The sequence below is a fragment of the Amblyomma mixtum genome, chromosome 6 (genome assembly GCF_055824585.1).
Source record: "Amblyomma mixtum isolate Tamu chromosome 6, ASM5582458v1, whole genome shotgun sequence".
NCBI lineage: Eukaryota > Metazoa > Arthropoda > Arachnida > Ixodida > Ixodidae > Amblyomma > Amblyomma mixtum.
Genome location: NC_143017.1, coordinates 136,338,365 through 136,481,630, shown reverse-complemented (window position 1 = coordinate 136,481,630; position 143,266 = coordinate 136,338,365). Strand labels below are relative to the sequence as shown.

The 143,266-nt window shown below is 49.3% G+C and overlaps 3 protein-coding genes and 1 long non-coding RNA gene across 5 annotated transcripts; 2 read left to right on the top strand and 2 right to left on the bottom strand.

Moving 5' to 3' along the window:
* Positions 1–10,576: 10,576 nt before the first annotated feature.
* On the bottom strand, positions 10,577–15,139 carry LOC149340490 (uncharacterized). 2 transcript variants are annotated; one of them, XM_089549258.1, is made up of 3 exons: positions 14,845–15,139; positions 13,596–13,689; positions 10,577–13,085 (listed from the first exon to the last, which is right to left on the bottom strand). In XM_089549258.1, the coding sequence occupies exons 1-3, from the start codon at positions 14,995–14,997 to the stop codon at positions 10,621–10,623; spliced, it is 2,712 nt and encodes a 903-aa protein (XP_089405384.1). In that variant the 5' UTR covers positions 14,998–15,139; the 3' UTR covers positions 10,577–10,620. The 2 variants fall into 2 exon arrangements, with proteins under 2 accessions (XP_089405384.1, XP_089405385.1); XM_089549259.1 differs by lacking the exon at positions 14,845–15,139 and having other exon boundaries at positions 10,577–11,561; positions 12,980–13,085; positions 13,596–13,882.
* Positions 15,140–28,044: 12,905 nt separating this feature from the next.
* Positions 28,045–49,694, top strand: LOC149340489 (uncharacterized). Its single transcript, XM_089551265.1, has 7 exons — positions 28,045–28,144; positions 33,774–33,846; positions 35,510–35,589; positions 36,706–36,801; positions 41,067–41,162; positions 44,601–44,686; positions 49,608–49,694. Exons 1-6 carry the CDS (start codon positions 28,133–28,135, stop codon positions 44,643–44,645), a joined length of 402 nt encoding a protein of 133 aa, XP_089407391.1. The 5' UTR covers positions 28,045–28,132; the 3' UTR covers positions 44,646–44,686; positions 49,608–49,694.
* A 3,053-nt stretch (positions 49,695–52,747) lies between these two features.
* Positions 52,748–92,924, bottom strand: LOC149340488 (uncharacterized). The gene is made up of 3 exons (XR_016283868.1): positions 92,482–92,924; positions 62,706–62,837; positions 52,748–54,868 (listed from the first exon to the last, which is right to left on the bottom strand). It is a non-coding gene; the product is annotated as an uncharacterized LOC149340488 (long non-coding RNA).
* Positions 92,925–130,057: 37,133 nt separating this feature from the next.
* On the top strand, positions 130,058–135,053 carry LOC149340487 (uncharacterized). The gene is made up of 2 exons (XM_089551134.1): positions 130,058–131,719; positions 135,048–135,053. The coding sequence occupies exons 1-2, from the start codon at positions 130,115–130,117 to the stop codon at positions 135,051–135,053; spliced, it is 1,611 nt and encodes a 536-aa protein (XP_089407260.1). The 5' UTR covers positions 130,058–130,114.
* Positions 135,054–143,266: the final 8,213 nt, after the last annotated feature.

Sequence of the window (143,266 nt, the reverse complement as noted above, 5' to 3'; positions counted from 1 at the left end):
CGAGAGTGTAAGAAAGCGCAACCAAACTGAAGTTGCCACACGAGTGTAGTTATCCTGGAACTATGAGGAGGGTTACCATGGAATGTGGCTTTATGGTGAGAGCATAGGAAGGTGTAACAAGAGGATGGTTACAACAGTAACCATCCAGAAGGTGGTACCATGGAAGGAGGAGGATGTGGCGGAAGCGGAGAAATCCACTACTGGAGGATTATTATTGTGGGAGGAGGAGGGTATGGCGAGAGCGTGAGAACGTGCAACCTGTATGTGGTTGCCATGGGAACCAACCGGAGGAAATTACTCTAGATGGAGAAGGAAGGTTGCCATGGAAGGAGAGTACGGCGAGAGATTAGGAAGGCATACCATAGTTACCATCTGCAATGTGGTTACCATGAAGGGAGGGGGAAGGGTATGGCGAGAGCAGAAGAATGTAGCAGGATGGATGACAGCTGCTGCTAAATGCACCACTGGAGGAGAGGATCTCCGGCGGCGCTGCGCTTCTAATATGGTGGACTGGAGAGCAGACAGACGAAAAACAACTATGTGTGTAAAACTAAAAAGTGCACCCTAGAACTACACACATGAGAGGTCGCTCTCATATTCTGTAGCACAACATATTGTAAAGTAAAAATATCTTACCAGCTGTCGCCGAATCTCGCATGAATCAGTGGTAACTGCCCTGTCAGTTTTTTTTGGCGCTCGTTTTACTGCTGCTTCTATGGGTGTGCCTGGCACGACTGCTTGATTTTGATGCATATATGACGTTCGTCTGCTTGAAACTACTCTTCTGAGTTGGAGGGACTTTGGGCCTTTTATATATCTGCCCATATTGTAGGTGATAGTTTGACTTGCCGCCATGTAAGTAACCGCTTCATTGATGGTGCTAGCAGCTGCCTTCTCAGTGCATAGTTGTATTCGACTGTAACTTTGAAGTTTAGGAGAAGCTCGTACTGTTACTATAATGATTGAAAGCAGTCAAGTGAGCACGATGTAACTTACATTCATACATTCATAGCTGCCAACATGCGCAAGCTGTGCTTTGCTCCAACTATCTGTGTTTCGTGTTATGGCACAAACTGAAGGGTGTATTGATCGATTTGATGTTCTAAACAGAGGAAACTTTGTAGTCAGTATTTCTTAAATTTGTCTTGGCAAAGAATTGTCAAACATCATAGGCAGGTCACTGCTCTCCTTTAAGGAAACCAGCGTCAGGTTATACTTGAATGCTTTAAACAAAAACTTCAAAAACAAAAAAGCTAGAAGCGAAAAAAAAAGCGATCAGCACTGCACGTTTGGTTTCTTGACACCGAACCACCGTACCCACACGTTCCCCGGTGTTTAAAAGAAAGGTAGGGTAAAGTAAAAAAAACGTTAAAGATCACTGCGGCACCCGCATTGGAGAAATGCATAAGAATGATGTCACACTTAATGACATCACACCAAGACAACATAACACTTCCACACTTTTCACGCCAGATGAGACTCATGACCGGAAGTAGACATCCTAAAACCTTATCCCTGAACCTTATCCTCAACCCTGTCAATCACTTACCGATACCTTACCGATACTTTATCGATACCACAACTTTGTCTTACTTAATCAAGTTCCGTCAATAGTTTTCAAACTTCGCGCCCCGCTTTGTTTTCAAATTTGGCGCCATTTTTGCTCCGGCCCCGGCCCACTTTTGGACATTTTTGGCTTTAATTAATTACCTAATTAACCCACCTCAACCCCCCGATTTCCCCTACGGGATTTTTTCATGCTCTATCCGATGGTACCATTCTTTTTCGCATAAACACATTCGTTCGGACGTAATCTTGTTGACAAGCTCGGCCCACTTCTTGTACATTTTTGGCTCTAATTAATTAATTAACCCACCTCAACCCCCTCGATTTCCCGTACGAGATTTTTTTCATGCTCTCTCCGACGGTACCATTCTTTTTCGCATAAATCCATTCGTTCGGACAAGCTCGTGACGACACGAAACCGCAAACATATCCACACAATGCCTGAGCATTAAAAAGCGCGCAGTCAGTGGACACAAGAGGAGGTGCAGTCTTTCACTCCCTTCTTTGTCCCTTCCCTTACGGCTTGGTTCGGGTATCGACCGAGGATAACCGAGGTATGCGAGACATTCCTTTCCTGAAATACAATTTTCAATGGTTTGAGCGTCTCCAATGGCTGTTGCCGTTCGGTCCGAACCAGTGGCCTCCTCCTCAAAACAAAGATAAAATTAAACTAGGAAATAACTTGTAGCAACATATAGCGTCCTCGATCACCTCGTACCAGGTGCGCCCCGAAACCAGCGCGGTTCCCTGCGCACCGCGGCGGTGGCGTACCGGCGAGGGTCAACATCGAGGACAAGCTGCACCCTGGAGGGGCTCATGCATGCAGCGCCGCCTTTAGGGTTCCTTTCTTGTGGCGCGTGCATTTGATTGTAAACCACGTACACCGGTGACACGCTCCTGCTCACCCGAAAATGCTTTCGGAACTGCAAATAAATCACACATTTCACATGTCAAAGGCCATGCACACTCCAGCTAAATATGCCAAGCAGTGCAATGTAAACAGACGCTCACTCCGGTATCGGCGAGGCACCTGACGACCCGATAAACGAATTTTCGGTCGTTCATCGCCGTGTTTAGTCTATCAAGTCGATTATCATGTCATCTTCGCTATCAGACGAACTTGACAGCTGTCCATCAATAGCGGCATCAAGCGGCCGTGGTATGGGTAAAGTATGGGCCACCGTGCACGGCTAAAGGAGGCTTGTCCGCAGCACGCGTCCCGCAATGCCTGCCGGGATTGCACCCTTGCGAACCGCCGATTTTTCGGGTGCGAGTCGGGGCAACAAAAACTGACCCGGTAGGGTGCGCTTCCGGTGATCGAGGACTGCGGGTGCGCACCGGTGCAGTTAATTGATCGAGGATGGAAGGTGCGCACCAAGTGCCCCGGTGCGCACCGGTGCGGGCGATCGAGGATGCTAATAGCATAGTGGGCGAGTTGGTATTGCATATTTACGTGAGGCTGTGACGCAGCGATTAGAGATTATTTATATGTGGTTTTCCGATTGAAACAGTCAGTTGTAAGTCAGCGCGTGTTCGTGTCTCTCTTTTATGCGAAGCATACTACTTTAGCTACCACTTCAGCCCTTCACCGTGGTTATGCGCCTCCAAATCACGTGATACATGACGTCACACCACGTGACACAATGACGTCACGACAGTGGAGACACGGGGGCCCACCTCGCGCCGTCGCTGTGGTTGTGCGCCTCCAAATCACGTGATACATGACGTCACACCACGTGACTTGATGACGTCACGACAGTGGAGAAACGGGGGCCCACCTCGCGCCGTCGCTGTGGTTGTGCGCCTCCAAATTACGCGACACGAAGATGCTTCGCATTCTCCAGGCTTAACCAAGTTAAGCCTCAGCCTTTTTTCTGGTCCTTCGTTTTAGTTGCGCTGTTGCGTTCCGCAAATATTGAATAGGACATCACCCACTCATATGGGTTCTTTGATTGTCGCGAATAAACGCTGTTTGAAAGCCGCCATCCATACGCCTAGATGCCCTTATGCCAGCGATTGGAACGCGCATAAGCGCACTGGTATTTGCTAGATTAATTGGGGCCTATTTTTATTCCCTAGTTCCTTCTGCAGTGGGAAATTGGCATCTTTGATTATGTTAGCAATGCACATAAACCTTTTATTTATGTTGGGCTATCATTATTAGAAGGCGAAAATGAAAGCAAGGTGTAGACCTCAAGCTTCATGATTAATTGAGAGGATTTGCTGCGGGGCTTCTTGTTTGGAATTTTTTGGTAATTATTTATGAGGAAATAAAAGGCGCTGTTCGAACCCGACCGCGGCGGCCGCGTTTCGATGGAGGCGGAACGCAAAAGGCGCCCGTGTGCTGTGCGATGTCAGTGCACGTTAAAGATCCCAAGGTGGTCGAAATTATTCCGGAGCCCTCCACTACGGCACCTCTTTCACTCCCACCTTCCTCCCTTCACTTACGGTGCGGTTCAGGTGTCCACCGAGATATGTGAGACAGATACTGCGCCATTTCCTTTCCTCAAAAACGAATTTTTAAATTGCTTTTCTGGGAAAGGAAATGGCACAGCATTGGTCTCACTTATATCGGTGGACACCTCAACCGCGCCGTAAGGGATGGGATAAAGGAGGGACTTACAGGAGAAAGGAAGGAAGGGGTGCCATACTGGAGGGCAGTGGGCATTTTCAAAAATGTGGAGGGAGTGGTTGTAATTTTATGAGCGACGTGAACGCCCTCTAATTCCTACACGTTTTCAAAACCTTACAGAGGATTTATTTTCAAAAAAGGCTGCGATTCGACTTGGCTGAACCGAGTTAACCGTAGCGATGGATGGATGAATGGAAAAAACTTTATTGTCAATAAATTGGTGTTCTTGACCCTTACGGGTCACTGGGCGCCGTGGCCGATCCTTGGTCCAGGATGCCGCACTTGACTGCTGCCATCGTGGCTCGGCGTACGAGAAATCGTTGCGCTTCCTCGTCCTCGCTGGCCAGCAAGTGCTCCCACTGCATCACACTCGGGTTTATTCTTGGCTCTAAGTCTGCCTTAGGGCAGGTCCATGTGATATGTTCTAGTGTAGGTTTACCCTGACACCACGGACATTCGTCTGCATATTGTGTAGGGAAAATCTTGAGAAATTGCTCGTGTTAGGTTTGGTTAATTTCAGTTTGGCACGGGTGAGGCGTCACCGATGGCAGAAGCTGATGCAGTAGAAGCAGATCAGAATAACGCTTGAAGAGAGTTAATGGGTTTTACGCCGTTTTGCCGCCCGCAGCGCGTGCCTCATCTACAGCCATCGTCGAAAACACGTACCGGAGTGTAGACTGTGGGATGAGTGATGATGGGCCTGCTATGGCATTCAAAACACCAGTAGAATGAGAACAGAAAGATTTGTTCATATTGGGACAGCATAACTGACATTAGACATCGTTGCAGAGCACTGATCTTCTGCCCTGTCTCCCGCACTATTTCCTGCCAACGCAGGGAGGTAAAAGGCGAAGAAGAGGTTTGTTAGTTGCAACTTCTTGCGGCGCCATCACGCTACTGGAAAGATTGCTTGCAAAGCAGGAGGCACACAATTAACGAATGATTGCTTTAAAAAGTGTCGAAATATGCTTAGAAAAATATTCTTTTACTTCTAGGAACGCCGATATTCACTACAGTAATGCTGTCTCTCCGTTTGTTTCATGGTAATAGTGGTCATCATATGGTACCGCTTAGAAAGAAGTGAGCGGGAAAGGAGGACAGCATATCGGCTGGCTATCAAGAGACTTTACCATAACGGCCTCCAGCAGGGTGAGAAAAATAGTGAGGAAGGGTATACGTGGAAGTGCAGCCGATGCTTTCCTTTGAAGTCGATCAGTGTCCCAAGGTATTTTCTTTTTAGTGTTTAGTGCTCTGGTTCGCTATTGATGTAATGGGAACCCCACGATACATGGCTTTGAATGAGCGTGCCTGGTGGCCTCTGCACCTTTGACGAAATGTGTATACATCGAGCGCTGCCTCGCCGTAGGCATATATAGTTGCCATGGCAACTGGTGGCGGTGTCCAAGATTAGTAACAACCGCGTCGTTGCTGGCCGGCGGGGGGTTCGGCTTGGTTCTCCCATCTCAGTCGCCCTTGTCCGACGCGCGACCCCTCCGCGCGGCTCGACGGGGTGCAGAGTGCGCTTTGTGATGGACAGGCTGGCGGGAGGCGCTTGACCGCGGTCGTGTTTTCTTGCAGCGACGGCGCGAATAGGGCCATGCCCGACCGAGCATTGCCGCACACGATAGTCGCCGCTTTGATTTCTGTGCCGCTGCGCGGTTGCGCTGCCATGGGCTACTGGAAAAACACGATAATGGAGTACTGGGATGCTGAACGTGCGGTAGTCTTGTGCGCGCATGCATGCATCGTCCTCATCAGCCCAGTTACAGTTATCACAGGTGAAAGGCCTCTCCCAGTTATCTCCAACCAGCTTTGAACTAGATACGCCAACCACGCCACATCATCTCAGCAAATCTGATCCGCTATAAAGTGGAATCAACTTTGTTACCCTAATGGACATCGGTTTTCGGTTCTTTGTAATGTTAGGAAATGGGATTAGTCATATCTCCGGCCCAATTCCATTCGCTCCTCTTAATTTTAACTTGGAGGTCATTAACTCTAGCTTGTTTGTTCTCTTATCCATACTTCTCTTTCCATCCCTTAACGTTTTCCCTATCATTTATTTATCGCGTCCTGCTCCCGCACCTGAATGCGATGATGGGCTGTGCAACATATTATAAGAGGACGATGTATCTCTCTGGACACGTTCCGAGTTGTCCTGTCGAATATGAATGGAGGCTGCCAGAAGGTCTAAACACGACATTCAATTTTCTTGCCAGCGCGGGGATTTTTCTTTCACTCGAAGAGATTGATGGTCTGTTGCCAACTTCGCCAATAGGAAAGCTTGCCTTGGAGGCTAAAGCCACGTATGGATGCAGCATGCCATCAAGGCCTGTTGACAGCTGCACGTTATCGAGAGAGTGACTTCTGATAAATTGGGAGCCGATTAGAAAACGCTACGCATGCTCGTGAACGCAGTTATTCTTTCACGAATAATGTGCGGCATAATTACCTCTTTCACCAATGCCCAAGAGCAACAACGGGAACAAAAAAAAAAGAAACCCGAACTTTGTTAATCGAAAAGCAATGCGAGTGGCCACAGTCTCCCGGTATAGGTACAAATATTACACAACTATGCGCATAAACAAAGGTCTAAACTCCCGAAGGCAGATCCGAAGCTCTGCATACTGCCCATTGCGAGTGATCATGGAAGAGTGAAACATGGATGCCACATCCTGCATATGGCCGTATACGGGGCCCATTCCTTGAGCCAGAGAATCCCACCTGCTCTACGATGATGACACGTCATCGCCATTGCCGACCACAAATCTCTTCCGATCTGCATCGGTGCTTGTAATTGGGATCGGTACAGACGCGCGCAGAGCTGCGGTGAACCATTTGAACTGGTTGACGAATCCCACGACGTATCCGGAGGACGACTAGATCATGAGAACGACAATATAACTACAAGTCAGCACTGACGCGAAATAGAACGAAGATGGCCGATAGCGTAGCAGTGTGTCGACATGTAGAGGTAGCAAGGGAGACGCTTCTTCCGTCGATGCATAGCCTGGGAGGCAAAACTCGGGGCTATAATGAGAGAGCTAGACACAGCTTGTGCCACACAAGGAAATAATTAAAATTTATGTAAAAGTAAACATCGAGCACCTCGCATGCGAAGCCAGACGATCTGCAGATGTCAAGAGCAAGCAGAAGTCCTCCGACAACAAAAAACAGAAGTCTAGATCCACTGGGTACTCGGTCACGCTGGATTCATGGTTGTCCACGAAACCACCCTGGAGACGATCCTTCTCCTCGCCTCATGTCCATGAGAGCCAACCGAGCGGCGTTCCCGGTTAACGAGTGATTTGGTTTGGTTTGGTTTATGGGGTTTAACGTCCCAAAGCGACTAAGGCTATGAGAGACGCCGTAGTGGAGGGCTCCGGAAATTTCGACCACCTGGGGTTCTTTAACGTGCACTGACATCGCACAGTACACGGGCCTCTAGAATTTCTCCTCCAAAGAAATTCTAGCCAACTTTTGTTAAATGTTTTTATTTATAGTGCAGCTTAATTTGAGGATGAGTTAAAAAGTATGATTTTGAAGCCTTAGGCCTAAACACGGGCACTGACAGGAGCCACCAAAACGTCTGATTGGCATCGATTATTCAACCGACAACTACCCACACTATATAACGACGACCTGCTCCACAGCGCTTCTGAGTTTTAAATAATTGCTGACCCTTTGAATTGAACGTTTTCGCGGTGTACAAACAAAAGTAGGAAGGCCTTCCAGGTACGCAGAATTAACTGCTGGACAGGATTTTGTAGAATGTCCGCGACGAAATATTTGTAGTTCATGAGACTGGTTGGGAAAACCGTATTTTACAGCAACCTGCCATTTTCATATTATTGAGCACGAAACAGACATGTAATATGCCGCACAAAAATTCGCTTTTAAAAAACTCTCTTTTGCTCTAAGGACTGGCACGTAAAAACTTGAATTATTGAACTTTGTGCTGAATAATCTTATTTGTACCCGAATTTCGAGCTAAAAAAATATTACCTTATTTTTACCCACCGAATTCTGGAAAGAAGCACCCGGAACCGAAGAGCCCTATGTATACGGGGTGCTTCAGAGCAAACGAAATTGCCCCGCCTTGTTGGTAGAGCAATTCCTACATTGCCTAACCGGGCAATTTGGTTTGCCTTGAAGCAACGCGTGTAAAAAAAGGTTTTGGCGCAGTTTAGCCAAATCGGATGGTCGTAAACGCTAGCGTTGCCGGAACTTCTGAAACTTTCTTTATTTACACCTATCTGTACATCTGTAATGGGATTTCTACCACTGTGGTGAGGAAGCACATCGGTATGAAAAACAGTAAAAATGGACTGGACCAGAATTTTTCTTGTGCCTCCAGAGCCTTCAGTATTCACGCAAAATCCGATATGTGTCGTATGCGTACGCGTGTGAAACCGGCACATGCGGAAAGCTCCTGACGCTATTCTTCGCTTCCACGCCAAAGACTCGTACGAAGAACGCCGATGCGAATACGTATAAAAATGGTCTATAGACTTCTTATAGACTCTATTGCCTTCCTTAGATATTACTTTTTGTCTATCTATAGAGTGTCTATAGACAAAAGTCTACTAAAAGTGTATGGCTATAGATGTATAGATTGTTTATATACTGTCTATATCACTTGTATTGCCTATAGACTGCTCTGTAGGGTTTGTTTATAAAGAGTCTATAGGTGTTTTAGGCAGAAGGCTATAGAAAGTTTGTAGACTGTCTAAAAAAATTTTGTACACTTCTTATACAAAGTTGTGCACACGTGTCTCCAGAGATTCCTGCTATATGACACCAAGCATTACAAGCACGGGGACGACTTAATACTTGTCTTTACTGCGTGCTCCGGCCAATCTCTCCTCCGCATGTTTAACGGACCGCAGACATGAAAAAAAAAAAAAAAGTCCGCCGCCTCAGTGCCAACCCGTTCTCGGCGGTAATGGAAGCAAATGTGTCCCTGTAGGGCCCCGGCCGCCGCAAGTTCGGGAGCTGCATCCGAGAGCTGGCGACGGAACTGTCATGGTTCCACGCAGACACGCCACGTTGTGCCCTCTCGCGGCCAAAGCCGTAAATTTAGATAGAGCGCGACGCTTGCTATGTAGAGCACTTCTTAGCGGCCTCGTTGGAGTAGCGTGGGTCTCAGTCAGTTTGCCGGCTTAAGTGGCAAGGGGATAACGTATGCGTAAAGTACTTGTACGCATGCACTGCTATACCACTTTTTACGGTAGATCGATAATTTTCCTGCACTAAGTGTCGACAGGGAGTGGTTCTTCGAGTACGTACACGCATAACAGGTGTGCACGAACCGGAGCGTGTTATTTACTGAATGGGTTAAGTAATTATCTGCTGCCGAAATTGCAGCAAAGCCTCGTTGCCATGAAGCCAGCTCGACAACACGCTATGACTGAAAAAAAAACACACACAAAAAAACGGAGTGGTCGTTACGGTCATTCGTCTGTGAGTAGCCTCAGCAAGTTGAAAGACAGTTCAGTAGATGGCGCTAATATGCCAGCAGATGTAGGGTGCCTCGATGCGCGCGCTCCTCCCGCCGCCGCCGTGCAGGGTGGAGACAACCGCGTCGTCTGCTACGACGTCCGCCATTAGGATGCCCGCTCCGTACGCAGCCAAGGGCGGCGAGCCAGCCAGTGTCACATTCACGGTTTTTGTAATTTCGCGACATCGGCTGTTATGAAGCCGTGGTGGAGGACATCGGAAATTTCGTCCACCTCAGGTTTTTATTAACATGCACCGATATCGACCTAGTACAAGGCACTGTGTTTTTCAGCTCTATCGAAACTCGGCCGCCGCGGCTGTGTCGCGCCCGTGCAGCCGAGCGCCATATACCGCCCAGCGAACACATCCGGGCCACTTTTAATGTTTCTTTGTAGTTTCAAACGTGATTTATAATTTTTGCGGAGCATTACTCGCTAATACTACAAAATAAACGACTTCTGGAACATTTTTGTGTTAAGCTTGAGTATACATATAGGCATGTTCTTTCATTTTACATTACACAATATAGTACTTTACGGCTATTTTATGCTCAGAAAAGCATTCCCATAGCTATTCTGAATTTCGTTTTCCTTTCTTTCGCGTTACTTTCGATATGCAGATGGAGATAAACAAACTTTTTAATACATGCCAGATTACTTGGTGCTTCACACATATGGTTTCTATAGCATTAAATTTTGACTCACGCAGTCACGGACTATAAGCCCTGTTTAGCATATCTTATGCAGCAATATAATGTAAACTGCTCACTACTATAAATCAGATATCGATGCCGCTAAAATAAAGCAGCCACACGGTTTCTGAACAATGAAAAAAGAAACTGCATCCGATAATTAGTGATTTCCGATGTGATAGCTTGTTTATTTGGTCGGAAACCTTAAAATGTCAAAAACAAGCGCTACAACTCACTGCAAATTAACTGCAGCGCATGTCTTGCTTCCATGCCCATTGACTCTCGCAGCTTCGAGCTGACGCAGGTGAATGCGTAGCCGTACTCTTGCATAACTTGATATCAGTATGTTTACCAGAGAATCCTTGTGTTGCTGACAGGCCTCCATAGTGAATCGTGTGTTCTTGTTTAAATATTCTGTGACAGCCTTCAGAGGGGACTTAAGGGTGAACAGATTGTCTGTCCAGGACGTGATTCCTTTAAAGTGCTCTTCGCAGGATTGAAGAAGGCTCATAACCGCACCACTCGGATAACACAAGTTCTCACCATCTTGGACGTACTCTTTCAGTGCAGTTAAATATGCATGCTCATGGTTCGTCGAGCCAAGCATTGCAGCCTTGCACTGCTCGCAGTTCGTTTTCTTCAAAATTCCTTTCACAACAAATCCGCCAATATGATGCAAAATACTGCACTCAATTGAAGTCAGTGCTTCAATGAACAGAATTTCCCCATCGTCAATTTCCTCTTCAACATCTCCAACGTACTCTTTTTTTCCTTGTGAAATTATATCAAGCAGGTACTCAGAATCATCCGTTTCATAGCTTGAGGTTGCTGGTGTGTGCAAAAACTGACTGACGCATACAAGTTTCAAAGCACATTTCATGTCATACGCGTTTGGAACGGGTTTCCTGTGACGCACAACAGAAAAAAGATTCTCCAGGCAGTCCTGTAGCAGTCTCCCGGTGAGAAAGAATTTGTAGCCATCCATTTTAAGCACAATATCTTGCAAACGAAGGACAACTGTTGTTGCAATCATGAGACCTGCCTGTGAGGGCTTCCACTGGGATGTGCTGCCCATCTGCATGCCTTGAATTGTGTCCACTGCCAGGCGCAACATGTGCAAGGCTTCATGGTACTTTGCCATATCTTGCCAACTAAGTGCAACTGACGGATGTCGTGAGGACATCAGTTTGTACCATTTTGCGATGAGCTCCAGGAACCATGCTGTGGTTTCAGCTTCTGGTTCGAGCACTTTCTCTCTTATTAGGCAACGAATGGCGGCTGGGGATTCCTTGAAGAACTGAACTGCTATGCCGACCTTCATTTTTGTGAAGTGGCCTTTGCTGACATGAGCTTCAGAAAGTTTGGGTGCAATTTTCAGCTCTTTGCTAGAGTCGTATTCTACGACAGCGCGCACGTGCTCCAGCTTGACTTTGTTTGAGGGTAAGCTATGTTGGCAGACAGTTGCATCGCTCAGCGTAAAGTCAATAGAGTTTAAAAGCTGACCTCGGATATTTTTTATCACGTGAGCCGCGTCCGCAGTGAAAAAGAGTTCCTTTCCCTGAAGCATCGGATGAGGGATTGAGCACACAGTGTTAGAATTCCTATGGCTAGAAAAACCTAACTCGCGCCACATAGCTCTGTTGGGCGCTCCCATATCAGAGGTTACCACAAGCACTCTAAGAGAAATGTCAGCGCAAAGCTGCACGATTTCCAGAACAAAACTCTTAAGCAGACCCCCGTCGACAGAGCTTCCTGTAAAATGGTATGCGATTACCTGCTTCCACCTTGTGTTCAATCCTCCGACCATAAACACTAAGCAATGACATGCAGGTTCATCTGGAACTGCTGGAAATGTTTTCCCTCCAAACACAATGTCTTCAGCACGATCGAGGTCATACCCTTGTGCAATTTCCATTTCATCGAGATAAAGCACACAATCTTTTTCAATATCTTCCATGCCCTCTGCTTTTACTCTGAGAACGTCAATCACTTCAGTTAAGATTCCTGGTAGGAACTTGAGTCCCTGAAGACGACGGACAAGAGTCCTATTAGAAGGCAGTGGGTACCCAAGTCTTCTTAGGGTTTCGTAGCCTGAAGTTCCACTCGCAAATTTGATCTGAAGGGCTTGTTTAATTGTTTTGGACGACCAGGTGGAACCTTTGTTGCTGTTCCGAGACAGGGCTCGCATTTGGTCTTGATTTAGGAACTTCAGTTTTTTTCGTAACATTTCACTGGCCTTTTCCATTTTTTGAAGCTTCCTTTTAATTGACTTATTTGTAGCACTTGTTTTGCTGTGAACTTCGCTAAGTTTCGCGTATTTTTTCTTCATGTCCTCTAGCTGTTTATTAAGTGTAGCACATGAGCTGTTACTGCACTTCTCTGCACGGGTTGCACGAAGTGCGCAGGCAACTTGCAGGGAATCATCTGTGGCGGGTATTGAAGTTTCTGGAATGGAACTTGGGCGAGGTGAGTTGTTCATCTGACTTTGAGCCGTCTCCCTGTCGTCACTGGGCAATGGCTGCAGTTCTTGATTTGCCGTGTGTGGCATATCAGCCATGTCGTTGACGTATTGGTCCTGAATTTCTGTTGATGTGGTATCAGAAGCACTCTGTTGATGCTGCAGAGTGCCCCTTTGCTCTGCTGCCGCAGGCACCCCTTGTAACCTTTCCTTTGGCGGCTTCCTGTGCTTAGGCATCGCTGAAAAAAGAGAGGCCACACATGCTGCAAATCAGATGGTGCATTATTTTATCATTACGAACGAGCATGCTCCAAGTCTTGCTACGTTTAGACATAAAATTAAATAAAATGCAAAATTGTCAGCATCATGCTTCTGGGCGGAAGGCGCGGCTGATTTACCTCCCTGTAAAAAATGAAAACGAGCTATTCTATTGACCGGAGGTATGAAGAGTCTTACTGTAATGTGAGCCGCCTAATTCTCTGAAGAAACATTTGTGTGAATTTTATGTTCGTGTTTTTGCACTTTATGCTTTTGTGTTTTGTTCTGAAATTGTTACCCCTCTTGCTAGGACCCTTCACTGGGTCTGCAGTATGATGAAAAAAAAAAATAATCGCTCCACGTGAGTCTACAAATGGCCGGTCATTACAGTACTAAGTTAGAACAATCAGGCTAAGAATGAAAGAAGCAATAGGATTAGGAAAGAAGCGTTGCAAACTTTCGTTAATGTAGAAATATGTGGCTTATTATACCTCTGAAGGAAAAAAGCGTTGGCACAGCATTGGGCTTCAATTTTTTCCACCCGTCAGCCCTATTCTGCTCAAAGGCGCTTTCTTCAAAATGTGCCTGTAACACAGAAACATGCAATGATCAGACAAACTTATTAATGTTTAAATTGAGAGGGCTTCACACTAACATTCTAAACAGCTAAAAATAAGTAACACAAACAGGGATATGCCCAAACAGTTATAAGTGAAATTCAGGTGCTTGTTAAGATATACTAAGAAAGAGGCAAAAGACCGTCGACTTCTTTCTGAAAAAAAAAAAAAAAAAACGGGGAGAGTGCGAGGAAATTATTGGACACTGTGATGTGTGCTTCCCATGTTAAGATACTAAAGGTTCTTAGGTGGAACATGGGCAGTGAGCTAAGAAATTCCTTTAAAAATAAAACGTTGCACTCATATATGTGCGCGCAAGAAGGCAATGCTGTAAGTCAATCCTGGATTTTTCACGACTTCCCGCTTTCGATCATGCTGTCCACAAATTTTGTGGAGCTTCAATGGAACAGCTTTCTCTTTCGTCTGATCCTGTCATCACCATTAAGAAATTTCCGTTGTTAAAGGGCTCCGCAGTCATGAAATCCTCGTCACTCATCTCCAGTCAGATGTTCAGATAATTCACCGGTCATCGAATGGGGAAAGAAAAGCGAATGTCTAGACAAGCGTGATCACAAAACACATATCGATCACCAAGTTAAGCGTGCCTTTATACATGCAGTAACTACCAATTAGCCGTTAGTAAACTAGTCATAACGAGTCCTGACATGATTGTCATGGCCACACATGCGTCTTGCTTGGTCATACGCCTCATTTCTTTTTCTCTCTCACACACACACACACACACACACAAACGGGCGCGCGCACGCACGCACACCGTCTGAGTTGGACAGCGGCACAAGAATACAACGCCGAGAAAATTCCTCAAAGCGCTCTGTATGTCATAGCATAAAAGGTAACTTAGAGCTCCCCTTACGTTCCACTGCGCACAAAAAAGAAATTGCACAAGGATCCGGTAGCAAAGAGCGCACATCTTTACGCGCTCGCAGTACGACATGTACAACAAGAGATTATAAGAACTAAGCATGTCGTGTTGCCCCAGAAATAAACGAGTTAAACACGCAAGCATATGCGCCAGATATCTAGGATACAAGACTGACAAACGCTACGGTATAAAGCATGCAAATGAAAGAATAACTACGAATACAGAAGAAGCATAACTTACGCTGCATACACACGAGCGGTCCGTGGGTTGCCACTTGTCGCGCTTGATTTTTACGAGCCAGAGAAGCCGTCTTTTCGGTTCTTTAGGGAACCGGTACATCTTCCACTCATTTCGTGAGTGGTTCGTGCACTGGGGCACGCAACACCCGGGCATTTTGTCCCAGAAAACGCCGCGCACGTGCCTCTCCCAAGCAGCCGCGGCGACGCGTGGGGAGCGAAATGGCCGCTGCCGCTCCGGAGGCGGCGTTCGCCCCTTCAAAGAATGGCACCACCCTCCAAGAGGGCGCGCGCATCGAGGCACCCTAAGCAGATGTAGAGTCACTGGAAAAACTTTCAGAGTACCGCATTTCTTTTCCCCGCGCCGCCGACGCGGTCATTGGTCCAACCGTACCACGTGGTCTTGGGGTCCCATATACCTTCCAAGCGCCGGTCGGGCCGGCTGAGAAGAGCGCAGGTTCCCGACGTTTCTCGTGTTGCAACTGTCGCTCTCGTGTTTGATACTGAAGAAATCATGCCTGGCTGCAGCGCCTTCGGATGCAGCAACCGAACCGAGTCCGGAAAGACTTTTTTTCTCGATTCCGACCGGGAAAAATGACCGAGAGCGTCGTTCTGCGTAGTTGCACAGAATCGGCCGGGAGAACTTCAAGTTTTCAAAAAAACACACGCTTGTGCGAGGTAAGTGCACCTTGCTTGTGCTTTTTGGTGCTGTTTTAGAAGGTATGTAAGCGCAGTGCACGCGGTGTTAGCGATAGGATACTAAGAAAATAGGTGTTCACAGCAAGACCGTCGCGCATGTCGTGCAGCGATCGTTCGCAGCTTGCCCGCTTGACGCGGGTACACGTGTACGCGCTTGTTACTCAACACACGCGGCTCTTCCGACTATTCCGTGCTTGTGGCACGCGAAGGCACATTTGTCGCGCGAGAATTCCGCGTCCTAACGTGCACCAAGCACTCGCACGATCTTTCCGCGCCTCGAGTCATTCGAGCCATGGCACTTGTTTTTCGCGGACCGTGACGATCGCAGTCAATAAAAGCATGGTCGGGCATGTCTTACGTTCACGTAACGGCCGCTTTCTGTTCAGTTGTGTTGGGACTGGTAGAAAAATAGAAATGGGTCAAATGTTAGCAATCCTTGAAGCTGCGTGTTTGCGGCGACATGCGTGTTTACATCCCAAATAAGCTATTTTAAGTGTCACTGCGTAAACTTAGAAACCTTTAAAACGTATTCTTTTTCTTCGCCTCTTTATTTGGGTGTTTCAGCTTATTATTACAGCTATATTCCATGTTTTTCTTGTTCCACATATTTGAAACAGGGCTTCACTCGAAAAAGCCCTGGGAGCCTCCTTGGGCAGCCCAGCGTTGGGGTGACCAGCATCACTCTTCTAACTGTACAATAAACATTTGCAGGACCACTTTTGCGCTGAAGACTTCGAGAAGCCTAGAGTGGATGGGAAGAAGAAGCTAATGTCAAGTAGTTTCGTCCTGCTTGAACGAGACGGCGGTCCCATGACGGTCCACGATGCTCACTGCCCAAAATCACGAGCTTGTCTCTTTGCTGCTCGGAGCGGCGAAATGTTTCCTTCGTAGCTTGCTCCGCGGAAGGGGAAAAGGAGGCGTGCACAAGCTCCCGATAGCAGCGCTAAGATGCTGCTCACAATCATAGTACAGTTCCTGCAGTAAACGCAACCGCGGAGTAAAACAACCGCCGGCTGCATTACTTCGCACAAAATAACAATATTTTTTTCTCTTCTGAGTAACCATTTTCTCCGAGCACGAAGTATTAGCGCTTCAGTGAACACTCAACCCGATATGTCACCGAATATCAACTCTTTCAACACGGCGACCTTCCTTCGACGCAGTCGGCTTGGAAGGTAAATGGCAGTGGCCGCTCAGTGTTGCCAGTCAAATTCCGACCTTTGCGGTACTCTGAAATTTTTTCCAGTGACTCTAAGCAGATGTAAGCAGATGGGCCTCCTTGCAAACACACAATTTAGCGCACCAACGTATAATCACGCAGCTTTCGCTTAGTCAGTGGTGCAGTCCGCGCGCAGTTGCAGAGACAGGCTTTCAGACTATACTGCCAGAACCGCAGCCTCAGCCCTCAGAAGCACCACACGCTGTTTGGGGTTGAGGTCGCTGAAGTGCAGGTCACAGTTCTTTTGCGAGAACTTCGTTGTCGGGAACGGGATCCATCGTTACTCTGGTGCAAACGTAAACGAAGCGACGACGGCTAATAGAGACCTTCAACGTCCGACTGGCGGTAGTTTTCATTTCGGCTAGGCTGCACTGCGCACTACCGTTAATCATGGAGTCCACGTTTACGTCAGTTTACGTCGCTTTTCGGCTATTTCTTTATCAGAGTCCCGAGTTTGAAGAAGAGCGGCGGAAGAATGGAAGAAAAGAAAGAAGGAAAGACGAAGTTCAGGTGAAATCAGGCATGAGAGGGTGGCGAAAACATTTATTAGGAAGGGACAGGAGGTTTGTTTGGATCAGCCCGTAAGGGACCGATCTCTACAAGCACTAGGTGGAGGTCCCTAGTTTGGAACCTGTTGTGTCCCCTTATTGCTTTTGTGTGTGTGCGCCCCCTCCTAACGACCACTCGCATTCCCCTCCTAACGACAGTTCGCATCCTCCTCCTAACGACCACTCGCCCCTCCTAACGACCTCCTCCTAACGACCACTCGCCCCTCCTAACGACCACTGGCACGCTGTCGCCAGATGCCCCCCCATGGTGCGCCCCCGCACCCCCGCATCCTCCTCCTCTTCTGGGAAGCCACTCCCTCCCGTGGACGCTTTTCCGCTCCCTCCTTTCTTCGGGCGGCCAGTTCGGCTGCTGCCTCGGTCGACGCTGGTCGCACCCTCTTCAGCTTTAAATAAACGAAGTCTAAAAGTACCGTGTGCGTCTTTCGCTGCATTCAACACAGCGACCGGACACGACAGTGGCGACGAGAAAGTGGATTCGACCCGCGCTACGCAACGCTATTGACAAGCCATGGCTACGCGAGGGTTTCCCAATCAGATACCAGAGTTCAACGGCTCATCGTGGTCATCGTGGGTTGGACGCCTTCAGTTCTACTTTGAAGCTAACAACATCACAGACCCAGCCTTGAAGAGGGCCAACCTGCTGACGCTGTGCGGGGAGCAGACCTACGATACTGTCTGCGCCCTTATTCAGCCAAGCACACCAGCGGCAGTGTCTTACGACGACATCGTAAAAGCGCTGCAAAAGCACTACGACCCAAGGCCATCCGAGGTCTACAGCCGGGCTCGCTTCCAACGACGAGATCAACTGGAAGGAGAAACTGTGAGCGCCTACGTAGCCGCGCTCAAGAAGCTCGCTGCCGACTGCAATTTTGGAACGCTGTCGACAACAGCTACCGGGCAGGAGGGAGACGCAGCTTCTTCTGCTAACACCACCATGCTTCCCTTGGACGTGATGTTACGCGACAGATTTGTGTGCAGACTGAGTGACGAGTCACTGCAGCAGCGCCTGTTCGCTGAGAAGGACCTCACATTCAGCAAAGCTTACGACATCGCCGTTCGAGCGGAGAGCGCCGGTCACCAGCAGAGAGGGATTCGCCGGAACACCGAGCCGGTACACCAGACAAGCAACCAGGTGCGCAAGCCTTCTGTTGTTGTAAAATCGGTCAAAAAGGCACAACGCTGCTGGCGGTGTGACGACCAACACAACCCCCAGGGATGTCGATTCCAGTCAGCCACGTGTAATTTTTGCCACAAGCGAGGGCATATCGAAAGAGCATGCATTACGAAACGGAGACTTGCCAAGATAAAGTCACCTTCCCAGCCTAATCACAGCGTCAACGCCTCAGAGAATACGCCGCTATCTGATCTCCATGGAACAACATCAGCAACACCATCTGTGTTGTACGACCTGAACACCATGAATCTCGGCACGCGACCGAAGATTTTTACAGAAGTAAGCGTACATCACCAGCTGATTAAGTTCGAGGTGGACTCCGGCGCAGCCTGTACTCTGATCAGTGAGGACACGTTCCGAACTTCATGGCCATCTGACGCACCCGCCCTGCAACAAGACGACACGCACCTGCGAACGTGGTCAGGACAGAATCTGCCACTATTGGGCTCTGCCAACGTGCAGGTTAACTACAACGGCCAGACCCATACGCTACCTCTGCTTGTTGTGAAGGGCACAGGATCAAGCCTTCTAGGGAGAAACTGGTTTTCTCCACTAGGCGTGATGATATGCGGCATACACCAGACGCCGAGCCAGAACATGGTTGGTAAACATCAAAACGCCGATGCGCTAAGCCGTCTGCCACTAGACGCAACTGTTGACGAACCATTTCCACCAGGAGACGTTCTGATGTTCGAAGCACTGCCAGAACCTCCGCTTACAGCAGGCACAGTTGCAGCATCTACGCAGAAGTGCGCAGCTCTCCGGCTAGTTTACACAGCTGTTCAACAAGGCAACGTGCATAAACTCAAAGGGGACAACTTCGACGCTTACCGCAGGCGAGCTACAGAGTTGAGCACCCATCGCGGCTGCATCATATTTGGGTCCCGAGTTGTGATGCCGAGAGAACTACGCGCACAAGCTATGTCTCTCATCCACGCCGGACATCGGGGCATCGTTGCAATGAAAAAGTGTGCCAGAAGCTACATGTGGTGGCCTGGCATTGACAACGACATCGAAACAGTGGTGCGAGAATGCAAGCCTTGCCAGAGCAGCCGGAGCGCCCCGCCGAAAGCTCCTGTCCCAGAATGGGAAAAGCCAGACACACCATGGCACACACTGCACATTGATTTTGCAGGACCAATTGAGGGCTGCACTTTCCTTGTGGTCGTAGATGCCTACACAAAGTGGCTTGAGATAAGGCAAATGGGACAGACGACTTCGGCAGCAGTCATTGACAACCTCCGATCACTATTTGCAACGTTCGGCCTGCCGCGCAAGGTAGTGTCGGACAACGGAACACCGTTTGTGTCTGCGGAGATCCTCAAGTTTTATCGCGACAACGGGATCTCATCAGTTACATCGGCCCCCTACCACCCAGCGACAAACGGACAAGCCGAGCGCTACGTAGCCGAGCTAAAACGCGCCCTTGAAAGAGATCAGACAGGCTCGCTGCAGCGCCGCCTTGCGCGCTTTCTCTTCAAGCAGCACACGACGGTTCAGAGCACAACAGGCGAGACCCCCTCGAAAATGATGTTCGAGCGTGAAATGCGAACCCAGCTCACAGCCATCCTCCCCGAGCCAAAGGCAGAGACGTTCCGGGAAGAAAAAGCAATTCCGCGCTGCGGCACGCTTAATGAGGGGCAGCGCGTCCTCGCCCGACAGTTTCTGAAAAAGCCACGCTGGGAGGAAGCTACAATTGTCAGACGCATAGGCCTGCGCTCTTGGCTCGTCAACATACATGGCACAGTAGCACGTCGACATCTCAACCAGCTGCGTAGATTTACGACGCCGTCTGAGAGCTGTCCGCCAGCGGAGAGAACACGTGCACCATTTTCCCACATAGCCTGGCACCTCTTCCCGGAAGAAGAGACTTCGCCCAGGACAGACCCAGGAGACACAGCGAACAACAGCCAGCCTACAAGTGTTTCTCCCCCGAGCGCACAAAGCCAGCGCGCCTCCACGCGTGAGCGCCGACCCCCTGCACGATACCAGGCAACTTTCTAAGGGGGAAGGAAGTGTTGTGTCCCCTTATTGCTTTTGTGTGTGTGCGCCCCCTCCTAACGACCACTCGCATTCCCCTCCTAACGACAGTTCGCATCCTCCTCCTAACGACCACTCGCCCCTCCTAACGACCTCCTCCTAACGACCACTCGCCCCTCCTAACGACCACTGGCACGCTGTCGCCAGATGCCCCCCCATGGTGCGCCCCCGCACCCCCGCATCCTCCTCCTCTTCTGGGAAGCCACTCCCTCCCGTGGACGCTTTTCCGCTCCCTCCTTTCTTCGGGCGGCCAGTTCGGCTGCTGCCTCGGTCGACGCTGGTCGCACCCTCTTCAGCTTTAAATAAACGAAGTCTAAAAGTACCGTGTGCGTCTTTCGCTGCATTCAACACAGCGACCGGACACGACAGAACCCCAGTGGCGGTGGCCGCCGTCCGGGCGCGCCCGATTAAGGCTTGTTGGGCCTGTAAGTCGTGGCAGCCGAGCAGGGTCGCCTCCCAGTCCTCCCGGGTTGGGTTGGGATGGGGGGAATAGCTGGGTTGGAGGGGAAGACCCACACCATGTGATAGGTGTCAGAAGACACCGCACATACAGTGCGGGCAGCTGCCGCTAAAGGAGGGGTCAAAATGTTTTAGTGCTGCCGGGCACAGCAATGTATTGGTGAGAAGGCGGAGAAGGAGCCGCTCATCAGGAACCCGATTTTAACCCGGTCTATACCTTCCAAGATGTTACAACCTACTATCAAGATAGTCATCGCATTTACCGTCGCCCGTGTAAAGGCCTCAAGAAGGCATGAGAGCGTTGATTTAGCTCTTTGCGCTGTATTTGAGGATGGAAAATAAAAGGCGCATGTTTTATGAAATGCCTCTCATCGAGAATATGCACGTTGCGAGTGGCTTGCGAATAAAATCTGTAAAAGTTGAATATTTCCTTGAGGTTGTTTCAACTGCCACACCGTGTCTCGCTGCCTGTTATGCTATTACGTCCCGTTGTTTTGTTTACTTCAACCGCGCCCGGTGGTCACAAGATGCCAATATCAATTAAATGCTTTCTCCCACGCTCTGTCCATGCCTCAGTGGATACAGTATCAAACAGGCACCCCAGGTATTGATTTTGCCTATCCCCATGTTTAGACACCCTCCTTTTACCCTGTTTTTTTTTTTTTTTTTTTGCGAGGATTCTAGAATGAAGGTTCGTGTCAATGCACCGCCATTTTGCCACCGTCTGCCTTTGGAGCTTACTGAAACACACAGCGACGAGTTCGACGGCTGGACGGACGGCTGTTCTAAGATAAGCGTTTTACTAGCGTAGGCTGCGGCTTGTCTACACAGCGCGGGAGAGTCGTAGTCCGGGCGATGACCGACAACAAAAGTTGGACGTTTCTGTCCTCTCCTCTCCTCTTCTGAAATGTACTGCGTTTCTATCTAAAGCCGGAGTAGCTGTTATGGTCGTGTGTTAATATGGAAGCTATTTAGAGAGTCAAGAGCGTTACAAGAGCCGAATGCAGATTAACAGCGTTGCCAGTTGAAGCTAAAAACTGATATCAAGGTGGGCGGGGGTTATTTACCTTTGCTGACGGGTGCACTGACCGATGACCATTGTACTAGTCTGCACTATTCGCCGCGGAAGAAGCATTATGAAAGGCTGCAATCAAAGCCTTGCTAAAGACTCAGCTTGCAAGTGGGGTGGATTGAAACGAACGCTAACGGGGGAAGCTGAGCGCGCCCTCACGATGTTATATATAGAATTTTATCGACGCCAGAATCCTGGGTGAAAGGTCAGAGCTCTTTCGCATACCGCATTCGTGGAACGAGGACTCTGCTTTGAGTTCGAATCGCTCGTACGGGCACGGAATCAGGAATAGAAAGTGGAAAACGCTGCAGTCAATTCATTGTGCTGTTTCTCTTGCCGCGCCCTTTGTACATCTATACAGTCAGAAATGTCGCAAAATGTACTGACGCTGTCTTAGAGACGATAACAAATTTAATTACAAATTTTTCAGCTGCGCCTCAAGAATGGTAGGTAGCCCTGTAACGGCAGCTTGCAGCAAATACTTCGAAACATAATTCGAAGCGGGAGCTTGGTAGAAGAACCACAACAAAAAACGTTGGGTATGCCTTAGCGTAAAAAAATGGTTGGGTTTTAACGCAGTTAAGCCGAGCAGGCGTGCGAAAGCACGTGTTTAGCCTGGTTGGCTCGTGGTTCTGCTTTGCTGGGTCGTCGGCACGTCTGGCGGTGATGCTAGACTCAGGTTAAGCATTGATTGAGCTTAGGTTGATCTGATCTCTTCTCGCTGCAGACGGAAGTTGATGAAGACGACCGTGTGCAATCGTCGTCTGCAGTTTAATACGAGGCATGATCGGCTGCGGCGATAGCTTAGTGCTCTCGTGCAGTGGCCAACGAGACTGGTCTGTTCGCGCGGCCGCGGGCTCCGAAACCCAGCAGCAGCAATATTTATTTTATTTCTGCAGGTTGACCAAAGTCACACTCACGGTCGTTTCACACAAACTTCGTGGTTACGCTTGACCGTGTGAAGTAGTGGTTTTGCACTAAAAGGTGGCAGTATGGCAGGAACTTCTCCTTCAATGACTGGAAACAGCCATGCAGAACTGCACGTAATTTGCGTCCTATTGCATGCTGTCAAGCCCAGTAACCTGGACTACTTTTGCATGGGCAGGAGCGCCCGCACGAAGACGCAGCCTATTAATGGAAAAGAATAAAGACAACGTCACATCAGTACGACGTCCCATCCCCTGAATAACTTAAGGATTGGAATTAATTTTAGACGAACTTAATTTGTAGGTTATCATAGCATGCGTACTGTAACAGAGCTGAATAAATCGTTTGATTTTGCCTATTGTATAATTTATGGTTTCTACAGGACGCCGCGTTCCACGCGAAAAAAGAGAAAGAAACAGACGATCACACAGTAAAGGAAAACAACCGTCACCACAACCAAGTGTGCATAAACGAGCAACAGGCGCACATGAACAAGTACGCAAACAAGGCCATACTTCGTTTGCATTTGTGCAGGTCAGAGGCAGATGTTTCAGCTCCTGACAGTGATAACAACCATACGTTCATACAGAGCGGTTGCATCCTGGGTGTATACTCTAAACAGCAAAGAGTAAAAAGGGAGTAACCCGTCAGCCACACCCTTTTACAAAAGGGTGCGCTAGAGAATAGCTTAGTCCCTTTTTACTCTCATATAGGCGTATTCGTCGTGCCTGCCTGATCTTTGTAACAGTACATTTTTATTGCGACACCATTAGAAGCCTTCTGGGGCCAAGATGTGTCGTTGATCATAAAATTCGCCCATTAGCTGGAGAAATGTGACGTCACCAGACCGCAAGTGACGTCACTTCCTGTAGAGGCAATTACAGATTCTAACGCTATCGCATCACCAACACATAAGATAATCAGGTATCCCTGTGAATTCTTTTTTTTTCTTTTGCGCGCGTTGCGGGAAACGATGCTAGCGTATTATTTGTCTCGACGGCTGCTTGGGCAAAACCAACAGAAATCGCACGAGCGGTGGCGCCAACTCCCAAGTCGGCGACTCTGCGCTCGAACACGGGTAGGCACACCGTGTTGCCAGGGGGCGCTGGCGACAAAGAGAAAGCGAAGCCGCGAGAGGCGCGCGCGGAGATGAGCGTGTGGGAGTGAGGCTTCGTTATTTACAGCAGGAAGCCGGAATGGCTGGGTCGAAATTTTAACGGCTGCTGCTGGCGGAAGGTATTCCTCCCCGGCGGCGGCGGCCTGATCTCCGCCGCTGCTCGTGTGTGTTTCTCTGCCTCGTTAGCTCGCACTCACCCGTCGGAATCAATAAAAGTTAAACGAGGGGCGCAGTCACCCCATCCGCGCTGCTCCTGTCTTGCATGTAGGTGTGTGTGTATTCCCGTTTCTCACCGTCGTAAATACGGCTTTGCAGCAGCGTTCCTCGTGCCCTATGCGCGCTTCAGGCCGTCATCTGCGAGCTCGCTCGTGGAGGCCATTCAGAAGAGAAGATAAAGACGACCCGCTCTTGGCGTAGCGCTGATCGGATTGCACCGTAGGCCTGCGGGGTGGTTGATTTTGTTCTACAGATGCCACTCACTCTGCTCGCGTCGTCATTAAAGGAAGCCAAAACTGGTGTATTCTGCTTAAATTAGCGCGCTGAGAAAATGAAAAGCGATTGCAACGACACTTGTAAAGTGTATATCAAGCGGTAAAATTGGGTAAAATGTCACGTCTCACGTCACCGCGTGTGCCATCACTGAAGGAAGTGAAAACTCAATGTAAAAGGGTAGAAAGGAGCAGGGAGAGAAATTGCAGTGCCATTGGTTGTTCCCGAAAACGAAATGTGGCGTGAACTCTTAAAATAGATCAATCAGCTCGCCACCGTCGAAGGAAGCTAAAACCGCCGCGAATTTTCTGTAAATGTGCGCAGTGAAATGGAGGGTGAAGTCGTGTTCCTCTTATTCGTGATGGGACCATTTGGGCAGGCGAGCTTAAGCGATGCGACACGAAAGGCGAACAGAAACAGACAGGACACAGTGGTGGTTGTGCATGCTGGGATAAAATGGTGTCAAATGCTATATTTGTTGTTTACGGCGCTTCTGACATGGCATGAATACTGTCATGAGTACTGGCAGAGACAAAAGGGCGTCTGACTAGGCCGCTAGCGCCAGTACTCAGTAATGTAAATAAACTGTATCATTAATAATAATGTCAGAAGCACAATAAACAAACAAGCAAACAAATGCTATACTATTTGCAACACAATTATTCTATCAAATTTTAATTTAAAATAGCGGAACGTCGTGCAGTTGTGAACTGAAAGACGGCGGCGGAAACGTATCAAACACAGCGCATTATAATTCAAAGCAGTTAATTTTCAAATCGCCACTTAGAATGGCTTAGGCGGGATTTAAACTTCCAAAAATGTCGACGCGAAACTTTTGTGCATTGCACGGCTATACATGTGGCGCCTGTACATAGTGGTAAACAGAGGGCGAAACGTTCAACATTTGCGGCTTTATTTGGACGCTTTATATCGCTGTGAGCATACAGTGACTTTCGTTGAAAGAAAAGAGAAAGAGATAGTGCCTTACGTGGACACCCCAATAAAGCGATAATCTACGGTCACGCCACATGTCACCGAGAGCAAGGACGTGTAAGAACGCGACGCGTAGGATGCTCGGTTTCCTGACTGCTTCTGCTAGTGATATCCTTACACATTCAGGCCATGCGAAAGAGGCAAGATTCTAAGCCCGCCACTCGGGAACGAATTAATTTCTAACGAGAGGTTTCTACACTGCAGGGGCGCGAAATTTCTCCTGCACGTTTAAAATATATGTAACAGAGCATCCATGGAGAAGACATGTTTTTGACCAAAACGTCGGCGAGGTCGCACAAAAGCGTTTGCTGCAACGAATTCATTCCAACCCCACAACATCAAGAACGTGGAGATTGACATTTTCGAACGTGACGTGTGCGACCACGCGATGATGACGCAGTCGGTATTTATTTCTCGCTTTCAAGAAATCCAGGCATGAAGAAGTGTGGAGACCCCTTCGGCGCTGCCAGCGTTGCACGTTAGCCGCCACTAGGCGCGGGTGGAGCATGCAAGTTGCCGAGGAAATCGCGATCGCGTTAGCTCGCTTAGGAACGGAAGCGAAATTTGTCATCAGTGACCGCAAAACTGCCGTCCAAAATTTTAGCAAGGGAAGGATCTCGCCCTTAGCGGCCAGAATCCTCGTCCAGAGAAAGTTGGATAGGAAAATTCAAATAACTTCGACTCCTGCGCACGCAGCCGTCCCCGTAAACGGGGCGGCCTACAAGGTGGCTCGAGGTATCCGCCGCCGAGCCGCTACGGGGCCCCTCGATGACCGAGGGAAGGAGAGCGCATGAGAAAATATGGGGAGATCACGCAGTATTATAGATTGCATCGCAGACTGGTACCCCGCCAGACACGAAATTAGACAAACAGGCAGTCGCGTGGAGGCGACTGCAAGCCTATACGTATCCGCAACTGGTTATGGTGAGCCATATGTTCCCCGAGGCGAGGAGCGATAGGTGTAAGCTTTGTGGGGCGAGAGGGTCCCTCAACCACATAATATGGAAGTGACCGTACTCTCCCGGGGGGACGCATAATATAGGTAGCATGGAAACCTATAGGAGACCCTGCTGCGCAGCTCGGACCCTGAGTTCCAGCTCCTGCTCGTCCAACTGGCTGACGAGGCCGCCGGGAGCCAGAACCTCCCGGCCAGCATCTAAAGCGGCACCCCCTACCCCGCCGACCGTGTGCGTGCTAGCGCAATCTCACGGCGTGCGCCTGTTGTCGAAATACGCGCAGTGTCCACAACACGCTGAGTGAACTGTCGGAAGCGCACCGCATAGCCCAGATAGACAGACTGTCTTCCACTAACACTGGACGCCACATTCTAGCCTCACTCCAGCTCGGACTGATTGGTCCACAACTCTTACAAGGTTCCGCAATACTTCAGAGACCATCTCACTATTCACCCCCTACCTAAAAACATGCATTCAGTCCAGCCAGGCTCGACAGGTAGCCCGCGCCCGCGCCTTGCACAACGCACATGAAAACGAAGCTGCCGTGGTCTACGAAGACGCCGCAGAGTACTCCCACCCCTCAGCTTACGCCCTCTGTGTACTCTCCAACAACCTACAACACTCGACATCAGGCTCGATCAGGGCAAACACCTCGATGGAAGCCGAAGAAGCAGCCATCGCGCTAGCGATGATCGTCATCCACTTCCACTCATCCTAAGCGATTCCAAAACCACCATTCAAAATGTTTGCCCGCGTGTAGATACATGCTGCCGCATATAAAATTCTCACCTCCAACTCCCAAACACCTCGCCCCATCCAAGTAGTCTGGGTACCAGCCCATTCGGGCAATCCCGGTAACGAAGCGGCCCATTCCGCTGCTCTAGCGCGCGTCAACCGAGCGGCGCTATACCGAAGACCCAGGCAGCGCAAGAGACGGGCTGATCACATATCACGACTCACTACAGCGAAGAACCTCTACTTTAACCCCGCCACACACATCCCTGAAAAAACAACAACAGACGTCCTCACGATAACTCCAAGCTCACACCTATCTTTCCCCAGCGCTCTTTGCGCTTTTCTTCCCTTCTACTCACACTCCTGAATGTTCTTCCTGTGGGGCCCCAAGAGCCACATTCGACCATATAATGTTCACCTGACGACAACTGCAACCACCGGCCCAATGGGCCCTGGCGGAGTCAGAGGGGTGGAAGGTCATGGTCTCTAGGTCCGACCCGGCCTCGCAAATGAGGCTAGTGCAGTGGACGGAGAGGGTCGCTGTCAGACACTGGCTGCCGGCCACCACCCACGACTATAGGAGCCAGCTCACCTCTGAAATTCGAACTATAGGGGCTCCGCCAATAGTAAAGTTTTTCATCACCATCCCCGCCGTTCATTAGACCAACCCTACAGTGAAGTGTGGCTACATGAATGAAGACGAGGATGAAAAGAGCGCGCGGCACGCGCACGCCCACAAGCAAACAAACAAACACACACGTGCCATTTTTTTTAGCAACGATTCTGCAAGGCACGAAGGCTGTTCGCGCTGCGTTCGTTCGAGAGGCCGTTCAAGCATTGGAAATGGCAACAGTAGTAAGTAATCTTATCTTTCATACGTGTTATAGGGAACATCGTTGCAACTGTTCCACTGCTAAAAGTGCCGTCGGCACTCGCTTGAGCGCCGACAAAGGCCAGGCCGCACGTTGAACCACAGACAAGCTTATGGGTGACAGCGTTCTTTGGGGCTTCCTGCTGGCGGTCTCATCACGCGGATGCGCTGCACTTGTAGTTTCTATAATGTGGAAGCTCTTACCTCGAGGTATGCTCGGGCAGTGGCTTCGAGAAAAGGCTATTAAGCTTGTTTCTACGGTCGCTAGGATGTGTTGCGGCGTTCCGGAGAACTTTAGCGCAGACGGCTGGCGTCTTAGGCCTTAAAGGCTAGCAACGTCAGGCTTGGGTGCGCGAAGGCCATGAAGCGGTCTTGATCCGAACAAGAGCAGACGAAACCTGCAGGACACAACGCCTGATAGTCAATGAAGAGTGCTCGGTCATAACGACAGAAACTCCTATCGTTAGAGCGGACACTTTTCCAATTCTTCTGCCGCGGTGGCTCAGCGGTTATGGTGCTCGGCTACTGACCCAAAAGACGCGGGTTCGATCCCGGCCGCGGCGGCTAGAATTTCTTTGGAGGAGAAATTCTAGAGGCCCGTGTACTGTGCGATGTCAGTGCACGTTAAAGAACCCCAGGTGGTCGAAATTTCAGGAGCCCTCCACTACGGCGTCTCTCATAGCCTTAGTCGCTTTGGGACGTTAAACCCCATAAATCAAACCAAACCAAACTTTTCCAATTCAGACAAGCAGCGAGAAATTTTGGCGGCAAGAGCTCGCCTGTCCCGGGTAATAATTTTGGCAAATGCGGACAAACTGCAGCACCAGTGCTTCGAACATTGCTGGCGCAGAACAGTTACCACCTGTAAAGATAATCTCAACGATAGTATCGGCGGCCCGCGGTGCTGAGTGTTCTCGCCTATACGTCGATTCTTGATTATGGGGGCACGTAAGCCTATTAACAACGAAGTTTTTAATTTGCGGGATATTGTCCCGAGATACGTTCGCGGCCAGCGTTCTAAACGCATTCGTCCTCTCAAATATCTCGGTGGACACCTGAACCGTGCCGTAAGGGAAGGAAGGAAGGTGGAGTGAAAAGAAAGAAAGGGGTGCCGTAGTGAAGGTCTTCGGAATAATTTCGACCACCTGGGGATTTCTCTGGTGACTTTAGAGCGTAGCTCTTTGGCGTCCGTTTCTGCGTTTCGCGGCGTCGCCGTCGCCCGTTGTAACCAGCAGTGAACACTAAGTGAACACCTTAGTCGCGGTTTAAGCTGCGAAACCAATGGAGCGGGAGCCTGGAAAGCAGAGGGTGAAATTGGTAAATTAGTTTTTGAGGAAAGGAAACAGCAATATCTGTCTCGCACATCTCGGTGGGCACCTGAACCGGAGGGAAGGTGCATAATTGGGATCGAACCCGCGTCGCGGCCGTGGCGGCCGAATTTCAATGAAGGCGAAATTCTAGAGGCCCGTGTGCTGTGCGATGTCAGTGCACATTAAAGAACCCGAGGTGGTCGAAATTTCCGGAGCCCTTCACTACGGCGTCCCACATAGCCTGAGTTGCTGTGGGACGTTAAACCCCAATAAACCAATAAACCAGCAACTTATCAGCTGTTCCAGCTTTTCGATAGATTGAGGCAAAGAATTCGAGCAAGGCTTGTGTGTACAATTACTGACAACTTGTTATTTTTCACACATATTCCTTCTTCAAGAAACACTCGACTAACAGTTCTTGACTGAGTTGCGCTCAAATTTTACATTAGGAAGTAGTGTAGTCGTCGGCAATTTTTTTTGCTCCCAGTCAACGACGCCGGATTTTCTGCGACACGAGCTCCATAACGTTATTACGTAACAAAATGACTGGTTTTTGAGGAAATGAAATGGCGCAGTAACCGTCTCACTTCTCGGTTGTCACCTCGTCCGCACCAATGGAGGAAGGAAGTGAGGAAGGTGGGAGTGAAAGAAAAAAAAAGGTGCCGTAGAGGAGGACTGGGGTATAATTTTGACCACTAACTTTCACTCACATCGAGTGTGTTGCATTAACAACACACTCGATGCAACCGCCACCCTTCAGCTCTTGCAGAGACAGACCAAACAGGTCGCTGCACTTATCAGGCGGGTGGCAGCGCGCAATCATGGGCTGTCTCAACGCGAGACCCTCAATATGACAAATGCACTAATCATTAGCCGCATTACATACCACCTTCCATACCACATACTCACTGAGCGGCAAAGACAACAGGCAGACATCCTAATACGCACGGCTGTCACCTCCGCCCTCCGTCTTCCACGGACGGTTAGCACGAAACGTCTCCTGGCCACTGGTACCCACAATACAATGGTCGAATTAAGAGGCTCAACGCACCAACCAATTAGTTCTTCTGAGTCGCACGGAAACAGGACAATACCTACTGCGACAACTACGTCTCAATCGTAGGCGCCCGTGTGCTGTGCGATGTCAGTGCACGTTAAAGATAACCAGGTGGTCCGGAGACCTCCGGAGACCTCCGGTTACTCCGGAGACCTCCACTGCGGCACCTCTTTCTCTCTTTCTTCTTTCACTCCCACCTTCCTCTCTTCCCTTACGGCGCGGTTCAGGTGTCCACCGAGGTATGTGAGACAGATACTGCGCCATTTCCTTTCCTCAAAAACCAATTTACCAATATTATTTGGGTTCACCGGACGCGGTCGGCGTTGTTTGCCAATGGGGCCCCGGAATAGGGGCTCCGCCTAGTATTGTTAAGGGGAAAGGGCCAATATAGCCTACCCCAATCACCTCTCTATAAAAATTTAATATACGATAAATGTTTTTCACCACCACCACCACCACCACCACCGAGCCGAACCACAATCACTGCCACTTGAGAAGTGGCTCCTTCCAGGAGACCGAAAACTTCCTCCCTGCTATCTACGAGTTATAAAGTTCTTCAGACAGAGACAGACAAGGCACTTGAAAGAGGTGTGAGAGGAAAGAGGCGCGTCGCAACATCCGCGTCCGCCGAAGCGACGACAGTTTTAAGGCGGAAGCCTTTAATGCCTCATCGTTGTAAGCAGTTGTCGACAGAAATGTCAAGCTTTTCAATTGGCCGAAATAGTCATGACGTCGCAGTGCGCGAATTTCAAACGGGGCCAATTATACTTTGGCTAGTAACCATGGAACCAATTAAAGGGATGGTATAGTGATGCTCCAAGTAAGTGGGACTGAGTTTAGTTAATTAGTTAATTAACAAATTAGCCTAATTAAACTTTCTAGTCGGACCAGATAAATCAATAAAACTGAATAGGAAATTGGTCGAGTTGGGGAATCGAACCAGGGTCTCCGGAGTGCGAGACGAGCACGCTAACCACTCCGCCATGCCAGCTCGAGGGTTTCGAATGAACAAAGGCGCGTCTAGTGAATACAGTGTCCTCGTTCACTCCCATCTTCCTCCCTTTCCTTACGGCGAGGTTCAGGTGTCCACCGAGATATGCGAGACAGATACATTTCCTTTCCTCAAAAAACCAATTTACCGACGAGCAAGGCGTACAGCCGAAAGGGTGATGACGTTCTCTGGACTCCCTGGCAGCGTTGCAAGACGCTGTCGCGTTCCACTCTTAGAGGCGAAGTTTAATATCTTAACCACACATCTGCCACATTGTAAATGCAAACTCATGCAGCGTAGATCTGTCAGTACCGCCACGTAGCATAAAGTGCGACTAAGGTGGTCCACTGTCCTTTGGGGCCAGTTATGCACCTTTCCTTTCCTTTGCTTTGGGGTTTGCGAAGCGGGGATGCCGTGCGGCTGGTAAGGTAAATTGGTTTTTTGAGGAAAGGAAATGGCGCAGTATCTGTCTCACATATCTCGGCGGACACGTGAACCGCGCCGTGAGGGAAGGGAGGAAGATGGGAGTGAAAGAAGAGAGAAAGAGGTGCCGTAGTGGAGGTCTCCGGAATAATTTCGACCACCTGGGGATGTCTAACGTGCACTGACATCGCATAGCACACGGGCGGGCGCCTCGCGTTTCACCTCCATCGAAACGCGGCCGCCGCGGTCGGGTTCGAACCCGGGTGCTCCGGCTCGGTAGGCGAGCGCCTTACCACTGAGCCACCGCGGCGGGCCCATGCTTTCGTAATCAGCTGAATTCTCTATTCGGTCCCTTATCTACACTTGCGGAAGCATGACGAAGACAAAGTTGAGGTAATACTCCGTAAAATGAAGAGGGTACTTGACCTTCCTGTCTCCACCTCCAAAGCGTGCATTGGGAGTGGTGAACACTTTTCAGGAGCTCAAGGAAGCCCATCTCAGAAATAAATACACGAGGCTAACCTAAGCGAAGTCGGATCGCATGCTATCCCGGCTTCACATCCAACATGACTTCCACATCACCCGCCGCGGTGGCTCAGTGGTTATGGTGCATAAACCAAACCAAATCAATCTTGGAAAAGCCGATGGGTCTCTGAAGCCTCGACCTTTTATTTTTAGAGTACTTTAGCCGAATTTGACTGCCAGTGAACTTGGGTGTGCTCGTGTGATAGACAGCCTTGACCTAGTCTCACAATGGAACTGGCCAACCTTCAAAAATGGGCTTGGCCCACCACCGCAATTTAGGCGGCCCACTCGTGGAAATATATAAATTGTGTTGAACCACGTTTGGAACTGACCTGGGACACCCCCAGAATGGGTTTGGGCCACCCCCGTAATTGGTGATCCGAAAATTAGAAAAATTCAAGGGGACGAGTGCAGTGAGGCGAAAGCGTGGTGCTGCTGCTTGTGTCACTGATGTGTGGTTAAGATGTTAAGCTTCGCCTCTAAGAGTGGAACGCGAAAGCGTCTTGCAACGCTGCCAGGGAGTCCGCAGAACGCCATCGCCCGTTCTGCTCTACGCCTTGCTCGTCGGTAAACTGGGACATCGCACAGTGCACAGACCTCTGGAATTTCGCCTCTATCAAAATTCGACCGCCGCGGCCGGTATCAAACCCGCGTCTTTCGGGTCAGCAGCCGAGAGTCCTGATGCCATTTTTTTACGCTGTTCGCACCATCATCGTCATCATTTTTGCAGTGGTCGCCACCTCTCAGTAGCCTAGTGGCGCCCTCTGGGCTCACGCTGACTTGGTGGGTGTTCTCAAGCGGTGTGCGTCAGTCTGTCTCTCTCCCGGCTCTGCGTCGCAGCCTCACAGAACGGCCTCTCAGGCACGCCACGCGTTAATTAACCGTTTACAGCGACGGCTGTTAAGCGCCTGTTGCCTCGGCTTCACGTTGTTGTAGTGCATAACCAGCGGGTGGTTGCCATGGGAACCATCCGTAGGGTGGTTACCGTCAGTCAGTCTTCAATCGATTAGCTCGTCTTTTCTGGCTTACAATATAGTATTAACACCGAGTAACGAGGTCTTCTTAATCGTCATTATACACACAACCAGGAAGCTTTAATAATTGAAATACCATGTAGTGGTAAGTACGGATTATTTGAGTCAATGTAAAGCGAGGTAGATGTAGTCTGAACACCAAGAAATACCATACGTGGATTGCAATGTCGCTTGAAATTATCTCTGTGAGACGCATCGGCTATGCATCGGCTATCGCTTTAACTGTTTTCGAGCGATCAGACGATTGAGGGATCGGTGATTTTGTCTTCACAGCGGAAAGAGAGCTATCCCGAGGAGCACGCTATGTGGAGACGGAGACGCCGAGCGACCCGAGAAAGGCGGCAAGGTGACGAATTCCTTCTTTCATTGATCTTTCTCAGAACTAGAGCACTGCACGGGCCTCAATCTGAGGCCCGAGCCCGGCCCGGGCCCACGACTTCAAGCCCGGGCCCGGCCCGGGCCCGCTAAATTATCGCTCTAGCGAGCCCGGCCCGGCCCGTGAATCCCGTAGTGAAGCCCAGCCCGGGCCCGGCCCGGCCCGTTTCAAAGTAACGCTTGAGGTATACTGCGCAATTATGTTTGCGCAATTATGTTTGCGCAATTATGTTTGCGCAATTATGTTTACGCAATTTTTTGCGCAAATTATTTGCGCAATTATGTTTGACCATGAGGTATACTGCTCACTTTGAGCAAGTAGACTGCTACAACGCCAATAAGGAACTGGCCGACAAAGGTTCTGAAACCGCAGTTTGAAGTGATGAAGAGTAGTGCTCTCCAGGCCCGTCTTTTGGAGACCGATCTGGTGTAGGTTCGCAATGATAAACTCGGAAGTTCCGAGAGCTAAACAAAAAGGGCTGCATACACGCGTAATAGTCTACTTTGCGTTCCCCCATTTTTTTAAATCAGTTATATTCTGCCGCCCGCGAAGTATATTAAAGCTGCCTAGCAAGCAGTAGGATGACATTTTTTTAGTGAACGCGTTCTCACAGGTTGAGCTCATAGCCGAACTGGTCGCCTCTCTACAGAAACGAAAAGCTAAAAGGCTCGAGTATTTCACGGTATGTGCTTGAGGACTACAAGCGTCCTAAACTAATATGTTCTTCCCGAATGCATTTCTAATAGTGTATATGTATGTTTTGGGATGACGAACGATCAATGGCCGATTAAGGCCGGTTGAATTTTACTCTTACTGCACCGCGGCGTGGAAATAAGGAAATGAATAAGTCAATGAATAAAGCTTAGTTTTTTTCTCAGCGCGTACTATAACTCATAGCTCATCCGTGTTGCTGCTTCAATGCCGCAATTGTATACTTCACTTTGCAATAGTGAATGAAAAGTCAGACACCAGCCGTTTCTGTACGGACCCAAGCCCGGCTCGGGCCCGCAGCTTTAAGCCCGAGCCCGGCCCGGGCCCGCAAATACAGGCCCGGGCCCGGCCCAGGCCCGGCAAAATAAATCATGTCCCGGCCCGGCCCGGCCCGCGGGCCGGGCCGGGCCCGGGCTTTCGGGCTGGCCCGAGCCCGTGCAGTGCACTACTCAGAACGATTCAAGAAGTCGAGTGACTGACGTGTGCTTTACTGTTACTGCGCAGCGAACCTCTATCCTTTGTTTCGGACCGCTAGAGAACTCATGTTAAACCTTCCTAGGTGGCGATTCTGAGTTATTGGCATGGCCAGATAATTTTCGACGAGGGAGCGGTACATTCTGCGGGCGTATTTTTGATATCGTCAGACTGAAATAAGGAGGAAACTGCGGGGTTTAAGTCGGATTAGCCACACTGGGGACAAAAATGCCGATGTTATCGTGGAGGGAGGTGGCTATCAAGTGATATTTCCTGCCCTCCCCCAATCCCTTGTCATCTTGCCTCTTTTCCTGAAATGTTTAGAGTATACGATAGAAACGTGACCAAAGAGAGGTTGTTCTTTTTTTTTCGTTGCAGCTGTAGGTTTGAAACATAGTATGAAATCTGCAGCGTTCTTTAGTTATTTCTATTTCTTTTTTTTTTATAGCAACGAGAAAGTTTGCGGAGCTGATGGAGAGGGCAGAGAAGCAAAAGTCGAAGACATCAAACTTCTGTGACCAAGTGAAGGTGAGAGTATTGGTACTTATTATAATTCGGAAAACTTGTTTTTTATCGCCGAAATTCGCCCTTAGGCATGAAGCGGAGCATTTGAAACGCAATGTTTATTCAACAAATATCGCACTCTTGATATCTTCTTTTCGATCTTGAGGGAACGGGCGTTTTTACCGTTTTAAACTTGACAGAAGAAATGAGTGTGTTGTTCAAGCATCCAGTTATTTAATCGGAATCGCTTATGAAAGCGTTTTCCCTCTCTGGTTGTTCTCTGCTTGTGGGAAGCCCTGTAATTAAGTGCGACCCGGAGGGTATATAGTGTCATTTAAACCTAAAACAGTTCGATAGCGACACGTGAGTAATAAAAGAAGTATGGACAAGGGCTTGCTTTTGATGAACATTCCTATGAGAACGGTGGATAGGAGGGCATGATGACGTTGTAGGCAATTAATAAACTGTGGATCAGAAAGTCTCTCAAAGGGGAACCACTATAAGTAAGTAAATCAAGAAACGATAAAGACGCATCATGTTGGTTTCAGTGGTTGCCGAATTCTTTAACAACACGATTATTTCACTGAAGGGTCAGCGCTTAGCAGGTTCGATACCGCATTCAATGGACGTGTCATTTCGATAACAGTACAAATGCAGGCTCTTCCTGTCGTATATATACTGCAGCGCGGCGCAGAACGAGATTTAACGTGCTTTAAACACATTTACCAGATTTAATATGCTGTATTCTATTAATTTTTTATTAACGTGGTGTTATTACAGCCTAAGCTTTTCTTGGGTCATGAGTGGCGTGGACGGTCCACGCAAGTTGTAGACGGAAGTTTGCGGACGGAAGCTGTCCGCACGAACTGTCAATCATAAGTTGTATCTTCAATAAAATAAAATGTAAAAGTTGATTAAGCAACAGTTGATAAGCTACATATATCTAACGAAATAAAAAAAAACAAATATTGGAGAATCATAGTAATCATAAATGATAAAAATAAACAAACAAAAAACAAAATAGTAATAACAAAAAATAGCAAACAAAACTAATAATGAAAAAGTAAATGAAAAATGCAGGGAGAAAGAGGATAAGGAAAGGTTTGCGCATCTCATCGCTCTGATTTACGCGCGTCCAAGGCCGATGCTGCCGGTCTGCAAGCTGTCTGCTCCCTGCTGAGAGACCTGGTGGACGGCAGCGAGGGGCCGTGGAAGGAATTCTTTGACAAGGCACAGGTGCGTGTCCGCAAAAAGGTAGCGACGTCTGATGCGCGCATTGCCATCTTGCTGCCACCATAATTAAAGTGAGCTGTCAACAAGTATCGATCTGGACGCCCGGGTGACGCGGAGAACACCAACTGCGTACTGCTGCTGCACTCAAGTTCACCCATGAAATCCCTTACCTTGAACTAAGGCTCGTTGCGCGTGTTCTTAAATTCATTGGGAAAAGAAGCGGGGGAGTTATCTGGAATCGTACTTCAATCGCGACTAACACAGACGGTTGCAAGAGTCAGCCAACTTTTAGTCATATGATGGACAATTTAACAAGAACAACTGTGCGAGCTGGTGGAGATGCACGACTTAAAGGACATTCGCTTTCGACAAGCAGTACAGGAAGGGGCATAAAATAGGTCCGTCTTTTTAACCATAGACCAGCTTCATCAGTCACGCGTGCTTCTCCTTTTATAGTATACTGTACTATTGCATTCGGCTCCTATGCCCAGGCGGGGGGATTCTGGCTGAAACGGCTGCATTTTTATGGAGGAGAAATGCTAAAACGTCCGGGAGCGTTGTGAGAGCATGGTAAAAAGATATCCAGGTGATTAAAGTTATTCCGAAGCCCTCCACTACAGCGTCCCCAGTTGCCGATTTGCAGGTTTGGGACTTAAAATCCCGCGTGCCATGCCATTCCACACCATGCCGTATACCGTATCGTGCCATACCATACCATACCATACCATACCATACCATACCATACCATACCATACCATACCATACCATACCATACCATACCATACCATACCATACCATGCCATACCATACCATACCATACCATACCATACCATACCATACCATGCCATGCCATGCCATGTCATACTCGCTCGAACATACATTTATCCTTTTCCGCTAGTACTCAAGACTACACAGCCTATTCCTGAAGCCGTAACTATGGAATGAGAATGGCCCACGTTTTTTTTTTTCCCCAAAGTGGTGCTAGTCACCCCCTAAAGGGCTCAAGTAAGTTTTAGACTGTTTATTGCACTTCTCTTTTACAGCGTTAGTTCTAATACTCACATTGTTGTTGTTGTTGCGACTGAGAGAAGAATGAAAAGGAAAGTGCACGGGTATGCCGGCTGGCTCGAGCCGAGCCACCACCGCCGCCACGTGCAGATAGAGGAGAGTTAAAGGACAAGAGGAAAGAGTAAAAGAAGAGTCGCGCGGCAACAACCGCGCCCGCCAAGCGAAGACGCTGGCTGAAACTGATACTCGCATTACTCCAGGTCGCGCTAGTATAACGCGCAAGGTCATTCAAGGGGGACCAGTGAGTCCCACAGCAAATGTGGTGTTCATGTGCTGTTATTGTATACACGGTTTGGAGGTCGTTTGGGGGGAAGGGCATGCCTAACAAAGAAAACTGTAGCAATGTGCAAGTAAGCCGATTACAAGTTCTAACCACGTAAACTGAAGAAATATGCTTTCCACTCGAGCCCAGACTGTTCGTTTCCCTTAAATAGGTGCTGAGGACATCGTTCTGAGCAAAACTTATTTTCAGGGCTCTCATTAACGTGTATCGTTATAGACCTGCTGTGACGAACGAAATAAATGGCGCTGTGGCGTTTCTTGTCGTCTGCCTTCGTGCAAGAACTGTATTCATTGATTTCTCCGTTTCATGTCGAACCATTTGAAAGCATCAAAATTCAGTCAAATGTCAGTGGACCTTTCGTGTGCTTGCACTCATGCAAATTCTCATGCAAATCATAGAGAAGCCAACGCAGTATTGTACAGCAACTTTTATTTTTCGCTGATACCACACCCTTCTGTTTCTTCTCCCCAACCAACGGCTTCAGACCTTCCTTTTTGACAAATAGCTTTATTCAGTTCATTTTCTTACCTTAAAGTTCAAGTGCGGCTTCTTCGATTTCATCATTTTGCAGCACTGGAAGCAGTAGATGAAGTTGGGGTTAAGTTGGAACTTAATAGCAGCTTTGAAGCTGTAGTTATAAGAGTTATTTCGAGCCTGTGGATTTCCAGTGTCATTCCGGTTATTTCTGAAAAAGAAACTATTCTAACAGTGGTTATACGGCTTACGGTGCGTTTGACAGGATTCCAGCAGACGAGCAGCAGCGGTTAATAAAAGTGATTTGTCTATTTATTTAAATATTTAAAAATCCTCAGGGCTATAAAGACATTGAAGAATGTAGTGGTTATACAAAGAATACACGGAAATCTAACAGAACGATCGATCGTAATTACACCGGACTTTGCTAACCATAGAATGTTAGCTAAGGCACTACAGAACAAACGATGATAACCAACCTGTGCCGGTGATGCAGAAAGATGATTCTGGTTTATGGTTTATGAGGGTTTAACGTCCCAAAGCGGCTCAGGCTATGAACACCGCAGTGAAAGGCTCTGAAAATTTCGACCACCTGGGGTTCTTCAACGTGCGCTGACATCGTACAATATACGGGCCTCTATAATTTAGCCTCCGTCGAAATTCGACCGCCGCGGTCGAGATCAAGCCTGCGTTTTTCGGGTCAACAGCGGAGTGCCATAACCACTGAACCACCGCGGCGGCTAAAGGTGATTCGGCTATTCGGGTGTGCAGGGTAAAAAGGGAATGAGAGGAAGTTTTGTTTTTGCATTTATGCGTAGTTTTTTCTCCCACAAAACGGTCTTTCAAATGCTAGTGGGAACAAGATACTTCTGTTTGCACGAATAAAGACCGGCTGTTTGTTCGTGACCACTTGGTATAAAATGGAAGTGTACGGGGCATGGCTGCTCTATCCTGTAGTCAAGGAATCAAGTGGGCCTCACCACATATATCGCACCAACGCACAGCGGTCGTCTCTCGACCGTTCTGGGAAATTTTCTGCGACAGTATGCTTGACCACCTACACTTGCTGCCTAACTGTATAGATCCCTCAGCGTGCCTAGGCTTTGGACTTATTTAAGCACGGAAGATGTGCTTTCAACAATGCTCACTGTACCTTGAAGCTATGAAAGATGATGGAGCACATCGAGAGCCCGGAAAAATAGTGCCAGCATTTCGGCGGCGAGCTTCAAACAAGCAGTCACAATGTTTATTGGAAACAACGTACAGACGTACATATTTGAGGTGAAATTAGAAAGGGCCACGTAACAGTAGTTTGACGATACTCACCATACGTATGGTGTGTTCGGTAGCGCGACGCAGAGCAGTGACAAAAAAATAATAAGGAAGACACCAGGGCGATTGAAACAGTTCCAACGACAGAAAGACGCTTTGGAACTTTCCCACGTTTCTAGAAAGCTTTCTTTAGTTCTCCTTTAGTTCTTTAGTTAATCCAAGCATGGTCACAGCGAAAGTTATTGCATGCGTTAGCGCTCGGAGGCCGTAATTCGTCGCAAGGTCGTGGTATGCAGGTGAGGCGCTGGGTTTTCTCTGAGGTTAGAGATGCGAGTCGGAAAACTAAAGCGACGAATGTTAGTCGTATAACTTGCTATTAATCCGTATTCATGCAACCTCGCGAGCTTTAGCACGTGGTATCGAGAGAACCGTGACGAATTCGGTAAATAAGAAGCGTCTGCTACCACTCTAATTATGCTTTCTTTTTGCAACACATAATTTTTGCAACCAAATTTTTTGCAAGAAAATTTTTGCAACATGGTTTGTTAATGTTAATCAAAGTACCGTTTTTTACCTCTTGGAGATGAACGTGTCTATGTGCCCTATTTTTGTAGTCAGCGCAGAGTTTGGTTTTTCTCTGCAGTTATCCCTTCGTTCAAGTGAGCAAAGGCTGTCTGCCTTAAGGTAAAGCGAGTACAATACACCACAGCCAATATCCTTCGGTATAGGCTGCCGCAGCTGGCATGTTTTGGTGACATGTAGCTGTTAGTACGTTACGATGATTAGCGCCCAGGGGTAAATTGAGGAGCTTGTGTGAACACGAGTCGAAGTTGCTTCGGGACAAGTTTACCGTTTTGTGCTTCCGAGCGGGTGGAAAGACGGAGCTAGCTTAGCTTGACTAGGAAACACCATTAGAGCACCAGGCGCAATGCAGAGCGCCTTTTTTGCAATGTTCCCCGTGTCTCGTAACGAGAATGCGAAGAATTTTCCGGCTAACTGGTCGTGGAAATCACTTTGAGCGCTTCCAGCCGCCATAATTTTTTTGCTAATGAACGAGAACAGACTGCGATGACACGAAGGCGTTTTATTAGTAATACTGGATCGATTGTTTGTCAGAGCGTGTATAACTGCCGTAAAAAGTTTTGTTCCCCCTTTCTGGCTTCGGGCGCAGGAAACCGGTGCGAACGTGGAGCGGGTCTGCGCTTCACTCATGGACATCGCAGAGGCGAACAAGAACTTGGTGCAGCAATTTGCCCAGAACGTCCAGGCAAGCAAGCTGCGGCGCGTCGCCAGTTCAGTCGCATCTGAAAATGTACCTCGCTTCTCAGGTCGTTGGCATTAATGCTAACTTAAATACGATACATCTCTGTCGCACCTGCCATGCAATGAAGATGCGTGCAAGACTCCCGGGAACATCACCAAGGACCAAAAAACATTGAGATCACTGCGACGACCCGCCTTAGAAGAATGCGAAAGCATTCACAACTCCTCAACGATCTTTTCTTAACTATATTGAATTGTTTTGCGTCTTTACATATATTCTTGTTCGTTTTTTGGTGTTATATTGCGTCTGTGGCTGTTTTGACGTGTTCTCACTATTTCGACGTCCAAGTAGGTTTTTTGGCTTTAATTATTAATTCCTCCACACCCAGCAAGTTTGCCCCATAGCGAGATTTTTTCATCCTCTGTCTGATACAAAGTTTTTTCCATACATCTTTCTAAGACAACAGGAACATGCGGAGAAAATTGCGGACACGTTTTGCGGACACTTTTTGGTGACGCGCACATAGCCATGCAATGCCTTCGCATTAATAACGCCCTTTTCACAGAGCTGTTCTAGACTGTAGGTACAAGGTCGAGTATACGTAGTTGTGCAAGTGAAATAGAGAGAACCAAAGAAGCATTCAGAGTACGCACATCCACGCTCGATTCTTACCCGGAGGAGAACCAAACCGGCTGCTTCACTCCCCGTTCTATCGGTGTCGGTATGATGGAAGGAAACACATTATGAGCCCGAGAGGGCACTGAGATCGCTTGCACACCGACCTTTCTCGGAGGACTTAAATTATTCAAATGGAATCAAATTCGTGCAGACTCTGTTCCTCTCGGACTTCTTCAGGCTCAGACTCCGTTGTGTCCCCATGGGCTCACACCGACACAGACTAAATGATTCCCCCTGATCATACCTATTATAAACCGTACGAGCTCAGAGCCAGTTATACCAAAATTCATCCAGGCTCACAGTGATATGGTGTCGTGTTAAGCTGGACTCTATCACGTTCCTGGTTACGTGGGCACAGATATATATATATACAGCTAAACTCACTCAGGCTTAGCTAAATGATGACTCCGTTCCCATGGTCAGGCCACGCCTGTTATTTATACTCGCTTTCGCTAATTCAAACACAGGTTAACTGAAGGCCACTCAGTAGCATGTCTTAAAGGACTTGAACATACGTCAACTGACACAAGCATGGCAGTATCACCTGAGTCTCGCACCCTGTCGAAATCCTCCAGCTATGATCTCGGGTGTACTCAGGTTTACTCGGACTCGCACCAGTAACAGCAATCTTCTTCTTCTTATGGGTTCTCATTTTCGCCATTTTACGAGCATTAAACTCAGCTTGCTTTCTATGATCACCGCTCGCTCTCATCGCCGCTTGCTTCATTGTCTCGAAGTCTAGCCACAGCGCTTGCGCCCGGCGTCAGACGTGTTGCTCATTGTCAGAGATTCACTACATAAACCACCAAGCCCAGTAATCTAGGGGTTTTGATGCGCCTTCTTGCGTGAGCATATATGCGAGCGCTAAATTGTCGACGCTTGCACTGAGTAAATGGTACTGCAATGGCTAAATGCTTGCCGCTCTCTGTTCGACAAGCTAAAAAAACAAATAAAGAATAAGCATTAGCAAGAGCTGGCGGACGCAGATAACAGCCGGTCTAGTTTCGTTATCCCTTACGATCACGAAAGAAAGTGACCAAGACCAAGCCGATATAAGACAGTTGCCCGAAATTGCGACTACAGCAAGGAAGAACGTATTATGTGGTGTTTTGGTCACTATTTTTCGCACCTGTTAAAGGATATTTCTGCACCATACGTCTTTCGCTTCATGACTCCCACATGTTTCCTTTGCAACCTTGTAGTTCTCACGTTGCCCTGCTTTATTTATAGGTTTGTAGCGTCAGATGGCCGGCTTATCGACACCGTGGCTCTTTTTGAATGTGTTACATGCTATTTCTTGAGTGATGACACTGAAAGATGCTACACTTAAATTAATCGTAAAACTTACATAAAATACTTCAAGACAGCATTCGGAAGTTGCCTCACCCCCAAATATTCAAAAGGACCCCAAAATTTTGGAATAGGCCCACCCCGGAAAATGAATTAAGCTGAATTAGTGGGTGGTTTAAGGTGGTTTGGTGAGGGTCAGTGCGTGGGCTAATGTGGATTAGTGGAGATTAGTGGGTGGATTAAAGTGAAAGAGCTGGTCATGTTAGTATAATGCCGTATGATAATCCAGTGGAAAGTATTCGAACATTCTAGTCCTCAGATTTTCAGATTTGGTGGTGCTGATGACAGCACGACCCGCTGGACCAATCAGGGAATTTTGTTACGGAGAAACCCGGTAGTTTTTGCAGGACACCAACCTAACTTCTATCGCATTAAAATGCTGAAGTGATGCACCTAGGAGCGCATCGAGTTTCCAGTGGCGCTGCATGTCTGCCTCCGGCGCACTGTGGTGCAATGTTAGTCACAGGAGGCGAAGCTTGAACGCCCTTTCCATGCACTGCAATAACTTACCCTCTGCGTTTCTTGCCTCAGGACGTATACCTACTTTTTCATCCTTGACCATCCCAATGCATTGGTAGTGGTCGGACCTCTCCTCCTGGCAACGATCAGGTTCTTTAGTTGCGCCTGCTTCATCTTGATTCTCAGCTGCTAGTCAACTCAAAAACTTGAGACTATTCCAGAGATTGTCGCAGGTCGGTAACGGGAGGTCGTCCCATTTCACCGATATACCGTATTTACTCGCGTAATGGACGCGCTCGCATAATGAACGCACTCCCTACTTTGGCTGTAAAAAAAAATACAATTGCTCTTTCCCTGCGTACTAAACGCTTACTTTTTTTTTTTTTCTTGGCGCGCAGCCTACTGCTGCTGATAGTAAATGCTAGCAGGCAGGTCGTCTTAAACGCTGTGACAACTTCAAAACTACATCCCTTGAGTGTGAAGACGACTAGACCTCATTTTACGGGACGAACAGCCAATAAGGATGTCCCGCGAGGAATCCGAGAACGAGTGGAAACCACGCCTGGTCATAAAACGTTTCCCTTTTCGATTTGCCGTACTTGAGTTGCAGGCTTGTTGCAGCTGGTCGTCGGCTATAAGCTTCGAGGCATTATCTGCAGTGAACTGCATAGTTTTTGCTTGCTTTGAACAGCTGCTACGCAATTTAACGCGTACGAGTTTCGAACAAAAGTGCTGTCAAACACGAAAACTGCACTGAAAAAAGCGCTTTGGTTTATTTAAAAGGTGAGCCTTACATGATTCAGTACTTACTTCATCAGCCTATGTTTTGTCCCGTTTTTACTGCTTTAAATTTTTCCCGAATATTTTGCCCCGCGTAATAAAAGTGTTCGAAATTTTGTATGCTTTTTTTTTAAAAAAAAAAAAAAAACTTTGTTCGCTGTTTTCCTTTTGCAGGCAGGCCTTGAAGGAGGTGGCACACGGCCTGTTCGTGAGGCATAACGCCCCGACACAGTGAATTGGCGCCAGTTTCTTCAGGAGAGGTGCGGTCGGCGATTCTTTCTCTGATTCTTTTGGCTTCTGTCAACACCGCATACGCCGTACATTAGCGATGTAATGCAATTTTAAATTCGAGGCGTAATTCCTTGTCATTAGACGTAGTATCATAACAGGGCTTGACGTTTGTGGCTGAAGGAAAGACCGTGCTTCGAAGTTCTTAGTTTCTGTTTGAGAAATCGATACTACCTCCATAAATGCAATGCAGTTGGCGTGCCGAGGCCACGGGCGGAAGAATAGTAAGGTATGAAAGTTTCTAGCAAATAGATGAAGGGTAGGAAGCTGAGCCCTCGGAACCATGGCTGTTAGAAGTGGCACGGTAGGCCATCTGCAGCATTCTTGGGTAAAAATTTTGAATAATGGGACATCGTAAGACACTGTTAGGAAAATATTCTAGGTTATGATCTATTCTTCTGATACATAGCAAGATCTTTTAAAGTTTTTCGATCGCTCATATGGAGCAGTTAAGAATGCCATAGAAACGTCGAGGCTAACGAAAAGGGTTCAGCTTAAGTTAAGGAGAACTCAGCGACCTATGGAAAGAAAAATGGCAGGTGTAACATTAAGGTGAGGGAACAAACGCGGATTAACGACATCCTAATCGAAATCAAGAGGAAGAAATGGGCTTGGACAGGGCATGTAATGCGAAGGCACGATTCTTAGGGATCTTTACGGGTGACGGAGTGGATTCCAAGAGAAGGCAAGCGTAGCAGGGGGGGGGGGGGGGGGGGGGGGGGGGGGCAGAAAGTTGGGTGGGCGATTGAGATTAAGAAGATTGAGGGGATACGGTGGCCGCAGCTGGCAAAGGACAGGGTTAATTGGAGAGGCCTTTGTCCTGCAGTCGACGTAGTCAGGCTGACGATGAGGAAGATGAGAAAACCAGTGGGGAATTTTTTTGACGATAGCAAGAACGTTAACAGCAAAAAAAAAAAAATGCAAGCCTGCCGACGGGAGGTCTGCGGATGTATTGATTTTTATAGTGAAATCTTAAGATATATGAAACAAATTGCGTTCACCATTTCCCGCTGAAGAATTCTTCTGTCCAGAATTGCTGGGTAATGAGTACAGGGTAAACTTGAACGAACATTGACCACACATTCTGAGTAGAAAGCTTTGCAGAATCTTTGTCTGCGGGTAACAAAGCGTGCCTTAAAGTAGCATTTTTAAAACAGAATATTGCTTTTTCTTTCAAGCTGCCTACAAGCAAGCTCTGCTTAGCACTGCTGTTTAGACTTCATCTGCTGTGACCACGTTCGCAGATTATGTTATCGTTATACTGAATCAAGGTTACTATATTCAACTTATGGAGGACAGAAAGATGAGACTTAGCAGTTCGTATGGTACTCTCTGGATAGCTGATACGTTGTTCCTCCTGCGCTCTCACTCGCGTAAACTACTGGTTGGCCCATTAAGGATGCCTTGGCCAGCGGTTGTGTGCAAATTAGCTTAGTACTGCCCTCTATTCGAAGCAAAATGCAAAGAAAAATGCCCGGTATATGCTTAAATGTCGGTGCTCGTTAAAGAACCCTACGTCGTCAAAATAAAAACTTGGGAGACGCTTAGGCTTCACCTTTAAGAGTAGAACACGATGCAGTCATCGGGTGCCGTTCACGATGCCTACTGAACACTCAGGCAACGACCTGACTCCTAAGACATTACACTAAAACCACGACGCATTCACTAGGTCAACATTTATTGCCGTGCCCATCTCGCATTCCGAAGGTCCTGGGTTCGATTCCTACCCAGAACCAAACAAACACAATTTTCTTTTCAGCTTAATTACTTTCCTTTGGTTACGGAACCTTCCTATGAAACTTGGTGTCAATCCGACCTTTCTGTGACCTGTTTCAGGATTTTATTATTACTTTGTTTCCGTCAGGATTTTTCACTCACGACGAACGACAACGACTCCGCTATGTCATGTCTCATATCCCACTATGTTGCTTTTTAATGAAATAACAACAAAATCAAGACAGGCTCTGATTATTGCTAGAAATCTTTAGGCTGACCGGTCCTTTAATGCAAAGGTGACGAAAGACGTGCTAAAACCTGGGTAGCGTTAAAGGCAGGTCCCATATTGCTTGCGAAAAAGAAGCCACGGCCGGTATAACGCAACGCATGTTTCACCTGTAATTACTGAACGCTTTCCGCACCCGTTTACCACGTGTATAAGAGCGAACGTCCTTGTCACTCGCATGTAAGCGAGATGACGCTCGCCAGGAGACGCTAGAAAGGGCGATAACGCGCGGGAGCTTCTCGCTCCGATGTCTCCACAGAGTTGCACAGCGTCCAAGCGGACTTTACTCCCTTTTTGTGCTCCTTTTTCTTCTCCCCTCGGCATACAAGGCCGCACAGTGGCGCGCCGTTGTCTTGCGTCCCACGTCCTGCGGGCGGGAAATCCTTGCGGACGCGTTCGTCTTGATTTGTCCCCTACGGTGCGCACCGCGGGCCCTTGGTCACTGTCCATTAGGGGCCGCGGCGGGCGGCGTGGGCCCTGCCAGTCGGCCAACAGGACGTAAAGTCACTCAATCCAAGGGAAAAAAAGGAAGGAAGGGAAGAAAGGGGCTGTGTGTGTCCGCGATGAAGGGCCCGGTCTCTTTATGCGTTCCCGCGCGCTCCCGAGGGTGGAATAACGTTCGCTTTCAGCGCTGTGATACTGGGCGCATCGTGCGCGCATGCGAGGGGGATCCGCTTTTGCCTCGCGCCGCGAGACACCCCCTAATGGAAAGTTGCCGCCATAATTCAAGCCCGCAATGAACTCTTCGCTGAGGGACAGTTCTGCGACGTCACGTTTTTATGGAAGGAGGGAAACGGGTGCTCCCATTACGGGAGCGAGCGCCAAATGTCGCCTTTCGCTTAGCCCCGCAAGAGGCTGCGGTGTGATTGTGCGTGCCACGTCGGCCAGGTTAGAGGTTGTCCCGAAAGACGCGTGCGGCGTCTCGCGTCGCTGGTACCAGGCTGTTGGCGGCAAGTGTAGTAATATCTTGAGAGCGCCCAGAGCGGGGCGAAATGTTATATACAGTCTTTGCCAAAATTATACAGCCCAAGGGGTCTGCCTCTGAGCCCTGCAACGCGGCTCCTCTTGCATACTCAGGGACCCTAATCTCACGAAGGCGGGAGGAACTTAAGTCCTCAACCGTAATAATCTTAGGACAGTCTAATGTGCGTAAGAGCCCCGCTACACGGCTTGGAAGCAAATCGCTTGGGGTGTATATTTTTGGCAACGACTGTACCTGTAGGGTTTCCCGATATTACCTAGAGGGAAAGCTGGCGGAGCTGCACTTCATCCATCATGCAAATGCGTACGGATGCCGGGAAGATGAGGTTTCTATTCGGCTTTGCTTTTGTTGAGCGTAAACGCGGATTCAAACTTAGCCATACGACTCTTCTCGAGGCAAACCTCGAATAAATGCCGTGAATGCCAGCCTAGCACCAAACTTTTACAGGCGTTAAATTTATTCAAGAAGCGACAAACCCACTATCTAAATAATTTAATCTGCGCTCAGAGGAGAGCGTCGCGGTGCAGCTACCGATTCTGAGGCAGAACCCGCGTTTTCGGCACAACGCTAGACAAGCCAAATACGAAACCTCGTTTTCCCGGCATTTCCACGGTGGATGAAGTGTTCTTTAAGAAATTCACATAGACAGTGGCGCCACTTTTTCCTCTAGCCAATATTGAGAAACTCTGCGTTACATACATAATGTTGGCGAGCACTTCAGAGTTGATAACCACGCTTTTGTTTCGGATTTTTACAGACAGCTGTGTTGTACAATGAAGAGTAATGAGGTGACTAGAATGAGGATGAATAGCATGATGTTGTTCATCAGCACTCTATTTACCCCTTTACTGGCGACGGCGGATGATCTCTTCTGTAGTCTTTATTTTTTTGCCACTAATTTTCTTGCAAGCGGTAGGAAAGTAACGTTCTACAACCCTATGAGTTCTTATTCCACTTAGACTGTTAGAACAAAGCCTTACATAATGTCGGGGATGATGACGGTAGCGACTGCATGTTGCAGACGAAGACATATTAGAACCCTATTGGCGTTTTAGCAGTTCCGGAGGATTTTTTTTTAAATGTCCAAAGTGCAGACGATTCGTGGCGACTACATCGGCTCTCACGGTGAAAATATCTAGCCCGACACTATGCTCGTATTCGCTTACCCAGCGACCGATGCACCCAGCTAAGCCAACATAGCAGACGGCCTCTGCCGCAATAAATGCGACACGCTACTCGTTCATCAGCAACCTTTCAGTGAGACGATGGATGACGTAACAGTCGCCGTAGACGGCGGTAAATACAAACGGGATCACTAATAAACCATTCAATACACTCTAAACACCAATACGCGCACTCCATTTTATGAAAGGGAGTGGGCTGGAGGACAACTTACTCCCTTTTTTACTCCTTTCTGTTTATAGTGTAAAATTGGTCATAAAATGCAACTCAAATGCACATTGTAACCCATGATCGTGTTCAAGAGATTCTGGACTTCATCTGCACAAGATAACGTTGCTTCTAGAAGTCTACACTTTTGCTTATTTAGCGAACACCTATGTGCCCTTTCTCGTCGCTCAGGTGGCAGGCTTGTTGGTGGGGGGGAGGTAGAAACTTATGTTTCGCTATGAGCAGTACAGCTTCCGCTGATCTTTAGATTATTCGTCCTGTTGTGTTTGTTATTTTGCTTCATGCATGCTGCCAAACACTGAAGCGTTTATCTCAGCCGAATGAGTAACTTCGTAAATATTCGCAATGCTGTTGTAAAGGCAGAGAGTGAAAGTGCAGTGAGACAAATGTCACTCCAAACCACAGCCGTCCAGCAGCGCCAGGCTTCAGAGATAGCGCAAATGCCCGTACCTGAAATACATTCTCACGATGAGCCGAGTGTCTGCTCTTTTCCTTCCAGGTGCCGTCCAGTGTGCTCCGAGGAGCATTGAGCCTGCTTTGTCAGACGCGGGAGACACGCAATAAAGCATTGTTGTTGTCCTCAGAAGTCGGCGCCGTGCTGTTTGCTTGCACTTATATGACCATTACAGGTGTGTTTTATGCAAGTGTCTCAACCCTTTCAGACAGTGCTTGCCATCTATATAGTAGAAAAGATAGTTTCCCATGGAGGTCGAAATCTAATTAATTTGTCTTGGAAGTAGAAACACTGTTCATTCACTGTTTATTTGCTCCTTGGTGAGGAGGCACTTAAAGGCCTTATGTTTTCGTTTTAGGCGATTTTAGGCAGTTTATGACGTCTACAGAGCATTTATGTTTAAACGCAAACAAGAAGTTCGATCTAACCTTGTGTTAGGCTGCGTATGCTGAGCCAACATTCTCCACGGGTGTGAATGAAACTGCGAAAAAAGCGTGGTGGTGGTCGCTGATTTGCGACACAGGTAAGCACAGAATAGAAATTCATTTGATTCTGATTTGTTTACCACCTTCCGCGCTAACCTGTCAACCTGGGCCACAATGTGGACGCGGAAGTCTTTTGAGCTAATGACAAAGCGCGAAAAAGGATATATCTGAAAGGCTGCATTCATTTTTAATAAATAAGAGAAGTTAGTTTCTTCTGTCATTAGACACGTTTATACAAGAGCAGACTGGTCCTGTACCCGTCCGATTTGAGAGATTGTGAACGGATCCTACAAAGCTGAACCAGAGCTGAACAACGCAGGTCTGGGCCGGGCCTGTTTGTCGCCAAAACAGGTTCAGTTTAGAAAGGCTGGGACTGCCCAGCATGGAGAAACGTGCTTTTTTGAACTATTCAAATCAGTTTTTGTGCAGTATTTTTTATCAAAGTCGAGCTACCAGGGCGACACGAGACGACTGCATTAGGAAGGTGTCCAAGATTGTCAGGAACGGCCGGATCGCATGTCGTCACGCCACGCTTTGAAAAAAGCCCTGTCTGCGCCATTTTGACTTTGTTGCGTAATGATAAGCACTTTTTTTTTCTGGAGATGATACGCCGTGCGCGGACAATCTTTGCCAACAACTACCGACCCTGCGCGTTACATTATTCACACTGCGCATGCGCATAACCTCGGCTGCTTGAGCACGCACTTAAGACAGAGTCCTTGAAGCTGTAGCCTTTCGCGCCAACCTACAACACTGTGTGGTCCACTAACAGGCTGAGAAATCAGTATGCTGTGGCAATGCTCTTACAGACCGCTATCCTCCTAACGGGATTTCCAATGACTACGGCTTTTTCGGGGCATCGCGTCAGTCATTACTCTCGAGTCGTGTGTGTGCCCGTTCTCTTCTGTCCCGTTCCTTTAGTGCTGTGTTTCCTAATGCTCCTGTTAGATGTCTGCTGTCTTGTGGAGCACTCGCATAGACGTCCAGAAAAAAGCGCATTTCTAACAGGAGACCAAAGAATAATTGCCCAGTTATTCTATTGTTTCTGCACTTCAGACCACATTGTCTTGCCCCATGGAAGATCGTCCACAAGGTGGTGCAGAGCAGAATAGTAGTTTTGCGGGCAAGCGAAAAGGAGGTATTTCAGGTTCGCTTACGGGCAGGGGCAATTTGGCAAATCCGCTTCCAATTTTACCCCCTTCCCACCGACGGGTGCGGCTGGCTTGGCGGCTCATGCCCAGTTGGTTCTAGTCTGCTTGGCGGAAGTGCGCATACGAGGGCTTAAATTACCTCTAATAATGTATTTCTCTCTAGGGAGCAACCACCTATTCTCTATCCGGTCTTAATCTATCCACCCCCCCCCCCTCTCTCTCTCTCTAGCATTGCGCCCATTAATGCAGAACCGTCAGTATTCCCTAAACATGCTTCGCACTTACAGAGCCTTTGGGAAATACTGAAGAGGGCCAGTTTTCCTCGAACACCTGGATTGTCCACCCGTTAGCGCGGTACAGCCCGGAGGATTTTACGTTGTGACTCTTACTGAACGGACGTGATGTAAAAGACGAAACTCGGCTTAAGTGAACTATTGCACCCTCTGGCTCAAGCCACACGTTAGAATGGTCGTAATGACAACCGTCGCAGAATTTAGCGCGTCTCGACGACCATGCGTAGGCGTCGACAAAAATCAGTATCTCATCGTCGAGAGCAGACGTAAGCTTCCCATGAATTCCACACAAAGTGTATCCCATATTATAAAGGCTAAAAGATGCTGGTTGTCATATGCCAGTCTTGGAGCCTCTGTCATCAGTGTTTTTTTTTTTCTCAGTTTATTTTATCGCCAGCGACAGCACGCTCGACTACCTTCACCGCTTTGGTGTATAGTTACCCGCGTTACCAGTGCTGGCCTCCGATGGGGAAGATGGCGTCAGCACATGGTACAGATCGCGGTCGCGGTCGACTGCGCCTTGCCTGTCCTCACAACCAATTTTTCTTTTATCGGCCTTCGCAAATATTCGCAGAACAAAGCAAACTAATGAAATACGATGAAGACTCGAGGATATTCACACTCCGTCGAGAGAGGCTACTAGTTCTGCATGCAGTGCGAGAGGCTGCGGCAACGGCCGACTGGTATAAGGCAGCGGGAAGCAAACTTGATCTGTTTCAGTTCAGTTCAGTTCAATTCAGTTTATTACCTTAAAAGTCCCCCGTAGAGACATTACATAAGGGGTGGGTTTGCGCTTTCATCTGTTCAGGTCTCGCTCGGACACCCAGGATGCCTTTCGGACGGAAAGTTTCTGAATATTTCGGTTAAATTCGCCCTCAAGGTTCTCTCTCATGTACAGCGCGTCAGTTTCTCCCGCATGATTGGCTGCAAGTTCGGATGATGTACGCCTTAATTTGCTAAGAATTGGAGCCAAATTGGAGTCTTTTCCGATACGTTTAGGGAGTAATATTGGGCTTTGGTTATTGAGGTTCGGATACTGCGAGGCATCGATAGACCGTCACATACCTTGTGGTTCTTTGAGTAGTACGTAGGCACTGACAAAACATTTAGGGAGCACCACCACACCTTTGGCTTCTTGGGATGGGATAGTGTGTGTAGGCACTGACAATATATTGAGGCAGTGCACAGTTATGCCTTGCGGTTCTTGATTAGCACACGTTTCACTGAAAGGGATACCATATTCCGGCAGGGCGAGCCACGGCGAGGTAACTTAGCGCACGAGCGCATGTCGGGTTTCTGTGCACTCCCCTAGTTGAGCACTCGTCTTCTGCGCTTGTTCTCCCCGCCTCAAACACGAACGTCGTCTGCTCCTCACCCTCTTCGCAGCCGGCGTCAATGCCACAAGAAATGCTGACGACAAGGTTCATGGGCACCCACGTACAGACATTCTGGCCGTGAACGCACCATGCGGCGGCATACTCTCACAAGACAAAAACAGGAGCGTAGCCACTCTTTATTGTTTACTTTACAATGCGTTCTTGCTAGACCCTGCAAGCACACACTGTTATGCCTAACCCTGTTTTTGATGATGATGATGAATTTTTATGGCGCAAGGGCATCTGTGGCCAAAGAGCTCCACGGCACAAGGTGTTTTGTCTTCCACTCAAGGTGGGGTCAAAGACCCATTGCCCAAGCATTTCATCCTGATTAAGCCGAGAACCAGAGCAGGGGAAAGCTTGTACCCACTGCATCACCTCTGGGTACCCAGCGACGCTGGGGATCGAACCCCGCACTTCCCGCATGCTCAAACGACTAGGCCACCGCTGCGGCCCTACACCTGTTTCCCTGCAAGAAAAAATTTAGCATATCCTAAAGCTCTCAACCTATGCGATTCTCACCTTTGAATAGCTATCTGTCTTGTCTTCCTCTCTACATTTTACATTTTCAAATGATTTTCAAATGATAGGGCTTCGCACCCGCCGCTGTGGCTCACTGGTTAAGGCGCTCGGCTGTGCGATGTCAGTGTCCGTAGATGTATAGGTGGTCGAAATTATTCCGCAACCCTCTACTACGGCACCTCTTTCTGCTTTCACTTCCACCTTCCTCCCTGCCCTCAGGGTGCGATTAAGGTGCCCAGCAAGAATTGAGACCCTTACTGCGCCATTAATTTCCTCGAAGCCATTTTTTCCCTTCACTTGCGTGTGGATGGCCAGTCTTGTTGTCAAGAGTACCTTTCATGATTGAGTTAAGTCGCACCCAGTACGTTTCCTTCTACGCGGATGTTAATGTTGTGCGTCAGACATTATAAGCGCCACGAATTTTTTTAGGAGAAAATAACTGTAAACACTTGTAACTTTTCTAGACGAAGATAGAACCCTCGCGGAGTTCATTCAGTGAGGTGCAGTTTTTAGGCGTTGACGTCGTTGATTAAGCCGCTGCTCTTGTTCCTTGTCGATGCCTCGTTGCGCCGGATGCGGCGATAAAAGACAAAAGGCGGGCTCTGTAATCGTGCGGTGCGGGCATAGTGGAGGGAGGTTGTGACGTATTCCGCAAGAAATGGGCGCGCTGCTAGAGCGTCAGGGATGCAATACGGGGCGACAGGGATGGGTGAGAGGAGGGTGCGAGGTTCCGTAACGGGCGTTCAGAAGAATCCAGGCGCTCTCTCCTCTTCAAGCCGTTGAGTAATGTCACCACAAGCCCTTATCAGTTCTCCGTCCAGGCCTCCGAAAACAGCAGTCTGGACAGTCGAATGATAAGGAAACGTGGAAACGGAAGTTGGATCCGGTCGATGCGTGTTGAGGCAGGCGTTTCCGTTTCCGGAAAGGACGCGAGGCGAGACCACCGCCATACCAGTGCGGCGGCGGCCTCCTTTCTTCCCTGTACGCCCTAGGCGGGCCTTCGTGTAAGACTGAAGGAGGCGCTGGTGTCGGTTGGAAAAAAAAAAAGAAAAGAAAAGTAGATAAAGCAACGAAGGAAGAACGCGACAGAGCTGCCACGTAGCGCCCTCTTGTGCGGTGCCTTACCCCTTTTCTCTTGTCTGGATCCCGAGACCGGTGCAGCTAATTACCGGCGGAGGAGGAAGGTAAAAGCTCTGTGCGCCTCTCTCTCTCTCTTCCTCTCGCGAAGGCACGACGCTGCCTCGCTGAACGGAGGCCGTAGAGCGCGCGCTCGCGTCGCGCACGCTTCGTTCCGCGCCGTTTCCTGAGTCGCCCGGATAGCGGCGGGTCAGAGCGGCGTTATCGAGGCGCATCCGGCAGTTGATGCAGAAAGTGTCGCTGGAGGTGCGGCCTCCGTCTCGTGTCCGCCAGCGGCGCGGATCTTCACGGGGCCTCCTCTGGGGCTGGGGGATCCGGTGTAGAGCACAGCTGTCTGGTACCCTGCGGAGTACAATCGGAACGAAAACGTCCATTAGTTCCAGCCTTTGAACCCTAACATGGTTCACTCATTAGAGCTGCATTTAAATCTTAAAAGAACGCCCTCTCTTAAAGAGCAACTAACGTAATCCGGGTAACCAGTTCCTGACTGTGTAGTTTGCCGGAGCAATAATAAGATGCACAGGCGCCAGTGTCGAAACATGCGACAAAAAAAAAAAAAAGCCGACTAAAACAACCGTGCAAATGATTCCCTATGTTCTCCAAGTTTCCCAGTCTACAACAAGATTGCTTCGCTGCATGACGTAAGAGTGGTCTTTTCTGCGTCACAAGAACAAAAAGAAGCACGTGTATGAGTTAACAAAAATTAGGAACACAATGAGGCGGATGCAGAACGTGAAGTAAATCTACTAACAAGTTCTTCGAACACCAAGAGGGTGTAATTTATACAGTTTCCTTGCCGTTTAGGAAATCATTGCACTGGACACGCGCGGCGTAACAGAAACGCTCGGTGGCTCCTTCAAGCACCGGGGAATGTTGCACCCACAGAGTTTCGCAAGAATATCTGCAGGGAAGAGAGGCGCCACCGTCTATGCGAGTTTCTAGAAGAGCATTTCATCCAATGCGGGAATGCCGGGAAGAGGGGGTTCCTCACTTGGCTTTGCTATAGTCAACGTTGCGTTAAAAGCGCGGATTCTGACGAGGAGATGTGGCTGCACAGCGATGCTCTCCATTCAGTGCTCATTAATTTTTTTTTTCATTGCTGCATATTTCACTTCTTTCATAAATTTAACGCAAGCGAATGTTTGGTATGGGCTCGTACAGAAATTAGCGAAGCATTTTTTCCTTTTAGAGTTATTAAGTCGAGAAAAGTACTGTTACGATGAAATCTACATTTTTTTTTTTTTCGCGAAGAAAAATCCGAAGCGACTACTTCTCGATCTTGCCTGAGAGGATGAAGTCACACGTCGACACTTTTCCCTTTAGGTTAGTGTGCGAGGAACTGTGATCGCATCAGATGTTATGCACACCCATCTTCTAGAGCACCGTCTCTGGCAGAGTCACACTCGAGAATAAAATCGGAACTTCTGGAGGCATTTTTCATGTCAACACCGCAAGACGAGGGTGTCAGCTCACTGTCACTGACATCTAGCGAGTAGAAATAGAATTTCCGCGTCGCTGAGCGTGTAGGTAGTACATCACGGCAATTGGAAACAAGGTTGATTTGCGCGCCACCTTTCCCGACCTCGAGTTGCATCCGGAGTGGTACTTTTTAGCGGTCAAACAGATCAACGACCGCATGAGCGTCCCATAATTGTGTTAAGCTACCTCTTGACCGCTGGTCATTCATGAAGCGGTTTTGCACTACGCAGGGTTTATTCATTAACCGAAAGGCGCAAATGTGCCCCTTCTTTCGATCCTGTAGTGTTCAGTCTTGAATAAAAGATGAGTGTGTTAAATAACTAGCAGAGCATGCGAAAAACTTCTTGTCAGTACCCTTTGAATTGTCATGAACACTTCAGTGACTTTTTGTGCTGAAAGAAAATTGTGCTCGATGCTCCAGTATATTTTCAGTTCAAGAAATAAACGTTTTCTTTCACAGCGCGCTTTGGCCTAGCGTAAACCGCGATTATCAACCAGCAGCCATCTGCGGATACCCGCCACCCAGAGGCGCCAAGTGCTCATGCTCAGATACCAAAGTGGCAGGTGCGAGCGCACACCTGCCACTGCGCAGGCGCGGCTGGATTCCCCGCGTAAGCGGATCACGGATTGCGCAGTGCTAAAGCTAGCTGCCGGTTAACAAGCGCGCAAAGAGCGTATCTAGCGCCGTCCTTAAGCATATTCCAGCAAGCAAACGGAGGCGACATGTCACCATAAGCCTTCCAGTTTCGTTAACGCGTCTTGCATGCTGCTTGCTTTTATTCTTGTCTTTAATAATACCATGCCTACTGCGCAAATGATTGGCAAAAACGCTTTGTGTAATGAAAGTTGTTATTTGTGTACGTTTGTCTGTCGACAGTTTCTTTCCGTACGTGCATCCGTCGGCGTGGGAGTTGATCAGCGCACTGCTAGCAGAAATCAAGACCCGTCTGTTCGATGCTGGCGCGATATTTTCTTTTACGCAGCCGGGACAGGGGTCAATGACCATTGGTTAAGGGGGCTCCTGCAGACCTTAGAAGCAGCGAATGCTAGCGCTCGTTTTATCACCGACTGTTTGTTTGCATTCTGATGAGTGAAAGTTCACTAAGGAACTTGAAAATGTTGGTAGTTGGCCTAGAGCGGAACATCATAGCGTGGGAAGCCCCAGGATAGCTCACTGAATGCCGTTCCGTCGATTGTTTATTCATATAAAAGATGTCCATATCACTGAGTAAGAGGATTCTGGCACAGTGTCTAATGAACGCCGGGCGGAGAATCGTCCTGTGCTCCGTGTAAGGTACCTTCATCTCTTCTTCGGGGAGTTCCTCCTAAGCGGGTACCAACTAGACCAACCAAGAACAAAGGCGCTCGACACAAGTTCTACGTACGCAATTATATGCTTCACACAGCGCCAGAATGTCCTTCATAAGCGCAGTTTATTCGCTTTCCAAAGTTGTATCATGTGAAAAAAATTCGTTATGTGGATAAGAAAGGTGCAGTAACAGTCTGCGGTGGACACCTGAAGAGAGCGCCGTGAGGGAAATGATGAATGAGAGAGAGTACGTGAAAGAAAGTGGAGTGAAAGAGGTGCCCCAGTGATAGGGACTACTCCGAATTAATTTTCGCCATCTGAGGTTCCAGTAAGCATCACGTCTTCACTAACGTCAAGATTCCTCAGCATGGGGTCCTTCAACGTGGTTCTTTAACCCGAGGTCTTTGAGGACGGTGATGCGTCTTCCGACGTTCAGGGCCACGCTCGATACACGCCAGGTCAACTCGTCACACATCGACTTTCCATCCCTTTCCAGTACAATGACGCTTAGTAAAATGCGCTCGCGTTTCATCACTTGCAGACGCTAGGGGCTGCAGTCTGACGGCCGTGCTGACAGAAACTGCCGGCACAAAAAATGCCAGACTATAAGGAAAAGGCTGCCCTTTAAGTGTACGTAAGGGAAGACCTTTAGCTCCTGCAGGTCAGCTTTAACGAGTTGAGACGGGAGGTAGGGGGCGCGCCACAGCGAAAGAGCACGACGAATGGAACTGGATAACGTTCAGCGCAGGACAAAGAGAAAAACACACACACACACACAAAGATGGCAGTGCACCTGAATTGACGCAAGGTTAAAGGCTGTGCGCAGAATGCGATGCTCGTGCAAGACCCGTAGTAGAGGAATAAGGAGGAGAGGAAGGGGGGGGGGGGGGGGGCACACATGCGCAAACGCGATGGCAGGAAAGCAGCCAGAAATAAAATAATGATACAAAAAAACAAAGGCTCGCCAATGCGAGATGAAGAAACTGAGAAACGGAGGGAGTAGAAGAAGAAAAAGTAAGTATGGGAAGGGAGTCCGCCCGAAGCAGCAGTCGGAGCCCGGAGCATGCCAATAAATTGGAGGTCCAATTCGTCGCATCCTCGTCCGCCCGCCGTTCTCCGCGCTCTCCCCCGCTACATCCGAGCGTTTCCCCTCCGCCCGCGGAGAATGTTCGGCCTTTAACGGACGAAGAACGCAATGGGAACGCACAGGAGCGCGAGAGCGACGAAGGGCGGACCGCGGTCGCTTTCACCCCGCAAAATAAAATAAAAAAACGAAGCACCGAAAAAAAAAAGACTAAAAGAAAAAGAGGCGCGGTAAAAGGAAGAAAGGCGAGCAGAACTCACTTTTCGATATATAAAGGGTCGAAATTTGCCGCGCGCTAGAGAGAGCGAGAAAGAGAACGATGCCTAGAAAGAGACGAAAGAACGAAGATGAAGAGAAAAAGAAAAAAAGAACAAAGTACGCGCCTGCACACAAGCGGGCAGATAGGATACACGCACATAACACACATAACCGAAGGCGCAGGCATTCGACGCAACGCAGTGCAGAGGGAAAGAGGGCGGCCAGGAGGAGAGGAGGAAGCAAGCGCAAACACACCACGCCAAGCGGCGGCGGCAGCAGCAGACGGCGATTGAAAGAACTGCACAGGATGAACGGTCAGAAAACAGCCGCCTCTGTGTACGGAGTCAAATCGATCGAAGAGGGGGGTTTTCGTGGAAATCACGCCGGCGTGGCCGCTGTTGTAAGCGTGAGATGTTCCATCGCTTTGTGCCGCTGCTGCTGCTGCTGCTGCAGCGTGACCGCAGCGGCGCGTAGTTGCTGCTTCTTTCATTTTCTTTCCCGACTGCTAACGGCTGGCCAGCGGGGAACTCGGGCCGCCCGGCCGGGAGTCCTGTACCGGTGCGGCCGCGGTCCTCCAGCGCGGAAAGAAAGCTCCGGGACCGCGCGGCGACTCCAGCGAAAGCCGACCGATGGCGGCCTTGTCGTTAAAGCGTCGCACGCCCCGCGAAACCGTTGCGGGGGTCCGGCCGCCCGCGTGGCCTCGCTATAGCGAACCGATCGCCCGCGTTAAAATGTAATGAACGATACTGGCCTGCCAGCCGAGAAGAAAGAGCATGGGACACGACAAGTGAGTCGCAAACGCTGGCTGGAAGAAAACAAAGTACGAGAGAGAAAGCAAAGCAAGTAAGCGACTTAGGAAGATGAGAACGCCCGGGACATGTCAGTATCTTCCTGCTCTTCTTGCTATTCTCGTCCGTTTCGTATACGCCTATCACGGAAATGTTCCGGGACATGCGATTCGAGCGGGCAGCGTTCGGCCGCCGCGGTTTTGGATGTTTGTATCCCCGCGTGCGCCGTTCTGTAAATCCCTTATTTAATCTACGCCGAGCCAGGAAGGAAGTCTGGACAGGATTATCCCTTCGGCTGTGTCCGCCGAGGCAATAAGCTTAACGTCGCGGCGAACGAAGAGCAGCGCAGTATATTTTGAAGCGAGGCAGACGGCGGTTTTCCTCGTGGTCGGCTGGTTCTCTCTCGAGCGGCGAGAGACCGGCTTCTTAACGGGCTCCGCTTGGCCACTGGTCGCCCGCCTACGAAGCTTAGAATCCTGTTTTTTTTTCTTTTTTTGTAATTCTTGCAGAACGTTCGGGTTTCTTGGTTATTGGTATTTTGAGGGCATGTTTATTTATTTCCTCTTCTTTTTCTTTTTGGAGAACGACTTGCGAAGCGCACGCGAAGAACAGGACACGGAGTCGCTTCTCTTTTCTAAAGTTTAATTGTTCAGAAAAGTCGGCCGTTGCTCTATCGGAGAATGTCCACGGGCTCTTTCCTTTTCTTTCTGTTTGAGGCATGCGCTTTTCCTTCCTCGGCCAAATCGAGCTCGCCAGACGGTGCATGCAGGGTTGTTGATTACTTTGCCATGCAACGTCTATCTACTGAACCTTTTTATTATTGCTATATTCTGCAGTGTAGTTTAGACCTAATGCAGTTATCCAGTCACCGAGATTTGTTTTAATCCCTCCCAGCCTTCTACGAATCTATGCAGCAAAGAAAGGAGCTTACTGGACAGTCCAGACAGTTTGCATTGCAATTGTCAGCTTCCAATGAAAAATGGCTGAGGCTTAGCTAAGGTTAAGCCTAGTCAGATGCGAAGCATATTTATGGCTAGGCTTGGTAATATCGGTCGTTCTTTCTCGAGTCGCTGCCGTCGCTCTTCAGAAGTTTCCCGGGCACGCCTATTCCATTTCGTAGCATTCCAGCGTTCCGAACTTGTAGAACTACTGACGGACTCGGTGGCAGCACTAGTGGAAGCATTGCTGACAAGTTCCTCGCTTTGTTCTTCAGTTGTTGTAGAACGTTGTCGCCGAGCCGCATATTGAGCACGCCGCTTAGCCAGACGTTCATCCCGCTCTTCATCGGTCTCTGTGGCACGCTGAAGCTTTCGCTTCTCGTTCAAATCAGCCCTGCTTCTAGGCGGCATCCCAACACCTGGCCGCCTCGTAAGTGCCCGGAGAGCGAGGCAAGCTCAGCTTTATACCGCTGCTGTAGCGTCACGTGGTCAGCTGCAGCGCCTCTGATGTGGAGCCTCCACCGCCGCGGCCGACCGCGCGAGCCGGCAGCCCATCTCTCCTCTGCTGTGACGTCATGTTGCCACGTGGTCAGCCGCCTCGCCTCTGATGTGGAGCCTCCACCGCCGCGGCCGACCGCGCGAGCCGGCAGCCCATCTCTCCTCTGCTGTGACGTCATGTTGTCACGTGGTCAGCCGCCGCGCCTCTGATGTGGAGCCTCCACCGCCGCGGCCGACCGCGCGAGCCGGCAGCCCATCTCTCCTCTGCTGTGACGTCATGTTGCCACGTGGTGTCACGTGGTCACGCTAAAGGTCAATGGTAGCTCCACCGCCGCGCTCGACGGGCTGTAGTGTAGCTCTAGTAATATGCTTCGCATAAAAGAAAATTGATTTTGTTGGGTTTGTAATGTGCGACCTAAATCACGCTGTGCGCGCGTTGCGAGAGAGGACTGCTGACCTTGAGGGTGTGGCGCTGTCAACAGCATAACGAATACGTCTTGCTGATGACAGGTACAGTACAGCTGACAGCGAAAGTTTGTAAGGTGCGAGCCTGCGGAAAAAAAAATCCATCCGGTGCAGTAACACGGGCCAACCGACTGAAAAGCCTACATGTATGACGGAACGTGTATGATCCATCCGCTGGTATCAGTGCTAGGCGACTGGGACGCGAGGTAGCGCTACAAGAAATTTGTTCCCTAGCACACACGTCCTGTACACTTTTGCTGTTGACTGCACGTGATTGCGCGGGCTGCTTAATGTCAACCTTCCAATGACAATTTCATAATTACAGACAAACTCGAGTTGCTGCTTGGCTTAAGACAACTTTAGACCTTACAACTTTTGCCGCAGGGATCGTAGCCGGCTAAGCATTCATCACCACTATCATCATCATCAGCTTGACTACACTCCCTTTCATGCATTATACTCCAAATTCGCACTTTCAAGGGACGTACCGCGACCAGGACACAAATGCCTGGATAATAAGTGTCATTACTGTTCATCTCAACTAGTTGGTTGGTTTATGAGGTTTAACGTCCCAAAGCGACTAAGGCTATGAGAGACGCCGTCGTGGAGGGCTACGGAAATTTCTACCACCTGTGGTTTTTTAACGTGCACTGACATTGCACAGTACACGGGCCTCTAGAATTTCTCCTCCAAAGAAATTCAACCACTGCGGCCGGGATCGAACCCGCGTCTTTCTGGTCAGCAGCCGAGCACCATAACCACTGAGCCACCGCGGCGGCATCTCAATTAGTGACCATACAATAGCTTAAGGCCTTGACTACTATAAATGGCAGTGGTGCGTTCGGGCTCTACTTTATCTATGTTTCGTCCATAATTCGTAACACGCAACACACGTAACAAAACTTCCTGAAGGTAAATACTGTTCTTTTCACTTTAGAAGTACTACACGTTCGGATTGTCGATACGCTAATTAGTGGATAACAGCAATGATTACGAGTGTTTAACAATAAGGCACCAAGTTATGTACGGGTACGAAGAGCTACTGGGTCTTTCACGTTCTTGTTCTAATTTTACGCATTAAGAGTAGTTATCTTTTGTTTGTGTCGCGTTAGCGGCTTGGAAAGTGTATACATTCTGTGTCAATTGAAATTAGGCTTAGTTGCGAGTTAGAGCATGTTGTTCCCTGCCTGGTGTTTAGCACTGTGCGTTCTTAAGCTCTCCCCATAATATAACAACTAGTCTGAGGTATTAAAACGAGATGCGTGGCTTTCGCCTCCTTTTCGTGAAGCTCACTGGCGAATTCCCTGCCAGCTGTTACTTAAGTGGCGAAAAGGCTATACCATAAGAGTCTGAAAATTACCTTGAAACCCGAGCTTGGCACAGTCCTCCCTGGTCGGCCCCTGCTGGCAGAAATCTATTCATCCGTGAAAGCTAAACGCAGCAGGATCCGCACTGCAGCTTCCAGGTCCCCGACACCTTCCACGCCCGGCAGCTGCAAAAGGAAAAAGGATGGAGAAGAAGACGGTAGTGAGTGTTGGTGGCGTGCATCGGCATAACATGGCGATCAGTGCAGCTCATGCTGTCAGCACGTGTCCATTGAATATCAAATCACGTTGACCTGCGGGAGACTACGTTTTTAACCACTAAGCAGATATAATAGAAAGCTTTAGTACAGTCGGACAGCCCTATGGAAAATATGGTAACGCCTTGCCGTTGCTGCCACTGCCAGGCTTGTCTGGCCACATTTGCCCCACGGTCTCTTATCGTGGTTACCCTGTTTTCCCTACGACGATGCTCACCCTTTAATATCGGTTCCAGAATTGCAGCGCGTTTGCTTCCGAAACTGATTCTGGGCCTTTGGCGCGTCTTGTATTTTTTACCTACACTTCACAACCATCCATTTCTAGGGACTGATTTTGTCCTTCTATTGCTCTCCATTCTTATAAATGTAGCGCTTCGCAGTGTTGATACTTTGTTTAGATATTGCATCAAAGAGTGCTCGCAGTCGGAAAATAACCGAGGATATTACAGGACACGGAAACAGCGGTGAAGACAAGCTTCGCAAACTACGACGGCGACTGTTTTCAAAGTAGCGTCTTCTTCACGTTTTTTTTTTGCATGAAAAAAAAAGAAATCTGTGGCACTCTGAGCCCAGGCTTGTAGTTTAAATTTGTGCAACGCTCTCAGCTTTGCAGATAATTTATGCGGAGTATCAAGTTGTACACGAGAAACTATGAAGTTCACGCAGTTAAAAATCCTGAGCATAGAAACCTGCCAATGTTATTTACAACTCTTTCAACGCGGTAAAGGGAGTAAGCTACAGATGTCGCCGTGCTGAACATCATTTCATTTCGTTTTATAATCCCTGACTCGCAAGAGTTTTGCAGAGGTATGGGATAATATAAATGGCGTGCAACTTAATCACCAAGCTGAGAACCATCAATGGAAGCAAATTAAGACAAGGGACACCAAAACACAATAAAATCAAGAATAGTTACAGCGCTGGGCGGAAAGCGATTCAACACAACTGAAGTGCGTCGAATGATTCTTTTACGTAACGCGTTAGAAGCATCGTATGACGCTATCTAGAATTTAAGACTTCAAATGCAAAGCGAATGCAGCGACCCCACACGTGAGAGAATACGGCTATAGATCGCAGGGAAATGTGCTGCATTTCGAGATGACTTACACAATCAAGCCAGGACATCATTGTGTCTCGACATACACTCAAATGCTCCTTGGTCGAGGTCCCTGTTTAGCCACGGCTTTCGCAAGCTTTAGTATTAGGTGGACAGTGCGAAAGCACTAAAAAACCACAAGGACACAAGTGACTCCGAAGTAAAACCACCGAAGTAAAACGCACGAAACGCACGCATGGAACTGAAACCACCCAGCTTTCCCCCCTCCTTTCCACTCCCTGTCCGCCTACCCGGCCCGTTAGGGCCCCATCGAGTGGGGCTGCCGCCTCTAACGGCTCATGCTCGATTGCGCTGTGCGCGCGGTGGTGGTCTGCGGAGCGATCCAATATTTACGCCGCAGTACGATTAACGACCGAGAGATGGCGCCTCCTTATTGATCGTTTCGCCGCTTTGTGGCTCTTGCCTTCGGTGTGTGCATCCTTCATTCAACGACGTCTTTTATCTTTCTAGCAGATTTGTCGCATTCTCACCCTCCCTACCCCCCCCACCATTTCCTCTACTCCAGAAGACCCTTCCCCTCGCGCTTCCATCGCAGTTCTTAAAACGCCGGAAGCTCTCCCCCCTTCCCCCCATATACCCGAAAAAAAGTGTAAATAAAAACGGGGAAACGATGAAAGGAAGGAGAGAGAAACAAAAGGAGGGACTTCACCCATTAGGAGCTACGGCCTGCCGCCGCACTACCGTTTTCCCCATCTCCTTTCCCTATGTTCCCTCTTCTCAGAAGGGAGCGCAGGCACGGTGACGAAACCTCGGGAGGACGGGCGGGCGCGAAAGGCGCAAGAGGAAAGAAGTGCTGCTGCGCGTCTATATATACCCGAACAAATTATTTGATTAGCGCCGCGCGCGCGCGCGCTTCTCCTGCTAAAAGGACAGGCGGGCGGGAAAGGCGCTCCCGTCGCCCTCCTTCCCTCCCCACATTTTCCTATTCCCCACCGTCTCCCTTCTACCCGGCCTGACGTCGTCTTCGCGCTCGCGAACCGAAGTCATAGCCCGGCTGCTGCCCTGGCTCGTATGGCCCCGAGCTCGCGCCTCCTTTTATGGGGAAAGCTAGCATAGCCTTTCCCTGTGCGGCTCCCTCCCGCCCGGCCACCACTCCCCAAGTTCCCCACATCCCCCCTCCCCCTTCATTCCTCACCATGGTTGGTCGGCCTGCCGATCCGCTCTTTTGTTTTCATCAACGCTTTCCTCCGCTTTGACGGTTTTTTCCCCCTGTCTGGTGGCTTCCTTTACGCCTCCTTGTTTCGTCGAGCAGCGGGCGATAAAAATGGGCCTCCAAAGTGGAGAAATGGCAGAGGTTGGAGATAAAGGGCTCGATGAGGGGAAGAAAGCTTCGAGCGGTTCCCTCCTGGTTTATTTTCTTCCGTCCTCGGTTTTAGGTTCTCTTTCCCCCGCCGCTACTGTTGTTTTTTTTTTTACCCCGGGTATCTTGGCGGGTATGGCGCAGGCTTTCTTTTTATTCACGCTTTTACGACTGTTTCTCACTTGGCCAATGACGACATGCGAATTGGCTTCGATGCTGCTGAAGGACAGGAAGTAAGAAGATGGCTGAAGGGAAATAAGGAGGGAGAAAATGAAAGAACGGAAAGAGAGGGGAATAACGGGAAGTGCTGGGAAGGCTAGCGCGGGCCACCCTAATTCCCTAGGAACGGGAGTGGGGCGGGAAATGGGAGAGGTCGAAAAATTGACGAAAGTGGCAGTGAGGAATGGGGCAAAGAAGAGAGGATAAAGCAGTGAATCATTAAACAAAAAGGAAAAGGGGGCTGTGGCTGCAAAGAGGGAAGCAGTGGCACAAAGAGGACCATAATCCCAAGTCACCGCTTATCCTTTACCCTATTACTTTCTTTTTGCGTTCGCCCACGACGTTGTAATATAGAGTGACATTTGAGAGCTAGGAAGTGGTGGGGAAGATCTGTTGCGTTCATATTCCTTTTTTTTTTTCAGGAACGACGTGAACTTATGAGGTGTGGTCGTGAGCAACGCTGCCCTTCGGTTCTGTTTGCAGGCAACGGTGCGAACATGCATAGGTATACTGCGCGTCTTTATTACCGCGTCTTTCGTACTGCTGTAACCATAAACGGCTCGTTTAAAATCTTTTTGTGGGGGTTATACCTGTGGTGGCAATGCGCTCTTTCTTCGGGAATAAAAAGTGCTGCACATTGACTTTATTTACTCGGGTCATCACGCGGATTCCACACTCTCTGAAGAATTCTTAGCACTCCCGATTGTAATTCAAGGCAATGAAGCACGCTGGCTGGACATAGCAGCTTGGGCTGCCCTGGAACGGCACGCTAGGGAATGCTTAGGAGCTACGTTCTTACTATAAGTGCTATGAGCAATATACTGTAGAAGCCCTTGCATTCGAGCTGCGAGCTTTGACAGCGCAACTCGAAAATGAACGATAGGCGCTTTGAGGATCAAAGACTGATGGTCAGCGAACCACGTAACGCCTACCGCGAGCAGGTCGAACGCACGGGGCCTCGTAAAAGCAGCCCCCTCTACACGCAGAAGCCGCGCTGCCACTCATCCATCGCACGCGTCTTTCCGAAAAGCCTCTTCTCTCCTTCGGGGTGATTAAGAAGTCAGGAGAAGGAGCGGAGCATTCCAGCGAAGGCACACATTAGGTAGGTCTATGTAGGAAAGAGTGCAACGCTGGAAAGGGCGAAACTTGGAAGCATCCACGCCGGAGGAGGGCGCTGGAGGGGAGCGCAGCGAGCGAACGTTATGCAAATGAGGCGCCGCGGCGGCTCCGAGACTGCCAGGGGAACGGCCGGCACTGAAGCCCAGCAGCGCCACTTTATGGCTCGAGCTTAGCGCAGTAAAATGTGCAGCGGCTGCTGACTCCCCTCGGCGCGCAAGATGGGATGAGGCAAGGAGCTGCGCACTGGAGCCTCGCCGCCTCGGCGCTGTCTCGTCTCCCGGCCGCCACGGCACTGGTCCTGGTTTAGAGCAGGGGCGAGCGCGCTGGTCTGCTCGCGCCGGAACCGAGGTTCGGCCGCCGAAGCGGTTATGCCATTGCAAGCGGTTGCGGCAAGCTGCTCCCAGGGTTCAGGCAACCCAGTGATGAGGATGAAATGAAATGATAAGCGTCAGAGTGCATCTTTCCCTCTTCTTCAAATAATTCGCCCTTTTTTTATTTATATGTTTCATCGTACGAGCGAGGCAGCCAGTGAGTGAAACAAGATTAGTGGATGGGTGCGTGGGACCGAGCAAGCGCCCGGAAGTTGGAGTGATTAATGACTGAGCTGTGAGCTTGTATAATCTGCTGGCAATCCTCGGATTGTTCTCGGATTACACATCAAAGCACAAGCCCGTGCTAGTTGCTGGTACACATTTGTGTGCCGATATGTGCGGGATGAATAGCATTACTTTTAGCGAGGTTATTTATGGCTGGTCATAAACTTGTTGCTTCCCTAAGGTTCCCGTTTTACATCGCTCAGATGTGAACGGCAGTAGAGAAACAGACACTTTTTGTACGAAGAAATGAATGATGTTCTAGTTGTTATGCTCAGCGGGAAGGTATAGGTAAAATACGCTTCCCTCAGCAGGACTTGTTCCGCGTCACTTTGTTCTCGGATTACACATCAAAGCACAAGCCCGTGCTAGTTGCTGGTACACATTTGTGTGCCGATATGTGCGGGATGAATAGCATTACGTTTAGCGAGGTTATTTATGGCTGGTCATAAACTTGTTGCTTCCCTAAGGTTCCCTTTTTACATCGCTCAGATGTGAACGGCAGTAGAGAAACAGACACTTTTTGTACGAAGAAATGAATGATGTTCTAGTTGTTATGCTCAGCGGGAAGGTATAGGTAAAATACGCTTCCCTCAGCAGGACTTGTTCCGCGTCACTTTGTTCTCGGATTACACATCAAAGCACAAGCCCGTGCTAGTTGCTGGTACAGATTTGTGTGCCGATATGTGCGGGATGAATAGCATTACTTTTAGCGAGGTTATTTATGGCTGGTCATAAACTTGTTGCTTCCCTAAGGTTCCCGTTTTACATCGCTCAGATGTGAACGGCAGTAGAGAAACAGACACTTTTTGTACGAAGAAATGAATGATGTTCTAGTTGTTATGCTCAGCGGGAAGGTATAGGTAAAATACGCTTCCCTCAGCAGGACTTGTTCCGCGTCACTTTGTTCTCGGATTACACATCAAAGCACAAGCCCGTGCTAGTTGCTGGTACACATTTGTGTGCCGATATGTGCGGGATGAATAGCATTACGTTTAGCGAGGTTATTTATGGCTGGTCATAAACTTGTTGCTTCCCTAAGGTTCCCGTTTTACATCGCTCAGATGTGAACGGCAGTAGAGAAACAGACACTTTTTGTACGAAGAAATGAATGATGTTCTAGTTATGCTCAGTGGGAAGGTGTAGGTGAAATACTCTTCCCTCAGCAGGAATTGTTCCGCGTCACTTTCGTTCAGAGAATTCGCCACTCCGCTAAATATGCAGACTCGAAACGCGCAGAAGTCCCTAATGCTCCAGATTGTCGAGGCCCAAGGGACGCGTTGCCTGGAGAGGCAGTCGCTGGCGCATTATGGTGTTGGCGAGTTGCCAGAAAACGTCTGAGCTGAGAGTGTGGCGTCCGCTAAAAAAAAAAAAAAGTATCAACAACAACAAAGAATAGAAAACCCGTGCGACTAACCACTTTGGTCACGGTTTGAGAGAACCGCTTTGTGGGATTTTAATTTGTAAGCGTCGCGACGTTAAGGAACAAACGCGTGCTCTCTCGTTTCGCGCCCTGGCGGATTGCGCAGCATACAACTGTCGGGTGTGAAAAGGAGGCAAATTGCCCGCGGCACGGGTGCAAGCTCAAAACTCAGGGGCACATAATTACATTATGGCTTGGCAACGGGAGAGAATTTGAAGGCGTTCAAGCCTTTACCGAAAGTGACGTCCCTCTCGGTCAGGTGACGTCATTTCCGATCTGGTGACATCACTATGACGTCACATATACTCGCAACACGGTCTGGCGACTTCGCTGCCACGTCACGCCGGCTCGTCGCGTGGTCTGATGACGTCATTGTGACGTCACGCTTCCTCGAACAATTAGCAACGTTCATGACAGACGACATCGCTTCTTTTCTCCGACGGGGCTTGTAATGCTAACGCAGGGAAGGACGCGCAGAAAATTCCCAGAGCACGAAGTGGGTTCCAGGATGGGTGGTTGGTCGAATTCCCCGTGGGCTCGGGAATTCCCCTAGGGAGTGGAAGAGGGTGTGGAGAGAGGGTGGGGCGGCATCCAGGTTACGGCGTGGGGAAGAAGACGTGTTTCTAGTAGAGGTTTGGGAGAGTGTGCGTCTGAAGCTGGCGCCAGGCCATGGCGTCCGCTCTGTGTTCTTGTTTACGAATATTACTTATACGACTTCTGTGTGCCACATCAGGAGACTGGAAAACGGCGGCAAGCTTGGTTTCCGTTTTCGAGCGATGTTTCGTGAACTTCGAATGCCGTCAGTGGCCGTGTGCCGCATCCAAGGTTCACTCGTTGACGTAGTGCAATCAGTATGAAAGAAAGCACTGAGTTCTCACTGGAAAATAAAGCTCGTTGTACTCCGTCAATGGACCACGGGATGCATTAAGAAATCACGCGCCTAGAGAGATACCACTCCGGAAGGAAAAAAATGTAGGGTGCAGATTCATGCATCGCGATTAATTCTTGACTACATGTCAATTATGCATTGCTTTCTGTACTGCTTCGACATGTGCATACATACGAGAACGGAATGAGCAGTGCGCGGTAAGTTCAAAGAGTCGACTAGCTTTTTTTAATGGCCGCAGCTGTTTATTATTTCAAGGTGCCATGAGGTTTGGATTCAACTGGTCATTTTTGGTCATGGAACATAAACTAATTGGGAAACTTCTACCTCAGTCTTTTTTCTTTTTCTTCTTTACAAGAGCGTCGTATTCTGGCGACGCAAAAGACGTGCTAAGAGTATTGCTCCCTATATATACAGCTGAAGAAACCGCGCCTCAGCAGTACAGGCACTGGATAGGGATTGATGGCGAAGTTTGCCCAGTTTCGGCGCAAGTTATACAAGGGCGGGCCTTATTTTTTCATTATAAAGTACTTCCCAGACGCTTGAAGCTGTCCAAGCTTTTCTCTTCGCTCAAGCTTGAATGTCTCATTCCCCACCCCCCACCCTTTTTTTTCTTTTTCTTTCATGCGGGGGTATATCTTTTCTAGACACCAGCGTACTTGAGCAACTTCCGAAAGCGTTCATATGCTCAGCGAGAAAAGTTTGCCGAGTGGAAACAACGACGACCATTGAAAACCTTAACCGAAAAGAAAAAAAAAGGAAAAGAGAGAGAGAGGCGAGTGTGGGGAGTGGGTGGGGGGCAGTCCGATATATACAGACAAGTTGAGAAAGCCGGAAGGCGTTGTTGGAGGTACAAAAAAGGGGCTCGCGTAGGGGGAAGAAGCGAATTTACATTATAATAAAAGGCACGCATCAAGGATAGAAGGCAACGAGCGAGAGTTTCTTGACGCCTCCTTCTTTACATCTGCTTCGCCCCTTCACTCTGCACGGTATACAAAGCTTGAACACACACGTTCTTTAATAAAGAAAGCGCCGCAGCCTGACAGAGCATGTCAGAGAAAGCGAGAGGAGAAGAGGAAAGAGAAAAAAAAAGGGGGATCGGAACTGCACTAAGGGAAGCTCGCGAGAGCCCTCGGACCATCACTCGTGCTGTGGCGGCTGCGACGGCGGCGCCGGTGGAGAGGAGTCCAAAGTAAACAGCGTACCACAAGCAGCGTGAAAGCGGCCGCCCTGGCTTGGCTTGGCTCGAGGAAGCCCCTCTCGAGCGCGACGGCGTGCCGACCGACACACCGGAAGTCAGAAGTGGCGGAAGTGACGACAGAGTAGGGAACGGGGCGGCGGGGGATAGGGAGGGAAGAAGAGTGTTGCGGCAGAGGTGGCGAAAGGTCTCTAGCTGAAAAGCCCGAAGACAGCAAGGGCAGGAATGGCAGCAAGTCAAGTCACCTCTGACCGGCGGCCGCTTTCAGCTTCGCTCATCCCTTCTTCCCCCCACTCTTCCCCTTTCGGGATGGTCTGCAATTTCCTCTCATCCATCACCACGCGCCAACAGGGTTGCTGCGGTTACCCGACTTGTTTTTTTCTCCTTCGTTTCGTTTTTGCGTTGGCGTAGATTTTTGCGCAGAGCACCCACCAACGTGTGTGGAGGGACCGCGACCTGGGCTCACCACCGCGCGGTATTACTACGGGTCGCCGGTGTCCGGCCCGGCCGACAGGGGTCAACTCGAGTCGAGAAATCTCTCCATCGCTCTGGCGCTCGCGCCAGCGAAGGAATTACACGTTCACACGCAGTACGTGACCTAAACGGGCTTTCCGCGCCCCGCGGTCGTCTAATGAGCGGAGAGAGCATCACCCCCCCCCCCCCCCCCCCTTTGCCCGTCCGGATCGTTCTGGTCACTGCCCGAACTTTCCGCGCCCGCGCGCGCGAGCTGGCAGAGAATAAGAGCGTCCATTAATTTATTCCGCGCATGCGCTGGCACAGTTAGGAGCGGCAGTGCAGACAGTGGTGGTGGACAGTTCGCCGCAGGCTCTCTGCGACGCGATTATCGCGACGAGCGTTTGGGCGCGGGCGCTATCGCCTTGAGCTCTGCTTCCCTGTCTGATTCGTTCTTCGCGTTAATGCTGCGTATATATCGCGCGGTCGTAAACCAGTCAAAAATGCCCGAACATGAATTTAAAAGAAGAAAACAAAAATTCTTAGAAGCGGCTTTCGAAGCTTCGGCCACTGCATCGATTTGTCGACGTCTAATACGCTTGCTACCGCGCATTGGCGTGGTAGCCCTGAATTCTTATTTGAACCTCGATTGCAAGAATACTTTAGAAAGTGCGCGGTGACGGCGCCACTACCATTTTTTTTTATTTCGGAAAGAAGCGCCACATAGACGAACACAAGAGACGCGGTCAAGCGCTTGTCCGTGTCTCTTTCTTATGTTCGTCTGGGCGGAGCTTCTTCTTTCAGCGGAACACACACAAAAATAAAAAAAAAATCATGCAGCTGATAGTCGCACGGACACTTTGTAACAGTTAGTTCGGCCTTATCACTACGGTCGATGCACGGTCTTGCGAGCTTTAACAACTTTAGGAGGAACTAATCTTTGCTCTGCGCACCACATCGCTGCACCGTTCACCCAAGCTTCTAGAAGGGCGCTGTCAGAATGAAGGCGTCTTTCCACAGCCGTGATGGCTCAGTGGTTATGGTGCTCGGCTGCTGACGCGAAAGACGCGGGTTCGATCCCGGCCGCAGCGGTCGCATTTCGACGGAGGCGAAACGCAGATGGCGCCCCTGTGCTGTGCGATCTAGGGTGCCTCGATGCCACCCTAGTGCGATCTCAGTGCACGCGCTAAACAACCCAAGGCGGTCGAAATTGTCCGCAGCCTTACACTACGGCGTAATTCATAGCCCGAGTAGCCTTGGGACATTACCCCCCCCCCCCCACCCCCACCCCCCTAAAAAAAAAAAATAAAGCTACCAGTTTTATACAAAGATGTTTAATGCTTATCGCAGATTACCACGTGCGTATTTACTAACGTTAGGGCCACTGACAGAAAAACGCTGCTCTTGAATGGCAGCGCAACATACTGGAGCATGTTCCCTCAAAGGTCGCACTGTGCTTGTACACGAGAGAGTAGAGCGTCTTCAGCACCCAACATAGACCGAGAAAAGACGAGTCAGACTCACACGTTAACTCACGATCCAATGATTGAATATGGCTGATAAGCTGAAAACCTTGTATAACCAGCAGCGAAAACTATACAAGCTGAACGTTAAGAGGGCTTCAAATTGGGCTATTGGTAGTTGACATGGTTAACAGAGTTTGTGTGTGTGTTATTCCGAGTATTTTTCAAAAGCGCAATTATGTGTGGCCATATACAAGCTGATCTCAAGAGCAACGTCCGTATCGTCACGTGACTATTATACTTCGCCTTCGCCACCCCACGTTTGAAGCATGTTTCCTCGTCTTTTCGCTGGCTTTTCTTTACCTCGCTTACGCTACATTGAGTCTGAAGTGGTAGTTTTTTTTTTTTTTTCTTGATGTGTCCGAAAGCTCTGGGCTCTACGTGTGGGACAGTGACAGAGCTGACGCGTCAACTTACGTCATTGCATTAAAGCATAGTAGGCAGTTTTGGACGTAGTCTTATTGCTGCATGCCACCTGTAGGCTTCATCATCATCATCATCGTTCATTTACCCTTAATGGCCCCTGATGGGGAATTACATAAAGGTAGTGCGGGTAGAGATTGCGATCACGGTTAGCAATAAAGAAAACACGTAAATATAAACAGCAGACACAAGTTAAAAACTGTTGTACGCATTGTAACGAGATTGTAAGAAAAGCTTTAGAGCAAACAAAGAAGCGAGGAAATAAGTCAGTAAAGAAACATGGAACAGCAGCTATTCACAAAAACAGATCTAATAATACCTATTTGAACTTTGTGCAACTTATTTGAGTGGCAATATGGTCAGGACGTTCGTTCCACTGAGCGATAGCAGTTGGTAGGAGCTGTTTAGTGAAGGCGTCAGTCGAACCATGCATTCGCTGAACACTTCTGCAATTAAAGAAATGTCGTGATTATCGCGAGGGAGGTATACTTGAGGTGTCGCTCAAGTGCGGAGAATTACAATAGAGTTTGTGGAACAGGCAAAGGTTTTTTTCTACTTTACGTCGGGAGGCCTGGAGTACCAGACTTATATTACTACAGACATCTGTTACAACCCGCTTTTGACAATACATTACGCGAAAACTACCGAATTTATTTCCCTTCATAAATTCGCTGTCCATGGTAACGATCTCATCCCGCAGAATCACAAGACTTCAATGCCTTGTTGTTCAGGTGTTCTACACAAGCAGTACAGCGAAGCCCATTGCATTTCTCTACGTTTCAGCTCATTACTGAATTACATCATTAACTTCGCGGAAAGGAAAACATCTACTTTTTACAGCGGACATATGTGACCATCTCAGTCGAGGCTCTGAAATGCCCGTGCCTTGAAGACACATATTCCCAATTAATGCAGACTATGTCTATCACCGTAGAAGAATATGTTGCGATGACCACTGCGCCTATAATACTCGTCAAAGACCATCCTGCCATGGCCCACCTTAGACGGGTCGCTGTGTAGCGTGTGCATGAAAAAATTTTGATTTTAATTGATTTTAATCGGAGCATATGTATGGGTCCCTTTGAAGCCCTGGTATGCGACGGTTGGGCGCTGTTGGCGCGCATTACCATGTATATACTATAATCCTGCCTGATACAGCAAGCAAGAGGGACACTTTCTTTGTCTGGGCAATAAATACGTTTAACAGGTTCAAATCCGGGAGTTGAATACCAGAATAACACAATGCAGGTCGCTTTCAGGTTTCCTAAAGTTACCTAGAAGCGATTCGGAAATGCGTAGCACACCTCGATAGTACGCAATGCCCGGATCGCCTGGCAGAAAGCGTGCTTCTCGACGACGGTTTCAACACTGAATAAACGAGGGTTACCTTTGTGTTTCGATGTATCCCAAGATATGCTTAATAAGATAGCAGACAGACTTCGATGTTGTGTTAGCCGTTGCTAAGGCCGGTTATTTAATTCTCTTCAGCGCCTCACAGCTGACATGGTTTTTTTTTTTCTGGCGTGAAAACTGCGCCACTACGCCTTACAGTTCTTAAGAGGCAGAAAGGACGCTCTTCTGAACGACACAAGACGACCGCAGTCGTAAGTCAGAACTGCACCCCAGAGCGTCTTCCGTGTTCAGACAGAGTGTGCCCTGGCCAGCATCTTGCACATTTAGAGCCACGGGGGGATGAATGGATTCCAGAATATAGACTCGGATGAAGGGCATAAATTATCAAGGGTAGATATTCCCCTTTCAGTAAAAAAAAAAAAAGAAAAAGAAAAAAAGATTTAGTTGTGAGTGCTGCAGCACTAGAATGTCATTAACCCGCGTTTGCTCCCTCACCCACTCCGCCCTCTTCCGGTTGCTTAACACTACACCAATCATTTTTATTTCCATAGCTCGCTGCGCTATCCTTAACTTAAGCTGAACCCCTTTGTTAATGACATTCTAATCGAAATCAGCAGGAAGAAATGGGCTTGGGCAGGGCATGTGATGCGAAGGCAAGATAACCGCTGCTCCTTAAGGGTAACGGAGTGGATTCCAAGAGAACGTAAACGTAGCAGGAGGCGCCAGAAAGTTAGGTGGCCGTATGAAATTAAGAAGCTGATTTGATTTGATTTATGGGGTTTAACGTCCCAAAGCGACTGAGGCTATGAGAGACGCCGTTGTGGAGGGCTCCGGAAATTTCGACCACCTGGGGTTCTTTAACGTGCACTGACATCGCACAGTACACGGGCCTCTGGAATTTCTCCTCCAAAGAAATTCCAGCCGCCGAGGCCGGGATCGAACCCGCGTCTTTTGGGTCAGCAGCCGAGCACCATAGCCACTGCGCCACCGCGGCGGCATGAAATTAAGAAATTAAGAAGCTTGAGGAGATACGGTGGCCGCAGTTGGCAAACGACAGGGTTATTTGGAGAGACATGGAAGAGGCCTTTGCCCTCCAGTGGGCGTCGTCAGGCTGATGATGATGATGATGCACATTGTTAGCTATGGAGAGTGGTAATGTAGCCACGCCATAGCCTTGACTAAGTGCCCATTAATAGAGGTCTGTAACGTTTGGCGTCTCATGTTTCTTGAGGCATGTACGAACCAGAGGTAGATGGAAAGTCCGACGCGGCACACAGAGCAACTTAAAGCAACGGCCTTAAGCTGCAATAAATGGGGCCCAAAGGTCTGACTAACAGCATTTTGCCGGAGGTTTGAAACCTAGAGTGTGGGTCTGTATCTCGCCTAGATCTGATTTACACACGCCATCAAACCTCGGTGTTTCTTTTTGGAACAGGTGTTCGAACTACGCATTTCTGAATACCATCATAGTAGCTAACTCAAAATATGGCGCTACACGTGGTATTTTTAGAAAGGGCACGTTTGCCGAGAAAAAGCGGATACTCCATACGAGTGGAAGAAAGTTGAAAATGGAAAAGAAACAGAAGAAATGGAGGGGAATAAAATGTATGGCATAAATTTTTACCTTTTGTTACGTATTGAGCTCAGCTGAAAGTACTTTATTAGGTAAGGAAGACGCATGGCCATGGGAGGGTTAACGAGGAGCAGGCCCAGTAGACAACGTTTTCACGGTCGTCAGTCACCTCACATTGCTCTGAGCAGGCCACTAAGGGAGTCACATCTTTCAAATACCCTTTGGACGTTAGCGTCAGTCTCTTGAAGAGAGCGGTAGTTAAAACGATATTCATGTTAAAACCGCAGCGCAGTTCCAGGGCGGACCCGATCCCTACGGCGCGTACTACGCTGGCGCTGCAGTCTCCGGCGCCCGCCGGCATCTCCGACAAGATGCTTCTGAAAGGCGCCCGGAAAGCGCTCACGAACGCGTACATAGGCTCTTTATGCCGCGGAAACGCGCAAGAACCAGTGCTTATACAAGGAGCGATCCGTTCCCGAATCCCCAGAACAGACAGACGCACACGCCTATATCCGGGAGCCAAACCCAGCCGACCAAAAAAAGGGGGAGGAAAGGAAAGAAAGGTGGGGGGGGGGGAAGAGGGGGAGCTACAAGCCACTTATCCACGACGGCCCGGCCAATAGGGCAACACGGGCTCCTAAGGAGAATAAGAGCGGCTCGCGGAGCGCTGCTTTGGGAGGCAGCAGACGTACGGCGGCGACCGTTAGGAGCCCACCGGCACCGAGGTGCACGGCTTGCTGGCCGGCTGAGCGGCGGGCCAGCTAGCCCTGCCAACAGTTTACGAGTGGCCGCTATCAAGACGGACGGCCCTGATCGAATTAGGGGGGGCCCCCATTCCCTCGGCAGAAAAGGGATGTCTGGCGGCGAGGAGGGCCGCTGCTGCTGCTTAGGCCTAATGGCGTCGCCCTCTCGCCGAGCGCGACCGTCGGCACATTGGTAACGAGGCTTGAATGAGTGCGCGGCGGCGCGGCCGAATCGGGCCCGGGTTTTCCCGATAGCGGGCGCGCGCGCGCGCGCTCGACGCCGTCGTCTGTGCGGGCACATCGGCCGCCACCGAGTTAGCCGCGTCATTTAGCAAACTCGTTTCGGAACTTGGCAGACGTGTTGCCGTTTGTTATGTGTAGAGAGGCGCCCCTTATAGCGCGCCTGATGAGCGCCCGTTACGAACGCGTACGGCGTGCGTCGCATACGCGCACTAGCGCGCGCGCACGAGCCCGGGACGACGAGATTGCGCGAGATCACCGGCGTTTTCAATGTAGGGGGCAGTAATTATGAGCCTTTCGATTGGACTCGCTGCGCTACTAAGTATCGCCACCGTCGATACCATGCTTTCGGCGGTATGCCGAACAGTCTGAGAGCGCCGGGGCGGTCGGAAGCTAAGAGGACGCCGTTGAACGAGTTGCTTTTCTGATAGGCAGTTCAGAGGATGTATTTCCTGCGCCATATACTGATGCCTAGGCGTCGGTGTTCCGGTTCTATCTACCAACAGCGTGGATTACGTAAACGGCGGCAATATATCCCACCTCTGGAGCAGCTCACAGCTCGGTACGGCGGCATGCGTTCGTCACAAACGAAAGGCCGTGTAGACCTGTTGCAAGCTTCGCATATACTACGCAAAGGAGAAACCATGCTTAATATAATCTACAATTCTTGCCGCTCATCATCAGTTTTTGTATACACTGTGTCTGCTCATCGATGTATGCCACCTCAACCCGTGTCGATCAGGCGAATACGCTTCGCGACATCATCCCAGGCATGCAGCAGGCTTCTGCTGACAGATGTGCACGACTCCGCCGCTCTTATTCAAGTGCGTTGAACGGTTCAGTGATGACGTGGCTCCCCACAAGAGAATATATCGCATGCTTGCCCAAAAATCAGCGTTATTACGATCGGTGTATTATACATCGCCCTTATTCCTTATTATCTTGCTTCTAAGCCGCAGGAATTTTACCGAAGCAAGCAAAAAAGGCAGTTTAGTGAACCATAGCTCGGATGAGATGGCAACTGAAGAGAAAGAGCCCATTCCGCGTGTAGTCCGCTACAGGCCTGTTTAAAAATGTGATGGCCGACCGGTTTTAATCGCGCAAGGACGACTCGAGGAAAGAGCACATTGATTAGGAATGAAACATTAAGGTGCGCCTTAACTGTACCGGGTTCCTTTGTAATTCATTATATAACGTGACTGCTCAATTATTAGAATTTCGCTCCATTAAACGGGATAAGATTAAAGGTCCCCCTGAATAACATCAACGCATTCAAGGCCCCTCCTGACGCAGAACATGCTGTGTGGAACCTACCTGCACATTCGGATAATACTGGCGAACTCACGAAAGATAACATAAAGGTTTTGAGACAACCGGCGTCTACAAGCGATTTTCAGCGCGTTTACTCCAGGAGACATCACAAAAGCGCTGGATGTTAAGGAATCTCGAACACGTCTCGGGAGCAGTGCGTTATCAGAAAGTCATAACCTTTTGGCATGCAACAAACACCTCTACAACAAACAGCTGTTCTGCGCATTTAGAGCAGGGTGGCCATTCATGTCCCTGAAAAAAGTATAGGAGTAGATGCCAAACATAGCTAGCGCAACGATTATTCACTGAATAGGTTTTACCATCGTCAGTATACATTACACTTGCCGAGAATGAAGCTATCTTCTCCATTGAGCGCGAGCAAGCATTACATACGTTAGAGAGGGCTAGAAAAAGAATGAAAAATAACAGTGTCCTGCCAGCACCAGCTAGCAATGCATCAGGAAGTTGAGATGAAGTAGTATAGTAGCACAGCCTGTTTGTCTTTTCTGCATGTCCACAGCGCAGTTGTGCGGAGGAAGCTGCTGTGTGCACTGATCCCGTTTTTGCATGTAACGAAAGCAGCTGCTTCCTCTTGGCTTAGTTCTTCTCTTTCTCTGTTCCTCATTTCGCTTTCTCATTTGCCGCTGTTTCATAGCTACAAAGATATATATCCTCGCATCAAACTGCAGCCAACCCAAACAGCACAGGTGATCGGCCCAATATTGGAAACGTTCTGGCAAAAACCGGTTCTACAAAAGACCAGTGCGAAACCATCAATTTGCAATATTGGGCCAATATTGGCTCCATACCTCGAAAGCACGTGTCTGCGAAGCTGGCGCCTCTAACGTCCCACTTTTGCTGGAGAACTCATGCCTGTTTTGCTTCGTTTCCTCGCTCCATTTTCGCGCAGAACGCTTCGCCTGTCCCATAGCTCAGTGACACGTGTCCTGACTACGCCTGTGGAGCCTTTCTACTTAGCCCCATGATCGATGCATTTGGAAACAGCCACAAAGCACGGTCCTAACATTTCCCCAGCTGCGGGCATATTTGTACAAGCAGTGCTGCTGTTTTTTTTTTTTTTTGCGCTCTTAAGTTGCTGCAATTAATTTTCTCCGTGAAGTGGAAGATGGAACGTTCGATACGTTAAAAGAAAAAAGCGAAAGAGTGCGAGACAGAGGGAGGAGGAAAGGGGGGGGGGGGGGGGGCGGTACACGAACACAATGACAGTAGTTTGCTGAGAAGTCTCCTTCAGTGGCGACTCTATCTTTTGATCTCGTTGCCTTTAAGCGTTGCTTTTAAAAGTACTGCCAATTCTAATAAAGTTCATATATGAAACAGCGCAAGCACCCGAGTTCATGACTTCTAGCTCAATAAAAGACGCGGTCTAAATGCAAAGTGGAAGGAAAAACGCTACCATTTGTCCTGCCTCTTTCTGTCACGTCCGTTTCTTTTAATGCGCTAGCAGCCAATAATTCAGGAAGGCAGTACCAACTTGCTCAACTAAAAGCCTTAATTGCTTTGTAGCTGTCATAACTTGTTGCTCTAAAATGAGCCCGTTGGATTAATAAACTATCTCACAATGCGTCACGCGATTATTTTAAAGGTTCCAGCACTTAGAGGCTCCAGGCGAGAAATGATCACGACGACGATGATGATGTTTTATGGCACAAGGGCAGCTTTGGCCAAGTAGCGCCATGGCCCAAAGAAGTTTTCGTGAGCCCAGGGCGAGTTAAAAGTCCCATTTTCCGAGCATTTCATTTTAGATTAGCGGATCACCAGGCCAGGGGAAAGCTTGTAAGCACTGTATAACCGGTGGGTACCCGGCGGCAGTGGGGATCGAACCACGCACCTCCCGCAGGCAAGACGGACAAGAAACGACCGGCACGAGAACGCAAGAGCCGCTGATCTTTTATCTCAGTTATAATTTTGATTGTTTTTGTTCGACTAATCACCAGCGTGGAGAGCCAAATCAGAATACAGTGCCCGCTCACGACACATCTTTTCAACCAACCTGCTACTCTCACTTCGCAAGAGCGTCGCGAAAGTTGCCCCGCGACCTCTGTCAGCCGGAAGTGGTGACTCATCGCACTGCTCCACGTCTCGGCTCCGCACGTGGTTGAGACTCGATGCTCACGAACAAAAGCCCGGATGTGCAGAGTTCGGCTCGTTCCCGTGTGCCGCAAGCTGCGTGAGATGGCGCGACGCAGTGCAAAAAAAGCTTGCGCTATCGTATAAATTTCTGAGTGTTGCGCAACCTGTAAAGGCGTTAGCGGACTCCACATGCATTTAAAATTGTTCGTAGTATAATTTTACTGTTTGAGGCCTTACATCCCTTACAAAAAATTCATTAGACACTCTATAGAGTGTCAATATAAATTTGTCTATAAAATCTATATAGCTTCTAAAGACACAAAACCTATAGACAATCTACAGACAATCTATACACGTATGGCAATACACTCTTAGAACTCTAATATAGACACTCTATATACTACGAATAGACAAAAACAAAATATCTATAGGAAGGCAGCAGAGCGTGCAAGCAGTCTATAGACAGTCTATACAGTATTTTTATAAGGGCAGAACACGATAGTTCGCGTAACTAAGATGCCATATTTTTTGTTTCTTTTTTGTGTACCACTGTATGGTAGGTTTTGAACGAACTTGGGTATTCCCATGAGGAGTCTGAAATAATTCTGTAGCCCTGTTTGGAAAGGGTTTCATTTAATTTCACTTCACCAACCAAGGGAATCTTCCTATACTGTCCTTCACGACGTTCACTGCTTTAGCAAATACTGACGGGAAAGCGCAACACTTTGCCGGTCACTCCCGCGAACGAGGACCATGTTCCGCCTGAACAGTGTCATATCTTTGACATTCATGCTACTTCTCAGCGACTGCTCCGTCTGAAAACCAAATCGCTGTGCAAAAGACGATACCGGACCGCCATACAAAATCCCATCTTAGTAAAACCTGAAGCCTTGAGCAAGTCATATTTGGCAGCAGCAAGATAAGGGGCCGGATACTCAAGAACATCGGCACTTCATATATGTTCCCGATTGATAACCGCCTCGTCTGGCTCTCACGCACCGGTCTAGCATAATTGCCGCATAACTGCCGCAGTCACTGGTTAGCCGCCGCGGTGGTTCAGTGGTTACGGCGCTCGGCTGCTGGCCCGAAAGACGCGGGTTCGATCCCGGCCGCGGCGGTCGAATTTCGATTGAGGCGAAATTATAGAGGCCCGTGTACTGTGCGATGTCAGTGCACGTTAAAGAACCCCAGGCGGTCGAAATTTCCGGAGCCCTCCACTACGGCGTCTCTCATAGCCTGAGTCGCTTTGGGACATTAAACCCCATAAAACAAACTGTCGTGTCCGGTCGCTGTGTTGAATGCAGCGAAAGACGCACACGGTACTTTTAGACTTCGTTTATTTAAAGCCGATGAGGGTGCGACCAGCGTCGACCGAGGCAGGAGCCGAACTGGCCGCCCGAAGAAAGGAGGGAGGGGAGAAGCGTCCACGGGAGGGAGTGGCTTCCCAGAACAGGAGGAGGGTGCGGGGGCGCACCGTGGGGGGGCATCCGGCGACAGCGTGCGACGAGGGGCAAGTGTCGTTAGGAGGAGGATGCGAACTGTCGTTAGGAGGAGGACGCGGGGGCGCACACACACAAAAGCAATAAGGGGACACAACACTTCCTTCCCCCTTAGAAAGTTGCCTGGTATCGTGCAGGGGGTCGGCGCTCACGCGTGGAGGCGCGCTGGCTTTGTGCGCTCGGGGGAGAAACACTTGTAGGCTGGCTGTTGTTCGCTGTGTCTCCTGGGTCTGTCCTGGGCGAAGTCTCTTCTTCCGGGAAGAGGTGCCAGGCTATGTGGGAAAATGGTGCACGTGTTCTCTCCGCTGGCGGACAGCTCTCAGACGGCGTCGTAAATCTACGCAGCTGGTTGAGATGTCGGCGTGCTACTGTGCCATGTATGTTGACGAGCCAAGAGCGCAGGCCTATGCGTCTGACAATTGTAGCTTCCTCCCAGCGTGGCTTTTTCAGAAACTGTCGGGCGAGGACGCGCTGCCCCTCATTAAGCGTGCCGCAGCGCGGAATTGCTTTTTCTTCCCGGAACGTCTCTGCCTTTGGCTCGGGGAGGATGGCTGTGAGCTGGGTTCGCATTTCACGCTCGAACATCATTTTCGAGGGGGTCTCGCCTGTTGTGCTCTGAACCGTCGTGTGCTGCTTGAAGAGAAAGCGCGCAAGGCGGCGCTGCAGCGAGCCTGTCTGATCTCTTTCAAGGGCGCGTTTTAGCTCGGCTACGTAGCGCTCGGCTTGTCCGTTTGTCGCTGGGTGGTAGGGGGCCGATGTAACTGATGAGATCCCGTTGTCGCGATAAAACTTGAGGATCTCCGCAGACACAAACGGTGTTCCGTTGTCCGACACTACCTTGCGCGGCAGGCCGAACGTTGCAAATAGTGATCGGAGGTTGTCAATGACTGCTGCCGAAGTCGTCTGTCCCATTTGCCTTATCTCAAGCCACTTTGTGTAGGCATCTACGACCACAAGGAAAGTGCAGCCCTCAATTGGTCCTGCAAAATCAATGTGCAGTGTGTGCCATGGTGTGTCTGGCTTTTCCCATTCTGGGACAGGAGCTTTCGGCGGGGCGCTCCGGCTGCTCTGGCAAGGCTTGCATTCTCGCACCACTGTTTCGATGTCGTTGTCAATGCCAGGCCACCACATGTAGCTTCTGGCACACTTTTTCATTGCAACGATGCCCCGATGTCCGGCGTGGATGAGAGACATAGCTTGTGCGCGTAGTTCTCTCGGCATCACAACTCGGGACCCAAATATGATGCAGCCGCGATGGGTGCTCAACTCTGTAGCTCGCCTGCGGTAAGCGTCGAAGTTGTCCCCTTTGAGTTTATGCACGTTGCCTTGTTGAACAGCTGTGTAAACTAGCCGGAGAGCTGCGCACTTCTGCGTAGATGCTGCAACTGTGCCTGCTGTAAGCGGAGGTTCTGGCAGTGCTTCGAACATCAGAACGTCTCCTGGTGGAAATGGTTCGTCAACAGTTGCGTCTAGTGGCAGACGGCTTAGCGCATCGGCGTTTTGATGTTTACTCCCATTGCGGTAGACCAGAGCGTAGTCGTACGCTGAGAGTTTGATGCACCAACGTGTCATTCGCGGAGACAAAGTTGGTGGCATAGGCCTTTGTGGTCCCAGAATGCCCAATAGCGGTCGGTGATCGGTTATAAAGGTCACCTTCCGGCCGGCAATGTACTGGTGAAAATGTGTCGCCGCGTAGACGATGGCTAGCCCTTCTTTGTCAAGTTGCGCGTAGTTGCGTTCTGCTTGCGACAACGTACGTGAGGCGAAGGCGATGGGAGCTTCCCTTCCTTGCTCGTCAGTTTGCGATAGAACCGCGCCGACTCCGTACGGTGATGCGTCGCAAGCCAAAAGCAGAGGCTTCCTTTCGTCGTAGTGGCGGAGGACTGTACATCTTCGAATCAGGTCTTTCAGGGCATCGAATGACTGCTGATGGCGTGGCGACCATGTCCATGTCACATCTTTCCGAAGGAGTTGGTATAAGTCGTTGGCCACGGTAGCTCTTTGTTCCAAGAACCGGTCGTAGAACGTCAAGAGTCCGAGAAAAGCCTGTAGCTCCTGCTTGTTTGTTGGAGCTCGTGCTTCTGTGATCGCTCGCACTTTGTCCTCGGTAGGGTGAATGCCTTCCGCATCAATTCGGTGTCCCAGAAATTGCACCTCTGGCACCGCAAAACAGCACTTCGATTTGCTTATGCACAAATTAGCGTTTGCTAGCCTTTCGAGAACGAGCTCTAGGCGCACTGCATGCTCTTCAGTGGAAGTGCCACTGATGATGACATCGTCAAGGTAGACACAAACTCCTGGGATGCCCTGAAGCACTGTCTCCATGAATTTTTGAAATATGGCCGGGGCTGCAGCTACGCCAAAAGGCAGTCGCTTGACTTTGTACAAGCCTTTCAGTGTGTTAATTGCCAATAATTCAGCAGTTGACTCGCTCACCTTCAGCTGCTGATACGCCTGGGTGAGGTCCAATGTGCTGAAGACTCTTGCGCCACGTAGTACACTGAATACTTCTTCAGGTGTCGGTAGCGGGTAAGAGGACGCTTTAGTCGCAAGATTGACGGTGCTCCGGTAGTCTCCGCAGAGGCGTATGGTTCCGTTCTTCTTGCGAACTACGACAAGTGGTGTGGCCCATTCTGAATGCTGCGTCGGCTCGATGACACCTTGCTGCTCCAGTTTGTCCAACTCTTTTTCAACTGAATCTCGGAGAGCAAACGGCACCGGCCTGGCCTTCAGAAATTTGGGTTGCGCGTTGTCCAACAACTCCAGTGTGACCGGGGGCCCTTCGTTTCCTGGAATCTCTTCCGAGAATACTCTTTCGTATTTCTCTTGCAGTTGCTCAACCATGTTCTGGCTCGGCGTCTGGTGTATGCCGCATATCATCACGCCTAGTGGAGAAAACCAGTTTCTCCCTAGAAGGCTTGATCCTGTGCCCTTCACAACAAGAAGAGGTAGCGTATGGGTCTGGCCGTTGTAGTTAACCTGCACGTTGGCAGAGCCCAATAGTGGCAGATTCTGTCCTGACCACGTTCGCAGGTGCGTGTCGTCTTGTTGCAGGGCGGGTGCGTCAGATGGCCATGAAGTTCGGAACGTGTCCTCACTGATCAGAGTACAGGCTGCGCCGGAGTCCACCTCGAACTTAATCAGCTGGTGATGTACGCTTACTTCTGTAAAAATCTTCGGTCGCGTGCCGAGATTCATGGTGTTCAGGTCGTACAACACAGATGGTGTTGCTGATGTTGTTCCATGGAGATCAGATAGCGGCGTATTCTCTGAGGCGTTGATGCTGTGATTAGGCTGGGAAGGTGACTTTATCTTGGCAAGTCTCCGTTTCGTAATGCATGCTCTTTCGATATGCCCTCGCTTGTGGCAAAAATTACACGTGGCTGACTGGAATCGACATCCCTGGGGGTTGTGTTGGTCGTCACACCGCCAGCAGCGTTGTGCCTTTTTGACCGATTTTACAACAACAGAAGGCTTGCGCACCTGGTTGCTTGTCTGGTGTACCGGCTCGGTGTTCCGGCGAATCCCTCTCTGCTGGTGACCGGCGCTCTCCGCTCGAACGGCGATGTCGTAAGCTTTGCTGAATGTGAGGTCCTTCTCAGCGAACAGGCGCTGCTGCAGTGACTCGTCACTCAGTCCGCACACAAATCTGTCGCGTAACATCACGTCCAAGGGAAGCATGGTGGTGTTAGCAGAAGAAGCTGCGTCTCCCTCCTGCCCGGTAGCTGTTGTCGACAGCGTTCCAAAATTGCAGTCGGCAGCGAGCTTCTTGAGCGCGGCTACGTAGGCGCTCACAGTTTCTCCTCCCAGTTGATCTCGTCGTTGGAAGCGAGCCCGGCTGTAGACCTCGGATGGCCTTGGGTCGTAGTGCTTTTGCAGCGCTTTTACGATGTCGTCGTAAGACACTGCCGCTGGTGTGCTTGGCTGAATAAGGGCGCAGACAGTATCGTAGGTCTGCTCCCCGCACAGCGTCAGCAGGTTGGCCCTCTTCAAGGCTGGGTCTGTGATGTTGTTAGCTTCAAAGTAGAACTGAAGGCGTCCAACCCACGATGACCACGATGAGCCGTTGAATTCTGGTATCTGATTGGGAAACCCTCGCGTAGCCATGGCTTGTCAATAGCGTTGCGTAGCGCGGGTCGAATCCACTTTCTCGTCGCCACTGTCGTGTCCGGTCGCTGTGTTGAATGCAGCGAAAGACGCACACGGTACTTTTAGACTTCGTTTATTTAAAGCCGATGAGGGTGCGACCAGCGTCGACCGAGGCAGGAGCCGAACTGGCCGCCCGAAGAAAGGAGGGAGGGGAGAAGCGTCCACGGGAGGGAGTGGCTTCCCAGAACAGGAGGAGGGTGCGGGGGCGCACCGTGGGGGGGCATCCGGCGACAGCGTGCGACGAGGGGCAAGTGTCGTTAGGAGGAGGATTGAGTGGTCGTTAGGAGGAGGATGCGAACTGTCGTTAGGAGGAGGACGCGGGGGCGCACACACACAAAAGCAATAAGGGGACACAACACAAACCTAACCAGCCGTTACTGGTATCCCCTATCAAGAATTTCAATAGACAATCCCTAGATTATCTACAGACGGCCTATGGACTGTCTAAATGTATTTTTGTACGGGGATCGAGCCAATCACGAAGCGTACAGGAACACGCACTATGAACAGGAACACGCCTATATGGGAGTAAAACTAGAGTAAGCTGTCCTTCCTCCAGAGCATTCCCTTTGCGTTAGAGTGCGGTAGAGGAGAGCATACTCCTTTTTACTCTTTACTGTTCACAGTGTACACCACAAACCTGAGGTGGGTTTCTAGGCTGAACTCAAAAGGCTCCCGTGTGCTGTGCGATGTCAGCGCACGTTAAAGATCCCCAGGTGGTCCAAATTATTCCGGAGACCGCCACTACGGCACCTCTTTCTCTCTCTTTTCTTTCACTCCCACATTCCTCCCATCCCTTACGGCGACTCAGGTGTCCGCCGAGATATGTGAGACAGATGCTGCGCCTCTTCATTTCCTCAATAACCAATCATCATCATTTTTGGTCAGACACAGAGCGCCCGTCCGGTCGGTAGCCTTTGTTCCACTTCGTCTAGGTCACGCTGGCTCATTCGGTTACGTTTTTACACGTTCAAACGTGTAATTTTGGCCCCAGATTCACTGACGCCAGCTGCAGCAGTTTTAGCGAAAGAAAGAGCGCCAGGGTAACACCTGCAGTTTACCGTGAGCTCGTCAGAACTATTGCTTTAGACTGGAGTTCGCCAGCAACGACGCCATTCTTGAAAGGCGGCACAACATGCGTGTGTTGGACAAGATTTGCCATGAAATTGCAGCGCCGCCTCTGCCGTATTGAGGACACATGAAATAGGAACGGAACAATTCTGGTTTGAACGGAACACACCAAGAACCTAGACTGCAAGCGGAAAAGTGCAAGCGAGGTTTCTTTTAACACTTTCGCAGATAGCTCATACATCGCACTTTCGCGCTGCTAATTAACCCCGCGTTTTCTCTTTCTAATCTTAAATCTTCGGGTTCACCTTTTCGGGTGAATGCGCGATTTCTATAGAACTCTGCGCACCGTTTGCTCGAGAGAAGCATCGCAGCTAGCCCCGGTGAAAGAAAGGTTTAAGCTACGTTTGGACTTTTAAAAATGTGTGGGCCCTTGTTTCTGAGCTACGACGCTAAGCAGCAAGGAATTCGATAACGAATTCAGTCGCGCAGATCGTTTAGCTGAGACAGTGCGCACCACTGGGGCGGTAGAGGTGAGAGCTTCCAATATGACGTCTACACATTTCTCTGTGCGCTGAGGACGACTATGTGAGACCTTCGGCATTGAAATACAGCAGATATTTTCATTGTCTGCTGTTATCTTTGCTGCCGTGATTACTCTTTTCACCCCGGTCACAGTGGAAAATAGCACCCGCTGAAAGGTACTTACCATCGTGTGATCACTGATATCCAACTAAGGCGAAATTTATCGTCCCATGCGAACAACTGCACAGGTGCAGTGGGAGAAAACGCTCTAGATCCTAACTGTCACGCGTGTCTTACCAGCTCTGCAGAAAGAAATGCCTTTCAGGTTGATCGCTCAAGACAGGCTACATGTAACAGGCACCTTTTCACGCCTATGTCTTAGTGCGGTTAGCGCATATGAACTTAATTAGCTTGTATTGTAATTACATTGTAATTGTATAGTAATTCAAGCGTCAAAGCGAGTACATCCGGTAGTCCTAGTACATTAGTACTTATTTGCTCGCAGAACGTTGACTTTTTCTAGGCGAACTTCCGCTAAGCGCACGCGCCCGCGCTCTGAGGTCCCTGCTTCCACCGGATAGCGGGCCGCCTGCTGCTTCGAGAGATAAAACTAAAAAAGACAGAACGTGGCGATGTTGGAAAGCGAGAGAGAGAGAGAACAGAAGAGCGGCAAGAAACTCGGAAAGCGGGAGAGAATGAAGGAAAGAAATAAAGGGTCCCAGAGAGAGAAAAGTTTTTGTGGAAGCACGAACACTGGACATTGTACTGGCAGCTGAAAAAGTACAAACTTGAAAACGCGAGCGCGGACTGTACGCGCTGCGCGGGAATGGCACTGATTGAACGAAGAGGGCCAGTAGCTCAAACGCTGGAGAAGGAAAGAACGACAAAATAAAAAGAAACACACACACACACACTCTCTAGCTCGCGATTGAGAGACAGAGAGGGTGAGGGCGTGAAAGAAAAAAGAAGTAAAATCAAAGTGGAAATGGAGAGCGAAGACGACGGGCGAGGGGGGTGGCGGGGGAGGGTCGGAGACGGGACATGGTAGGACGGGCGCAGTGTGTTCCAAGAAGATAACTGGGCCTCCATGCCCTATCACTTTACGCAGAGGGCTGCGACTGGGGGCCGCAGGAAACGCGACCCTTTTAGGCGGCTCTCGCTGGCGCAATGGCTGCCACCAATGCATGGACAGGGCGCGCAGGCAAGATAGAAAAAGAGAGCAAAGAAGAGAAGGTGAAAGAAAGAAACAGAGAGCTTGGAAGAATTTCGCCAGATAAGAAATCTTACGCTTTTCCTCCCCCCCTCTCCCCCCCCCACCCACGCACACACTTTTTTTAAAAAAAAGCTATGCAATCTGTGCTGGAACACTGAAGCGACACAAAGGCGAAGGTTTAGAGAGAAAAAAAAATAATAAATCGAGAATTCAGGGACGCGGCCCACGAAAAACAAGCTTCGAGGCTTGTGGCATTGTGCGGGGAGAGCGATCCGGAGGAATTAACGCTCTCTGGCGCCCGAGGACCGTCCCTATGGAAACAAGGCCGTATAAAAAAGAAAGGCGGGAAGATGAGTGTCAATAACAAGAGCGCAGAAAGATGCAGACCAGAGCGGGCGCAAAATCATCCGCCGTCGCCGACGACGATGACGCCAGCCTGGGAAACCCTCCAGAGGGGGGGGCCATGCCTTTCTTTTTTTACTGTACTTCCTTTTCTTGCGGCTAGCCTGCAGCAAGCTAGCGGCGTCAGACTTATCGGAAACGGCTTCTGAGAAACGGAAGAAGACTGCGTTTTTTTGACACACGTCACACGGAGGACACAGGATGCTGTGACAAGAAAGTGTGCGCTGGCCTGGGGTAGAGGCACTGTAGCATGCAATTTGAGACTTGCGGGATCGGAAATGAAAGGAGTATAAAAACTGAGTTAGCACTGTGAATTCCAGCAACCTGGTTCGAAAAATACGGACAAACGCTGACAGAAACAATAGAAAAAATCTGACTGCTGTGCAGAATCCGTGCGTACTATGAAGTCGCGTTGCTGAAGTGGCTCACGAATACTTTGCTGATGCAACATATACGTCGAATTCTCGTGAAGAAAATCACTTATTAGAGTACGATACGCACGCTTCTTGAACACGGATCTTCGCGAGAACCGATGCCCAGGCTTTCCACGATCAGAGGTGTTGGAATATGGCACCAGAGCGAAGCCCAGATATGAAAAAAAAAAAAAATAAGGTGAGGAAGCATTGTTATCAATTAGTGGTGCGAAAAGAATGCATATCGTCCCTATCTTGTCCACTTTTGGCCACCGCACACCGGCCCGTGCGTAGAAGTAACGGGCTTTAACTGCCCTTCGTGGTATTACCACGGAGCCATATTTTTTTTTTTTTTTTGATTAGTAGACTGCGAAGGTGCTCCGCACTTGTCTGCTTTTTTTCCTGTATGCTTCCTTTCGTCATTTAGAGAAAACTAACTGCATTGTTAGGTAGCGCAAGCTCAGTATCATGGCGTACCTCCACACTTCCGCCGGATATCACTTAGGGACTGAAGCAAAAGAAGCACTAAAAAATATACTAACAAGTCAGGTCGAGGTCGCACAGGCGCGCGCACGCAGTTAAAGCGGTATCGATACATAGCTGAAGTGAGGCTCACATTGCTGCTTTTCAAAGTGCCTCGACAACGCAAAACCGGCTTTATTCAAAGCAGCTGAAAACGCCGACAACGATCTTCCCACCAAACGAGGACTCCGTGCAGTGATTAGACGGCACTGCAGCCGCGAAATGTCCCCGTGGCGTTATACGTGGCGGGCACACGGGGCCGTTTACCTGCACGCAACTAAGCATTTCTTCTCGGAAACAGTGTTGCCTCAAACAACGGAAACGGCAAGCTACGGATAGCGCTATAAAATATGTGCCCTGCGCGACAGAAAAAAAATCGCGGTGCAGTGCGGGGCGGCGGGAAGTAGTGCAGCGCGCACACATATACACACACACACATGTGCGCGTATCTGCGCCTGCTGCTGCTGCCGCCGCGTATAAACCACCGAGCGACCGGGGCGAGTCAGCGAACGCGCCGCTGCCTCGCCAGACAGCAACGAGTCCAAGGCCGGCGGCCGAGCGGTTCTCAATGAGCGCAATGAGGCTAAATCCGCCGGTCGCAATGTGGGCCCCGCGTGTGCCGCGCTTTCCGCCGTACATGCCGCGCCCGCTCCCTCCTCTCCTGCCCATCTTCGGGCGCCTTCGCTTGCCTCGCGCGTACGCTTGCAATGACCGCTTATTTTGATGTTTTGCTTTCTCCGGTGTCCTAAACGCCTAAAAGGGAGAATGGAACGCAGCCGAAGACGGGAGAAGGCCTAAGCGGAGCCAGGGCTGTTGGAGGGGCCCGGCGGTTACTTCGTTACAGCCCGCACTGACCGAGCTCCCAAGGGGAATCGTTATTCCTTCGTTATATCCGCTACTTCGTTATAAACCGTTTCGTTATAACGAGGTTCGACTGTATCGAGTGCCGCAAGCGCCCGCGTGAACGCGCTACAGTCGTAGCATGTGACGCGCTGTCTCGCAATGACGTCAGGTTTTTCGGAAACTCGTTCCGGTCGGCGAGGCTGCCATCACAGGCGGCCGTATGCTTCGTTGGTCCGTGAGTGCAAGACCGTGTGAACTGCTCCAGATTCGTGGGGCGCGCAGTCGTTCGCGTCGCGGCCCCCTAGCGTTTGAGACAGCCAGCGGCTACCGGCTTCTTTGTATTTTATCTTGTCTTTCTGTGTTTTGTCACGTGTCCCCTCGTTGCGTCCTTAGAGGGCGGAAACAGTCCTTGAAAGCGCGACTACAAAATCAAAACTTAAGTACAGGCTCGCGAGGGAATATATACTGTGCCAGGGTATATAAGGCCGCGTACATTGTTATGCCGTACTGAGCATAGGGTCATATCCAGACGCCGAGATAGTACAATTCTCATGAAACTCTTCATCCGGCTTGCCAGTGGGACAAAGCCGCATGTTGGCATCGCTAGTTGAACAAGTCACGAATCATGCAACTTCAGGCGTAGCCTGACATCTGTTTTTAGGCTAAATTCGAACGTTGTCAGCTTAGTGACGCAGAAGATGCGTGTCTCGTGCGAAGCATCCTGCGCATTGTGCACCGTCTGCGCAGCGACGAGAACGTCATTTCCTAGTAAAGGACGCCAGCGTAAAAGGCCTCGTACTCTTGCAGGAGGTTTGTGCCTAACTAACAGTTCTTCACTAGTTCGACGCCATCGGCTGCAGGCCGGCTGACTGTTTTGTTCCCGCAGAGCAGTTGTTCGCCAGCCTCCGGACCTTCACACGGGAGAAACTGGGTTAGAAGTTTTACGTTAAAGAAACCTACTACTAACTGCTGACGCACAAAAAAAAAGGAAAAATAGTTACACAGGGATGACTATCGAGAGTGTTATAGTTTGAGAGGTTAAAATTTATTTCGTTACCCTGCTCTCGTTTTTTGGTCATTAAACTCGAAGATAACCTTCCTTTTTTCTTTTACTAATTACCATTACAAAGTCTTAATTCGTCATGCCTACTCAGGTTCCCGCAGAAAAAAAAAAAAAAAAGAAAGCGCTCCTACCCACTTCGACGGGAATCCCCACCTCAACCTTTCAGGAAATGTGCTAGCACGTGGTCAGGGTTACACGTAGCATTCCTTAAAAACCGCGAATCCCACATATCGAGCTTTCATCACCGGCCCACGCAAGGGCGAGCGGGTATAAAAGCACGTCCTATACGAACCTGCAGAGTAGCAGTAGCAGTAGTAGTAGTAGTGGGGTCAGTCTCCCGTGAGCGCCGTCCGTCCGGTCAGAGCGAGCGGTGACGCCTCGGCGAATCGGGCCATCCGGCCGACTCATCGGCGTCGACGCGCGAGGGTGGGCAGTCAGGCAGCAGCGGCGGCGACGGTTCAATCCCCGCGGGAGCGCTCAGCGTCTATCCGTCCATGCATGCTCGCGTTCCTTGGGCCGGCCACGCTGATGAGAGAACCAAGCAAAACAGAAGGGACGGGGGACAGGGAGGGAACGAGCGGTAAACGTGCAGGAAACATCACTTTCTCGAGTGGTGTCCCGAGTGACTGGGACGATGACGAGACAACTAGCGTGCCGCATTGCGCGCGCGGGGGACTCCTCTCTGCTGCTTACACGCACGCACACACTTTCGCCGCTGTTCGTAACGCGAGCCCGAACTCTGATGCAAGCTCGAGAGAGAAAGAGGGGAAGAGAAAGGGAGAGATGTACGGGATGACGAGGGCATGAAGTAGCGGGCACTGAGAGAGAGGCATGAGACGGTGAAGGAAAGAGAGAGAGACGGATGGCTAGCGTGTGGGAAGTGCCCCGGACGATCCCTAGGTGGCGCTGGGAACTGCATGAGCCCCCCCCTCGCCTCACACTGCTCTATTTTCTCTCCTCTATAATTTTTATTTTCCAATGTCATCGCCATGCTCAGCCCGCGCGACACACATGTGCCTTACGCTCGCTGTATTTTTTCACTTGTCTTCGTTTTATTCTTTTCATTTCTTTTGTAGTGCCAGCTCCTCATTCAGTGAACGCGCCGGCGCACAATTGGGTCTCTTTTCACGTCCTCTCCGTTATTAAAGCTGGCGGGAAGGGAGCGCACGGCTGGCCGAAGTTGTGCGAAGAAAAGGCGGGAAACTGTATCAGGATTCTTTTTTTTCTGCGTGTGAAATGGCACAGAGCGCCCCCCTGCACTGACTCGCGCGTGGGGATTATATTGACTTCATTTTACCGAGCATGTCTTACCAGAAGCAAGGAGAAAACGATATGCTGTAGAAGGTGCAAGGTACTGGGAAAATAAACTAAACGACTAGAAGCGAAAATATGGCGGTGAAATGCAATGCTGATGATGGAGTGACATCGACCACGTGTTCGCGTTGTAGAGCAAGTTGCAGAACAAATTACTGGACTATTCGACGCTTCTCCCGAACTTTTTCTTCCTTCTTTTTTTTCTCACAGCGCTTTTTGGCAGCAAATGGGCATTGAAGGAAATCGTAATCACCGTTCTGTCTGTCTATTTCTTAAATTTTATTTTGTACAGCATCGTTCTTTCTTTCTTTCTTTCTTTCTTTCTTTCTTTCTTTCTTTCTTTCTTTCTTTCTTTCTTTCTTTCTTTCTTTCTTTCTTTCTTTCTTTCTTTCTTTCTTTCTTTCTTTCTTTCTTTCTTTCTTTCTTTCTTTCTTTCTTTCTTTCTTTCTTTCTTTCTTTCTTTCTGTCTTTCTTTCTTTATTTCTTTCTTCCTTTCTTTCTTCCCTTCTTTCTTTCTTTCTTTCTTTCTTTCTTTCTTTCTTTCTTTCTTTCTTTCTTTCTTTCTTTCTTTCTTTCTTCCGGGCTGAAAGGCAGCAGTGACTTCACGTGCATTTCGACGAACCGAGTAGGCAGCCAGGTTATTCGAGTGCCGCTTGGGCAGGTAAAGTTATCGCAGTGAATGCGCTCTTTGCCCACTTCCTTTTTGAGCGGCATATTGGAGGTGGTATATCACTTTGCGCCCGAAGCGACAGGGCGTACGAGGTCGAATCAGGGCAGATATGATAAAGGTATGCGGGTCGCTACACCCAAATGCAACGAACGCGATATGAGCAGCGACCGGCATAGCTACTGATGATTACATACGCCCTCCCCCGCACTCTTTCCTACGCACACCAGAGTTCTGGGTATTGCGAAAGGAATTAGTATTGGAACGTTTACGCAACGCGCGGTGACCTATAGGCTGACTGTTACGCTTTCCAAGCGAAGCCCGCAACAACAACTGTGAGCTGAGCAGCAACATAACGAACAGAGGGAGCGTAGCGCCAGAGACAATAACGACTCGACGATCGGTCTGTCAGCCCGCTAGGAACAACGCGAGCAGCGCAGATCCAAACAGATGAAAGGGGAAGAAGGAGAAGGGAGCGAGACTTGTCGCAGGCGAACATCGACACAAAAGAAGGTGGTGTCGCTGGGAGGGAGTCGAAGAAAGGCACTTAATCACCGCGCACCGCAGTAATCATCGATTACGGCTGCAACGCCGCGGACCTCTGCGGCGGACGCACGACCCCCTTCGCTCCCTTCTCTTCGATGACGTCGGCGCCGAGCACTGACGCCGCCGCGTGGGGTCGATTCGCGTTTCGCGATCCCCGAGGCACTGCTGGCGGCGTCAGCTTGTTATCCAACCGTGTGTTCACGTGTGTGCTTAGTGCAGAACAGGCTTGATCAAAAGTCTTCAGGCCGCAAGGTGCGTTTTCGAGTCTTGCATCGGAGCATTTAGAACACCCGAACAAAATCTACGGAGGTTATGGTGGAATTTCATCCCCACCTCTTAGCACCTTGAACAAGGCTTGATAAGCGCCGCAAGAGCGCCATTACGCGTTATGAAAGCAGACACTGCGGTCTGAAAAGTTTTGACTAAGGCTGTCCCAAATCATGTGACCGTGGGAGATGCTTTATACAGTAATAACGAGCTTTGAGCAAGCAAACAGTTCTGGGCAGGAAATGAACCTTGCTATAGTTGATGGATAGAGCTGTTAGCTGAGAAGCTTCAAGCTTTTTATCCACACAAGACGGAGAGGCGTTTAAAGGCTGGCGTTAAGTGTGTGGAACACATTACTTGTCCGTAGCTCTGTGCGATCCTCGCCTTAATTTCCTTGCTGCCTCATTCTATTTTGAAAAAATGCTGCCTCATTTTACATTCACCTTAAGCCTGGAACCTAACCTATCCTATACTTACCTTCTCGTGCTGCCTTTGAGCTTTTTGTCTGCTTCTTCGGTCAGCGCAACGTAGGACAACTTCGGCAGCACTTACTGTAGTGTCGTCCGGTTTCAAGGCTCAATAATGTGACTGAATTAATGAGCTTTCGTGATGTGCCTCCTTATATGTGTTGCTTCGTCGCGATCTATCCTTGCGCATTTTTTTTATCTTCCTACGATTTAAAAATTAATTACTTGCAAGATGAATATGAGCGGCTTAGGTTTCAAAAAAAAAAAAACTATTCCTCGTAACTTGCAAGGAACGGCTATAAGAAAGCCGTTTTAAAGCTCCAGAGCAATGCAAACATCAAAAAGAAAACGACTTTTAGTGGACACAAGCTTAAGCAGGTGCCAAATGAACCTTCCCCCCAAGCTTAGCACGATGCTTTGTCGAGACATGCGGCGACGACCGTTTGAGTACAGTATTTTACATTTACTAAGAGGACTGCCCGACTTATAAGAGGTTAGTCCGACAGTTTGGAAGACAAGGAAGCCTCTTCTGTCTGCGCAATAAATAAAATAAAAAGTAGAAGCTGTCAACAAAAGCTTGCACACAGCATAACCTATAGCATACTTCCCTGGACCTGTAAGCCGACAACGCAAGCAATTCCAATGCGCGTAAGGCTCCTAGCACTTATAATACAGTAGCATGACCTGACTGCATACAGGCGCGATACGCTGCATAAAGCAACAAAGAGGCGTTCTCCAGCATGGCTTTTCAGCCACAATGTGGCATATCTTTATGTATGAATGCGCAACGTTCAGTTCAACACTGATTGCACAGGCTTGCGATTGCGCAGGCTTGTGCTGTTTAGAGTTATATCTAATACATAGTAGTTATGTATACGGCCACTTTTTTTATTTACCTCAAGTTACTTGCATGGACAATTTCTAAAGTTTTCGAAGGATATAGTCCCGTGATATTTCAATCCAGTTCTGATCCAAACCTTATTAATCCATCCTAAAGAGAAAACTGCATCGTTCGTAAAGCGTTCATTCTTTTCTTGGCGGCTCGTCAGAAGACTCATCCTTGAAAGTTGCAGTTTCGGCGTATGATTTCCGAAACCCCGCTTTCGGCGAACAGCTGGGACACATTTGACGAGGCAGCCAGGAAGGCATGTGTATAGCCTGCGACGACCATTAGGCGGCTACGAAAAGAACCGTGTGGAAGGGTCTAACGAGGGCTGCATCGTCTTATGCCTCTGAGCCCTTCTCTACGTAATCATTCATAGAGAAGGCTTCTCCTGGTCTTTACTCTGCCTTTATTTAACGCGGTCTTGAAACTACATGCTACTCTCAGAATGTCCTTGCGAACGGCCGTTTAACAGTAGCATGTTGTTTTTAACTACTACGTGAGTCTTGTAAACTTGTTCAACGCATGTAGAATAATCGGCGCCACCTTTAAGCACTGGAAGTATCTATAAAATAAATGTTCCGACGAACATCCCCGTCTCGCCCTTGTTGGAAACAATCGTGCATGACACACGGTATAGTCCTGACGAGAGCACTTAGCTGGGCCTGTCCCCCCCTGTTAGCGCTGGTTAGGTTTAACATACGGTTACAGGCCGACGCGGCCGCATTTATGGGGCATCGGTCGTAGATTACAAGGTTAGGTTCTCCAAGCTTATGTCATATCCAATTTTTAGAGCGAACATTTCGGGGGAGCTACGTTCGCGCCTCGACACCAGAGCAAAAGAAAAATAAGATGGGGGAAGAAGGAACATTGTAATGCACTTATAGTTTCGCCCATACGCTTGGACACGTGACTCGAATACCTGTAATCAGAGACGGTGTCGAGTGCCGCTATTACAGCTGAACTTAACCCCGATGTCTCTCTATATGCACATATGACGAATACGGCTCAGTAATTGCGGTAAGGCACGCAAATAAGAACCTCGTAAACAAAGCCTGTAATAATCGTTGACTGTAGTAGCCGTACCATGGCCATAAGGGAGCATATAATTTGATAACAGTGTCATTATCAGTAAGTTGCGCGCTGGACTTGTGTAAGCGCCAAGAGCTGAGCGTAATCACCTGCTGCGTCCCGAACCACGTTGGGATTACGAGAAACGAGCAAGCTGAAAATTCCGCGCGTAAAACCATGAAACACGCTAACTTAAGACAATATAGTTATTATTACACGAAATTGGTTTGGTTTGGTTTGGTTTATGAGGTTTAACGTCCTAAAGCGACTCAGGATACTGGGGGTGCCGTAGTGAAAGGCTCCGGAAATTTCGACCACCTTGGGTTCTTTAACGTGCTCTGACATCGCACAGTACAAGGGCCTCTAGAATTTCTCCTCCATAGAAATTCGACCACCGCGGCCGTGATCGAACCTGCGTCTTTCAGGTCAGCAGCCGAGTGTCACAACCACGGAGCAACCGCGGCGGACTATTTCATAAAATTATTTGCATTAAATAAGCAATAAGAATTAACAAAAAAGCAACCAACTACGCCTTTTCAAACCATTACTAAATCAGCTGAAGGAGTGCGGACACAGAGGTCGAACTGATTAAGTAATCCTAGCTAAGCTAAGGATCGAACATAATCATCTTGCGTAGGGTTTTATTGTACAGAACATGGATTCCCCTAAAAAAGACCAGTCTGGGAAAGCGCTCTTGTCATTATATTTCTTTATTTCATGCCCTTCTCATGAGTAAAAATGATGCCGTTACTTTAGTAAAATTTACCCAGGATGCATCCAGTTCCATCCGTTATATTTACTCTGCGATGGGCCACATAGTCAATGTGTATAAACTCGCCATTACAATGGCATCTTCTTGTTGCATTTTAGCCAGCTGTACACGCTTGAGCCTATTTGCTTTAAAATAGTGTTAATAGCACTACTTTTTTGTCCTTCAAATCATTTTTAACCGTAACTAACTCTTATCACCTTGCGCTTTGTGCATTATGGCCTCAGCCGCCCCTGTTCCTCTGAAACACAGCTAATATACTATTATTGCTTATACGAAGTCCATCCACAAGGTGCAAATGACCATAATTTCGATGGCGTTTCTTGCATCCACAGGTTCCTTCACGCCTAAATAGGATTTTTATAACTGAGATGTAATCATCCCACGATGCCCCTGTTCAAAACGCCGTACCTTCTTAACAGGTCCATTCGTTTGCGAGAAATCTGCGCGACCTCTCCTAAAGCAAGAGAAAGCTGAAGCTAAACACAGGGAATCAGCTTCCTATTTTCAAGCGTTGGTCTTCACCAACCTTCAGTCCGCCTGGCTGTTGTGCAGCTCTGAGCCCCGGCGCTCTCCCGACTCTCGCATTAGTATGGTTCACGCCTAAACCTATGTGTGTGTATTTTACAGTTCGCCTTCAGCCGTCTTTCGTCCTTCCTTCTACGAAGTCGTTCTGGAAAAATCCAGCACTTTGGATAAGTGGAATGGGCAGCCCACGCGTCACCGGGTCCATCAAGGGCTGACTAATGCGGCAGTAACGGTGAAAGCTTTCCCGCAAAAGTGCAAAAGAAATTAAGCAAAGCGACCGCTTTCTAATTCTTGGAGAATTTTAGAGCAGCTCAGCAGACAGCCGTCTAGTACGAGTTACTTGAAGCTATTCGCTCCAGTGCTTTGTTTCAAACCACCCCTGTCTTTGTGCGGACCTTTCTTAGCCATTTTTATTCCCTGTTTTTAGTGACGAACTTACTTCGTGACTAATGACACTTTGCGATTGTTCTTCTCCTGCATTTAGAGTGCATAACTTTGCTTTACTTTTTCGTACGTGCAACTCGCGCCTCTTGGGAAACCCTCCTGCTACTGATGTGCTGCATTTTCGCCCATGGTGACTAGCAGCACTAAGACTTTGTGGAGGTGTATACGTGTCCCTAGACTTAATTCCACAATTAGAGTCACTTCTTCTTATTGTCTCTTACGACACGTTACTGTTGCTGCACCAAGGATTCCGGCTCTTGACGCAGGCTGGGAGGCCCTCCTGGCTGACTCCGACCCGAGCACACAGCTTATGCTGGTGACGAGGGCCAAGGCAGCGGCGGAGGCCAACGGGATCCTGGACTAGGGAAGACCGACCACTGAAGCTCCACATCTATCTATCCCCATCCCCCTACTCCCTAACTCTTCCTTCTGAAAAAAAATAAAAATAAATGTTTTCACTACTACTACGCACTGAAATGCCGAGGCAGCGATTACATCGCAGTTATTATAACGCAATTTGGACGTCACACCCATCGTTCGGCTATTGAAACCGAAACCGGAACAGGAGAAAAATTTGATTACAATTTATCTAGCGGTCGTATGCGAATACCACGTGGTGATTCCTGTACACTGATGCCGTGCGCATCGTCACAAAGAAGAAAGCGGACACCCAAAACATGTACTCTTTTAAGACTTGCCTCAGTTTGAAGTAAACGACGTTCTATTCAACTGCCTGAAAATAGCACGCGTGTCTTGAGTTACGCGCGTCGGTTTAAAAAATTTCCTTTAAGAAGTCTCGGTGGTTTCCTCAACCGAGGACTCTTAAAACAGCAGCCCTGTAGTTAAAACGCAATTAGCTTGAAGGAGTTTAAAATCGCGAACAATGGCAACATTGTCACTGTGCTCAGACAAGAGCACTTGTAGATCAGATAACGACGTAATGGCTGTGGCTTTTTGGAGATGGTGGAATTCAACAGTGGACAAAGAAACTCGGCTTTAACGTTAACTCCGGGTATTGTGTTACTTGGCACGTTGTTATTTTTGTTGAGCAAATTCGTAATCACATTTAAGATAAATGTAATAATAAACCTGGGGCAACGTAATTTTTTAGTCCTTGCGATGTTTAACGCAACGAAGCAGCAGTTTAGCAGGTCGAGACTTTGCAAGATTACACGAACACGCGGCGCATTTATTTACCGCGGTTCAATGCGTGAGGTGCTTTAAAACATCTAAGGGCCTTCACTCGCCGGGCTTCTGAACAATAATTAATCGCCTGACCCCAAAAGAAAACTCTGATAGCGCCACTAAAACCTGGTACGCGTAACAAACTCATATTGCTTGCTTGAACACCCGTCTGACCTTTCAGAAGCTGTTACGTCCTTCTACGCCGTTTCCATCATTGCCCACACCAGGCATTATCTGTGCGGCATTAAGCCTCCCTACTTTCTGTGGCAACGGCGCTGTCATCAAGGCGGGGATGAACGACATCTTTTAGCTGTATACCACGATACTGCACTGAGGCATTCCTTCATTACAAGCCGAATGATGCTTACCTGCGCTGACCTCTATCGTTTGCGCAGTTGCAATCTGCATGGAGTAGCAAGCAACAAAATGCTATGCTGGAAGATGCCTTGCAGAATCGCGGCTTTATCGGCTTGCAAGTAATAATGGTCTTTTAGACCTGTTCCTTACAAAGGCAGTCACCAACTTCTCATAAGATTTCAGCAGTATCTCGCTAACAATCAGTTCAAAGTTGACACGCATTTGTGTAAGGGTTGGCGCTCTGTCTACGTTTTTTTTTTGCGAGTATAAATGCGACGGTGCGCAGTGCAGCGACTAGATGCTTCTTGTTTTTTTTTCTTTGGTATCAACGTTTGCTCTCCCCACTCTCCTCCGTCCTGGAGTTCTGCCTTATGTTCCTTACCGGTGCGACACAAAATTAAAGGTAACAAATATCCTCTATTAAATGGCAACTTCCCTCCAATTCGCAGCATAAATGAAACAACGAAATATTTTGCTAATCGCGTTTTTCTGCGCCTTAAGCTGCGAGTTTTCTAATGCTTTTTTATATCACATCGTTATATTTTCTGTGCCCTGGCATCCTTGAAAACTAGTTGCTATGGTTAGTTCGAAACTACAGTAAGAGACAAGAGACAACAGCCCATAACCCGCAGTGTGCTATATTACTCCGTTAACCAATCACAACAGCAAACGAAGTCAATATTTCGACGTTTCCCTTCAATAAACATGACATAAAAATCGTCGCTCTTATAATTTCGTTTTATGCTTAGCTTCTTGCTCAGGTAGCAAGAGAAGCTTTAAAAAATGAACTAGTTGTATTTGCCTGTCGCGGAGGTGGAATGGTGGGCCACCGTGGAAGCAGGCGAAGCTTCCCCGCACACTTGAGCTGCATCCAACTGCAGCTGTTTGAACATCGTTTTAAGCGGGAGATGCTGCTCCATAGCAGCTTTCGTTCGCAATTAGTTACGATCAGCCAGCATCCTATTCATTGACAAGGCATTTCAACGTTGTACGCCTGAAAGAGCTCTAGGAACTCCGTCGTGCACGAAATCTGTCTTCGTGACGTAAAAGATGAAAAGCATAAAGGAAAATGAATTCAGCCGAACAGGAAGGTGATGAGAAAGAAGAATCAGATAAGCGTAAGTGACGTATTGATGGAGAACAGTCCCAGCTCCTTATTGCGGCAGTCGGCCAGGCACAGACATATATACACGCCTTCGGAGGGAAAAACATCGACGCACTGCCTGCCACCACGGGGGCGGGTCTCGCGTGACGCCCAAATTGCTCTCGCACTCGCCCCCGGCATTCATCAGCCGGGGAAAGGCAAGGAGCCCTTGTGAGGGGGCGCGCCTGCTATCGTTGTTCTTCCGCGTGTAGTAGTTGCGACGTTCCCGTTTGGGGCGCTAGTACTCTCGTACATCATTCCACTTCTCACTGTCGCACAAATCTGCCATTTGTCTAACTCGATGCAAGCAAACGACTGAATGCAGCAGCGGTTACGGCGTTCATCTTCTGTGGCGTTGCCGATGCTGTGGTGTCCTGACTACAGCGGCGTTCTGCCGCTGCATCGTTGTGCAGTGGCGTTCTGCTGCTATTCCGTTCTGCTGCTGTATCGTCCTGCTGGCCAGCACGAGGTCCCAAGTCCTATACACTGCCATGCGGACGTGTCTGGATTGAGGCGAAATGTTAGGACTCGTGTGTATATAGGCTTCGGTGCACGTTATAGAGAAAGTCAGCATATCAAAGTTAATGTGGCGCCTGCCATTACTGCCTTTTTACGCGGAATATATTTTTTAACGTCCGAATTGTAAAAAAATATTTTATTTCATTCTCTGGATCATTTTGACGTTGCAGACGCTATGGGAACCAAAAACAACCCGATACGATTTTTTTTTTTTTTTGATTGTGAACGATGAGACTCCAGTGCTCGCTTTAGAAACATGGAGTTGCCTGCATCGGAGAGCCGCAAAACGCAATACTACGGGAGAGGAAAAGATGTAAAATGACATGGAATTCACCTAACATTCATGGTCGATGACTGTTTAGCTAACTATGCATAGTTAACCTGTCCTTCAGCATCATAATGTGTCGGTCTTGTAATGGTGGAGAAGGTAAGGCTGCAGTAGGTGGCAACTAGGTCAGCGGCAAGTCCCAAACGCAGCAGTTTACAAACCATGCTTGCCCTTTTCTAGCAGAGAAAAGAAAACAATGTAATGATGAAACCGCCGGGGGCGACTACACCAGAGCAGTACTGGCAGTGGACGCCTTTCAACTAGCAGATCCAGCGCCAGCGATTCACAAATCACCATAGCCCTACGCCAAGAAGCAAAGAAGGAAGGGAAGGGGGACCGAGGTCTATATTAGCACGATAGCCAAAAAGTAATTTTAACGTCAACTATACCGCAACGAAAGGGCAGAAACAAGGCTTTGAGGATCGCCCAGCAAACAGGATCACTGGGTTAGTTTTTCATGATTAGCGAACTTCCAGATATCCTGCTTCACTTTTTAACTTCAGTGTCACATATTCCGCTATTCCAAGATTCCAGTTAGGCTTATATGTTGTTAGAGATTATCCGCATCGGATTCCTCATTGCCTATAGGCACACATCAGTGGCGCGAGGCTGTCATCCCATCTCAGTGCCCACCGTCTTCAAGACCGGAGGGGGGAGGGGGGGGGCACAAATTCACGCGAAGCTTCGGCAGCTGAGCACGAGGAAGATACCAATACGTAATAGCCCCCCCCCCCCCCCCCCTCCCTCCCTCGTGTGCGTTACAGCGCTAAGCCTGGTTTTGAGTATCCGTCGACGCGAATTACGTCATCGATCTGCCCCGAGGAATGCTGAGCACGCGGTGCGGGGCAGCCCCGGGTCGCCTTCGAGCGACAGGCAAAAAAAAAAAGGAACAAGAAAAATAAAAAAGCAGGCCAAAGTCAATAAATGCTTAATTACGCCCACCGGCAGAATGCGGGATTGAGCGCAGATAAATATACATGCCACGGGGGCTCAGCTGCTGCCCGCAACGGGTAAGAAGCAAGAAAGAAAGAACGCAGGGATGAAAACGCGAGGGAACGGGACTCAGTGCGAGAGAAAGCGAAGCAAAAAGGCGACGGCGAGAGAGAGCAGGCCACATCCGACCGGAATCTGCCGCTAATGATGCCTGCTCCGCATAATCTCGCGCGCTCCCCTTTTCGCCAGCTAAGTGCCTGTAACTACGTCCGCCTGGCTCGCACACACACCGCTCGGTTGGCGTGGCCTGGCGGCGTGGCGGCAGCTCCAGAGACGGCGGTGCGTGGCGCGCTTTCGCCGATCTCGCACTGAACTGGCGCTGCTGCAGTGCGCGAATAAAGAGGCGAGAACATAAACGAAGAAGAAAAAAAGAAAGGTGCGCGCGAGCGCGCGAATTAACCGCCGTCGACAGCTAGCCAGCGCTGCTTGGTAAACGCATTGACATTGATGCCTCCTCGTGGGATAAAAAAGAAAAGAATTAACGAAAAGCTCTCGGCCGTCCAGAGTGGAGACTCGGCGGCGTCAGCGGAATGGACGGACTTTCGCCGCACACGGCTTCTTCGTGCTGCTTCTCTGTCTTCCGAAGCTTCCATTTTCGGTTTGCCCTTTCTTTCTTTATTCTTTTCACTGTGAGAATTCTTGAAATATAGCCTTTCTGAATGCACCAACTGGGCTTTTTTCTTCCTCTTTTCGTCCTACGTACTCTTGACTTCAGCTTCTATGCATTTGCTCCCCCTACCCCTTCTTTTCTCTTGCAGAGCACACTATGCCGTTTCTAAGAACCTAACAGACAATTCATTATTTAACAGCGTGGACACACCGGGCAAGAAGATCTTGAATCAGTACCAACTTGCCCAGATCGCAGCATTAGCGAATTGACAATGTCCCTGAGCTGCTTGCGGGTAGATGAATTTTTAATAAATTCATGAAACCAATGATGAATTCAGGTGAATTTCGATGTGCACATCTTCATCTGACATGCAGATCCGAACACATGCGGTATCTCTACGAACTAATGCAAGGACAACTTAGTGCTACTTCATAAATTTATGAACAACAAGCAATGCATAACTTCCGGCTACGCTCCTGTGATGTTTCACCGTCCCCAGTTTTCCGTGCTATAGAAAGTAAGATTAGCTGAAGCGTTTCATCTGTCAAGGCCGCTCCTCACTGCAATGTTATCGCGGAGCATTGAATGCTTTAGGTGTTCATTCGTGGGCACGGTTGAAAACAGTGATTGGGATTGCAGATGTCATCAACCGATGGAAAAACAAACAAACAAATAAACAAACAAACAAACAAATCCCGAACGTTTTTATAAACGCTGTACTTCGTCCACCAGCCAGCCTGGCCTCCGTGGCCTCACGCATTCGGCCACAACATTCGCAGGGCTTCGTACAAGCGTCCCTCGAGATTCGGTCGCGCCATTCGGCCGCTCTTTCTTTCGCGCCATTCATTCGGCGAGCATCGCGAGACGTGCGAAACCGCATCCGGAGGAAGCGAAGGAAGGAGACGTCGATTTCGCCGCCTTCGGACCGCAGCAAACTGGTCCTTTCTTTCGCCCCGGCATTTCCGATGCGCCCCAACTGTGGCGGCGGACGCGAGTTGGCAGGCAGGTTAGAATTCCTCGCGCATTTCGTCCTGTCGGCTGCGCCAGCCGCGCGTTCCCTACGCCGCTCACTCATGTCGACGTCGAAGAACGCGCGGCTTTCAAGAAAGCGGGAGGAGGGAGCCAAACGCGAAAGGAACGCGCGGGGGTGGACAAAAGAGCGGGCTGCATGGCGACGGCCCCCGTCCTCTTCCACGGGACGAAGAGGATGGAGAGAAGCACGCGCACCTTTAGTTCGATAAGTTACCTCCAGCGAGCACGAGCGATAAAGAAAGGCGGCTCGGTCGGGGACGACGCCGCTGGGCGGAAAGAAGAGAAGAACAGCATACTTGGGATGGCTTCGAGGAGAAGCCGGTCTTGAAGAGAACAGATCGAGAGGTGGGCGGAGGAAGAAGAGGGGGGGGGGGGGGGGGGGGGGGGAGGCAAAACCAGAGTTGCTCGAAAAAGAAAACGAATTACACGGGCCCACTCTTCACAGATGTGAAAGCAGCTTTTGCTGCCCTCGTCGTCTCCCGGATAGAAAGAGACCGAAGGGTACAGCGGAACGTAGCGAAAGAAAAAAAAAAAGAAAATATGCGCGGGACTCAAAAGCAGTGAAGGCTGAAGCTGAGAGTTGTGCCTGGAGATTGTTCGCGTCATCCTCTCTAGTTTCTTCTCTTTAGTTTCTTTTCTTAATCTTGTATCGTGTTCACTGTCTAGGCTTATAGATAGTTTTTTTTTTTTCAGGTCTATTTCCTAGCCGGACGTGCTCCTTCTGCGCTTCTTTCGTATGAGGCAGTGATTCTATGCTCCTTCACGAGCTCCATAGTTGCATGCAGCGTGGAAGACGCAATGCAATATGGAAACCATGTGGATTTCATATGCGCCCCATGAACGTTGAGCGTGTGGCGCGCGCGGCATAGGGGGCGCTGTTTCATGCTGGCGTAGCCGCCATCGTGGCATCATCCCAGACACGAGCGGGCGACATCACGGCCTGCTTTCGGGTTAACATTTCACGAGCGAGTCTCCCGCTGCGCTTTCACATTACCCCCCCCCCCCCCCCCCCCTCCTCGTTTCCTTTTTCTTCTCCCCAATCCGCGCTGTTTCTCCTTTAGAAGTGTTAGTGTTTATGGAATCGAGATTCTTTTCGCGGCGGGGGCACATCTCCCGGAGATGTCTCGCACTCTAGCGTCGCCATTTTTTACATCCTGTCTGCTGCTGGTTTCTTCGAGGGGGCGAGCTCTCTTTCGCTCATTCGATATTTTTAGCTTGTCGCGCGAATGAAAAGAAAGAAAAAAAAAGAATCTCGTTCGCGCGCGAGAATACTCTGTAAGAGATGAACACCAGCAAGACCGGCGACAAGTTCCGCGCGCAGTTTCCTCGATGCACTTTACGTCATGATATATGACACCGGAGGAATTCTAAGCCCTCCGTCCTGCGGACAAAAAGCTGAAAGGAAGTTTGAAGCGAAATACGTCATGCCTGAGCAACAGCCTCTTTGGCTTCTCTTAGATCACGGACTATTGGTTGGAAGAACATTCGGCTTTGGTGTTTTGCAAGCACGAATAAAAGCTAGATGAAAATTCACAGCGAGAGCTATTAATGCGATAACATTAAAATATGTCCAGGTGTCTACCTGAAGTGATGTAACTCCCGGTCTGGTGACGTCATTTCCCTCCAGTTTATGACAAACGATACATTTTTTTTTCCCACGAGGCTTCTATACTATCACATTATTCTTACAGCTTATAGCATTGTTCAGTCAATGGACAGTCGACAGCCTATGAGTGCTGAGGCTTCTTCTGCTCGCCACGCCTTCTTAGGGAGTTTGCTAAATGGCAGTTGAGTTAGCGATCTCTACCATCAGTTTACCGATTCAAATCAGCGAGCGCAAATAATAAACGTAGTCACGTGCCTCAGATGCATTATTTTATATAAATGAAGAACGAAAGCGAATTTACGAGAAAGGATTATCTGAGCCTTTGTCACAACGGACGCGTGTGAAAAGCCGTGCAGACGACGCCTTTCAAACCGAACCTTTTCGAAAGCCTAAAGGACTCCAGAAAGGTGAGAAACCGGTCTTGACACCGGAGATTCGCTGGCCGATGAGCGAAAACCGTTTTCTGAGTGGAATAAAAGGAACAAGTTCACTACGGGGACAGCACGGTCATGCCCCGCTCCCTCGTTTCCGGCGGTCGAAGCGACACTTTACGTCCCCTGTACGAAGCTGGGCGCGTCCGCTGCCTATTATCATTACGACTACCGGTTATTACGAAGACCGGTTCGATGAAAGAACTGAAGCCCCCGGGGGCTAGGGTTACATCACGACGAGGAAGTGAAGAATTGCCGATGCGTGACAAAACCGAGTTCTATGGCCAATCTCTCGCTTCGCGATCCTGCAAGTGATCAATGAATCGGAAGCTTTTCGTGGACGCACAGACGGATAAGCACATGTGGGGAACCGGATATGCCAGACCAGCTCAGTATTGGACTTACATATGCGTGTCGAGTGAACTCGGAATGAAAGGATCGTAGAGTAAAAACACGTTGGGAAGTTATAGCAAGCTCTTTCAGGAGGAAGGTCTCATCAATGGTGGGCTCCTGAAAGGCGGATGCAGGGATGGGCGGGATAATTTGCAGGCATCACGGCAGGCTGTTTCCTATCGCCGTCCAAGAACCAATGATGTTCCTTCTTGAGGCGCTATGGGAAACACTGAGGAAATGAATGCGCCCATGACCCAACTTCAATGGTGAAAACCTTGTTTGGCTGAGGCGGGATCAAGCCGCTGATGTGTCGACTGCTGCCTCCCTCCACGTGAAGCAGTGAATTTGCATGACGCCTGAATTTGCATGACGCTAGAGCACAGGCTTGACATGTATGTACCCGCGCTAGCAGTCGCATGCAGCCAACCCCATCTGTGGTGCATGTTGCTGGGCCTGCCTTCTATGGCAGCGACTTTCAGATTTGCGTTGATGGCGCTCAGGGATATGCCGACCAGGATATCACACGTCCGTTCGTCCGACGCCTGTTATTCGCGAACGTATAAAGAAAATCGCTGTTTAATAGGTTGAGTTTCGTCGAGAAGAGAGATTCTTTGACACGTTTAGACTGTCATGAAAGTCAAAAAGGTTAGAAAAAAATAGTTCGTTGGCTTATGGGGTTCAACGTCCCAAAGCGACTCAGGCTATGAGAGACGCCGTAGTGAAGGGCTCCGGAAATTTCGACCACCTGCGGTTCTTTAACGTGCACTGACATCGCACAGTACACGGGCCTCTATAATTTCGCCTCCATCGAAATTCGACCGCCGCGGCCGGGATCGAACCCACGTCTTTCGGGCCAGCAGCCGAGCCCCATAACCACTGAGCCATCGCGGCGGCTGGTTAGAAAAAATAATGCTGGGGATGTCAATTAGGCCTATGTCAAATTTTATAGGCTTTTTCGGAAGGGGGCACAGAGCAATGAGGTTGTTAGAGGTATAGAACGGAGGGAAGTAAAGCTGCCGATGGTGTCTTCGAAACCGCAGTGTACGAACCATTTCCAGGCGCACAGCATAAGTTTTCGCGACAGCCACGCTGAGTAATGACCTACGCAGGAGAGTTGCCTACACTGCGTCAGAATAGAGCACGCACAGGTGGTGAAGCTACAGCGAAATTGGTTAAAAGATTACAGCCTGGTGTTTACTAAACTTGGCCTCTGACACCCACGCAATGATTCTTATGCACCCGCAAAGCTATTTATCAATGACTATCCGAGTGTCGTCAGACTCCTACGTGTCTGCTTTGTTTTGTTCTAAGAGACTGTTCATCGTGCTGCCTGACTGTGCCGGGTATGCCAATCCCAAAAATGTGGTGGAGAGAAACGGTGCAGAAAGCCTTGCGCCTCGCAAGTCGGTCACTTCTGTTTTCTATACAGCTACCTGTTGCATCCCGCGTGAATAAAAGAAGTCGCTTCCATTTAGATTCACTCGCCGTACAGATCTGCTTGCTGCTCTGCGGATAAAATAAAATAAAATAAGGAGAAGCAAAGAACACCATAAAGCAATGCAACGATACTGGAAGCATTCTTATGTAGTTATCCTGAATTTGTCCAATGAAAAAATATCGCTGCATTCGCTTATCTTTTGAATGCTGAAGCCATAACGTTGTTTTTTGTGTCTTCTAAAATGAATCCTGGAATGCATATGGAGTTCATGGAGAACCCTTTAGCCCAGACGGTGACCGGCGGCTTCAAGGTCGCCTTCCTGGCTTGTTTCTCAAAGCAACGGTGCAAAGCGAGCACTACAAAGGTCTCAAATCATTCTCAAGTTTGATCCGTTGGAGAACACTAAGTCCTACAAAAATGTGCTTGAGACCTTTGCTAAGAACTCCGAACCCTGCTAAGAACTCTGAACGCTTCTCGCGTGGTACAGTACGCAGTAACCGTAGACGGTGAAGTGTTTTACCAAGTTATATCTCAGAAAGCCTAAGACGTTATTGGTGTTATTAAGCAAGAAATTCTAGGTATGATAGTGCTTTAGACGGTCTCCGACATGTTCCTGCCATGCCTCGACCAAGAATTTTTCGATGCCGTAAATAGCGCAAAGGTAAAGCACTGAGGCGGCGAATGGAATGGTTGGCTTCCAGATTCACCGTGAGCAGTAGCGGCCTCCCTCGGATCAGGTAGAGATGTGCTCGTGATGCATGACGACACTGCTAGTCGTTCCCACGTTGTGGGCATGCGACACCGGCTGTAAAGCTTCGGAGCATGGCAGTGAAAGCGTCTTCCACTGCTTTACTTCCTCTATAAGAAACAAACGCAGGACCGCGTTCAAGCTTCTTCACAGAAACTTTGATTTGAGGTTTCGCATGCCGCATTGGCTCTGCGAACATGGAGTTCTGTTGCAGAGGAGGCGGTCGCGGGTTCGGACCTCGCCGAAGGCGAACCACGTATTTCAAGTTGAGGCGAACTTCAGAGAAAGCCTTCGGCGGGCGATCTTGGCTACAGCTGTTGCTGAAATTCTGCCGCAGCGCTCCACACGGCGCCTCATCTGGCGCCGCCGTTAGTTAAGTTCGTCACGTGAAAAAATGCATTAATTTAGGAACTTCCAGCGTCAATCATTTCCGGTTAAAAATAAAAAAAAAAAGAAACAAAGACTATGAAGAGGTGTATAAGGGCAAAACCGAGCAATGAAGCATGCCCACCCATGAACTCTTCCATTTTGCAGACTTTTTCTTCCCCTTCAGGTTTCGTTCCCCTCACCATATCAGTGGGCGCCCTTTGTCTAAACGCTGGCGCAGCCGCGCTATTCCTTTCCCACACCCTTTACACGTATCGCGAGCCGCGCATCTCGAGGAGGAGGAGGTGGAGGAGGGAGAAGGAGCGCGGCCGTGCCACGGTTGCGTCACGGGGCCCGCGCTTTTCGAGCCGCGGCAGATGCGGAGCTTCCCACGCTTCTGAGGCGGCGCTTAATGTACGGCAGGTCCGCCGAACAACCCGGCGGCGGCGACAGCTCCTCGTGCTCGTCGTGGTTCCACATGCCGGGCGCAGGCGAGCGAAGGACATGCTCGGAGTGTTCACTCCTTTCTCTCTGACCCCCCCTTCCTCCTGCGCGTGAGACCTCGCGCACTCCCAGCGCTTCTCAGTTATGTCGTGTCGCAGTTGACGACGTCGGCCGAGTATGGTGCAGCATTGAAAATCACGCCCGCGTTATGCAGAAACACTGATGCAAAAGACGTGCTCTCTATCCGCAGAATTGCTGCTATAATGGCACGTAGTATACTTGCACGGCGCGCGAGACAATGAAGAATGCCGCTTCGAGTGCTCCATCTTAGGAGAACGTAGTTTCTGCACTGATCTGCAGATTGTCACTTGACCGCTGCGGTGTACGCACAAGGGGATGTGAGCATGTATACAGTCGGATACAACTTCAGTTCGCAGTGACGCTCCTCCCACTTTCGTGAGCGCCACACGCTCACGGAAGGAAATAGCCCGTTGTCGAAGCTTTTATTGCTACCTGAACAAAAAGATAACCGCAAGACGCAATACTAGGTGCAAGAATATTGACGGCTTTGACCTCTTTAACTGAACCATAAATTGAAATCTTGATTTCTTTGGCAGCTGTGGTTGGTTAGAGGAGTGATTCAGCAGCTTTCGGGCCACAAGCGCTTGTCGCCAAGTGCTGTTTATTTTATTTTTCTTAGTTGTATCTTGCTATAGCCGTTTTTAGCAAAACGACGGTTAATGGACACGTTTCAGGCCGATCTGCTCTCTTTAAAGTCTGCTTAAAAGTTCGGAAGGTGATGATTCAAATCCGTCTGAAATGATGTCAGACGCGAATGTTAAGCTCAGTTTAGCTGCTCAAGAATGAGGTGGCCTTTCGAACTGTACACTAGCACTGTATAACACTGTCCCTAATTAGTACGTGACGATGGTGCTCACGGTCAGCGACGACGAAGCCGTAATTTATGCGACACGAGTTCCTCAATGCTACCGCGTTAAGACACAACTGAGTGCCACTTGATGTCTTCAAAAGCGTGCTCTTGTTAAAAAATTCGCAGTGGCTTAGCTCTGGTTAAGTCTGGATATACAAGCGAAAAGCTGCAGTCATGCTTTGTTTGACGTCATGGCTGTCGCAGATCGCGCACAAGGCACTGGGAGCACCACGATAGCGGTGTAGGTTTTGAGCCAACTCCCTCGCTATCACTTCTGGGTCTTCTTTTCTTACTTCCATGGCGAATGTCTGCGCCTCTTCTACGGCCGCCGCCGCCGCTCACGCGTTATCGCAACGCCTTGCGAAAGAACCTTCTCTTGGGACTGCGGCGGAGACCGCGCGGCAGCGGCGAAGGCTAAACCGGTGGCGAGGAGGGAAAGGGCGCGCCACTGCGGCGCCCAGGGGTGGCCCACGCGAAGCGCGGTGTTGACGAGCCTAGTGAAGCTTTTCGCTTCAAAATCGCTCTTGACCTGCTACATGCGCCATTAGAGGGCGGAACAGACGCCGCGAACTCAGCATAAGGTATAAGTTATGGCTGATCGTCGCACGAATCTTCAGCAGGATCACTGTGAAGTGATTCCTTATTCTATGCTTTCTGCAAGCGGCAGAAAAGGAGTGTGATAGTAATTACGCGACATTTATAACACGCGCATGTGCTTTCCAAGTTTTGCGCTCAAGATTCATGACTCCTCCCCTCCCCCCCCCCCCCCCCAAAAAAAAAAAATTAAACGGTTTGCAATGCGCAATTCTTTGCTTATGCGCGACTTTGATGATGAGTGACTCCGGCTATGCGTGACATTGGATACCTCTCGTGTTGTGCTCAATGAACCCCCCCCCCCCCCCCCCCCCCCCCCACTCCCGCAATGCGAGCGAACTGGCTGCGCCTCCCGGCGGGTTTTCGGTCCTTCTGTTTCCCTTTTCCCACGGCTCCGCTGCAGCTCTGAGGAAGGGAAGACGGCGCTTCACACGTGGTAAGCCCCCCCCCCCCTCTCCCTTCCCCCAGCCGCATCTTCCCCAACGTTGTCGGGCAGCGCGATCCGGCAGCAGCCCCTGATTGTAAACTGGCTGCACGTACCCGGCTATCCGCAAGAAGAGCCACCGCCGGGCCTCATAAACAAGACGGCGGCGGCGGCGGCGCTAAGGCCCCCACCACCACTACGTACGCCGCTCCGGTGGAAAGGAAAAAAGACATCGCTACCGGCGCCGCACCCGAGGAGCCACGACCGCTCGCAGAGACAAAGAACCCGCGGCCGTATACGATCGAAAAGACAGCCTCTAATCTCGAGGTGGCGGCGTCGTCCCTAGCAAGGAGATAGGAGGGGGGAAGAAGGGGGATGGGGGGGAAGAAGCCGCATCTATAAGAGCCGCGCACCGCAGCCCGAACCCGGACCGACCGGAGGAGGATTTATGGAGCGTGCTGCGGGGTTATGGCGACCGCGTATCGACGGCCATGTTTATGCGATTCTCTCTCTCTCTCGCCCTTTCTCTTTCGCATGCGCGCGCTACCAAAACCAGAGCTGCGTGGCGTCTTCCCGTGGCCGTTCAAGCCTTCCGCGACGACGATAGGAGAAGGGGGTTGGGGGAGATCAGGGGAGCGTGGGGTTCAGACCCGGCGCAAAGCTGGCGGCAAAGGTTGAGGGAAGAGAGCAAGGGGGAGGGAAGGCTAGCCAAGGGCCGCCGGCGATAAGACGGCCGCGCGGCCCCCTCTACCCTCCCGATCTCCGGAGCCATACTTAACCCCTCCTCGTCTTCTTCGCTCGCCCCCACTATCGGTTCCCCTCGGCCTTGTCTTGCCGCACCTCTTTCCCTCGCCCAACACCACCGCCATCTCCTGTTGCCTCTCTTCCCTCGCGGCTGATCGGCTCTCGACCAACACATTCGGTTTTGCATCTGCCCCGCCCGCCGCTCTCCTCCCTTTGGGTGATGCGCGCATATACCATGCGAGAGCGCTCTGCAAGCTATCCGTGACGGTGGGCGCTTCCCGGAGCTGGCCGCGATGCTTTCTTTCTTCCCTCTTTCTTCAGACTCTCTCTCTAGTTTCGCTGGTTGACTTTCAGTGTTTGCTAGGGCTATCCTTCACACTGTCGTTCTTACGCGTTCTTTCATCCATAAGCACGCTGTTTATCATTCTGGGGCGAGGAATTTAACACGGGCCTTTACTGTGCTGCTGCGCTTTTTTTTGCTTTGTTTTTGCTGCGTATAGCGCTGACCGCTGCTGCCGCCCGCTTTCACCGTCTCTGTCATACGTGGGCGTCTCCCCCCGAAGGCCTTTCGGTTCGGCACCGTAATTCTCCCCCCCCCCCCCCAAAAAAAAAGAAAACAAAAATGACCGAATATACTTAATCTTCAAAATGTCGAGCATCTGTTTCTTAGACAACGCAGGTCAAGGAAAGAGGCAGCGCAGTCAAAAAGAGTTGCTCGCTTTTTCGCTTCGTGGAAGTTATTCCTGATCTGCTCAGTTATGTGTAAAAAGAAAAGTAGTTTTGTATTGCGACAATGAACGACCACGTCGACCTGAAAAGAAAGCGAAAAAAAAAAATGAAAGCACCGAAGATCTCACACGCAAGGTTTGCGCCTCGTCATTTCTGGTAGCGTCGTTGCTTAATTGCAGAGTTAATCAGCGCAGTGAGCAAACAAATTCCGCTGCTCCCGACTTTCGTGGAATAGCTATATTACGATGCTTCAGCGTTCGCCTTGTGCGACACCTGGACACGCAGGCGTTTTTCTTTGCTCGTGAAACTTGCATCATGGTTCTGCGAGTCTCGCCATTGAACAACGGTGTTCTCGCTCACTTTATTATTTTTTTGACAGCGTGTAGTACTTGCGAAACCTAGCTGCATGATGCGCTGCGGCTGTCGTACGGTTCAGGAATGTGTGACGCAATCGCTCGCAACGCGCGAACGGGCATCACTGGTTATAAACAGTAAGCCCTCGTTAAGGAACCTCCAACGGGACGGCTAGGTGGGCGGTGCTTCACTAAAACGAGGATGTGACGTAATTGGAAAGTACTCCGAGAAGATCACAGAACTCGAGTTTTAAGCGACAATTTGGACCGCTGGAATTCGTAACGACAAACGACATCACTGCCAGATTTGTGTTTTGTGCCCTCCCCATGAGCGCGTGCGCACACAGTTGAAAGGTAGTGTCTGAAAGCAATGCTGCGGCGCCGACAGGAATGTATGTGTTGGCGGCAGATTTTTTTTAGGCCGCCATGTTTCCTTGTTCAATCCGAGCGGCATATTTTATCTTCATCGCAGAACGTGGCTGTCTCAACTCGAGACATGTCAGAGAAACTCTTAGCAAGCCCTCGGCTCGCACTGGTCTGCTCTAAGCTGTGAGATTGACCACATGACCAGTGTCACCTAGCAAAGTGCGCGGAAAGTAGGGGTGCTGTGACAGGACATCGGCATACAAACTTGCATGTGATCAGCTATTCTATTCGGCCTCGCACAATAACGCCGTCTCTGGGATGGACGGATGGAGCATGGGGTCTGGGAGTTCCGATATTACCGCATATACTTCCCGGCTGTTGACATCGATGATGATGATTCTTTAATGGCGCAAGGGCAGCTGTGGCCAAAAAGCATCGTGGCGCAAGGCATTTTTCGTCAACTCAAGGTGGTGTCAGAGATCCATTTCCGAGGTATTTCACCCTAAAGAAGCCGAGCACCAGGCCAGGAGACAGCTTGTACCCAATGCATCACCGGTGGATACCCGGCGGCACTGGGGATCGAACCCTGCACCTCCGGCATGCGAGGTGGATGCTCATACTGCTAGACCATCGCTGTGGTGGATTTGGTATTGAAAACTCTAGGCTGATGGTTTGGTTTAGGGTGCATAACGTCCCAATGCAACTCAGGCTATGAGGGACGCCGTAGTGAAAGGCTCCGGAAATTTCGACCACCTGGGGTTCTTTAACGTGGACTGACATCGCACAGTAGACGGGCGGCCTCTAGAATTTCGCCTCCATCGAAATTCGACCGCCGCGGCCGAGATCGAACCCGCGTCTTTCGGGTCAGCAGCCTAGCGCCATAACTATTGAGCCACCGCGGCGGCCCCCTCTCTGCTGAAGGGTTCTTGATCTTGGGGGCTGATTTATGCTGCGTTATTTATTTTACGGCGAGAGCTGTAACTGGACTCCACCCGAGTGGTTGTGTAATTGAGGCATACTGCAGCAGTTGTCATAGACATCAGCAAGTCTGGGCAAGCCAAGCCAAGCCATGAAGGAGAAGAAAAGAAGAAGCAAACAAGAAAAAGGCAAAAACCGAGCCGGAAGAGGAGAATATGAGAAAGAGGAAGAAGCAGGAGAAGGAAGGAAAAGCGAAGAAGCAGACGGAAGCCAAGTGAAGCCAAGAAAGATAACAGAAAGAATGAGGAAGGAAAACCGAAGACAGAAGCCAAGCCAAGCAAGGTGAGAAAAGAAGAAGAAAGAAGAGATAGAGAGAGAAAAAAGAAGAGATCGATAAAAAAGAGAAGGGACATAGAATAGAAAGCATCACGTACCGCTCTCACTAGATGCTTTAACTATGCAGTAGCCTAGTTTAGCCAGTCTTTGTTACACCTGCAACACAAGCTATAGGCAACTCATGAGACGGGCAACCGGTATCCCGTAAGGCGTCGTTAACGAGAACGTTTCAGTTACTTTTGTTTATTACTGTACGATTGTGTAAACAAGAAATAACTAGAACAAGGGTTAAATTTTTATCTCGCTAGTTCGGAGGCGGCCATTCGCAAGAAAGCGGTAAAGGTACGGGTTTAACAGTAGCCCCGGGCTATGCAAGGTAGGAAAAGTGTGATTGCATTCCTCGACGTGTGTATTAATGGGTGCATCAATGAGCTACAGGAATACATAAAAAAAAAAACTTGGCTAAATAAGTAAATAAGGCCAAGAAGGTCACACATAATGAATGCCTGAATAGTATAACACTTGATGTGCAGAAATGTCTGCGTCAGCCAGCTCTCAGAGAGACTGTGTCCAAACTATTGGACTAGGCTAGACAGTGATGTGGCTAATGCCAGCCTTACTCGCTAAATGTGACATAAAACATCAGCAAGAGGAAAGCCTCGAGATCGCAGGAAAAGAACTAGCCGGATATTTCTTCATTTATTGTTTAAATTCTTGGCGTACGCCGGAGACACCTTGCTAGATCCTGAACAACACACTTGGGCGTCCGACCTATTACTCACAAAGAAAAGAATCCGAAGAAGCTAAAAGAGCACACCGTTTTTTCGCAATGGGTCCTCCTGATGACAGCGGAGGGAACGGGAAGGGGGATCAGTATTCTGTGTGCTTCTAGGCTTCATTGCTATCTTTTCACAGGCTTTTTTGCCTTCCTTTCCTTTTAAAACCTGGCGGGCACATATCCCAGTCAGGCAGCGAACCATTTGCCACTCTGAGAGCCACGAAGCCTTCGTAAAGAACGGAGACTATGCAGCAAAGAAATAAAAAGAAACTCCACTAATGGTGGCGAAGATTTTGAAGAAGAGAGCAAGAAAAGAGCGGAGCCAAGACGGAGGAATCCGAATCACGGCTGACTAGCGAGAAAAAAAAAACAACTAAAGGAGAAATAGGCAAACATCCGCCGGCGCACGACTGGTTTGGTTCCTGATATATGCGGAGCAGTGCGCTCGGTGTTGGCCTGGCGGCGTCGGCGCTTCCTGAAATTGATTCTAAACGAGAGCGCGGCGCGGATGAAACAAAAATGCGCAAAAGAGAGAAGTAAAAGACGGCTGGGCGACGCAATACTTTCATAAATGCGCGCTTTCATATTGCGTGGTGGTGGCACGGTGCGCTCATTTTGCTCGTGTATGCGCTCTAAAAGGGGAGACCTTCTCCCTCTTTTTCCCTATTTCCCTTTTTTGAATTCTTTTTCTTCTCGTGCTTGTAGGGAAGGGAGTCGAGACGTACACTTGTGTCTTTTATACATCGCGACCCACGGCCTTCATCATTAGCTGCGACAGGAGTGCGCGTCCAAGTTGACTCGCGTGCAAGCCGGCTGCGTTTTGTTGGTCCGTTATGCAGAGACTTAATAAGCAGCGTATTTAGCGACGCCGTCGTTTTTCGAGATATCCGGCGCGTCTCTTTCACGCAGAAGCGGCTCTTCAGCGACACCTGTTGCATATACATGGTTTGCATGCAAACCATAGCGAAAAAGAAAATAATTACATTAAGCGCCAATATTGTTTTTCTCGCGAGAAACGGGAATAAATGCATTATTATCAAGAAGGATATAGCGAAATTCTTATTCACTGGGAGCTACGTGCTTTTTTTTTTTCACTTCTTTCTAGCCGGAACTGGCTGGGGCAAGACATGAAGGAATTAAGATCAGCAAGTTCGTTTAAACAGAACGTTCGAAAACAGAAAGAAGAAATGCGAAGGGAAAAGTAAAGGGGCTCAAAAGTCAGAATGTCGAGGAAAAAGAAAAACAACTCGCGATCTTCTTGACTTGTACGGAGAGTAAGGAAACGATCCGGAGAGAGCCCTGCGCGGCGGTTCTCGAGCACGTTCGCGGCTCTTATCTGGCTAAGTCCTCTCCGAGCTGAGGGCGCTGGCTGAGAACAGAAAGGAAACGGACTTACAAACAGAGCGACGAATACAGAAACACAGACGTAGGGACGGCCGCGCGGTCTGATATTGAACGTTTTTCTGCAGGCAAAAAGATGACAAGTCCGTGAGTCCGTCACTATATGCCTTTTTGCTGGCGTAACTCGTTTGTATTGCTAGCATCCTCGTTTAGAGGACCGCCTTTAGGACAGCGCCATGAACGGGCCTGCTGGCGCGCTGCTCTACGCCATATTCAGAGGGCTGCCGCCTCTGTGGATCTCCAAGCGGCGGTCGAACGATGAGCCAATGGGTGAACGAACATGGCAACCAACACCGCATTGTGTCAGAGACAAAGACTAACGTACGCGTAAGTACGGGGCAGGCAAAGCGAAAGTCCCATCGCCTATTTTTTTTTTTTAGTTTTCATCTTTCGCGTTGAGCTATGCGTCGTCGTCTCGCGATCGAGTGCAGCGCGAATACTGACTGCATTTATAGTGTACGGATAAGCCGCTTTAAAATTATAAGCGTTGAACAAGCAACTGAAGATTACATGTGTACGCTCGCGGTAGGTGTTGGAGCATTTCGTGCCAAGAAAATTTCAGTCGGTGTACTGTAATTGCGATGACAAATGGTTAACAGGACATTCCGTGTGCACGCGTGAGAAAATTCTAAGGGTGCTGGAAATATGAAGGACACATGCAACACGATAGCAGCCAAGTAAGAGTGAAAGTGTGCGTTGTTTTCTCTTCTCTTTAGATTTACTTTGAATCATCGTTGTGACTGCTGCGATGTTCTGTGGACAAGTAAAAAAAAAACTACGTTCCTTTACGAGAACTCAAGAGTTACTTTGGTTGTACAGCGGATGTTGTACACGGGCGTATTATTTGAAAAAGAAACACATGATAAAGCCTATCTCTTGAGAACTGCGAGTAGTTTGTTGGGAATAAAATTAATATTAATAAAATAGTGAGACAATTATGACACACATCCATATTGTACGAATGTTTAAAAGCTGTGGATGTTAGTCAACGTATAGTTTTTATGTATAAGGGGAAAGCCAACTAGTAATACTTTCCATAATAAGAGAGAAAACAGGTACGAACTGACTTCGCTTTCTAAACATTTCACCTTTTTTCCTAATGAATAAAAACACTTAGCATTCTTGGTTGTTTAAGGTAATGTACTACAATCGGAACGCATCTTTTCTTGATCTCCTGATATAAGCCCAGCGTAAAGGAAATATTACGCTAAGTATAAGCCTTAAGTACCTGTTGGCTTTTGACCGCAGCTGGTCATCATATTCACTAGCAACAAAAAGGAAAAGTAAAGAGTGCAAAAGGAGCGTACAGAGCGCACGCACTAATGACGTTCGTTAGAATGCGACGCGTATAACAATAACGACCCGAGATATACGCGTGTTCAGGAGAAAATACAACTTCTCTCCGTCGTAATACAAGAAGACCTACCAAAAGACCGCCGTCGTACTGAGCAGTAGAAGCAGCTCTTCGCCACGCTCTAGAATGCGACAACGCAAGCAGGTGGTTGCGCCGAAGTGCGCAAAGCAGGGCGATGTTAGAGCTGCGCTGCTCTTTGGAGCGTGATAGTGACATTAAAGTTAAGTTACGTTATAACCAGTCAGCGGACACTATAGCGCAAATTAAGTCGCTGCACGCTTTTTCGGATGGTCGCATGTATCATTATCATCATCAGACGAGACGAACTAAGTTCCCTGCACGGCGGAGGCCCTTACAAATGCAATTCTCATCTAAGCGCACAACCATGATGCCGATGCTGGAGGTGAGCGAGTTATCAAGTAACCATCAAAAGAGGGGCGCGTACCGTAGCACAGTAACTTGCGCTGTAGCAAAGCCGAAGCACGCTGGTTTTCCTTCATAATGAAAAAAATAAATATAGATCCCATATGGCTTGCAAGAACATTCCCTTCGCTGACCCCTGCAAAACCTCAAATGAAGTGTACAGTCAGCATATGGTGTCTTATTTTGTTACCTCAGGTCAGTTAGAAACGCCGCAAAGTCCGTCGAACCATAGAGCCACCGCTGAAGGCTTCACAATAATGTGTGTACGTTTTCTTTAATACCATAGGTTATTTACCGCGTTACTGTTCACGTACAGAGCAAGAGGAATGAATCGGGATCTTTTGTTTGAATGTAGTTTCTTCATTGACCGTAATACCTACTGTTTCAAGAGAGCTGGAAGTAAAACAGGCAAACGAAATCCCGCTTACGGCTTCCTTATTAAAGACGCATTAACAAGGGCATCGCGTAATACGCGTATGTGAGCAATATAAAGCAACCTTTCACACTCCTGTGACTGCCAGCTCCTCACGTGCTCGCGGCTTTCAGATGTCTACATTCCTCCATGCCTAAAGATATCGCGCCGCTCACCTCCACCGACCCTCAGCGTGTCCGTCACGAGATCCATTTAGGCAAACCAGGCCCCAGTCATCATGGAGCAAAGGGCAGCGTAGTTCCTCCAGCGGTCCACGTTGTCGCTGCGACGAGCGCCTGAAGACGGCAGCGCCTATTGTGCACGGACGACGGCACTACCCGCATACCTGGGGGAACGGTCGCGAACGCGGCGTCCCTAGACGCACCTGACGCTCGGCGGACGCGAACGAGAGGGCTGAATCCGAACGGGAGAATGGTTCTCTCCCGCCGGTGGCGAAGGCAGGGTTCGTGCTCTCGCATTTGTGCGCGGACAATGAACCCGACGAGAACCCGGTTTCCCCAACGCGCACCCATCCACGCGGGATGCTCCCTCTTCCCTAAACGGGAACGTGCAAGAAACAGCGCGGCGAAGCGCTTACCGGCGTCGACTCCGAGCAGCAGCAGCAGCAGGCCCTGGCTGCTACGCCACGGCAGCGACGGCGGCTGCGGCGAGTCGGTTTGCGGCCAAGGAGGGCCCCGGGCGTCGAGCAACGGACACCGGCGGCGGTCGAAACGGCGCCAGCAGCAGCAGCACCGCGGCACACGCAGCCCTCCCGGTCCATGCCCGATCTGAACTCCGGCCTCGGCTAAGATGGCCGCCGCTCCGCGAGACCGGGATGGCGCATGCGCCGTGGATGCTGTCCGCCGCCTCGCGCTGCTATCTTCCCGCAAGGGGGCGAGGGGGAGCAATATGGTGGGCGCGGCGCCCTTGCTCACCGGCTCGCCACGCCATCGATCGCTCTCGCGAGGGGCGCAGAGCGCGCGCGCGCCACGCCAGAGGAGTTCTTGGCCGGGACGCAAGGCGGCGGCGCGCGTCCCGTCATCAAAGATGCATGACTCGCTGTTGGCTCCGCAGCCGCAGCCGCGACCCCCCGGCAGCGCTGCTGCCAATTGGGATGGCCAGCCGCGACGCGGGATCCCCCCTTTCTTCTTCCCAAACGAGCGGCGCTGATGCTTCTGCCGCCGCCGCTGCTCTCTTGGAGCGCCGTGTCGCTTACGCTGCCCCTTGGCGAAAAGCCCGGCGCTTCGAGGCGCGCGTCGCGCTCCGGCGCAACGCGTGGGAAGTAGCGCCGGCGCGAGCAAAGGTCACGTTGCGTCGACGGTTGCGCTGACGAGTTTTAAGGTTGCGCTCGCGCGCAGGTAACGTCCTGCACAGCCTGACGACGTCGCTAGTCTTTTGTTCGGCGTGAGTTTCACGCGAACTCTTTTTCACTCCACTACGCTTTCGCGTTCGCCCGGTCTCAAGGTTTTGTTTCGTTGCCGGTATGAAAGTTAAGTCCCATGACAACTGTGGCTCGTAGCGCGGCTTGAAAAATGGCTTCGGAATCATCGATGTAGTGACGATGAAAAGTTTCAAGAGTTGCTTCACTTCCTTGGGAACTCGACAGAAGCATCTTCCTTAGGAAGTTCTTGACCTTTGATCGGGTGTTAGAACTTGGGCGTTACCTTGAGCTATTAAAATATTATGTGCATGTAGCTTAAACAGCCGGCTCTATTAGAGTACGGATAAATAACGTTAAAATGGCTCCTGCTTTAACCTAAAAATTTGCGCCAATGCGCCTTGATGAATTGCATTTCTATTTTTTTTTATAATGATAAGAGTCAAAAAAGCTAAAGGAGAGGTATATTGTCTTGGGGATTGTAACTCGACATCACTGCGCCTTCTTTTTTTTCGCAGGTACATATAATGGCCCTGGGAAGAAGTCAGGTAGCAAGAACAGCGGCTTAGATCCACCTTGAGACGTGCAGAACAGAAATACATCATTCCCTCCTAAATTGATCGATGAAGGAGAGATGTTCCAGAGACCTGCCGCATGGGGCTGCTGTTAGTGCCCGCTTGGAAGGATGATGAAAGAGGCTACGAAAGCGAGAAAAATGGCCAGTCAGTAATATGCACTCTCAGCTGAACGCCGTTCGCGCTATCCTTTCCTCTAGAAGAGGCAGCAGGCCTAGACGGGGACGCGCACTGCTTGAGCTCATGATATCGCACAAGAGGCCTTTCAGCTTGTCTCTTTCACTCTTCCGTTCTCTCTCTTTATTTTACTTGCATACAGTATCCGCACGCATTGAGAAAAATAATTTTGAAATGGATAAGCTTAACGCCTTTATGCGTTTGTTTGTATGAGACTACTGGGTGGTAATGACTCGCGATAAACACTGAAAAACCTTGGATCCCGTTCGGAGCTGCAAGCAGCTTGGGATAGCAGCGCCGTCAGGCCGTAGGAAGTGGCAGTTAAATCAAAGGTTCGGAAGTTTGCTGCGATAAGTTGGATGGGGCTGGCTAGGACAGGGTACACTGAAACCGTTGGGAAAGGCATTTGTCGTGCTGTAAACTTATTCTGGCTGATTGCAATGACGATGGTTTGTACGGGTGTAATAATGACATGAGATAATAGGGCACGACCAAAATCACTGCTGCGGGGAGTAGGTTTTATTCCAGCACTCAGCAAACTATGAAGGTTTAGTTTAGTTTAGTTAGTTTAGTTTATGGGGTTTAACGTCCCAAAGCGACTAAGGCTATGAGAGACGCCGTAGTGGAGGGCTCCGGAAATTTCGACCACCTGGGGTTCTTTAACGTGCACTGACATCGCACAGTACACGGGCCTCTAGAATTTCTCCTCCAAAGAAATTCCAGCCGCCGCGGCCGGGATCGAACCCGCGTCTTTCGGGTCAGCAGCCGAGCACCATAACCGCTGAGCCACCGCGGGTTTCGTGGGGCGCTGCGCTGCTCTTTTGGCTATCTATAATTTGCAGTCCGTCACTTACACTACCTTGAATGATTATCATATTTATATAGAATATGTAAAGGCGAATTACCCAAAAAATGAAAAGAAAACCTTAACACCTTTTATTACACAACGTTGGCAATTTGGCTTTTTATCTTCACATTGAATAATCAGTTGTCAAGGAAGAACTCGTCTATATATATATTATATATAGCGTTTGACACGATGGCACTGTGAGACGATTCTATTGGAAGTGTAAGAAATGAGCTTTGGCCGGTGAATTGAGAAAGCTTTAGAGTGAGAATCCCGTCATGCAAACGCGGTGGCGCTCAGACAGACGTGTTCACGTTTAGGTCGGCGGACAGTTGTATTAGACGTATTGAATTTGTGCAAGGCCTTGGCGAGCTCTTCAACTGGGTGACCATCTCGTGAACCGTTCATATTATAGTTTGCTAACCATGCTTCAGGATCTCATTTTTACTTCTTCGTTTACTATGCACTAAAGCGTTGCTTCTGTGCATCAACACGCCTTTACAGAAAACTAGGGTGAAGTTCGAAAACTTCAGTGTAGTTCTTATTTACGTGCTGCACGTTGCACGTTGGTAGATGTTTTTCATGCCTTGACATGTTTTCCCTGCATACTATATATTCTATCAAACTGGACGTACTAGCGTAGACGCATGCGTGTTCAACGAACGCCTGCTGTGCGTGCGCCGTGGCAAGGGCCGAACCAAACTCGTGCAAAGCCGGCGTCCGGTAAACCGGTATGCGTGTACGTTAGTACGTTTCCGCTCTGCTAAATGTCTCTAATCTCGCGTCTAAAGGTCGGTTGGAATTTCGTGTCCTGAATTTAATACGCTTCTCTCTCTCTCTCTCTCTCTCTCTCTCTTTTTTTATTGCTTGATATCCTACCGAAGTATTCATAATAACCTATTAAGCGGCCTGCAGTTGAGAACCTCCCAGCTGAGATATCAGCACGAGATGAAAGGTGAAGAAGACTTTCTGATGGGCTAGTTGGTGCAGGATGTTTTGGAAATGCGCTTCTGTTCTGTCGTGGCCTTTTTTTTTTCTGTGAAATTCTTTTTAGGCACATAATTGCTAAAAAAAAAAGGTCAGGAGTAACGGAAAGCAGCGTATGGGACCCAAGATGCTTCTCGTGTTTTGTACATAGCGTTGTATACTAACCCAGGTTTCTAAAAAACGCCGCGGTGGCTCAGTGATTACGGCGCTCGGCTGCTGGCCCGAAAGACGCGGGTTCGATCCCGGCCGCGGCGGCTGAATTTCGATGGAGACGAAATTGTGTATTGTGTGGTGTCAGCGCATGTTAAAGAACCCCAGGTGGTGGAAATTTCCGGAGCCCTCCACTACGGCGTTCCTCATAGCCTGAGTCACTTTGGGACGTACCCCAATAAATCAAATAAAAATCTAAGTTTCTAACTGCAGGTTTTGGATCCGAGTAATCCGTCAAGTTTTATGCAACGTGTACCGCATGACTTGCAGGCGCCTAGAGTAGATAGATCAATCAAAAGAGAAAAATAAAATACAAATGAATCAACGTATCTTAAGTTATGTGAAGGGCGAACTGTTTTGAAATCAGATTTTAATCATCACCTAGTTCTCCAGACGTGGAGACTGTGCCCATTGCACCTATTTCGCATTAGCTTCAAGTTTTCAGAAGACATGAGGAGTATGTTCTCTGTTCTCGTCATCGTTCTTCTTCATTTTTTTCGCCCATTATTACGCGTTCAACTCCAGTGAGCTACCGCACAGACTGGAACTCTGATAAGAGATATGTGCGCGAATAGTTATGTCGACTTCTGCCTCGTGCGCATTGCGCGTAAATGCGATCCTCATACACCGTTGCTATTAGTAATTATCCTCGGCATTGTCTCCTACCATTTCTCCTGCTTTAATGTATAGTCCTGTCAAACACCATGCTCAAAGGTTATCCCATTTATTCCCGTCGACTGCAGAATGAGGCGTCCAAGAAACAGGTGGTAGTTTCCGCTGCCGGAAAATGCGTTTTATATTTCTTTTTGTTACTATGATTATCAATAGAGCCACTGCTACCTTTAGCCTTGATGATACTGGTGATGATTTGACATTAATGGCCCGAGGGCAGCTTGGTCAAGGAGGGCCATGACTATTGCGTTCGGGCTGCTCAAGGTAGGACCAAGAGACCCATGATTACCAAGCATTTCAGCGCAGACGAGCCAAGCACTGCCATATCTTAGAAATAACTTACGCACTAAAAAAAAAAAAATAAAAACTGTGTATTTAGAGTTGCCAGTCCCATTTATATTTGCATTATATCCTGTATTCCGTGAGCACTGTCCCATCCAAGGCACCGCAACAACACAATGGTAAAGGTGATCAAGCTGAATCTGTGGGGGCCGCAAATACAACCGCAGGCCGGGCAGGATTTCGCGCATTAGGTGACTACTTAATAAAATACATAGGCGCAAATATAAGAGGTTACTTGATTGAGGCAAGGAAAAGAATGAGACACTTTTCACGGCGGTTTTTCGGAAGTAACGAAAGGGCCCAGGCTTTCTATATATGTACCTACAAAGCCCCCTTCCGTCCTCTCTTAGCCCCTTGCTCAATTCCTGGCCCATATAGTGTACGCGGTTCGGGTTATTTGAATAGAATTTAGGCTACTTTCGCTCTCTTTATTTCAATTTACAGTTGATAAGAGGAATAACTACGGGGCGGCACGTTCTTTCTGTTTACAGTGAAATCATGGAATAACTACTGAACGGAACGTTAGGCAATTGCCGGGAGATGGTTTTGAGGAGTGATTGCCTAACAACACGTTGAAAATAGTATTGTATTAAATGGAAAAGAAACACACTCCAGATTGTGCATCGATATTATGAGTGTAAAAACGTACTAGTATTTGTAATTAAATAAACAGCCATGGATTGCAAATTTCTACTTGAACGGAACGCCAAGCTGTATCATATTCATTGCATAAGAACGGTATCACTGTTTCGGGTACGACATGACACGTCGATACCTGTCGACTTACAAATCGGCAGAAAGTTAGGTGGGTGGGTGGGAGAAGTTAGGTTAGGAATTTTGCGGGACAAGGTGGCCGCAGCTGGCACACGACCGGATAAGTTGCAGAGATATGGGAGAGGCCTTTGCCCTGCAATGGGAGTAATTAGGATGATGATGATGATACTGGCAAAGTACAGCTGTTGTATGCTTGTCTCCAGAGGGAAATTGGTAAACTGCCATTCATGTTCTGAGCGAACATATGGGAGGTCCTCTGGGATCATGAATGGCGGTTTACCAATATCCTTCAAAGAAAAGTATTCAACTGCTGTATCTTACCTGTCCTCATCTATGGGGCAGAAACGTGGAGGCTAACGAGAAGGTTAAGTTAAGGACAACGCACCTAGCTATAGAAAGAAAAATGATAGGTGTAACGCTAAAAGACCGGAAGCAAGCAGAGTGGGTGAGGGAACAAACGTGGGTGAATGACATCCTAGTCGAAATCAAGAGGAAGAAATGGGCTTGGGCAGGGCATGTAATGCGGAGGCAAGATAACCGCTGGTCCTTAAAGGTAACGGAGTGGATTCCAATAGAAGGCAAACGTATCAGGGGATGGCAGAAAATTTGTTGGGCGGATGAGATTAAGAAGTTTGCTGGGATACGGTGGCCGTTGCTAACAAAGGACAGGGTTAATTGAAGACACATGGGAGAGGCCTTCACCCTGCAGCGGGCGTAGTGGGGCTGAAGATAATAATGATAATAATACTCAGAAAAATGAAAGGAAGCATTTTCGAAATATAAAGTTAAGAATCACGCCAATGTTTCCTGCAGCACTTAGCTATGTCACTGCTGTAATATGGACTGGTTGGACTGGTTGTGAGAGTCTGCACAGCAGCAGTGCATTTTGTTCCTTTTGAGGCTTAATTGCAAGGAGGAAAGTCATGAGCAACGCTTTACTCTAACGAACACCAGAAAGACTAAGGATTTTTTTGACGCGACTAGATTTTTTACCGTACCTTTATACTATAGAGCATCAGAAAAATTAGACCGGTTTTACGGAGTGCTCATGAAGTAAGCACAAACTTCCTTCTTCTCTTCGGCTTGGCACCAAATAATTCACCATGGTGCACGCATTCATTAGGTGTCTAAAAGATAACCAACAAAGGTGCAAAGAACATGACGTATTCGCACCGTCCCAAAGATAAAGCCCAATCCCTAGGCTCGCTTCTTCTTTCCACCCTGCCGCCGTGCCATGGGCGTGTCGGGGACAAGACCCTTTACGTAAGCGGCCACCGGAGCGGTACGAGTGCTGGGTGCTCGGGAGGGGGCAGCACTTGAACTCGCGCTAGCTGCTGCTCGCCCGCGGCGGTGCTTCGTCTATCCGAGGAGTGCTCCCGAGGCTTGCGTAATCGAACGCACGCACGCACGCACGCACGCACGCACGCACGCAGGCAGTTCCCCGCGTAGCTCCCAGGACCCTTTTGCGAAGGGTACTAGGCGAAAAGAGAGGACGAGGAAAGGGGGGCCGCTGGCGCTCCGGCGAGGAGCGGCGGCACCACAATAACCGCGGTTGCGCTTCGTTTGGGCTCCCCTTCTGCGTGCGCGAGAGACTGTTCCTTTACCTCCAACCCCCTCGCCTCCCCCGTTCCACTTCCCCACCTTGTAGGCCGCCGCTGCTGCCGGGGCCATTGTGCCGGCTCCTTTCAACGCTGGATTGGTCATCTTTTCCTCCCCACCGTGCGCACCTTTCCTTCCGACTCCCACACCCCTCTCTCCCAGCCTGCCCTGGCTAGCTAGGGACGAACGACGACATCTGTGCCGGGGCTGGCTGGATGGCCGCCCCGCAGCAACAGTGTTGGCGATGCCCAGTTCTCGTTTTCCTTTTCTTGGTGCGCGGCGCGCTTTCAGCGTCTCCGCGCTCGTCTTTCATCCTCGCGGCAGACGTGACGCAGCGCTTTTTGTTTTCGTTTCCACTGAACCTATTTTTTTTTTGTTGCTGTTAGTTCAATTCTCTTCTTTGCCGTACTACGTGTTTGTTCCTGGCCACCCCGACTCTCTCACTCTCTCTCTATCTTCCCTTCTCCTTTCCCTCCATCCTCCGAACTATACCTTGCTATGCGAGAGAGAAATCGGGGGCTACACGAGCGATCCGCCGATCGAAGCTACGCTTTGAGAGTGGATTATTTAAATGTTGCCGGGTGTCACAAAATTCGGCGCATTTTAGAAACAAACAAAGAAAAACCGCCGCGCGCACGGCGTCTCGCCGGCGCGAGCCCAACGGGAGAGAGGGAAAGTTCCGCCGAGCACGTGCCTCTCTCTCCACCGCCACAGCGTGTGCCGAGGGGATGAGTCATCCACGCCGATTATTCTCGAACATGCGAGTCGGTTCTACGGCTGACGGGGGGAAAGGGCGTAGCCTTGCGTGCACTAAGACACGTCCCCCTCGCCAGTCGGCGTCGGCTCCGCTCAAGAACACGCTCGAAACTTCGAGATGCGACCCCCGACCTCTGACCAATGGGGACGCGCGGCCGGTGAGAAGAGGAAAGGGAGACAGCACTGCCAATGCTGCGTGTATGTGCGCGCCTACTCGGGCGCGAACAACAAACAGACGGGAGAGCGAGCCTATAAAGAAGGACGTTGACCGCTATCAGTCAGTCCGGACCGCCGTTTAAGCTTCGGAGAAGCGCGCCCGTTCGACTCCCGGGGAAAACACCACTCGGCCAGCCACGGACCAACGAGGCAACGGTCGCCAGTCTGCGGGACGGCATCGTCATGGAACTCTGGTCGTCGGACTGCCGCAGTGCCCGGTGAACAAATTGTGTTTTGTTTGTTTACCTCTCTCTCTTGTGTTAGTGCACTTTAGGTGCAATATTGCCTCTGTATTGCATTCTCTCTCGAGTTTAACTTTGCACGAATTGCATTGTTTGTTAATCACTTGGTATGTGTTTGTACGAGTGATTGTGAAATCCTCTGTATCGTCTCAATTGCTGTATAAACTTTGTTATTGTTTGTGAACCTTTGGCTCCGACCCATTCTCTGGCTTGCGACCAGCGAAAGCTGGGCACCGAACGCCCAAAAACCTATTGTCACTTGGTAGCTGGTCTCCGCTGAGTTTGCCACGCTGAGTCGAGGGCATCTCCTTCGAGTCCGAGACCGCTACCCCCACACGCTCTAAGGGTGTCTGGGAGCTTCCCACTTAAAAGTGCGCGAAGTCTGGGTGACAATATATTCTGGCGTCCGCGACAGGACGTTTGGTGTTTGCAAGCACAGAGAACGGAGAAAGAGTCGGAAGGAGTTTACGAAGAGGTCGTAAACGAGTGTAGCAGCAGAACGATATTGTGAGGTGCCGCGCGGAAGCGGTTTAGTGAGGTTCACCGTGGAGAGGTACTCGTTGCCTTGAGTACAGAGTTCGGCCTCCAACTATGAATTTAAAGGAGCTTGTAGAGGTGGGCACCCAGATGGGGTTGTCCGGAGCTGGACTGCGTAAATGGGTGGACCAGGAAAGAGAGAAGGCCGAGAAAGAAAGAGAGAGGGCTCGGGAAGAAGCCGAAAAAGAGAGAGAGAGGGCTCGGGAAGAAGCCGAAAAAGAGAGAGAGAGAATGGAGAAAGAAAGGCAGAAGGCTCGAGAAGAAACCGAGAAAGAAAAAGAGAGAGAATTTGAACGCGAAATGAAGCTGCTTGCCGCGAAGCTGGAACTGCAACGTGGTGCGAATCACTCAGCTGTAGTTCAGAGCACTAGAGAGGAAGGTAGTAGCTTGCGTATAGATGCCAGCAGGTTGCTTCCTAGATTTGATGAGAAAAGGGACGACCTGGACGCATTCCTTAAGCGATTCGAAGGGATCGCGGTGAGCCAGAATTGGTCAGACAGTGAGCGCGCCACCGTTCTTAGCACTTGTCTGAGCGGTGAGGCACTAAGTGTATTCGGGCGACTGTCTCCTGAAGACGCAGCAAGTTATAGCAAGGTGAAAGCCGCTCTGCTTAAACGATTCCGACTCACCACCGAGGGATTTCGGGACAAATTCCGGACAGGAAAGCCCACAGACGGAGAAACGGCAACCCAATATGTGGCGCGATTAAGCCACTATTTTGATCGCTGGACGGAACTGTCGGAAATCGCACAGGAGTACAGTGCACTCCGCGAGCTGCTGATCAAGGAACAATTCCTGAGCAGTTGTCACCCGAACCTGGCGCTATACCTCAAGGAGAGAAGGGCCAAGACCCTCTCTGAAATGCTAGAACTTGCCGACCAATTTCTTGAAGCCCAAGGAGGAACTAACCTGAGTAAAGTTAAGAATGCAAATTCTGAAAGCGCAGAGAAATCCGACAGCCGCGATACTCGATCCAGCCCAAAGCCTCCACCGAAGTGCTACCTGTGTAATAAGACAGGCCACTACGCATCTAACTGCCGCAACAGCGCTGCGAACGGTAGCCCGACAGCTTGTTTTAAGTGCGGCCAGAAGGGACACAAAGCCGCGGCATGTTCCAGCCCGGGCAAGTCCGCTCCCCAGGTATCGTGCGTGCCGGCCTCCTCAGGTGACCACCTGGAGGAAGAAGACGAAAACGGCTTTGTCGAGCTGAAGAACGGCAAGAAGGTGCCCGTCGTGAACGCCGTAGTGAACGCGCGACCTGAAGCCGGAATGCACAGGATGCCTGTCTCGGAAGGGAAAGTAGGGCCGCGAAGAATTTCAGTGCTGCGAGACACAGGAAGCAGCGCGGTCATCATAAAGCGAGGCTTGGTGCGAGATAAGGATCTCACTGGAACGAAAAGCCTTGTGCGGCTAGTAGACGGATCCTTTAGGCGCTTACCAGAAGCTAGAGTACAGGTGCAGACTCCCTACTACAGCGGTAAACTGACTGCACTTTGCATGGAACGCCCCATATACGACCTCATATTGGGTAACATCAAGGGGGCAAAATTTCCCAAGGACCCAGACGGTAGCCGCGAGGGAGAAAAATGCGAATCCTGCACGTCAGAGCGTCGCAGTGATCGACAGGAAAAAAAGCGGCGAAGGAAGCGCGAGCGAGCTAGCGCAAGAAAGGAAGAAATAAAAGAATCCCCCAAGAAGGAAGAACGGCAAAATGTAGCGCAGGAACGTTCCGGGCAAGAGACACCCTCTTCGCAAGAAACATGCTCGAACAAAGCAAACAGCTACGAGAAGCTGGAGGATAAGCCAGCAAGTGGCCGCAGCGGAGCACGAATGCCGAAGGAAGGAAGGAAAAGCCTAAGAAGGACGCGTGGAAACAACGTGTCTAGAATTTCTGCTAAGTTCAGTGTAAGGCAGGCCTTAGAAACGATTCTAGTGCTGATCGGCACCTTGCTTCGGCTGTTTTCCTGCCGCACTGTCGAATTCAGGAAGGAGACCAGGAGTGTGTTCACACCGGTTCTTATCGTGAGCCTCTGCGTTATGATGCAAGTGCCTTGGAACATGTCGATTGTCTTGTTCGCATGTGCATGCCGCCCCGAAAACTTTTTGTATGCTTGGGATATGAAAGAATTTCCCAGGGCAGAAAGCCAAGAGGCAGACATTGACAGAGCGAAAGAATCGCTTAGGAAAGAGAGCCAGGAGTGCTCCCGAATTTTAGAACAGGGCCAGTCTGTTCGCCGTGAACTGTGTAGGCCAAACTTGGAAGTATAGGAGAAAGTATGCCTCATACTTGTGTGCCTCCTGTTTGCAATGTTGTGTTACTGTACTGCCCAATCGCGGTGTGTTTTTGTGTATTGCGAACATGGCATTGAGTTACGTATGTGGAAACATCATTGTATTGATGTATGTATTTTGGCCTTCGCCATTGAATTTGTGAGCGCATGCATGCGCGCGCGAATTCTACCGCCGAAATACGGCGTGTTTTGAAGTACAACCTGTCTATTGCACTGGGTTATGTATGTGAAAGCATCAAGGTATTGATGTATGTATTTTGGCATTCGCCACTGACTTTGTGAGCGCATGCATGTGCGCGCGAATTTTGTGTTTTGTGAATATTGTTACACAATATTCTTAAAGGAAGGGGCAGTGTCACAAAATTCGGCGCATTTTAGAAACAAACAAAGAAAAACCGCCGCGCGCACGGCGTCTCGCCGGCGCGAGCCCAACGGGAGAGAGGGAAAGTTCCGCCGAGCACGTGCCTCTCTCTCCACCGCCACAGCGTGTGCCGAGGGGATGAGTCATCCACGCCGATTATTCTCGAACATGCGAGTCGGTTCTACGGCTGACGGGGGGAAAGGGCGTAGCCTTGCGTGCACTAAGACACGTCCCCCTCGCCAGTCGGCGTCGGCTCCGCTCAAGAACACGCTCGAAACTTCGAGATGCGACCCCCGACCTCTGACCAATGGGGACGCGCGGCCGGTGAGAAGAGGAAAGGGAGACAGCACTGCCAATGCTGCGTGTATGTGCGCGCCTACTCGGGCGCGAACAACAAACAGACGGGAGAGCGAGCCTATAAAGAAGGACGTTGACCGCTATCAGTCAGTCCGGACCGCCGTTTAAGCTTCGGAGAAGCGCGCCCGTTCGACTCCCGGGGAAAACACCACTCGGCCAGCCACGGACCAACGAGGCAACGGTCGCCAGTCTGCGGGACGGCATCGTCATGGAACTCTGGTCGTCGGACTGCCGCAGTGCCCGGTGAACAAATTGTGTTTTGTTTGTTTACCTCTCTCTCTTGTGTTAGTGCACTTTAGGTGCAATATTGCCTCTGTATTGCATTCTCTCTCGAGTTTAACTTTGCACGAATTGCATTGTTTGTTAATCACTTGGTATGTGTTTGTACGAGTGATTGTGAAATCCTCTGTATCGTCTCAATTGCTGTATAAACTTTGTTATTGTTTGTGAACCTTTGGCTCCGACCCATTCTCTGGCTTGCGACCAGCGAAAGCTGGGCACCGAACGCCCAAAAACCTATTGTCACTTGGTAGCTGGTCTCCGCTGAGTTTGCCACGCTGAGTCGAGGGCATCTCCTTCGAGTCCGAGACCGCTACCCCCACACGCTCTAAGGGTGTCTGGGAGCTTCCCACTTAAAAGTGCGCGAAGTCTGGGTGACACCGGGCTTCCCCCTCCGGACGGTGTGCCGGATGACACGCCGAATCTTGCTGGCCGGATTCCGAGGATTCCTGAGCTGATGGTTCCGCTGACTTTGTGGCGTGGGGGAAAAATAGCAGCGAAAGACAAAGACGGATTTTGCTAATGGATAATGATTCCGTAAGAGTATGCTTACGGAGGCAATATAGGCAGCCAGTGCTAGCCGAGTGTAGCGCTGTAATTTTAGGGCAAGCGAGATTGCTTCGAGTGCGAACGTTATTTCGCAATGCTGCATGAGGTAACTCGATTCACATTTTCTGGATATTTTTAATGGCGTGTCTGCTTGTCCAAGAGTGATTGCGAAATCTCGTGACGATAAACGGCGCCAAGGAAGAGAAAGAAAATGTGGTCATAGAAAGTTTAGACATAAGACATTAAAGTCGGGCTGGCTGCTAAAGAATGGGAATACAATGTTGAGAACGACGACCATGAAAATGAATACGATGATGATGCAGCCGCAATAAAAGTTAAGCGAATACACTATTTGGAAGCGTGCGACTCCAGGTGGTTCGAGGCAAAGTTCGGTGAGCGAAAAGCAGGTCATTGATGCCACGTTTCTGACGTTTCGAGGTCGTCAACTAAGTGTCCGTATTGTTCGACGCCTCACTGAGAGATCGGCCGATTAAGGGAGCTTAACTGGGAAGATAAAGGGTCAGAAGTAACACGGGCCTACCAAAATCACAGCGAGTGGTGATTACACTGCGACTTAGCCCTGTTGTCTGAGCCCAGATCTTTTACTTGCCCCCCCCCCCCCCCCCCCCCAAAAAAAAAAATACATTTATAACATTATAACATATAGGGCTTTAAATGTAGCGACCAATTGCTATGAACCACGAAAATGTTACCTATGAAGAAAATCGAAGAGAACAGTTGCCGTGATAACATGATGATCTTTTATTTAGACTTTGTTGGCCATTCTTACAACGGAGTACCCAGGACAAATTAGTTCTCATTGTGTACTGTGACAAACATTTTTCATATTATACTGTCCACAATACGTGAATGATATGTGCAAGAAAGGGAGCGAAAGCACCTGCATAGATTTGGACAGTCTTGTCTTTGTTTTTTGACACAACTTGTGCTGGTAGATCAGCTCTAGCAGACAAAAAAAAAGTAAAAATTTTTTTTTATTGCAAGTTCTCTCTGGGTCAATTTGATAACTGTAGGCGTGTTTTTAATCGTTAAAGAGTTGTCCTGAAGAGCGACGCAGTAATTGCATGCTTCGTTCAGAACGCATATCTCAACCGCGACTTGAGTCCGTGGTGGTATAACGCACTACTTTCTTTAAAACTGCCGGTTCAGCTTCAAGGGACGCGCTGGTGAAGAAGCTGGCGCCATTTGGGGTTCATGCTTAGTAGACTCGCAGAAGCGAACGCCATGCACTTGCAGGAGTAGTGGTTCGCAAACCACCCGGTCACACGCAAGTAGTCAGACGGCCTATTGAGAATGCTTCCTCATTTATTCGCCAAAATGGGTTGTCCGGTGCACAAGAATGAAAGTGACTGCACTTCGGCTTGTGCCTACACAGGTATGACGATATTTGCGGCAAAGCTAACCTCGAAAGCTATTCTTGGGTGCATTGCGCCTTCGCGACAGCGACACAACTAAAAGACCTAATCGGCCTATGCAACCTACCACACATGAAATGGGCACTTCGAGCCAATATCTTGATCTAAAAAATCAAACCTGTTAAGCCTTTCTCTAAAATTTACAATTCACTCGATGCGGGTATTTAACACGAGCGAGCGCGTGTTTTTTATTCGAAGTGAAATCTCGTTCCCAAGCACGCATCGCACCTGAGCTCCACCGCTTGCACATGCATTCTCTTCCGTATGGTTTCACACTCATAATAAGATGCTCGATATCACTTCCTGCTAGAGTCGCGAATTACGAACGTGCTTGCGTTGTTAAATCCAAATGCGGGATGAGCTTTTGTCTGCATTCTGTCCTTTGCTTGTCTAAAATTGCCCTTATTCCCTTCTCCAAGCGAACGGCAGCAAACCGGAAATAGCAACTGCTTAACTGCCCTATCATTTGTTTTTTGCGAGGTCTCTTTCTCTCCCCGCCGAATTCTTTAGTCACCAGTAATCCTTGTTGAAGTTATATCAAAATTTAATATTCAAGCTGTATCAGAAATCGCTCAGAATAAGCTAACTCGACGCGAAAGAGTTACACACGTTTCCATGTGAAGACTTACATTCTGACGCCAAAATAGCGAGCACAGTTTCGATCTGTTTTCTTAGTGTGAAAGCTCCAGTTCACGGGTCAAACGCACTCAAGACTCTTGTGGCGTCCCCAAACTTGAGGGATCACAAATAAAATACATATAACCCCGACCGGGTTTCGAACCCGCGGCGGGGCGAACGGGTAAGCTCCGCTGGCCCTTGCACCAGAGCACTATGCCGCAGTCGAGCACGCCTCGTGTTAAACTGCAACGCACTCTCGCGCTGTGCATTGCACATCATCGTCTTCTTTAGCTTCCATCTGCGGCGCGAGCATATCAGATCAGCTTAACCTCGATCAGAGCTTAACCTAATAACATGGCCAGACGTGCCGACGACCCAGCAAAGCAAAATCATCAGCCAACCAGGCTAAATGCATGCTTTCGCACGTCTAGGTAGCTTAACTACGTAAAACCCTACCACTTTTTTTTTTTTACAATCCCCAATACTGTACAGCACTGTATAATGTCCGATTGAATAGAACGGAATTTTCAGATGTTTTAGATTTTACCGCAGGGGCTTACACAGTCTACAGGCGTGTTGTGCGAAATTTCTACGGCACCCATACGAAAGTATGCGTATGTTGCAGCCACCCCCGGACGCTCTATAACCTGTGCGTAGTATTTACATCTACATTTTCTCCCTTTCTCTCGTTTTTTTTTTTTTCATTCCACATATCTCTTCTGCCAGGTTATGATCATAAAGCTATGATCACAATTTCGCCCGTAATCACTTTTCCACTACCCATGTTCTTCTCAATTTGCCTCCCCTTTTTTTTTTCGCTTCTTGAAAAGCTCGGAGCTAGAGTTCACGTCTCGGGGAGTGAAAATTATGACAACGGATGCGACAATTTTTGATGCATACGGTTGGGAAGGAAACAGCAGAATCATGTAAGCATCCTTTTTTTTTCAGCGCTCAAAATGAAGTCCATTTTAATGAAAAAAAAATTTAATGAGCTGAGTCAGCTTTATCATCACGCAGGCTCGTGCTACCCGTGAGGCAGAGCCTGAAAACTCTGCTATTGGCGAAGCAAGAAAACAGTATATAGGACCGAGTTTACCGTCTTGTTACGAAATGGCTAGTCTATACCGCTGCCAGAACACCCGCCATCTTTATTTAACTAGCAAATCCCGGACCGTATATCGTAACCATGTATAACGGTGGTGAAAAGCAAACCAATCTGCAGACACACTTGGTTTTCAGCGCCTATTTCCTGTTTTTAACTCACACGTGCACGACCGTCGGAAAACGCCCTTCGCGTTATGACGCGTCGGTGGCTAGAGTGGAGTATTGAAAATCGGAGCAGCACGTATGAGAAGGGTAATTTTATGCGTGGGATTACATTTTGTGAGAGATGAAGTTTGCGTGAATTGCAAAAGACCTTGAGTGTACGTTCGCAGGCACTGCGAGCGACAGCCAGACTGCTGTCCCGTCTCCAAGCGCTCACACCTGTTGCCTCTACATTGGCATGCGGGCGAGCAAAAATACTAATTGCCGGTGCAGTTTAGGCGCAGTCACTGGAAAGTTGTCTTAAGTATTCCATGTTTCTTGGCGGAAAAAAAAAAAAAAAACTTGATCAGTTAGCAACCTGCTCGTGAAAGCGCTCAAGAATAAGCGTAGAAAAAAATTTCTAAAGAGCTCACACCAGGACCACCTGTTGTTAGACGATATTTATTGCCTGCTTTGTCTACTAAAGGGTTAACTGTAGGGCTAGTTGATAGTCTGACATCACATTAATCTCATTTAGCACAAAGGACAGGACAGCAGGAAGGAAGATGAACACGGCCGCTTGTTCGTTTTTCCTTTTTGTTGTCCTAAGCTTTGCCCTAAATGAGATGAATGTGGTGTCTTGCCTAATTTACGCGAAAACTCGCGAATGCGCCATTTTTAATTTTGATTTATAAACTCTGTTTTTAGTGCTACATGGAAGTCGCTGATTCTCTTGAAAGCAAAATACTGCCTGACTTAGCGACACAAACCACGATGCACGAAGGTTTTCGGGACATTAGTTTTTTGAGCTGCATTTATTATTCTTTTGAAGTGAACTTGAACGCAAGAAGATATAATCGCGTGATAGGTGACACGCACTTGCCATAATGTGAGCTGTGATTAAACGGTGGGGTCGCAGAATGGGAAATCGTTGCGAGACGCATTCATGCAGCCAATAAAAGCGAGTAGAGTTCTATTTGTGCGAAATTAAAGTTGAATGAACACTGATAGGCAAGGATTGTGTATGGACATTTAATGACACGCAGTAACAGACTCTACTGTCCTGTACAGATTTAAAGCAAGGGCCCTAGTTACAGGGGCCTTAGTCGTAAACATGATTTACTGTTTTTGATCGAAACACTAGTGGGAATTAAAACACTACTAGCACTAGTGACAGCAGAATTAAAGTCCGGAAATTTCATAATTCGCAGAAAATATCAGGGCCCCAAAATAATTCACTTATTTGGTTTCAGCATGTTTAGGACATAACGTATTACATTCCTTTATTCTGATGCGTCCCTCATAGCCTGAGTCCCCGTGGGGCGTTAAACCACCATTAACCATATTTTTTTCTGACAGGGCATCTTTCTTCAGCTCTGATGTCATATTCTGTCCCTTTATATTTCTCTCGTCAATGTCGTCGTCAGCGGTATCAGGGCGAAAACTAGTCGGCTGAAACAAAGTCCATTTGCCTATGATGGGGTAAAATTAGTAGAAGACCAATTGCGATCAGGGTAGCTCACTTAATGCTCGATGTGATGTTCACTTATGATAACCCGCTTCCAAGACAATACCATGCAAGAAGCAATCTCCGAAGCGAAGATTCCTTGCTTTAAAGAATTTCTTCCTTACAAGTAACCTACGATATCCACTGTGAAAAAGAGTAACTAACTCACCTGTTTCGAGGAGGAGCCGCAGTTGGGGCTGGCAGCATCCACAGCTGTTACGAGGCACGCTGTTCTCGAAGAAGTCTGGGCGTGCCCACTCTTCAGCCGCGCCTGCGCCATCAGCGAGCTGGCGTCGAGGGTCAGTCCTTGTTTGTTGCCGCTTTGGCGTAAGCAGCATACGCCAGATCGAATCGCGCATTTTTTAAAATCGGCTGCTCGAATGCCGATATATTAAGTCGTCGCGATACGAAGTCCTGCGCACTGAAGCATGGTTATAGTTCACTGACCTTCTCTCCTGAGCACTTCTAACTAGCGGCTAACACGTGTGCGACATATTTTACTGTCGCTTGCACGAGAAAACTATCTCTACTAGGCGTAGGTGTCGGCCTTCGAAGTAGTTTGTTGGAATCAACCGTACCTCATGAAAATGTGCCTTCAGCCCCGAATACTTGAAGGGAAATGATCAAGGGTTCTCGATGATCAGAGCACTCAACTTCGGTCTGCGTGTCTGGCACGGATATTATATCAAAAAAGAGCACTGGATATCAACTCAAAAGCGCGGATGACTGGCTCGCAGGTAGTTTTTAAGGCGAAGTTCCTCTCTCCACTGCACAGTTCCTCCTCGCACCGATGCTCACGTTGTTCGTAGCGGAGTCTCCCCCTCATCACGGAGAAAGTTTCTGCGAGGTCGCTAAGCGGCCACTTCCGTCTCCAAAGACATGCCGCTGTTCTCCCTCTTTTCTTTTCGCTCGGGCCGCCAGTTGGTCTGGGCGAACAGGAGTCGTCGTCTTCGAGTGGAGTCGCGGGGTCGTCTCGGCCGAGCATCGACGTCGTCCAGATGAGACAGACGGGGGTACGACAGGTCGACAACCTCGCGGCCGGCGCGCTCGCAGACGCTCTGGTGTCTGAGCCGCGGGAGCGAAGCCGTCCGGGCCCTCTCCCGCGCCCCCTCGTCGGATCTGGAGAGGAGGAGGTGGGATCGCGAACAACGCGTTCCGCCGCACACTGGTCTCCATGGCGACCGCCTTATTATGCTAATGCCAGTCAATACAGGGAGCACGGAGCTCTCCCTGTGTTCATTCCCTTCTCGTGCTCACTTCTTCGGTCCTCTTCCCGGTCCTTTATTTCCTTATTCCTTTCATTTTTGCGTCCCCCTGAGTTTCCTTTTCGACGCGCATTCTTGCGCTTTCTGTCAGCAAAAAGAGAGGAAGGGGAGAGCGCGCGAGAAGAAAGGACGGGGGCTCGGGCGATGGGTTTGGATACTGACGCGCCTTGGAGCTTCGGGGATGTTCGTGAGCCGCGCGTCGGCTGGAGGTCGGTCCTCCTCGGTCTAGCTGGCCGTCGAGGCCGCCGCCTCCTCCGGTGCGGGGAGCTTGATTCGGTTACGCAGAGTCTCTTTCGCTCCAGTCTTTAGCCCCGGGCGTCGGCAAACAAGAGCCGAAGCCTCGCTCGGAGGAGCTCATCGTGGTCACAAAGTAGGCGGCGAGCCAGAAGCATCGAGTCAGCGCCGCAGCCGGTGTTTAAACCTGCGCATCGCGCTGGTGTCTGCGGAATCTGTTTATACGGAGGGGAACCTCGGGAAGTCCGAGGCATCCTCAACGAGGCTCTCGGTGGGTGTGTTTTGTAGGTACGATACAATGGAAAAGCTCCCGTTTCGCCGTGCTGCCGAGCGGCCGAGCCCCCCCCCCCCCCCCCCCCCCCCTATCCCAATTCCCTCTTTCTTATTCTTTTTTTTTTCTGTCTTTTTCGTGGTCCCCAAAGTGAGCACTCCGAAAGCAGTGCATAGTGACGAGTTCGTTGATATCCCGGTATTAGCACTTGAAGAGTCAAATGGCGACGAGCAACTGTTACATGCGTGCGTCATTCTTCCAGTCAACACAAGTCGCGTAGGTTTTAACGTGTCCTGCCAGCTGTTAATGCGCGGAGAGCAACGCTCACTTGTTAGGAATGTGGAACACAGCAGTCAAACTGAGGTTGTGTTCAGCGTTGGCAGCAAAGGTCAGCAGCATCCCGCCCCCACCCCGCCTTGTTTTCTCTATGTATAGTCAACGCAGTTATTTTTGTTTTCATTCTTCCGATAGGAGCGGAAATTATACTGGACTGTATGAAGAAGAGAAGGTCGTATAGCGTGAACAGAACTGGATTGTTTGAATCACTACACGTGGTGCAGAGTACCTGCCTCTCAAGCAGGACGAACACTTGAAGAAGGGCACTGAGAAGCAAAGCTCTTAGCGAAGGCAGGAGCACGCTTCACGACTTCCCCTGATTCAGTGTTTAACGAGGATAAAAAGCCGCCCGAAAAAGTAATTAGGCTTCGAAGACTGAACCTTTTTGTTCTTTTTTTCGTTTAGGGCCGATATTATGTCAAGTACGTTTAGCGTTATCTCTGTCTTTTTCACGAAGAGAGGGTATACCAGAGAGGCTGTACGCACGAAACGATGAAATTGACAGAAAGCGGGAGCGGGACCAAAATCAGGGCGCACCTCTTTCGATGAAGCTTTAAGAACAGGAAAGAGAGAAGTAGAGAGAAAAAAATACCGAGGCGCATGGTAATGGGAGTAAGACAGGAGCAGCGCGCGCTTGGTTGCCAGTGAGAAAGCCACAGATGTCGCCGAGCTGTTCCTTCCGCCGCGCCCGTGCTCTCGCCTTCTTTCTACGCCACTGGTTTTCTTTCTCTCTCTCTCTTTCGCGTTCGTTTTTGCTTTTGCGTCGTCTTTGCTGTTTAGGTCCCGCAGCTCTCCCGTCCGCGTGAGATTGCGGGCTTGCTGGATTGGGAAGAGAGAGGAGGGGTGGTGGAGCGATAGAGACGCACCCCTCCGACTGAACTCCCTTTTCCAGCTCCTTCACGTCCCCTTCCTCGCGCTCTCCGAACCTCCAAGCCGCGCCGGGTGCAATCACACGGAGCGAGTGACTGGCTCACGCGAGAATCCACCGCGCGACGGTGCGTCGGGGACGCAGAATGGGGAGGAAAGGTAGAGCGGCGGTGACGCTCCCGCGCAACGTGCGCCACGACGAAACAAAACCGGGGCCAGAGCCGGGATGAAAAGAAAGAAGAAGAAAAAAAGGAAAAGTGTGTCGCCCTTGTTCCCGCTCTTTCTCCCACGTTCCCTTCCATCGAGCAGTCTTCTAAACACATGCAGGAGCACGGAACACGCGGGCGGCACTGGGGCGAGCGTTTTGATTCAGGAGCTCCCTTCTTTTTCCTCTAATGCCCTTTTGTCTCGCTTTGATCGCGTGTGGATCGGGATGCGATGAGCATCGAGGGAAAGCGGGAGCGGAAAAAATATGACAGAGGTTGAACCGGAGTGAGAACGGAGGAAAGCAAAGTGCGTGGGTAACGGAGGGAATAATGTCGCGGAAGAAGCGGATGCAGTGGCATGTTGTGTACGAAGGATTCGGTGGATAAATTTTTTTGTTGTTGTTTTGTTTTATGCCCGTGTTCGCTTCTGCTCCCCGTCTTGTACCAGCGCGACTCGGTCGGTCTGCGGCGTGTCACGAAACTCTCGCAGCCTTGCGGCGGCGACTGCTCGCTTTGTCGCTCCTTCAATGCGGTGACTGGGGGCGACTGCTGTTGCCGGTGCCGCCACCGCGCGCGCCGACTTCAGCTGTATCTCTCTCTCTCTCTCTCTCTTTTTTCCGTTTACTTACCGCCTCTCCACGCTGTCGCTCTAACGCGCAGAATCCCGTTTCGGTTTAGCCGCCGAATCTGCTCTCCATTTTTTTCCACCTCGCTCACATGCAGCGTGACAATTCATTTGAGCCGTGATGATTCTTCGAAAAGCTCATCTCGGATTTTTTCCTCCTATTTCTTCCATTCAAACCCGACCCAATGCTTCGTTTCTGCCGCCTTTATTCTCTGTGTTTTTGTTTCTTTTCAGCGGGCTTTCTCCGTTTTTTCCGCAGTGTTGCTTCCGCCGGTTTTGACGACTGTTTGAAAAGAAAAGAAAAAAACTTTAAGAAATACGCTTTTGTTTCTAAGGCCGCTCTGTGAATGGAGAAATTATTGCTCAGGCTGCTTGTCTTCCCTCTTGCCCGACTTTGTTCTTCCGAAACACGAATCTCTTTCACCATTGAGACAATAGAAACCACGCGACATTCTTTCTTCCCTCGTGTTCTTTCTGGTAGTTTCGGTATAGTTTAGCTTTCTTTGATTATATTTCCTTTGCATCTCGTTTTCTGCAGCACTGACGCATGAAAGTCTGTTTCGCGCTCTTTTGTTCGCCTCCCCAAGCTGTGGAATGTGTGGGGGTTCCTCTCGCACTAAAAGCAGAGGATAATTAATGCTCGACATCTAGGTGGTTTGTTCCGGGCGCTATCAGGGCGAGGAGCCCGTTAACACTACGCAGATGTAAAGCATCGACAGATGTCACCTTAGAAATTACCCCGCGTGCCCCGTCTTAGCTTAGCGCTTTCTCCGCCTTCTGATTGAATCTGTTTCGGTGGGCTTCGGAAGCCTGTTCCAGTGCAGTTCGGGGCTTTTCCCGCAAAGCAGTAACGAACTTTTGTAAATTAAATAGAAAAGGGAAAGGCAACAAAATAATTTCGTTTTTGAACGTTTTTATGGAAGATGAGTTTCCCCACAGTAAGTTCCGGATTGACTTTGGCAATAGCTGTTCACACAAAAACTCTTTACTTTGAAATAAATTGAA

Bases quoted from the DNA above. Each gene is read 5' to 3' on its own strand.
- LOC149340490 (XM_089549258.1), bottom strand. From the start codon at position 14,997: ATGCCCGGGTGTTGCGTGCCCCAGTGCACGAACCACTCACGAAATGAG. The intron at 13,690-14,844 runs GTAAGTTATGCT...TCTGTGTTACAG, and splicing joins ACCGCTCGTGTGTATGCAGC to GCACATTTTGAAGAAAGCGC. The intron at 13,086-13,595 runs GTATAATAAGCC...CTCTTTTTTCAG, and splicing joins AACGCTTTTTTCCTTCAGAG to CGATGCCTAAGCACAGGAAG.
- LOC149340489 (XM_089551265.1), top strand. The intron at 33,847-35,509 runs GTGACGAATTCC...TTTTTTTTATAG, and splicing joins GACCCGAGAAAGGCGGCAAG to CAACGAGAAAGTTTGCGGAG. The intron at 41,163-44,600 runs GCAAGCAAGCTG...TTCCTTTTGCAG, and splicing joins AATTTGCCCAGAACGTCCAG to GCAGGCCTTGAAGGAGGTGG.
- LOC149340487 (XM_089551134.1), top strand. From the start codon at position 130,115: ATGAAGCTGCTTGCCGCGAAGCTGGAACTGCAACGTGGTGCGAATCAC.